This window comes from Natrix helvetica (genome assembly GCF_964273705.1).
Source record: "Natrix helvetica genome assembly, chromosome: 3".
Classification (NCBI taxonomy): Eukaryota; Metazoa; Chordata; class Lepidosauria; order Squamata; family Natricidae; genus Natrix; species Natrix helvetica.
In genome coordinates, this window is record NC_138549.1 from 172,253,713 (window position 1) to 172,374,092 (window position 120,380).

At 45.9% G+C, this 120,380-nt stretch overlaps 2 protein-coding genes across 4 annotated transcripts; both read left to right on the plus strand.

Moving 5' to 3' along the window:
* Positions 1–20,618: 20,618 nt before the first annotated feature.
* LKAAEAR1 (LKAAEAR motif containing 1) lies at positions 20,619–29,430 on the plus strand (the record flags this gene model as incomplete). The annotated part of the gene is made up of 4 exons (XM_081949189.1): positions 20,619–20,912; positions 22,617–22,739; positions 24,097–24,133; positions 28,595–29,430. The coding sequence occupies 4 exons, from the start codon at positions 20,619–20,621 to the stop codon at positions 28,624–28,626; spliced, it is 486 nt and encodes a 161-aa protein (XP_081805315.1). The 3' UTR covers positions 28,627–29,430.
* An 18,949-nt stretch (positions 29,431–48,379) lies between these two features.
* Positions 48,380–117,915, plus strand: RGS19 (regulator of G protein signaling 19). 3 transcript variants are annotated; one of them, XM_081949822.1, is made up of 6 exons: positions 48,380–48,400; positions 102,193–102,341; positions 106,188–106,327; positions 111,213–111,287; positions 115,156–115,390; positions 117,142–117,915. In XM_081949822.1, the coding sequence occupies exons 2-6, from the start codon at positions 102,312–102,314 to the stop codon at positions 117,328–117,330; spliced, it is 669 nt and encodes a 222-aa protein (XP_081805948.1). In that variant the 5' UTR covers positions 48,380–48,400; positions 102,193–102,311; the 3' UTR covers positions 117,331–117,915. The 3 variants fall into 3 exon arrangements, with proteins under 3 accessions (XP_081805948.1, XP_081805947.1, XP_081805946.1); XM_081949821.1 differs by lacking the exon at positions 48,380–48,400 and adding an exon at positions 65,405–65,543; XM_081949820.1 differs by lacking the exon at positions 48,380–48,400 and adding an exon at positions 72,304–72,460.
* The last annotated feature ends 2,465 nt before the right edge of the window (positions 117,916–120,380 follow it).

The following is a 120,380-nucleotide window of genomic DNA, read 5'->3' on the forward strand; positions in this document are numbered from 1 at the left end:
TGCACACCTCCGTGTGACTTAGAAAATGTAGCCAGATAGGACAACACAGAACCAGGGTGGACGTCCCACCCGCAGGTCGCCAGTACCAGTTCGCCCGAACCGGTCGAAACTGGCTGAATACCACCACTGGAGCTGGGTGACTTTGGGCCAATCACCAAGTGATCATGAGTTCTAGTCCTGCCTTAGGTATGAAAGCCAGCTTGGGTGATTTTGAATCAGTCATTCTCTCTCGGTCCAACCCACCTCACAGGGTTGTTGTTGTTGGGGGGGGAACAGGAGGAGGAAGATGTATTAGATATGTTCATCACCGTGACTCACTTCCAAATTAATAGGCCAGATTCTTTTTTAAAAAAAAAAAAAATCTCATTTAAACATTCTATTCAGCTCCTCGATTATTTTTCTTCTTGTAAGGTTTTTACAAACTTCTACTCTTTGAATACCATGGTGCAAAGGGATTCGCGGGCAGAGGAAGATTGAGGCAGTCTTCGATTTATGACCATAATTCAAGATCGTAAAAAAAAAAACAAAGTTAGGACAATGGATACGCTCCCTTGGGGGCACTCTGCATAAGCCCCTAGGCCAGGGGTGTCCAAACTTGGGAACTTTAAGACTTGTGGACTTCAACTCCCAGAATTCCCCAGCCAGCTGGCTGGGGAATTTTGGGAGTTGAAGTCCACAAGTCTTAAAGTTCCCAAGTTTAGACACCCCTGCCCTAGGCCTAGCTGCCAATCAGCCAACAATTCATTATGGTGCCTCTTTAATAATGACAAGCTAATAGCCCGGCGCTGCCCGGATATTTATTTATCCCAACCCTCCTTTCATGAATGTCACCACAATTTCTAATGTTGGATTTCCCCCTCTTACCAGGGGGCGCCCCCTTGTGGAGCACTGTGAAGCTGTTATCATGGCAACTCCAGTGCGCTGTACAGTAGAAGCCATTTTAAGGCAGTACGGTAGAAGACGTTTTAAGGCACAACATGCCACATCTTAACAGAACACACACCCTGAGGGGGTGTCTTACTCCCACAGTATTTTTTTCCAGAGAGTAAAGTCATCTATATTCCACGTTTGGTTGAAATTGTTTGAGACATTCGAGAGCAGCGATGGTGAACCTTTTTTGGCTCGCGTGCCATAAGGGGAGATGCGCAGGGGGAGTCATGCGTGGGTGTGCCGCACCCATAATGCAATGCGTGACACCCCCCAGTGCACATGCATGCATGAGAGGTGCAATCCCCCCCCCATTTTTCCATGATTTTTTCACCCTCCCAAGGCTCCAGAGGCTTTATAGGAGCCTGGGGAGGGCGAAAACAGCCTCCCCCACCCTCCGGACGCCCTCCGGAGGCTTCAGGGACCTTCAGGAGATTTCCCTGAAGCCTCCGGAGAGCAAAAAACGACCCTACAAGCAAACTGGAAGTGACTTACCGTTTGCTCATAGGGTCCTTTTTAGTCCTCCAGAGGCTTCAGGGAAGCCTCCTGAAGGTCCCTGAAGCCTCCAGAGGGCTTAAACCGACCCTACGAATAAACCAGAAGTCACTTCCGGTTTGCTTGTAGGGTCGTTTTTTGCCCTCCGGAGGCTTCAGGGAAGCCTCCTGAAGGTCCCTGAAGCCTCTGGAGGACTAAAAACCACCTTTTTTAGGGCCGCGGGGGGCGGGGATCCTCTTTTCACCCTCCCCAGGTGCGTATAAGGCCTCTGGAGCCTGGGGAGGGCAAAAAATGGCATGTGCGCTGGCCAGCTGACAGCGCAACACCTCGCGTGCCCTGACAAATGGCTCCGCGTGCCACCTGTGGCACGCGTGCAATAGGTTTGCCATCCCGGTTCTAAAGTTATGCTGGAACATACATACAAGCACACTTGTATTTATATATGGAGATGGAAAAGTGGAATTTAAAACTCCAGTTTAATTTGAGAGAGGGGGATGTGAGGAGGTTGTGCTAATGGTCTCATTAAAGCTAACGGTGTGAAACCCGTGACTGCAGAGAGAGCAGCAGAGATGATTCATGCAATGTGAAGCCTTGAGTTTCATGCCTGTCTCATCTGCAAATTCCACCTGCATATTTAGACATTTCTCCAGGAATCGCTAATCAGCCCCATCTCTGTCTTGAATTCTTTCGCTGCTGAAACTGGTAAATTAACCGAGTCCATCATCATCAATATTGGGGATAAATCAGGAGGAGGAGCCAATGCTGCGATGAGACGACGTGCGATCGCAATGCTCTGAGATCACCGTCGATATTTTTGCTGCTGGGTGGTCCAAACGGACCTAAACCGGCCCGCAGAGACGGTGAACAGGAAGAATACATCTTGCTGATCTCAGGGACATCGCAAAGCCCCTGATCGATCCAAGAGAAGTTCTTCAAGCCGGTGATAAAAAATCCAGCCATTAGGCTGATGAAGTCGGGGCGGCTCCAAAACGGAAGGATACGGAAAGAGAAAGTGTTTCCAGCTGATGAGGAATTTTTACCGTTTTAAAAGAGACTGCCTATAAAAAACTTAAAATTAATTTAAATTGGAGAAGAGAAGAAATAAGCGGCGGAATTAAGTTTGGAATAGTTTTGGACCGTGGGTTATCTTACTTTTTAAATGCTATCTTCATGGATGGAATTTATACAAGCCTTTTAAAACGAATTGAATAAGTTTTCGTCTATTTTTTTCTTTTATTATTCTTTGTAACCTATGGACTAAAATTCTCCTCTTTCATTACTGTGGGTGTTTTTCCAACTCATTCAAGAATCGGACTTTTTTTTAACTTGAAATACAAAAAAGATATAAAAAGAAACAAAGAAAATTGCAACAATAACACTGCTACTCAGAGGCTGGAGGTTTGGGTATTGGAAACGAAACACTCTTACTTTTCTCACTGATTATCCTGGCTTGGCACTCCAAGGTCTCACTGCTTGTTTATAGAGAGTGATAAGAAGAAAAGCACACAAATGTCCCTTTGAAGTATATCTTTAACCAGAGAAAAGTGAAAATAAAATGTTATTGTGAATCTATGCTTAATCTTGTTAACCTTCCAAGCTAGAGTAGCAATGTCCGTTAGCTGGAGATAATGGCACAATTTCAACAGCAGAAAGAAACTAAATCTGCAAAAGATATTCTCAGAAATACAGAAATTATCAAACACATATGAGACGATAGAGAAAAAGTTGGAAGACTTAGAGCATCTAACAGTAAAATATGATGAAGAAGTTGGAGATGTTTATCAAGTGGGAAAGGAGGTGGTTAAAATCCTAAAAATCGAAGAGGAAAATGAATATAAAGAAATTAAATTTGCTGATATTTATGGTGATTAGTTTGTCTCTGAAAATGGAAAGAGTGTAATACTGAAAGAGGAATTAAATAAAGGGGAAATCTACCCCAGATGGCAAGATACAGAAGAAGAAAAAACAAAAGAATTTATGGATTTAAAGAGAGAAATTTTATTAGCAATATCATTGATAACACTACCGACAATCAAAGATAAGCTGATTAAGGAAACAGAAGAAGGGCATCGAAATTACATGAGAGATTTTATAAGCAATGAGTTGCTAAGAGGAGTCCATACAAAGTTGATTAAGGAGATGATTAGAGGACTGACAACACAAATGGCAGAAGATATGAGACTGTTTTGCTACTGGAAAGATACAGGTTGATAGATGGAAGAGTATAATTTAAAACTAGTTAAACTTAGTGAAATTTAGTGACAATAGATATAGTTAAATAAATAATTGATAATGATAATAATGTATACAATGTGTAATGTTATGGTAAGTAATAATTGGATATGAATATTGAATGATACCCATGAAAGGAAGATTAGAAATCCTTTTGAATTATATATAAAGGTTAATAAAAAAGAACTGTTAGATACAGTTAAGTCTTGATTATTAGGGGGGGGGGGAAATGTTATGATACAGGATATAGTCAAATAAAGGAGGGATAATGATAACGTATATACAGGTATGGGTACAACATAAGGAAACTGGTTGTAAATTGTAAACAGTGATTTGGAAAGAAGGATTAGAAAATTTTGTTATTAAATATTATGGATGTTTAGCTAGAATAGGACATAAGGACTCAGTGTTATTGGAGGATTTTAGAAATAGTAAATGAAATGCCAGTAGGTGGTTATGTATTAAATCTTGGTATATTTTATGATGAAGGACGTTTAAACAATTATAGTCAAATGAAAATGGAGCTATGATGATGGTAACATGTATAAATATCTGAGTTAAAATATCTGAGTTAATATGAATTATGTTTGTTGACTCTGGAAGAGATGCACGAAAGTCATCAGTTTTGTAACCAACTGATACACTTTCTACAGTGTATCAGTTGGTTACAAAACTGATGGCCGCCGGAGGATATGGGCGGCCTCCAGAAGATCAACAGGTCGAGAAACTGGCCTTGGCACTTTGTTTATCCCCCCCCCCCCCCCCGCTGAGCTGCGATTTCCGTCTATACCCTAAGAACTGCCTCTGGGCTTTGTTTGATTGATTGTGATTTGGATTGTGGATTGTGGTTTGTTGACTGTGGATGTTCGCTTCCTCTCCCCTCTCACTTGCCTTTTAAGTGCTCTGCTTTCCCATCTACACCTTGGACCTGCTACAGATGAAACCCTGCCATAGCCATAGCCATGGCCTGTTACCAACATCTTAATTTACGCAAGGTCTGACCTTTTACGACTGCGAGGGTCCCCTCTCTCGCAGGCATGCCCCCCTGCCCTGGCTAGGGCCCACCTCGATGAAGGGTTTATTAACCCAGAGAGGTGGAGGAAGCGGGGGATTAGGGTTTTTTTAGTAAAATGTTTTTTAAAAATTTTAAGGGGTTCCAGGGTTGGGGGGGGGATGGATCAGGTCAGGAGAGATGGTAGAGCCAGGCGAATAGGTGTGGTCGAGAGAGGAGGGAGCGGAGTGGGGGAGGAGAGGGAAGACAGCATTCCAATACAGGGCTCTTTGATACCAACAGTCGTGGGGAGGGGCAGGTGCGAGGACAGATTAAGAACACATGGTCGGTTGGGAGACCGTGGTTTTTGGTCATACCCGGTCGCTTGTACCAACCCCCGCATACTAGGTGGTCAGGATCTACAGACCCAGGGCCTGAGGCTGTTGTTATGCAATGTGAGGTCCATTGTCAACAAGGCCCCCCTCATCAATGATCTGATTCTGGAGGGGGAGCCGGACCTCGCAGGAATAACTGAGACCTGGTTGGGCCACGAGGGAGGTCTACCCCTCGTGGAAATGTGCCCACCAGGTTATCGCGCATTTCACCAGCCTCGGGCCCAGGGAAGGGGCGGTGGGGTAGCAGTGATTATCCAGGAAGACCTAGAGCCGAGAGAGTTCACTGTGCCGCAGACATCTGGGTGTGAGTCCCTTGTCGTGAGATGGGGCCCTGGGAGGCAGTTGGGCCTGCTGATAGTATACCTGGATCCTCGCTATACATCAGCGGCCCTGCCCGAACTCCTCGAGCTGATCGCATTGGTGGCGGTTGAGACCCCCAAACTTTTAGTGATGGGGGATTTCAACCTGCCGTCGATGGGAGAAGCGTCCGAGGGAGTTCGGGAGTTCATGGCTTCCATGACAGCCATGGACCTGACTCAATTAATTCAGGGCCCTACACACGAAGGAGGCCACACGCTGGACCTTGTTTTTGTCTCTGGCCAGTGGATGAGTGATCTGGGAATAGGGGATTTAACTATCACTCCCCTGTCATGGTCAGATCACTCACTTCTCCGACTTGACTTCCCTGGTGCTACCCCCCGCTGCAGGGAGGCGGAACCGGAAGGCATTAGATGGTTCCGCCCCAAGCGCCTGATGGAACCAGATAAGTTCCAGTCGGAGCTTGGGCCACCTCCTGTAGACCTGACCCGCCCCCGGGTAGAGGACCTGGTAGCCGCATGGTATAGTGCGACTGCCGGGGCCCTAGACCGAGTGGCGCCTTTGCGGCCTCTCCTGCGGCAACGAACCACCCTGGCCCCTTGGTTTACCGAGGAGCTAAGGGTGATGAAATGCCACAAGAGACGCCTAGAGAGTCGTTGGAGATCCTCCCGCTCCGAATTTGACCGAACACAGGTACGAACCTACCTTAGGACGTACCTTGTGGCATTAAGAGCGGCCAAACGTCGACATTGTGCCGCTCTTATTGCGTCCGCAGATAACCGCCCTGCCGCCCTGTTCCGGGTGACCCGCTCCCTTCTGTTTCAGAGGCCGCGGGAAGCCCCCTTACAGGGCAGGGCAGAGGAATTTGGGAAATATCTGCAGGATAAAGTCGCTCAAATCCGGAGGGAATGGGTCCCTTTCAGTGGTCCAGTGGAGACGCCAGAGGCGAGTCTTGAGAGACCATTCTGGGAGGAGTTTGACTCGGTTGCAATCGAGGATTTGGACAGGTTACGTGGACGTCTGCGACCTACCACATGTTTATTGGACCCGTGTCCCTCCTGGCTCGTACTGGCATCCTGGGAGGTTACACGTGACTGGCTCCTGGGCTTAGTGAATGCTTCGTTGGGCGAGGGGTCTCTGCCGGCCACCTTGAAAGAGGCGGTTGTGAGACCCTTACTCAAGAAGCCTTCCCTGGACCCAATGGAGCTAGCTAATTATCGTCCGGTCTCCAACCTTCCCTTCTTAGCGAAGGTTGTAGAGAGTGTGGTGGCCCAACAGTTTCCACGTCACCTGGAGGAGAATGATTATCTAGACCCGCGCCAGTCCGGCTTCCGACCCGGGCACAGCACGGAGACGGCCTTGGTCGCGTTGGTAGATGATCTCTGGAGGGCCAGAGATAGGGGTTGTTCCTCTATCCTGGTCCTATTAGATCTCTCGGTGGCTTTCGATACCATCGACCATGGTATCCTGTTGCACCGGCTGGAGGGGTTGGGAGTTAGGGGCACCGTTTTGCGGTGGTTCGGCTCCTACCTCTCCGGCCGGACGCAACGTGTGTTGGCAGGGGAGCAGAGATCGACCCTGAGCCCCCTCACTTGTGGGGTGCCACAGGGGTCAGTTCTCTCACCACTCCTGTTCAACACATATATGAAACCGCTGGGCGAGATCATCCGTGGCTTTGGGGTGGGATACCATCTGTATGCTGATGACACTCAGCTATACATTTCCACCCCGAACCACCCCAACGAGGCCGTTGAAATGATGTCCCGGTGCTTGGAAGCCGTACGGGTCTGGATGGGTGACAACCGACTCAAACTCAACCCCTCCAAGACGGAGTGGCTGTGGCTTCCGGCTCCCCGGTTCAACCAGTTGCTTCCATCTCTGGCCATCGGGGGCGAGCAACTGGCCCCCATGGAGCGGGCGCGCAATTTGGGCGTCCTCCTGGATGCCCGGCTGTCCATGGATGACCATGTAACAGCCGTGGCAAGGGGGGCATTCCACCAGGTTCGCCTGGTGCGCCAATTGCACCCCTTATTGGACCGGGATGCCTTACGCACAGTCACCCATGCGCTGGTGACGTCTCGCCTGGACTACTGCAATGCTCTCTACATGGGGCTTCCCTTGAGATGCATCGGAGATTGCAGTTGGTCCAGAATGCGGCCGCGCGGGTGATTATGGGGAGGACTAGGTACTCCCATGTAACACCTCTCCTGCGCGAGCTGCACTGGCTTCCTGTGATCTACCGGGTGCGTTTCAAGGTTTTGATTATGATCTTCAAAGCGCTCCATGGCACAAGACCTAGTTACTTGCGGGATCGCATCCTGCCCCATACATCCCTACGACCAATCCGCTCACACAGAGAGGGACTTCTCCGGGTGCCATCCGCTAAACAGTGTCAGGGGGGCGACACCCAGGAGCAGGGCCTTCTCTGTGACGGGCCCAGCCCTGTGGAATGACCTCCCCCTTGACATCAGGATTACTTCCGATCTCCGCTCCTTCCGTGTAAAGCTCAAGACCCACCTTTTTCAATTGTCTGGCCTGGCTCAACCGTAGTTTATCCTTTCCTCCTGACAGTCCTTTTAAATTTGTAACTTTATTTGGGGTATTTTTTAATGGTCAATTTTATTATTATTATTGTGATATATGTAATTGTTACCTCCTCCGTGTATGTATATGTATGTGTACGTGTGTATATGTATGTTTATATGTATTTATGTATGTTTTTATTGTACGCCGCCCCAAGTCTCTTGTGGAGAGGGAGCGGCTAACAAATTAAATTATTATTATTATTATTATTATTATTATTATTATTATTATTATTATTATTATTATTATTATTATTATTATTACAGTATGTAAAGAAGGATGTGTTGTGCTTGTTTTGAAAATAAAAAAAAAATATTAAAAAAAATATTTGGGATAAATCGTCTTGACTTGTTTTGCTGACTTTCACAGTGGCATAACAAAGCCATCTGCAGAAATGATAGCAGTCTTCCAGTATTTGAAGGGTTGCCACAAAGACAAGGGGGTAAACTTATTCTCCAAAGCACCAGAGGGCATGATAAGAAACAATGGATGGAAACTAATCAAGGAGAGAAGCAACCTGGAACTAAGGAGAAACTTCCTAACAGTGAGGACAGTTAACCAGTCATGGCCTTCAGAAGTTATGGGTGCAGGAAGGGAGGGAGGGAGGGGAGGAAAAGGAATGAAAGGAGCAAGGGAGGAAGAGGGGAGAAGGAGTAAGGAAAGAAAGGAAAGAAAGAGAGAGAGAGAAATGAGGGAGGGTGGGAGGAAGGAAGGAGTGGAAAAGGAACGAAAGGAGCAAGTGAGGAAGAGGGGAGAAGGAGTAAGGAAAAAAGAACGAAAGAGAGAGAATTGAGGGAGGGAGGGAGGGGAAGGGAGGGAAGGAAGAAGAGAGGAAAGGAAGGAGGAGAGGAAAAGGTATGAAAGGAGCAAGGGAGGGGGAGGGGAGAAGGAGTAAGGAAAGAAAGAAAGAAAGAAAGAAAGAAAGAAAGAAAGAAAGAAAGAAAGAAAGAAAGAAAGAAAGAAAGGAAAGAAAGAAAGAAAGAGAAATGAGGGAGGGTGGGAGGAAGGAGTGGAAAAGGAACGAAAGGAGCAAGTGAGGAAGAGGGAAGAAGGAGTACGGAAAGAAGGAACAAAAGAGAGGGGGGAGAGAATTGAGGGAGGGAGGGGAAGGGAGGGAAGGGAGGAGGAGAGGAAAATGTATGAAAGGAGCAAGGGAGGGGGAGGGGAGAAGGAGTAAAGAAAGAAAGAAAAGAAAGAAAGAGAAATGAGGGAGGGTGGGAGAAATGAAGGAGTGGAAAAAGAATGAAAGGAGCAAGTGAGGAAGAGGGGAGAAGGAGTAAGGAAAGAAACAATGAGAGAGAGAGAGAGAGAGAGAGAGAGGTAGAGAGAGAATTGAGAAAGGGAGGGGAAGGGAGGGAAGGAAGGAGGGAGGGAAGGAAGGAGGAGAGGAAAAGGTATGAAAGGAGCAAGGGAGGGGGAGGGGAGAAGGAGTAAGGAAAGAAAGAGGGAGAGAGAGATAGGGAGGGAGAGAATTGAGGGAGGGAGGGAGGGAGGGAGGGGGGGAAGGGAGAGAAGGAAGGAAGAAGAGAGGGAGGGAAGGAGGAGTGGAAAAGGTATGAAAGGAGCAAGGGAGGGGGAGGGGAGAAGGAGTAAGGAAAAGAAAGAAAGAGAGAGAGAGAAATGACGGAGGGTGGGAGGGAAGGAAGAGTGGAAAAGGAATGAAAGGAGCGAGAGAGAGAGGAAAGAGGGAGGGAGGGAAGGAGGAATGGAAAACATATGAAAGGAGCAAGGGAGGGAGAGGGGGAAAGGAGTAAGGAAAAGAAAGAAAGAAAGAAAGAAAGAAAGAAAGAAAGAAAGAAAGAAAGAAAGAAAGAAAGAAAGAAAGAAAAAGAGAAGAGGGAGGGTGGGAGGAAGGAAGTAAGTAAGGAAGGAGTGGAAAAGGAATGAAAGGAACAAGAGAGGGAAAAAAGGAAGGAAGGAAGGAAGGAAGGAAGGAAGGAAGGAAGGAAGGAAGGAAGGAAGGAAGGAAGGAGAAATGGACGGAGGGAGGGAGGAAGGAAGGAGTTAGTTTCCAATTTCCCTTGCACCAAATATCACCCCAATTAACGAAATGATCTCCTATGGCAAGTGGCAGAGTTTCTGCAGAGTCCTGGTCCCCTCCTGGGCCTGCCTGCTCTTCCCTCATTACCCACAGCCTGTTTTGCCAACACACCCCCTCTGCCTCGTCCTGGCACTGGGCGCCTTCTGCTTCTCCCTTCCTCCCTTCCCATCAGTGCAGCCTTTCCCCAAATGTTAACGGGGCTGTGTGTGCAAGCAACAGGAGACAATAATGATGCCTAGTACAAAACATTCCCAGGCCCCAGCAGAATCCCATGGAAACGGCGATTGGCACATTTGGGGGGGGGGGAGAAACCCAACCGGGAATGCCAAATTTTGATTCACGGTGGGGTTTTCGTTGCAGGGTTGAGTTTGTTTCAATACAGCCAGTGAAATCCAAATGAATGCCAACCGTTCTGCGGGCATCGTCCCCTTGGAAGGCTGAAGGGCATTCAAGTAACAAAGATGCCTCCGATTGGGGGCTGCTTGCATTGCGGCTTCCCTGAAGGCTGGCAGCTCAGGGGGGTCAGTGGGTGGGCTGGCAGCTGAGGAAAAAGGGGAGGGCTTCACCCCCCCCCCCATTGTCTGGGTTGCTGGGCAACTGCGTTCCCATGGAGATATTTGTACACTCAATACCTGGGGGCCAAAGGGACAAGACAGCTGGCCCTTCGGAAAGGCAGGAAGGGATGCTGGGCTGGAGAAAGGTGAGACCGAGTCTCCCCCCCCCCCCCAGGGATGGGACGGGCGTTGGGAGGCGGGTGGAAAGAAAGTGGGGAGCTGAGACCCTCCCTCCGGCCCAGGTAGGACACCTGGAGCCTTCCAGATGTTGTGGAACTACGGTGCCCAGCAATCCCCAGCCTTTGGGGCTGTCTTTCGTGATCCGAGCTGTCTCGTGCAGCTGTTCCTTTCATCGGGAATCTCTTTTGGACCATCTTTTTTCCCAGATTAAGGGTGTGAAAAGAAATTCCAAATGGCAAAATATCCGATTTGATAAATAAGGGAGGGGCCGTTTGGCTTGGGCTACACAGAGTCTTCTTTCCTTCCTTCCTTCCTTCCTCCTTCCTTCCTTCTTTCTTTCTTTCTCTTCCTTCTTTCCTTCCTTCCTTCTTTCTCTTCTTTATTTCCTTTCTTTTCTTTTTTTCTTTCTTTTCTTTCTTTCCTTTCTTTCCTTTCTTTTCTTTCTTTCCCTCTCCTCCTTCCTTTGCTCCTTTCTCTCACCTTTCCTTCCTTCCCCTCTTCTCCTTTCCTTCCTCCCTCCCTCCCTCCTGTGTTATCCTTTCTTCCTTTTCCCTCCTTTTAACTTCTTTCTTTCTTTTACTTTCTTCTTCCTTCTTCCATTCCTCCCTTTTTATCCTTCCTCCCTTTTTATCCTTCCTTCCTCCTTCCCTTTTTATCCCTTCCTTCTTCCTTTCTTTTTCTTCCTTCCGCAAGAAGCTCAAAACCCACCTGTTTAATCTAGCCGACTCCAGCTCTCCCACCTCAGTCTGTATTTTTTAAATTTTACGTGTTGTTCTTAAAACTAAGTTTTTTAATTTTTATAAATTTGTACAGGGGTTTAAAGTTTAATCCGGTTTTAATTATATTTATTGTTATCTGTATGGTTTTTAATTTGGTACCTGTACACCGCCCCAAGTCCCTTCGGGAAGAGGGGGTGGTCTAGAAATCAAATAAATAAATAAATAAATAAATAAATAAAAAATAAATAAATAAATAAATAAATAAATAAATAAATAAATAAATTCCTTGCTCCTTTCCTCCCTTCCTTTATCCTTCCTTCCTCCCTCCTTTTTTTCTTTCTTTCTTTCTTCTTTTCTTTCTTTCTTCTCCATCTTGATAAAATCGTCACAGACATTGCATTTTATCTGGTTACTGAGTCTGTTTTTTGGGGGGGGGAGTGAAGGACCCATATGTAAATTATAACCTAATCAAAACTTGTGACTCATTCGGCAAGCTAAAGCACCTCCCAAATTATGTCTACCAGCCAAGATTAATATTAACCAAGATTAATGTTTTGCATGAGTATTACATCTTTTACTAACCTGCTTAAGTATGCTGGGAGGACATAGTCATAAACTGAATTACGTTTTGGGGGACTGTAAGTACAGCACAATCCAGAACGGCATAAACTTCTGAAATCTAGTAAAACTTGTTCATTGAGCAATTCCAAAAATGTCAATTGAGTTCAAAACATAAATCCTATGAATCCAGCTATAAAAAGGCATTTTTTTAGTGTTTACTGGAGGAAAACAAGTTTTTTGAAAAATTGTCGAGGGTAAGAAGCATTTTAAAGTGTAAATGCTTGTTAAGACTTTGCTTTCTATTTCTTTCTTAATTCATTCTTCCCAAAGGATTTAAATCTTTAAAATGCAAATTTTGTAGTTGGTTGGTTGTTTGGTTGGCTGGCTGGCTGGCTGGCTGGCTGGCTGGCTGGTCAAGCGATTTTCGGATGGATGGATGGATGGATGGATGGATGGATGGATGGACGGACGGACGGACAGACGGACGGTTGGTTATTTGGGTAGATAAATGGATGGATGGATGGATGGACGGACAGACAGATAGACAAAAAGATGAGAGAGGGAAAGGAGGGATAAATATAGATAGGTAGGTAGGTAGAAAGATATGGTTAGTTATCTAATGGATGGATCGACGGATGGATAGATGGACAAACAGATGAGAGAGGGGGAGGGAAAGAAAGAAAGAAAGAAAGAAAGAAAGAAAGAAAGAAAGAAAGAAAGAAAGAAAGAAAGAAAAGATAGATGATTGGTTATTTGGTTAGATAAATGGAAGATTGGATGAATAGATGATGGATAGATGAATGGGTGGGTGGATGGACGGACGGACGGACAGACAGAGATATGGATAGATACAGATAGATATAGATGGTTGGGTTGGTTGGTTGGCTGGCTGGTCAAGCGGTCATTAGATGGATGGATGGATCGATCAATGGATGGATGGACAGACAGAAAGATGAGAGGGGGAGGGAGGGACAGATATAGATACAATAGATAGATTGAGAGAGAGAGAGAAAGAGAGAGAGAGAGATGGTTGGTTATTTATCTAATGGAGGGATGGATGAATGGACAGAGGGACAGAGAGGAGGGATAGATAGGTAGATAGAAAGAAAGATATGGTTGGTTATTTATCTACTGGGTGTGTGGGTGGACGGACGGACAAACAGATGAGAGAGGAGGGAGGGAGGGATAGATGGATAGATAGACAGACAAACAGGCAGGCAGGCAGGCAGGCAGACAGACAGACATAGATAATAGATAGATGGTTGGTTGGTTATTTGGTTAGATAAATGGAAGAATAGAAAAATACATGATGGATAGATGCTTGGATGGATGGATAGACAGATAGACACAGATAGATATGGATAGATACAGATAGATATAGATGGTTGGGTTGGGTTGGTTGGTTGGTTGGTTGGTTGGTTGGTTGAGTGTTGAGCCACTTGGGCCAGGGCACAAGTGCATAAGCCATGACTACCCTTCCTAACCTGTCAATCCAATCAGAACGCCAACCGAGCAAGTCACAAAAGGATCGGAACCTTCGAATCAGAATGGACAGAATAGAAGGAATGTTTGTTCCACTCAAACCTGGTTTGGCAGCCACAATTCAGCCATGTCCACCAACACAAATATCACTGCCTCCTGGAAAAGAAAAAGACTTCTGCCCTAAAACTGTGAATAATAACAGAGCAGTGTGTTTTGGGCACTGTGCTTTAGGAGTTCAGTGTTGCATATGACACCTTATGCAGTAATGAATGGATTCGGGTTTAAGACGCCACAAAATTCGTGCACTATCTTTGCCTTCTCATATTGATTTACAGCTGGTGCCTTTATGACAACGTGATACTTATGAACTTAACTTTGGTTCGAACAAGCAGCTAAAAGGAGATTGATGCTTTTGTAGCAAGCGGCAAAGAAGTCACTGGACTCCACAAAGGTGGGTATATACGAGCATTTATAATGGCAAAACCTTTAAATATATGTCCATTTGTCCATCCCTGGTTTTCATGGATTCTAGCAAAGGTCATCTAGCTTTGACGGGCAACCTTATATGACTTTTTTTATTTTTTTATTTTTTGCTGAAAGGAAGGGCACCAAATGGACGATTTCAGGACTTTGGAATTTAAAAAGAGATAAAGAAGTGGCGGAAAAGTTTAAGAGGATAATTACCCAATAGAGAAAAGAGCAGGAGGCACAATTGTATGGGTTTTTTTTTCCATTCCTTTCTAGTTTCTCTATCTTAAAACATTGGAAAAATCACACACAAACATGGATATGTAGGAGAGAGAGAGAGAGAAAAGAGAGAAAAGATAGATAGATGAGAGAGAGACAGAGAGACAGAGAGACAGAGAGACAGAGAGAGAGACAGAGAGACATAAATGATAGATAAACGGTAGGTAGGTAGGTAGGTAGGTAGGTAGGTAGGTAGGTAGGTAGGTAGGTAGGTAGGTAGGTAGGTAGGTAGGTAGGTAGGTGATAGATAGAAAGATAGAAAGATAGAAAGATAGAAAGATAGAAAGATAGAAAGATAGAAAGATAGAAAGATAGAAAGATAGAAAGATAGAAAGATAGAAAGATAGAAAGATAGAAAGATAGAAAGATAATGGAATGGAATGGAATGGAATGGAATGGAATGGAATAGAATAGAATAGAATAGAATAGAATAGAATAGAATGAGAAAGAAGGATAAGATAGGCTAGGATGGGACAGGATGGGATGGGACAGGACATAATAGAATAATAGAATAGAATAGAATAGAATAACAGAGTTGGAAGGGACCTTGGAGGCCTTCTAGACCACCCCCTTGCTTAGGCAGCAAACCCTACACCATTTCAGACAAATGGCTATCCAACATCTTCTTAAAAACTTCCAGTATTGGAGCATTCACAACTTCTGGAGGCAGTTTCTGTTCCACTCATTAATTGTTTCCACTGATTTAATTAATATAAAGAGAGAGATGATAGATGAGGGAAGAGAAAGAAAGAAAGAGATGAAAGATGATAGAAAAATGATAAGAGATGGTAGAGATCGAGAGAAATTTTATATTGGTGAAATTGATAGACAATTGATAGCTAGACAGACAGATGAGAGAGGGGGGGGGAGAGAGATACAGGTAATCCTTGACTTACGACCACAATGGAGTCCAAAATTTATGTTGCTATGCAAGACATTTGTCAGGGGAATTTTGTCCCATTTTACAACCTTACGACACTGCAACCGTCATAAATATGAGCCCGTTGCCAGGCAACTGAATTTTGATCATGTGACCAGAGGGTTGGTTTTTTTTTGCTGCCACAGTCGTAAAATCGGTCACACCTCCCTTTTGTTCAGTGCCGTTGTAAATTCAAACGGTCACTAAATGAACTGTTGTAAGTCGAGGACTACCTGTAGGCTGCATTTTCTGATTCCAAGCCATCAAGCATCTCTGGAAGAGATTGGTCTCCCTGGCAGGTTTTGGGACCTGGGAGGGACGCTGGGGCTGCAACTGGGCCTTTGGCCGTGAGCCCCAAAGCTGCCAAGGGGGAGACGTTCCCAGGCCTCCAATCAGAAACTGCCCTAAAGCCCTGAGGCTGCTGGCTTGGCCCAGGAGACCTGGGTTGCCTGTGGGTGACCTTTGGGCTAACAACGGGTACTGCCCACTGAAGCCGTTCCTCTCTCTTGGCTGGCATATGGATGGGGTTTGTTCGGCAAGGAAGAGAACCTTCCCTCTTTCCGTCTTTCCTTCCTTCTTCCCTTCCCTGCCTTTCCTTCCTGTCCTCCCCTCCTTCCTTCCTTCCCTCTTTCCATCCTTCCTACCTTCCTTCTTCCATTCCTTTCCTTCCTTTCCTTCCTTCCCTTCCTTCCCTCTTTCCATCTTTCCTTCTTCCCTTCCCTGCCTTTCATTCTTCTCCTTCCTTCCTTCCCTCATTCCTTCCCTCTTTTCATCCTTCCTTCCTTCCTTCTTCCCTTCCCTTCCTTTCCTTCCTCTCCTTCCTTCCTTTCCATCCCTTCTTTCCCTCTTTCCTTCCTTCTTCCCTTCCCTGCCTTTCATTCCTCTCCTTCCTTCCTTCCTTCCTTCCCTCTTTCCATCCTTTCTACCTTCCTTCTTCCATTCCTTTCCTTCCTCTCCTTCCTTCCCTTCCTTCCCTCTTTCCCTCTTTCCTTCTTCCCTTCCCTGCCTTTCATTCTTCTCCTTCCTTCCTTCCCTCATTCCTTCCCTCTTTTCATCCTTCCTTCCTTCTTCCCTTCCTTTCCCTTCCTTTCCTTCCTCTCCTTCCTTCCTTCCTTTCCATCCCTTCCTTCCCTCTTTCCCTCTTTCCTTCTTTTTCCCTTCCCTGCCTTTCATTCCTCTCCTTCCTTCCCTCCTTCCTTCCTTCCCTCTTTCCATCCATCCAGCCTTCTTCCCTTCCCTTCTCTTACTCTCCTTCCTTCCTTTCCTTCCCTTTCTTCCCTCTTTCCATTCTTCCTACCTTCCTTCTTCCCTTCCCTTCCTTTCTTTCCTCACCTTCCTTCCTTCCCTTTTCTTCCTTCCCTCTTTCCATCCTTCCTAGCTTCTTCTTTTCCTTTCCTTCCTCTCCTTCCTTCCTTTCGTCCTTCCATCCTTCCTAACTTCCTTCTTCTCTTCCCTTTCTTTCCTGTCTGTCCTTCCCTTCCTAGCTTCCTTCCTTCCCTCCTTCCTTCTTTTACTTCCTTCCCTCTTTCCAGCCTTCTTCTGCTTCTTCTCTTCCCTCCTTCCTTATCTTCCTTCCTCCTCCCTCCCTCTTTCCATCTTTATGTTTCTCTTCTTCACTTCCCTCTTTCATCCCTCTGTCCCATTTCTATCTCCTTCCTTCTTTCTCTTTGCCTCCTTCCTTCCTTCCTCCTTCGCTCCTTCCCATTTTTCCTCCATTCTTTTGTTCCTTTCTTTCCTTCTTCCTTCCCCCCTCCCCCTCTCTCTCCATCCTTCTTTATTTTTCTTACTTCCTTCTTCCTCCCTCCCTCCCATCTCTGTCCTTTCTTCCTATCTTTCTAAGCCTCCTTCCTTCCGCCTCCTTCCCTCCCTCCCTTCTCCCAATTTCTCTTTCCTTCCTTTTTTTAACTTCCTCCCTCCCTCCCATCTCTCTTCTTCTCGTTTCTCTCTTTGCCTTCTTCCTTCTTTCCTTCCTCCTTCCCATTTCTCCTTCCTTTGTTTGTTCTTTTCTTTCCCTCTTCCTTCCCTCCCTCCTTCTCTCCATCCTTCCTTACTTTTCTTACTTTCTTCTTCACTTCCCGCCTTCTTCCCCCCTCCCTCCCATCTCTCTCTCCTTACTTCCCATTTTTCTAAGCCTCCTCCCTCCCTCCTTCCCATTTCTCCTTCCTCCTTTTTCACTTCCTCCTCCCTCCCATCTCTCACTTCTTCTTCCCATCTTTCCCTTTGCCTCCTCCTTTTCTACTTCCCTCCCTCCCTTCTTTCCATTCTCCTTCTTTCCTCTTTCCCTCCCTTCCTCTCTCCATCCTGTCTTCCTTCTCTCCTTCCTTCCATTCTTCCCTCACCCCTCCGTCCCTCCCATCTCTCTCTCTCCTTCCTTTAGCTTTGTCTGGCCAGCTGAGAAACAAACAAAAAAAATACTAAAAAGCAATTAAAAGAGAGTATAAAGATGCAATTACAGGGCCATTATGACACTGCCATGAAACCACTTCCAATCTCAGTTATTTCCTGCAGAGCCAAAATAAAACAAAATAAAACCAACAACCAAATGATTTCGCCATAATTAAACAGTTTGCAGAGAGTTGGCTTGGACTAAATGATGGGAGAATTTCAGTCGTTTTAATTTTAGCCCTTGTGAAACTTTAGCAGAAGTCGTGAAAATAGTGCCTGGCTCTTTCCCTTTGGGCATTTGGGTTTACGTGCCCGCTTGAAAATTCCTACGCAAAGGAGCAGGTCGTCGGGGGAAACAATATCTGGGCCGCAAACATGGGGGCTCCCTGCAACGCTTTGACTTTTGCAGTCCAGATTTGGGATCACAACAGTTGAAAACTGTCGCTTTATTGGGTTAGGAATGTTTACTTTTATATATATATATATATAAAAAAAGTTTTATTGGTTTTTTAAAATATTTTGGGAAAAAGGGTACATAAATGTGGAGAAAATTTTTGACAGCTACATCATACGGAAGCTGGTACCTCCCCGGAGTCTTACATCTCTCTCTTATTTTATATATATATATATCAAAATATCATTATCACATACATATTAGCAGATTAACTTCAAATTCTTTGACATCTTCAACCATACTTTATATCACTTCTAACCATTTCATTATATTAACAATTGTGATGTGTTTTTAAATCATTTCTGTGACCTAAGTCTCATTGCTGTCTCTTCTGGAAATGTTTACTTTTTGATGACTTGAATGTTCTTCTGTTGTAAGCCAACCACAGTCGCTTTGAAACAAGATGGGTGGCGAATACATTTAATGAACAGACAGACAGATAGTTTTCACTGGCAGAGGGTTGCGGGAGGCCGTCACAGCCGAAAAACAGAGCTTGGTCCACCAAAGGCACCCCCGACACGGATGACGTTGAGCTGGCCACACACACCCTTGCCACACACTCACCAGGCCCCTCCAGGTTAAACACAACCCTGATGCAGCCCTCAATCAAATCGAGTTTGACCCCTCTGGGTCAATGACTTCTTTTCCCTGAGATCCGGCTTATTGCTTTCCATTGCTCTCCTTTCCTTGTTCTGACCCAGGCTTCCTCAAAGAGCGCGAGGCAGAGTCCTGGTCCTGATAAAACCCCTCTTATTAAACGAATGTGAATCCCTCTCGTTCCCCTTCAGCCAAGGCCTGGCAAACAGTCTTTCAAAGGAATATTTATGACCACAGACCTTATCTAGCTTGGAAAGCTGCCATGTCAATATTTTCCAAATGAGGTGCTGTGCAAGGAAAGATTTGGCACAGAGTCTCTGAGACTCACGGACAGATCTTCACACTCCTGAAATGAATGAATGAACAAACAAACGAACGAACGAACAAATTGTTTCCTGCAAAAGCCCACTCCCCTTTCGCTCCTCTTTTATTTCCTCTGGAAGGGGGCCATTCAGCATCCACCTGTGATTTTACTCCCAAGTCTCCCCTGATTTCTGCATTCTTTTCTTCTGGCAGCTCTGCGCATGCGCACACTGGGAACAGGCTCCAGCTGTTCTTCTGCCGCACTGCTGTCTGACTCCAAAGGCAGCTGATCACTGCCAGACGGCCTCGGCCCCCTCTCCGCCTCCGACACAGAGCCTTCATCCGTGTCAGGGGGAGTTCCACCCTGAACTAATGAGGTGTGGATCGTCGGCTTTCCAAGCAGCATATTTCCGAATAAGCAGCAAATAAAAGCCGAAAACATATTCTAATAAAAAAACGTTTAATATAAAAGAAAATAATAATACAAATCTTGCTATCTAAATCTTACATTTTTGGCAAGAGCTATGTTGCCCACCTTCTTGGCAGGCGAACGGAGATCAGAAGGAAAGAAAGAATGTGTGACGTACTATGAGACATGCGCATTAATCATTGTCAGATAAGAAACAATTCAGTCTACTGTATAACTCAGAATATAAGCACAAGTTGGCAAACCAATTAACGCAGTGACAATCCGAGCCTTCCCCAGACTCCAGGACTGGCCCAGGTTCCTCCCCAACCTCCTGACTATCCCACTCTGCTGCCAGCTCTGCTGGCCGCTGACAGGCCACAATACTCCTCTCCTCTCTACACATATGTGAATTTGGGATGGGCCCCATCTGCCCCACCCCCTCACTCAGTTCAGGCCCCGGAGACAGCTGCCTCTCCACCTGGGGGAGGATACAAGGCCCTCTGCATTTGCCTCTGATCCTGCTTCCTCATCACAGCCTTCCAAAGTCACTGAAGCTGGCCCAGTCTCCCCCTCCTCCTCATCTGACTCTGCTGGCAGCCAATGGGCCAGCACGCTTGTGTTGTGGACTGCCGGTGGCCTGCGGAGCTGGCAGCCGTGTCAGAGAGTGAGGAGCTTGGGGAGAAGCATGGGCTCTGCGTTGGAGGCAGAGAGGGGGCCGAGACCATCTGGTAGTTATTTACTGCCTCCGGAGCCTCTGGAGTCTGACGTCAGTGAGGCAGAAGAATAGTGGGAGCCTGTTCCCAGTGTGCCTATGTGCAGAGCTGCCAGAAGGCAAGAACAATTAAGAAAACCGGTTCGACTCAGGAGTAAGGCTTGGAGCTGATTGGCCCCTCCCATAAGACATAAAAGAGGAGCGAACGGGACGTGAACTTTTGCAGGGAGCAATTAGTTCATCTGGTCGGTTCAAGCTTTGAAAAGTTCTGTTTGACTCTGTGCTAAGTTTGGCCTTGTTCTGCATTTGGCAATTGGGTCTCTGGCAACATTCCCAGGGAGATAAAGGTGGGTGTTTATCAACATTCCCTTGAAAGACTGTGGCAACTCGAGCAGACATCTGTCGGAATCTTCACGGACTGTTTGGGAAGCCTTGCGGGCTGTGAATGACCATAATTCACAGCCGTATATATAAAAGTGGGTTTTGGGGACTCAGATTGTGATTTATGCTTTCTCAGATAGCCAAGGACAATGGGTTCTACTCCATGGCTTAAAACCACCTTGATATTTTTTCCCCCTCAGCAGCTTCCAGCCCCGGCTGAGAAGTGAGCCCTCATGGCCGATGCTAAAACTCTACCGAGGAACAAACCGACGCAACGCTTTCGGAAATCTATGCCTTCCTGCGATGCTAGCAAGATGAGCCCCGAGCAAAAAGCACGCTATTTGGCCTTTGCCGATCCCACCAAGCCGGACGTGAAAACGATGCTGGCCACCACTCTCATGAAAGAGAAGAAGGTCCTGGACAACCGGCAAAGGGAACTGGAAGATAAAAACCTGATTGGGGTCCTCAAGGCTTCCGAAGCACGGAACCGCCTTCGAAACGCAAGGCTCCAGTACCAGAATCTGAGAGTGAGTGAGCTCGGGTTTTCTGCTTAGAATAAGAGAATTGGAAAGGACCTCGGAGGTCTTCTAGTCCAACCCCCTGGGCCGTGAGCTGTTCTGAACAGGGCTGCAGAAGTGGCGGGTGAGCGTTGGTGAGCACATCCACGCTTGCGCGAATGGAGCTTTGTACATGCACACTGTTTCTGGCCACTTGCGTGGAATTATCCCCTCTCCCCACCTCCTCTCTGCCAGTCTGCAAAGCCAGAAAGATTGGGGGACTCTATTCTAGTCCAATCCCTGCCCAATCAAGAGATCCTATACCCTTGATGGCGAACCTATAGCACACGTGCCGGAAGTGGAACGTAGAGCCATCTCTCCAGGCATGCCGGCTGTCGCCCATTGCTCTTCCAGGTTCCAGCACACTGGACTTCTGTCAGAGTTTGTTGCATAAATTCAAATCCAGAAGCACACGCAGTTAACTGATGCAGCAGGATTCATTAACTTCTTTATATACATAAGAATCGATGAATAAATGTACAATACCAACAGGTGGTTCTTCCTAGTAAACACAAGGCAGGAGAGTTACAAGCAAACACAAGCAGTTAGCTTCATTTCATTGGACAAGCCCAGAGAGACTGCTTAAGTTTACTTCTCAGAGCAGCAGACTGCTTAAGTTTCTGTTTCAATTCTCTGCACAGACTCAGATCTGTTTAAGCTCCCATTGGCTGACTTAGTTGCCATGCCTATTCATTGGCTGACCTTGTTCCCGTGTCTCTCTCAGTCATGAATATTTTAACAACTTTGCACACGGGGGGAGTGCTGGAAACTGGAAGAGCAGTTCCCTGGTGCACATGCGTGAGCTGGGAAGCTGAGCTTCCCATTTCTGGCACATGCTAGTCCTTGGAAACTGGAAGACCAGATGACCGGCAAGTTTGCACATGGCAGAAACCAAAGGCTCAGCTTTTCCGGTTTCCTGCACTCCCCCACGCACGTGTGCGCACTCCCCTTTTGGCACCCAGTGCCGAAAAGGTTCGCTAACGCTGTCCTATGCCATCTCGGACAAATAGCTGTCCAATCTCTTGGACTTTGAGAAATGGAAAAAATCTGCAGTTATCAAATGGTAGGAAGAAATAGCAACTATACAAATGAATATACTGCCGAAGCTATTGTTTTTGTTTCTAACGATTCCTATAAAGCTAGGGAAGAAATATTTTGATGAAGTAAAGGCAGTAATTTTGAAATTTATACGGCAAGGAAAAAGAGCAAGAATAAGACTGAAAACGTTGCAGGAATGCAAAAATAATGGGGGGGGAGGGTTGGTCTGCTGGATTGGGAATTCTACTATCAGGCACTCACTTGGGAGACAGAAGGGATGAACCCAGTGGTATGACTTGAATAACATACCAACTATTTCTCTAGCTGGGTAGGCGTGGCTGGTTGGTCATGTGACTGGGTGGGTGACGTCACTCATCACACCCAGCCCCACCTCCCAGCCACTCGCCTCAAAGGCAGAGGGAGGATTCAGCTGGTTGGGGCTAATCCCACCACTGGCTGGCCCCGCCCCTACCCATTTTTCAGCCTGTTTTTTTTTTCCTTTTGGGGGGCATTTTCAGGCCAGTTTTTCAGCTGTTTTCAGGCCATTTTTAGGCCTTTGTCAAGCCATTTTTCGGGCTGTTTTCAGGCTGTTTGAAGTTTCTCACCGAAGTTCATCTTTGTTTCCTTTGGCTCCAGGCGCAAGAGATCAACTTCCTGATCTCCTTCCAGAGGAATGCAAAAGGCGCCGTGAGGTTGGAAGTCTTTCTCCCCCCCAGGAGAAACATTGCAAAATTGTCTGACTGTATGGACACCATTCAGGTAAATAAACGTTAGCGACAGAATCTTCCCATTAAAGCCTTTCCCAATACAGATGGCCATAGCCTGACTCTCTCAGTAAAAGCAATAAAGCTCCCTTAAACAGGAATAGAGCTGGAAGGGACCTTGGAGGTCTTCTAGTCCAACCCCCTGCTCAAGCAAGAGACCAGTGGTGGAATTCAGCCGGCTTGGACTGGTTCGCCCAAACTGGTAGTGAAAATCGCCGGTGGGCCATGCCCACTGGCCCCGGCTCCATGCTGCCCTATTTAGGCATGTTTTCATGCCACACGCATGCATGCATGCCACATGTGCGATCAAAGCACATACACGGAAGGCCGAGCGCATGCGTGGACATAAGCATGCTCACATTTGCGAACCGGTAGGGAAAGTAAGTGAATGCCATCCCTGCAGGACAGAAAGGTCACAAATTTGTACGAAACTCCCTTCATCACTGCCTCACTTAGCAACAGAAATTTTGGACTCAACTGTGGTCGTACGTCGAGGACTACCTGTATATGGAAATGGGCTTAATAATGCTGGATAACTTCGCAAGAGTACTAAAACACTCTTTAAAAAAAAATAGGAAGAAGAAGAAGAAGGTAGATAGATAAGAGAGAGATGATAGATAGATAGATACATAGATAGATAGATGTGAATGTAGATAGATAGATGATAGATAGATAGATAGATAGATAGATAGATAGATAGATAGATGATAGATAGATAGATAGATAGATAGATAGATAGATGTGAATGTAGATAGATAGATGATAGATAGATAGATAGATAGATAGATAGATAGATAGATAGATAGATGTGAATGTAGACAGATAGACAGACAGACAGACAGATAGATGTGAATATAGATAGATAGATAGATGATAGATAGATAGATAGATAGATAGATAGATAGATAGATGATAGATAGAGATAGATAGATAGATAGATAGATAGATAGATAGATAGATAGATAGATAGATGTGAATGTAGATAGATAGATGGATGGATGGATGGATGGATGGATGGATGGATGGATGGATGGATGGATGGATAGATATCACCCATGTGCCTTTTTACTCAGGCCTTCAAGCCATGTGATTCTGTCCACCATTAAAACCATCTTTCCAAGCAGCCTCCATGTTTCCAGTGTCTTTTTCCCCACTTGGAACTGAAACCAGAAGGACATTTCTTCCAACATAACTATGGGAAATTTTGCTGCCTTCTAGCTCAGCGAGGGATATTTTAAGCTCAATTGTAGTCCTAAATCCTATATATTTGGGGCAGCTGCTTTCTTAAATTTTCCTTTCCTTTTCTGAATTTCTCATCTCCCTTCCCCCTCCCCTTTCTCTTTGTTTTTCAGCGTGGCCGGATTGAGGAGATTCTGGAAGACGAGAGCGGTGAGATCTATATCCGGAGGCCTTGAGACCTCCTAGAGAACCAGGAATGATAAGGGAAAGAGGATATGGATTAAACCCAGAAAGGGGGAATTTACTCTCAAGGGTTCCAACATCACAAACCACGGCTCTTTAATAAACTGTGTGGATTATGAGAGGTTCCAATCCCAAATTAGGGAATCTACAGATTAAGTCTATTTTTAGTGCACCTCCTAGCATAATAACAGACTTGGAAGGGGCCTTGGAGGTCTTCTAGTCCAACCCCCTGCTCAGGCAGGAAACCCTTTACAATTTCAGACAAATAGCTGTCCAATCTCCTCTTAAAACCTCCAGTGTTGGGGCACACACAACTTCTGGAGGCAAATCGTTTCCCTGATGGATTCTTCTCACTGTCCGAAAATATCTCCTTAGTTCTGGGTTGCTTCTCTTCTTGATTAGTTTCCATTCATTGTTTCTGTCTGTCCTGACCCAGCCTTAGCAGAACCCAGAAACAGACTCCTTGTTCCGGAAAAAAACAACAACCCCTCTTTATTTAGCTACTGTGAATTCATGGCATTCCCACACAGAAAAGTCCAGGCAATAATCCTTCCAAGGGTTAATTGCAATAACAGACCTTATCAGTTCCTTGGATAATTGCCAGGCTGAGAGCTTCCAGTAGCAAAGCTGTAAATGAATTTCCGGCAAGAAATCTCTGAGGCACGATGAGCCAATCTTCGTAATGAAATCCGAACTGTTGTCTCCTACGACCACCACTTCCCTTTTGCTTCTATTTATTCCCCAGCCAGGGAGGGGCCATTCAGGGTCCATGTGTGCCTTTCTCCCCGAGTCAGCTCCTTGTCCTCAGTTGTTCTCCTCTCCAGATAGCTCTGCGCATACGCACATCTGGAACAGGCCCTAGGTGTTCTCTTTCCCCCACTTATCTCCGATTCCTAAGGCAGCTGCTAACTGGCATACGGCTCTGGCCCTCTTTTAACTTTAACTTTTAACTTTTATTTGATTTCTAGACCGCCCCTCTCCCAGAAGGGACTCGGGGCGGTGTACAGTCATATTAAAAACAGTAAATATACATGATATAAATATAAAATAAATATAGATGTGGCTGGAGGAGGTAGCAATAATTTACTGTACAATAGTTAAAGTTAGATTTAAAATTTAAAAAATTTAAAAATACATTAAAAACACCCCTAAAAACTATCCCAGGGTAAAATATTTGCCAGGAGGTATAAATGGGACTATAAATGGGCCAGGCCAGCTAATTGGAACAGGTGAGTCTTAAGTTTTTGTCGGAAGGAGCGGAGGTCGGTAGTAGTTCTGATATCGGGGGGGGAGGTCATTCCAGAGGGCTGGGCCCATCACAGAGAAGGCCCTACTCCTGGGCGTCGCCCGCTGGCATTGCTTAGTGGACGGCACCCGGAGGAGTCCCTCCCTGTGTGAGCGAATTGGTCGCAGGGATGTATGCGGTAGGATGCGATCCCGCAGGTAACTAGGTCCTGTGCCATGGAGCGCTTTGAAGATGGTAATCAACACCTTGAAACGCACCCGAAAAACCACAGGCAGCCAGTGCAGCTCACGCAGGAGAGGTGTTATGTGGGAGTACCTAGTACTCCCCATGATAGCCCGCGCGGACGCAGAGCCCTCCTCAGAGCCTTCCCCAGACTCCAGGACTGGCCCATCTTCCTCCCCAACCTCCTCACTGTCCGAATCTGCAGATAGCTCTGCTGGTGGCGGGCAGGCCACAAGAGTTTCTTGCCCTTTCTTTTGATTCTTTGGAGAACAGAATAATAGAATTGGAAGGGATCTTGGAGGTCTTCTACTCCAACCCCCTGCTCAAGCAGGAAACTCTATACCAGTGATGGCAAACCTTTTCAGCACTGAGTGCCCAAACCGGAACCTGCCTTTATGTGTGTGCATGGGCTGGAGCTCGCTGCACACTGGAAACCTGGACCAGCTGACCGCTGCTCATATTGCACACCAACAGCTGGTCTTTGCGCCAGAAACCCAAAGCACCAGAAACCCAAAGATCAGCTGGCCGGCACGCATGGCATGCCTGTTTTTTGGCCATTTTCAGGCTGTTTTTCAGCCCCCAAAATGGCTAGAAAACGGCCTGAAAAGAGCCCGAAAAATGGGCCAGAAATGTCCTGGAAAATGACCCCCCAAATGGCCTGATTTTTGGCTTTTTTCCAGTGCGTGCTGGGAACCAGAAGATCAGCTGGCGACATCGTGCATGCCCATAGAGGGCTGTGTGTGCCACTTGTCATCACGGCCCTATACCATTTCAGACATTAAATGGCTGCCCAGTGTTTTATTAAAAACTTCCAGTAATGAAGCACCCACAACTTCTGGAAGCAAGCTCTCCCACTGATTAATGGTTCTGCCAGGAAATTCCTCCTTAATTCTAGGTTGCTTCTCTCCTTGATTCGTTTCCACCTGTTGCTTCTTGTCCTGCCTTCTTCAGGTGCTTTGGAGAATAGCTTGACTCCCTCTTCTTTGGGGCCGCCCCCTCAAGTATTAAGTATGACACACTTAATGAGGCGTTTTGTGTCAGATCTGGGGCAGCGCTGAATTTGGGTTGAATCACAGCCTTTGATGAGATTGGCACTTTTCAATTCTGCACCTTGAGTTCAGACTTGGAAATCTGGTGTTCTGTGAAAGACTTTCAGCCTGTACGGATCTAACCCAATAAGCCTAAAGAAAAAGAATTCTCTAAATTCATCAGGATGTTAAATATGCTCGGGGATATCTTGCCGTTGGGAAATGAGGGGGGGTCTGAAGGATCAAGATGGCGGGTGTAGCAGCGCTATCAAAGCCCCGCCCCTTCTACGCAACACCTGTAAAGGGGTAGGCGGGGCCTTCTGCAGCCACCATCTTGAATTTTTGGACTCACACAAAATTCAGAAGACCCCTGATAGTGATGCAATCCCGTTAATGTTTGAAACCTGTTAAATTAGCAGCCACATAAGCAGTTGCCTCTACTTGTTTGAACCCAAAATCGTGTTTTATGTAATTGGGTTGCATCTCCTGCAACTGTGAAATATGAATATGTATTTATATATATGTATTTGTGTTACAACCCCTGGTATGCCCAAATATGGGAGGGAGCTCACTACTCCCCCTTTCTGTCCTTCGGCTCATTACAGAGGACCATCCAGGCAGAAAACATATTTTTATTTTTAATGTTGCCTTTGTTATATTTGTGTTGTATTTGTGCTGATAAATAAATAAAGGGAGACTAGTATAGATCTATTTCAAGCTATTTAGCTCTCATCAGCTAGCCATACCCTTACTGGGATTTGAACCTGGGCTGTGTTACATATTAGGCAGATTTGTTAGGCTCTCCTTATCAGCTGAGCCAGGGAAATAGGTATGTATTTGTGTTACAACCCCTGGTATGCCCAAATATCGGCATGCGCGAACCTTGTTGTGTTCCAAGGGACCTCTGCATTTCCGCGAGCATGTCACGGGTGACAAAACAGTTGCCGCAAGTCGCAAAACTGGTGTCAACAATGCACCATTTTACCAGAAGGCCAATGCTTGAGGCTGCTTCTCCGATAAACCTCCCTTTCATTCCTTTAAACTTTCTAGAATGCTCTGTAAATGCTCACTTCAAATTGAAGTTGAATAAAACTAGTCCTTGACTTGCAAACGTTCATTTAGTAACCATTGGAAGTTACGACGGCACTGAAAAAAATAACTTATGACCAGTGGTGGGACTCAAATAATTTAATAACTAGTTCTCTGCCCTAATGACTGGCTGGGTGGGCGTGGCCAGGATGGGCGTGGCCAGGGGTGTGTGACAAGAAGCACTCGAACAGCTGCTAACCTGGGAGCCAAAACGGGGTGTGTGGAGACTCCTGGAAGGGAGGAGAGGGGCCAACGAGCAATTTAACAACCAGTTCGCCCGAACCGGCCTGAACCGGCTGTATCCCACCACTGCTTATGACCGTTTTTCACACTTACGACCATTGTGGCATCCCCGTGGTGATCAAAATTCAGACAGCTGGCAACTGACTCATATTTATGACGGTTGCAGTGTCCCAGGGTCATGTGATCTCCTTCGGAGCCCTTGATTTTAAGAAGCCAGATTCACCAAGCGTCTGGATTTTGGTCATGTGACCATCGGGATGCTGCAACAGTCGTTAAGTGCGGGAAATGGTCATAAGCCACGTTTCCCGTCCTTTTGTAACTTTGAGACGTCACTAAATGAAGTCGAGGACTAACTGTACTGTCATAACTTGAGGACTATCTACAATTCACGTGAGTGAGCAAGGAGCCAGATCCATTCACTTTTCTCCCAAACTGTTGACATTTGATTGACTGGAACCCCATCCTTCAATACAATAATACAATAGTAGAGTTGGAAGGGACCTTGGAGGTCTTCTAGTCTAACCCCTTGCCTAGGCAGGAAACTCTATACCGTTTCAGACAATTCATTCAATTCAATCGTTTCTTGTGTTTTTATTCTAGGATTTGGATGTTCAAAGCAAACATTACCCTGAGATTTCAGAATATTATTGCCCTAATGTTGAAAGATTCTCCCCAAATATCTGAGCAACATCTCAATTCTGTGAGATAAATTCCCCAACTTTGATCCCCGATATGACTTCTCCAAAAAGGAAAACTTTGGGCTGTTAGCATTTCTTTTTTCCCCATCGTTGCTAGATTTCGGGAGAAAGTGGAAGAAATAACCAGCAAAAAGAATATATTTGAAGTTCCAAGTAATTTGTTCATGGCGGTTGCATTTTTAATCCAATAACGTGGGAGCAATTATAGGCAAACCCTCTTGTAAATTTATTCTTACACTCACGTAAGAAATGAAAATGTGGAGAAAAGAAACGCGAGGCTCGTGAATTTAATTCAATGTCTATTTTGCTGTAAACATATGTGTACAAATAATTCAATTGACTTCAAGTAAATGAGCTTTCTTGCTAACATCTAGGCTCCCAGTTTTTTTTTAAAAAGGTTGTCAGTGATGCTTGGAGATCTTTGCTAGTCTATACTATTTGGGATTGTGTAAAATTGTAAGAACTGTATATAAAACAACAGGGCAAACCAATTTGTTATGTGTTTGGTTTCCAGTTTTTGCCGAGTTCTGTTTTCATTCAATGTTCCATTGTCAGCTTTTTCATGCAGATATCATAGATCCATATAACTATATAACCCAGATACCAAACAGATTAACAATTGCATTAACAGCCAGATATAAGAATTCTAGATTTTCTTTTGCACTGTATTTAATTTGTTTTACTGCGGCTTGCTTTGAGCATTGTATGTGCTAAGGAAGCATTTAAATAAATTATTTAGCCGTGCCGCTGGATTCTGCTGTCTTTATTTTTTCCTCTTGAACATAAGGATGGTGGCTCAAAACGCTGTGCAATTTGCACATCGGATGCAAACATTTCTTGGTGTGACCCAGAGGTGGTGTTCAGACGGTTCTGACCGGTTCTGGCGAACTGGTAGCGGAAATTTGGAGTACCGTATTTTTCAGAGCATAAGACGCACCTTTCCCCCCCCCCCCAAAAAAGAAAGTGAAAATCTGAGTGCGTCTTATACACTGAATACAGCATTTTTGGCATCCTGAAACCCCGCCCCCTTTGCAAAAATGGCTGTGCATAGCCTTTAGGAGGCTTCCAGAGTGCTCTGTGGACTGGGGAGGGCAAAAATGAGGGAAAAACCGGCCGATTTATGCTCGTTTTTGCCCCCCCCTTAGAAACATTCTATAAGCCTCCTAAAGGCTATGCATGCCCCTTTTTTGACAAAAATGGGGCTGTTTTTTCACTTTTTTTAAAAAAAATGCCTCTTCAAAATCTTGTTGCGGCTTATACTCCGGTGCGTCTTATACTCCGAAAAAATCGGTAGTTCGGAGAACCGGCAAATACCACCTCTGGCTGCCTCCCAAGTCCCAGCTGATCAGCTGGGTCTTCTTTTGTTGCCCTGCACAGGAGAACGGAGCTGGAAAGCAGGTTGGTGGGGTGGGGAGGGAATGGAGATTTTGCAGTATCCTTCCCCCAGGAGTGGAGAGGGAATGGGGCTTTTGCAGTATCCTTCCCCTGGAGTGGGGAGGGAATGGGGATTTTGCAGTATCCTTCCCCTGGAGTGGGGAGGGAATAGAGATTTTGCAGTATCCTTCCCCTGGAGTGGGGAGGGAATGGGGATTTTGCAGTATCCTTCCCCCAGGAGTGGAGAGGGAATGGGGCTTTTGCAGTATCCTTCCCCAGGAGTGGAGAGGGAATGGGGCTTTTGCAGTATCCTTCCCCCAGGAGTGGAGAGGGAATGGGGCTTTTGCAGTATCCTTCCCCTGGAGTGGGGAGGGAATGGGGATTTTGCAGTATCCTTCCCCTGGAGTGGGGAGGGAATAGAGATTTTGCAGTATCCTTCCCCTGGAGTGGGGAGGGAATGGGGATTTTGCAGTATCCTTCCCTTGGAGTGGGGAGGGAATGGGGCTTTTGCAGTATCCTTCCCCCAGGAATGGAGAGGGAATGGGGCTTTTGCAGTATCCTTCCCCTGGAGTGGGGAGGGAATTGGGATTTTGCAGTATCCTTCCCATGGAGTGGGGATGGAATTGGGATTTTGCAGTATCCTTCCCCTGGAATGGGGAGGGAATGGAGATTTTGCAGTATCCTTCCCCTGGAGTGGGGAGGGAATGGAGATTTTGCAGTATCCTTCCCCTGGAGTGGGGAGGGAATGGGGCTTTTGCAGTATCCTTCCCCCAGGAATGGAGAGGGAATGGGGCTTTTGCAGTATCCTTCCCCTGGAGTGGGGAGGGAATTGGGATTTTGCAGTATCCTTCCCATGGAGTGGGGATGGAATTGGGATTTTGCAGTATCCTTCCCCTGGAATGGGGAGGGAATGGAGATTTTGCAGTATCCTTCCCCTGGAGTGGGGAGGGAATGGAGATTTTGCAGTATCCTTCCCCTGGAGTGGGGAGGGAATGGAGATTTTGCAGTATCCTTCCCCTGGAGGGGGGAGGGAATGGAGATTTTGCAGTATCCTTCCCCAGGAGTGGGGAGGGAATGGGGATTTTACAGTATCCTTCCCCTGGAATGGGGAGGGAATGGAGATTTTGCAGTATCCTTCCCCTGGAGTGGGGAGGGAATGGAGATTTTGCAGTATCCTTCCCCTGGAGTGGGGAGGGAATGGAGATTTTGCAGTATCCTTCCCCTGGAGGGGGGAGGGAATGGAGATTTTGCAGTATCCTTCCCCAGGAGTGGGGAGGGAATGGAGATTTTACAGTATCCTTCCCCTGGAATGGGGAGGGAATGGAGATTTTGCAGTATCCTTCCCCTGGAGTGGGGAGGGAATGGAGATTTTGCAGTATCCTTCCCCTGGAGGGGGGAGGGAATGGAGATTTTGCAGTATCCTTCCCCAGGAGTGGGGAGGGAATGGGGATTTTGCAGTATCCTTCCCCCTGGAGTGGGGAGGGAATGGGGATTTTGCAGTATCTTTTCCCTGCCACACCCACCAAGCCATGCCCACCCCAAACGGTAGTAAATATTTTTGAATCCCACCACTGGTTTGACCCAATTCAACTCTTCAAAATTAAACACACACACACACACATTTTGACATAAATTGCCAGCAGATGTCCCTGCTCAAGGTCTGTCGTCAGAGTTACCATATCTCTGAACAAACAGAGGGAGCCTATGACAACTAACTCCCACCACTTTGCCACCTCGCCGCAGGACACCTTGTTCCACACCGTGGGAAGAACTCACGACATGCCTGGGCCTTCTACTCTGGTTTCCAGAGCCAGCCCGGGTCAAGAGAGTTTAATGTTTCCGATAGCCCACATTCAGAATAGAGCTGGAAGGGACCTTGGAGGTCTTCTAGTCCAGCCCCCTGCTCAAGCAGGAGACTCTATACCCACGATGGCGAATCTATGGCAGATGTACCTCTCTGCTGGTATGCGAGCCGTTCCCCCAGCTGAGCCCCACAGTGCATCCGCGCGTGACTCCCGCTGGCCAGCTGATTTTGGAGTCTCTGCAACATGTGTTGTTCAATCAAAATGCACTTAAAACACTATGCGAGCGATTGAGAATATAACTATATACATCCAACAGGAACAGGAAGTGCCTCAAAGGAGCAGATACAGGTAAATTCTATCATGTTTCCCTGAAAATAAGACAGGGTCTTATTTTCTTTTGACCCCTGAAATAAGCGCTTGGCCTCATTTTTGGGGAGGTCTTATTATTTTCGAGGTGCAGGAGGCGGCGAGCGTGGTCACCTCCTGGCTGCTGCTGTGTTGCAATATTTTCAGGGAGGGCTTATTTTCAGGGGAGGGCTTATTTTAGTGCATGCACTCAAAAGCCCCATTGGGCTTATTATCTGGGGAGGTCTTATTTTCGGGGAAACAGGGTAGAGAGGCAGAAAATGCGTGACTGAACAACGGAGATGAATGCTAGAGAGAAATAAAGCTGCATATAAAGCTGGCTGGGGAATTCTGGGAGTTGAAGTCCACAAGTCTTAAAGTTCCCAAGTTTGGACACCCCTGCACTAGACTGTTTCAGGCAAGTGACTGATTGGAAGGGATCTTGGAGGTCTTCTAGTCCAACCCCCTGCTTAGGCAGGAAACCCTACACCCCTTCAGACAAATGGATATCCAACCTCTTCTTAAAGACTTCCAGTGATGGAGCATTCACAACTTCTGGAGGCAAAATGGGAGCAAAAGTCACTTAACAAATGTCTAGCTTAGCAATTTTAGGGCTCCGTTATGGTCGTAGGTCGAGGACTAATGATTGAGCACGTGCTTCCTTTTTTTTAAAAAATATTTTTTTTATTTGCATACATGTAAAATACAGACACACAAAACTTAGACGTACACCACCTTTACACAATACAATACGAACAGGAGCTTCCTGTTTTTTCTAATAGCAATTGCCAATCAATATCTCTCACCTTATATTGTTTCCCCTTCTATTATATTTCATTTGTATTTCACCATTCTTAACCCTCTTATCTTACTCCTCTGTCTGCTATATTGGCTGATTACCTCTAGTAAGTTTAAACCACTTGGCTACATATATATGTGTTAATTCTCCTTAACTACTATTTTTGGGCTTTGTTGTCTTCCTTCATTGATCCTTGTTTCTTTCCTCCATCCATCTCTACCATTTATCCCATATCTGGTGGTATTCTGTTTCTTCTTTTCCCTGGATTTCTTTTGTTAATTTGTCCATTTCAGCACAGTCCATAACCTTTCTTATTATTTCATCTTCGCTTGGAATTAATTTGTTTTTCCATTTCTGGGCAAAGGCAATCCTCGCCACCATAATTATATGTAATATTATTTATTTATTTATTTATTTATTTATTTATTTATTTTATTAAATTTGTTAGCCGCTCCCTCTCCACAAAGGGACTCGGGGCGGCGTACAATAAATAAAACACATATTATAAAAATTACACATTGTACACATTGTACAGAGGAGGTATAAAACACAATACAATATTATAATCACATATAAATATTAAAATAAGTTAAATTAAACCCCAATAGAGATTATAAGTTTAAAAATTGCCAGGGGGAATAAAATGGAGCTATGGTTGAGCCAGGCCTGCTAGTTGAAAAAGGTGGGTCTTGAGTTTTGAACGGAAGGAGCGGAGGTCGGTGGTAATCCTAATATCCGGGGGGAGGTCATTCCAGAGGGCTGGGCCCATCACAGAGAAGGCCCTACTCCTGGGCGCCGCCCTCTGGCACTGCTTAGTGGACGGCACCCGGTGAAGTCCCTCTCTGTGAGAGCGAATTGGTCGTAGGGATGTATGGGACAGGATGCGATCCCGCATGTAGCTAGGTCCTGTGCCATGGAGCGCTTTGAAGATGGTAATCAATACCTTGAAACGCACCCGATAGACCACAGGAAGCCAGTGCAGCTCGCGCAGTAGAGGTGTTATATGGGAGTATCTCGTACTCCCCATAATCACCCGCGGGGCCGCGTTCTGGACCAGCTGCAGTCTTCCAGTGCATCTCAAGGGAAGCCCCATGTAGAGAGCATTACAGTAGTCTAGGCGGGACGTCACCAGCGCGTGAGTGACTGTGCGAAGGGCATCCCAGTCCAATAGGGGGCGCAATTGGCGCACCAGGAGAACCTGGTGGAACGCCCCCCTCGCCACGGCTGCCACATGGTCATCCATGGACAGCCGGGCATCCAGGAGGACGCCCAAATTGCGCGCCCGTTCCATGGGGGCTAGTTGCTCGCCCACAATGGCCAGTGTTGGAATTAGCTGGTTGAACCGGGGGTCCGGAAGCCACAGCCACTCCGTCTTGGAGGGGTTGAGTTTGAGTCGGTTGTCACCCATCCAGACCCGTACGGCTTCAATTAAATTTTTTTATATTAAATACTGAAGTTCTTTTTTTATATTTCGCAGTCATTATTCCTAATAAAAAAACCTCAGGTTTCCATTCTATTTTAACACCTGTTATTACCTCCAGCCACTTTTTGACCCTTTTCCAACATTTTTTAGCCTCCTCACAGGTCCACCATAAGTGGTAGTATGTTCCATGTATTGATTCACATTTCCAGCATTTTGAGGAGGCATTTGTTGAGATTTTAGCTAACCTTGTTGGTGCCAGGTGCCATCTGTAAAACATTTTGTACTGATTTTCCTTGTATGCAACTGATAGTGTCCTTTTTAAGTTTGTTCCCCCAAAATTTTTCCCCATTTATCCAATTCAATATTATAGCCCAAAAAAAATATGATTGAGCACGTGCTTCCTGATACACTGACAAAAAATAATTTCATGTTAGAACATGGAAAATGTTTAGCTCAATGATCTGATCTGACTAAACCAGCATGCTCTAACTGGATCTCACCACAGGTTTTCCTGAAATCACAAGCAGAGTATATAGGTAGTCCTCAAATTACAACCGTCCATTCAGTGACCGAAGGTACAACATCCCTGAAAAATGTGAGTTATGACCGTTTTTACCACTTAGTGGTCCCTGAGGTCTGAAAGGTTGGTGACCCCTGTTCCTGCCCAACCCCCTGCTCAGGCAGGAGACCTTATAACGTTACAGAGATCTCCAATCCCTTCTTAAAATCTTCCAGTGTTGGAGCATTCATAACTTCTGGAGGCAAGTCGTTCCACTGGTTAATTGTTCTCACTGTCCGGAAATCTCTCCTTAGTGCAGGGTTGCTACACTCCTGGATTACTTTCCATCCATTGCTTCTTGTCCTGCCTGTCTAGCTCTTATGGAAGACCGGAAGACCAACATCTGGAAACTTCATTTGCAAATTCACAACCGGCACAAGAAAAAGGAGGCATTTTCAAGAGTTTGCAGCTGCTGTTTTCTAAGGGCCTTTGTTCAGGAAGCCAGCAAAGGGGTGTGCGAGGATGGTTGGGCGAAGTGTGTTTTTCCTTGTGTTGGGCGGCACCTACTGGATCACAGGAGATCACAGCTTCCAAGGACACATTCTGCTTTTTCCTTGGAACTGGAGAAAAAATGTGGGCTGAGCTAGGAAAAGCAGCAAAGCTTCCCGTAGTTAGATAGAAGGAAAATCCCTGCAGGGTTTCATTTTAGTTTTAGTGTTTTACTGTTTTAGTATCAAATCTAGACAGCATACTAAAAAGCAGAGACATCACCCTGCCAACAGAAGTGCATATAAAACTAGCTAAACTTAGTGAAATTTAGTGACAATAGATATAGTTAAATAAATAATGGATAATGATAATAATGTATACAATGTGTAGTGCTATGATAAGTAATAACTGGATATGAATATTGAATGGTACCCATGAAAGGAAGATTAGAAATCCTTTTGGATTATATATAAAGGTTAATTTAAAAAAAATTAAGTCAGATTCAGTTAAGTCTTGATTATTAGGGGGGGAAATGATATGATGCAGGATATAGTCAAATAAAGGAGGGATAATGATAATAACATATATGTGTGTTTGTGTGTGTGTGTGTGTGTGTTGTATTTGTACTGATAAATAAATAAAGGGAGACTAGTATAGATCTATTTCGAGCTAATTATCTCTCATCAGCTAGCCATACCCTTACTGGGATTTGAACCTGGGCTGTATTATATCTTAGGCAGGAGTCTTAGCCACTAAGCCACAGGCTCTCCTCCTTATCAGTTGAGCCAGGGAAATAGGTATGTATTTGTGTTACAACCCCTGGTATGCCTAAATATGGGAGGAAGGTCACTACTCCCTTCCTCCATATATATATATGGATGGATGGATGGATGGATGGATGGATGGATGGATGGATACAACATGAGGAAATGGGATGTAAATTGTAAACAGTGATTTGGAAAGAAGGATTAGAAAACTTTGTTATTAAATATTACGGATGTTTAGCTAGAATAGGATATAAGGATTCAGTGTCATTGGAGGATTTTAGAAATAGTAAATGAAATGCCAGTATGTGGTTATGTATTAAATCTTGGTATATTTTATGATGAAGGACATTTAAACAATTATAGTCAAATGAAAATGGAGGTATGATGATGGTAACATGTATAAATATATCTGAGTTAAAATACTTGAGTTAATATGAATTATGCTTGATGACTATGGAAGAGATGCACGAAAGTCTTTTGTAACCAACTGATACACTTTCTACAGTATGTAAAGAAGGAAGATTTTATGTGTTGTGTTTGTTTTGAAAAAAAAAAAACTTTTATTTTTTAAAAAAGTGTGTATAGTCAAGGCTATGGTTTTCCCACTTGCAATGGATGGCTGTGAAAGTTGGACCATAAAAAAGGCTGAGCATAAGGAATAATGGAGGCCTTTGGACTCTGGTGCTGGAGGAGACTCCTGCGAGTCCCTTGGACTGCAAGGAAATCCAACCGGTCAGTCCTAGAGGAGATCCACCCTGACTGCTCTTTAGAAGGCCAGATCCTGAAGAGGAAACTCAAATCCTTTGGCCACCTAATGAGAAGGAAGAAGGACTCCCTGGAGAAGAGCCTCATGCTGGGAAGTATTGAGAAGAGCTTCATGCTAGGAAAGACTGAGGGCAAAAGAAGAAGAAGGGATGGCAGAGAAGGAGGTGGCTGGATGGAGTCACCGAAGCAGCCGGCGTGAGCTTCAATGGACTCCAGAGAATGGTAGAGGACAGGAAGGCCTGGAGGAACGTTGTCCATGGGGTTGCGATGGGTCGGACACGACTTCGCAACTAACAACAACAACAAAAATTCATCCAGAATTGTAAGCCCATTTCCATAGTCAGGTAGTCCTCAAATTACAACCGTTCATTTAGGTTCAAAGTTAGAGCACCACTGAAAAGAGCGACTTGTGACCGTTTTTCACACTTACGACTGCTGCAGCATCCCCAGGGTCACGTGATTTACTTTCGGAGGCTTGACAACTGACTCACATACATATGTGATCGTTGCAGAGATCACGGGATCTCCTTTTGCGACCATCTGACGAGCGAAGTCAACCGGGGAAGCCAGATTCACTTAGCAGCCATGGTAAGAACTGAAGCCATTCGCTTAACAAATATGGAAAAGTCGTAAAATGGAGCAAACGCTCTTGATTTCTCACTTAGCAACGTAAATTTTGGGCTCGATTGTGGCGGTTGGGCATCTGAATTTTGATCCCGTGAGCATAGGGATGCTGCAAGATAAGGGTGAAAATGATCATACGTCACTTTGTTTCAGTGGTATCATCATTTTTAAGTGCCTAAATGAACGGTTTTACATCAAGGACTACCTGTACCTAGGACTACAATTCCAGTCCACAACGGCCATCTTTGGCTCTATCAGTTTTGTAGACAACAGAATGCATTTCCTACAGGGAAAAAAGAGTTGAATTTTAGATTGAAACTCCTGTTTTTGCAAATCACGGGCAGAGGTTTCGGAAGTGCAACGGAAAAGATGCAGGTCGTCCTTGATTTACAAGCATTCATTTAGTGACTGTTTGACGTTACTGTTAGATATTAACACAGGCTACTGTGGTTTCCACTCCAGTCCTCTGTTTAGGTGGGAACAGAGGTTCAATTCGATTGGTTAAGAGGTCTGACAGCTCCCTATAAAAGGAAAGCTGTCAGACCTAACTGCTGCTGGATTGTACAGACTTGACTGTTGTAATAAAGAGCTGTTGTTGTGTTAAACCTGAGTCTGCCTTCTCGCTGCCCTATCTAACAGTTACAAAGACACCAAAGAGGTGATTTACACACAGGCTTCACACTTACAACCAACGCAGTGCCTCCCTTTGAGCACTGATGATGTTACCTAGTTGGGTAACGAAACGTCTGCAAGACGAAACACAAGCTCAGAAAACACCAAGGACCCCACAGTCCTCCTCCTCTTCCTCCTCCTCCTCTCCATAAACTCCACTCCCTTTGAGCACTGATGATGTTACCTAGTTGGGTAACGAAATGTCTGCAGATTAAGTTCAGAGAACACCAAGATTCCTACAGTTCGACCTGGAGCTGCAAATATTCTACCAACCTTCTCACACGGTTAGGGGGTTTTATCCAACACTTCTCTTTCCTTATAACTTCAACCAAGTATTTTATGGCCTACAATTCTGCAAAAATGTAGACCGGTCCATGACCTGCTTCTCGGCGGCATCCATTCAGGAATTTGAAGGATTTGACCCTCCTTCCAGGTGGCCCTTTTCTCACCATGGCGCATGCATCCTTCTGAAAATGGGATATCCGGACAAGGATCCAAGCCGGGGGGGGGGGGGGGCTTTAGAAGAGGTTGGGGCAACTTATGGCCCCTTTACAACCTGTGGACTTCAACTCCCAGAATTCCAAGTTGGCACAGGAATTCTGGGAACTGAAGTCCACAGGGCAGCAGGAGGCCATACGTTGCCCGTCCCTCTTCTAAAAGGCCCCCTTTTGGGGCAGTGCTTAAATTTTAGATTAGTCCACGTTTTTCTCTATTCCAGTGATGGCTAATCTTTTTGTTATCATGTGCCAAAAGCCTGGCTGGGCGTCTGCCACAGCGTCCGTGCGCCTGCCCCCCATAACGCAACGTGTGCATGACACACACACACACACCGCACCACTGCGCATGACCCCCGCCCACTATGCATACGTGTGCCTCCCAGCCCCCCCCCCACATGCGTACGGAATCCCCCGGACCCCATTTTAGTAGGCCTTCCTACTAGGCTGCAGGGGGGGGCACATTCTCCCCCGCCTCCTGTGCATGCAAACACATTTCCTGCATGTGCCCCACCCCCCACGCATCAGTGGTGGGTTCCAGGCAGTACGGACCAGTATGGGCGTACCGGAAGTAGCCGGGAGCAGCGGCCACCGTACCGATACAGCAACTCATTTGGCCCACCCACCTGCCCACGTTCTATGGCCGCTTATAACGCGACTGGCCAATTGCGCCTGCGCGCCCACCTCCGAGCAGCTGGGCGTCACAGGGCAGTGGCGTAGGCATCCGGGCGCAGCGTATGTGAGTGACCAGAATGCTTGGCCCCGTGTGCAGCATACCGGTTGCGATGGGATCTGGAACCCACCACTGCCACGCATGCAGGGCAGAGACCCCAAAATAAGCTGGCTGGAGGGAGGCGCATGCACATGCGTAATGGAGCTTTACAATACAAATACAATAGCAGAGTTGGAAGGGACTTTGGAGGTCTTCTAGTCCAACCCCCTGCCTAGGCAGGAATACCTATACCGTTTCAGACAAATAGCTCTCCAACATCTTCTTAAAGACTTCCAGTGTTGGGGCATTCACAACTTCTGGAGGCAATTTCTGTTCCACTGATTAATTGTTCGAACTGTCAGGAAGTTTCTCCTCAGTTCTAAGTTGCTTCTCTCCTTGATTAGTTTCCACCCATTGCTTCTTGTTCTACCCTCAGGTGCCTTGGAAAATAGTTTGACTCCCTCTTCTTTGTGGCAACCCCTGAGATATTGGAACAATGCTATCATGTCTCCCCTAGTCCTTCTTTCTCTTAAGCTAAACATACCCAGTTCCTGCAACCGTTCTTCATATGTTTTAGCCTCCAATGCCCTCATCCTCTTTGTTGCTCTTCTCTGCACTCTTTCTAGTCTCCACATCTTTTCTACATCGTGGTGACCAAAACTGGATGCAGTATTCCAAGTGTGGCCTTACCAAGGCCTTATAAAGTGGTATTAACACTTCACGTGATCTTGATTCTATCCCTCTGTTGATGCAGCCTAGGACTGTGTTGGCTTTTTTGGCAGCTGCTGCACACGGCTGGCTGCTATTTAAATGGTTGTCCACTAGGACTCCAAGATCCCTTTCACAGTTACTACTACTGAGCTGAGCCGGGGCGATGGCTTACGTGCCCGCAGGGGGCTCTGCGTGGCACCTGTGGCCCCCATGCCATAGGTTCTCCATCACACCCCTATTCTTTTCTGAGATCCGTATCAAGGAACTCAGGAAGTCCGTAGATCATAATTAAAAAAGAAAGGGAGCAATACATTCCATTTTGGGGGAATGTGATCATGATTTTATAAAACATTCCCTTTCTGTTTGAAAACCAAAACCTTTTGCAAATGATCTTGTTTCTAGTCCTCTGCTCCAGAGGTACTATTCAGCTGGTTCGGACTGGTTCGGGCGAACTGGTAGTGGCAACCTGCCCCACCCGCCTGCCCTGGGTCTATGCCATCCTATTTACCCATGTTTTCGAAGCCACGCACACAGAGGTGGGTTGTTCCTTGTGAGGACCGGTAGTGTTTTGTTTGTTTGTTTATTTGGATTTCTATGCCGCCCTTCTCCAAAAGGACTCAGGGCAGCGTACAACATTAAAAAACATACATCCCAAAAGTTTTTAAAAAATTAAATCCATATCCAAAAAAACAAACCGAATTTAAAAGACAATACATTTAAAATGGGTTAAAATTAACAGGCCAGGCCGGCTTGCTGGAAAAGCCAACTTTTTAGGGTGCGTCGGAAGGACCGGAGGTCAGGGATTATGCGAAGCTCCGGGGGCAGCTCATTCCAGAGGGAAGGCGCTCCCACAGAGAAGGCTCTCCCCCTGGGGGTCACCAGCCGACACTGTCTGGCCGATGGCACCCTGAGGAGGCCAACTCTGTGGGATCGTACTGGACGATGGGAGGCTACTGGTGGCAGTAGGTGGTCTCGCAGGTACCCTGGGCCTAAGCCATGGAGCGCTTTAAAGGTCATAATTAATACCTTGAATCGCACCCGGAAAACAACCGGCAACCAGTGCAGGCCGCCTAAAAGGGGTGTAACATGGGAGCACCTAGGTACTCCCATGACAACCCGCGCGGCCGCATTCTGGACCAGCTGTGTAATTGGGCATGGGTCGCTGAACCGGTAGTGATGGCTGGCTGGCCACCCCCCTGAACCGGATCGCTCCAACGCTCGCCCTTCTCTCATCTTCACCACGTCTATCCACACAACTGCCTCCTACTGCCTACACACAGGTAAGCAGCATGGGCTGCTCAGAGAGCTCCGAGGCTTCGCAACCACCGCCCCCTAAGTGGGATTGAGTCTCTCCGCCGCCTCGATGCACTGTGAGCTCAGAGGGCAGGGGGGTTTCAGCAGCCAAGAAAGCGGCAGATTGCTGACTTGCTCCCTTGGCTGCTGCCTCCCCCCCTCCCCCCCATGGAGCTCACTGGCAGTGAACAAAACAGTGCACTCTTCGGACCCTCCAGCTCTCCTGAGTTCAGCTTGGTGCAACTCGGGTTGCTGCTTTCTTTGGCCTTTTTTTAAGAAAACGTTTTACAGCACATTTTATTCCCCATCTCCAATCTGAAACATAAATTTGCCAAGCCACGACCACAAAATAAGCCACACCCACAGAACTGGTATTAAAAAAATTCTGAAAGCCACCCCTGCAGGCACATGCATGCAAGCTGTGTGTGCAAGCAAAGTGCATGCGTGGAAGGCACGCACGCCCACAAAGCAAGTGTGCGCACACATGGCAAACCAGTGGTAAACTTCTGTGAAACGCATCTCAGCTCTGCTCCACCTTTGAACATGTTTATCCGTCACTGGTTAAAAAATTTTAGGGCTCTGTTATGGTCGTAGGTCGAGGACTAATGATTGAGCACGTGCTTCCTGATACGCTGACGAAAACAATTTCATGTTAGAACTTGGAAAATGTTTAGCTCAATGATCTGACCGCAGGCCTGACTAAACCAGCATGCTCTAACTGGAACTCACCGCAGGTTTTCCTGAAAGTATAGGTAGCCCTCAAATTACAACCGTCCAATTAGGGACCGAAGGTACAACGTCCCTGAAATATGTGAGTTACGACCACTTGCGACCGTTACGACTATCCCTGGGGTCACATGATCAAAACTGGGACGCTTGGCAACTGACTCGTACTTACGACGGTTGCAGCGTCGTCACTTGATCTCCTTTTGCGAACTTCTGACAAGCGAAGTCAACGGGGAAGCCAGATTCACTTAACAACCGTGTTACTAACTTAACAACTTGTGGTGATTTGCTTAACAACTGTGTGGCAAGTACCAGAATCTTCGCACCATAATTTTGAAGAGGTAAATTTTAAAAAAAACGTTTTTGCACTCTGCAGGCCTCCCAAACCCTCTGCACGCCTCGTTTTTTGCAAAAAGCATACAGAGCTTTGGGAGGCTTGTAGAGGGCTCCTGGAGGGGGGGGGCAAAAACGAGGAAATAACGACCTGTTTTTTGCAAAAACAGCCCATTTTTTGCAAAAAAAGGGGCATGCAGAGCTTTGGGAAACTTGTAGAGTGCTCCTGGGCGCTGGGGGGGTGCGAGCAAAAAATGGTCCATTTTTTGCAAAAACAGCCCATTTTTTTGCAAAAACAAAGTGGGGCATGCAGAGCTTCGGGAGACTTGTAGAGTGCTGCTGGGGGTTGGGGGGGGGATGAGCAAAAATGGCCTGTTTTTTGCTCATTTTTTCCCTCCCCAGCCCCTAGGAGCACTTTGCAAGCCTCCCAAAGTCTCTGCATCTCCATTTTTGCAAAGGGGGAGAGTTTTCAGCAAACCAAAAATACTGTATTCAGTGTATAAGACGCACCCAGATTTTCACCCTCTTTTTGGGGGGAAGAAGGTGCATCTTATACTCCGAAAAATACGGTAAGTTCGTAAAATGGGGGCAAAACTCACTTAATGAATGCCTCGCTTAGCAACTGAGATTTTGAGCTCCATTGTGGTCTTAAGTTGTATGATAACAGCTAGGTGCCCTGGTATTTTCTTCCTGCTCCTAAATACAGAAGCTCATTCAAGCGTAAGATCAAATATGAATCACTAAAGGTAGTTCTCAATTTACGACCGTTCGTTTAACGAACGTTCAAAGTTACAACAGCACTGATGTAGTACAGGTAGGCCTCGATTTACGACCACAACGGAGCCCAAAATGTATTTTGTTAAAGTGACGAATTTGTTAAGCGAGTTTTTGCTTGAGTTGCCACGTTTGTTAAGTGAATCCTTGCATTTGCTAAATGAGTGATATGATTGCTAAATGATTCTGGTTTCCCCATTGACTTTGTTCGTCAGAACGTCGCAAAAGGGGATCCCGTGACCCCAGGACACTGCAACCGTCATCAATACGAGTCAGTTGCCAAGCGTCTGAATTTTGACAACGTGACCCCATGATCAAAATACTCATGAGTCTGTAAAATGGTCATAGGTCACTTATTGTAGTGCCATTATAATTGTCAACTCACTAAATGAATCGTTTTAAGTTCAAGGATTACCTGTACATCGGACAACAATTCCAATCTACGACGGCCCGTTGGCTTTATCAGCTTGTAGATGATAGGATTTATTTCCTACAGAAAAACAGTTGAATTTAAGGAATGCAGGGATTACAATACAATACAATACAATAGTAGAGTTGGAAGGGACCTTGGAGGTCTTCTAGTCCAACCCCCTGCCTAGGCGGGAAACCCTATACCGTTTCAGACAAATAGCTATCCAACATCTTCTTAAAGACTTCCAGTGTTGGGGCATTCACAACTTCTGGAGGCAACTTCTGTTCCACTGATTAATTGTTCTCACTGTCAGGAAATTTCTCCTCAGTTCTAAGTTGCTTCTCTCCTTGATTAGTTTCCACCCATTGCTTCTTGTTCTACCCTCAGGTGCCTTGGAGAATAGTTTGACTCCCTCTTCTTTGTGGCAACCCCTGAGATATTGGAACGGTGCTATCATGTCTCCCCTAGTCCTTCTTTTCATTAAACTAGACACACCCAGTTCCTGCAACCGCTCTTCGTATGTTTTAGTCTCAAGTCCCCTAATCCTCTGTTGCTCTTCTCTGCACTCTTTCTAGAGTCTCCACGTCTTTTCTACATCGTGGTGACCAAAACTGAATGCAGTATTCCAAGTGTGGCCTTACCAAGGCCTTATAAAGTGGTATTAACCCTTCACGTGATCTTGATTCTCTCCCTCTGTTTATGCAGCCTAGAACTGTGTTGGCTTTTTTGGCAGCTGCTGCACACGGCTGGCTCCTATTTAAATAGTTGCCCACTAGGACTCTAAGATCCCTTTCACAGTTACTACTACTGAGCACTGTACCACCTATACTGTGCCTGTGCATTCCATTTTTGTTGCCTAAATGTAGAACCTTACTCTTTAAAGTAAGGAAGGATATTGTTGAGGCAGGAATTCCAACCCTGAGCAAAAGTGATCAGAAGTGATCCATTAAAAAAAAAAAACAGAGTCCAACGTTCTCCATTCTCCACCGAAGGCAAAAGATTGTGTTTTGTTCTACCATCATATATTTGTTGGATCGAAAAGCTGTAAGATGGCAGGCCAATTGCAGACAAATTATTAGCCTTCCAAAAAACAGACTGACCCAGAAATCCATTTTGAGCCAATAAATAAACTAGAAGTTTTTGAGATCACAAGCATTTGATTAGCATTCGAGACATAATTACATTTCCCATCTGCTCCGTACCGCCTTTGAAGATGTTGGAGCCATCTAATTGATCTGACAGTGAAAGGCAGACATATATGAATCTGCATAAACCCCATTTCATGCCTTCTAAGCCAGCAGAGGTCAAGACATCAGTGGGGGTGAATTCCACCAGCCAACCATTTTATAAATAAATCTTGTGTCCCAATTTCTGTTACTTGTGAAATATCCTTGATGTGCCAGATGTAATTTTAACTTAATAGGTAAACCAAGATCATTTAATAATGAACTCAACTTTTATGTTTAAAATAGTTATCCTTCTTTCCTTTCCTCCTCCTCAACTTCCGTCATTTCTTCCTTCATCTTTCCTTCCACCCTCCCTCTTCTTCCTTCCAGCCCTTCCTTCCTCTTCCTCTCTCCTTTCTTTCTTCCTTCCATTCTTCTTCGTTTCCATCTTCCATCTATTCTTCTTCCTCCCTCCCTTCTCACTTCCATCCTTTTTTCCTCTTCCTTCCTTCCTCTTCCTTCCATTCTTCTTCCTTCCCATCTTCCATCTATTCTTCTTTCTTCCTCCCTCATCTTCCTTCCATCAATTCTTTTCCCGGCTTCCTTCCTTTCTCCCTCCCTCTTCTTCCTTCCTTCCCATCTTCCATATATTCCTCCTTCCTCTTCCTTCCACCCATTCTTTCCCTTCTCCTTCCTTCCTACTTTCATCTTCCTTCCTTTCTCCCTCTTCTTTCTTCCTTCCATTCTTCTTCCTTCCCATCTTCCATCGATTCTTCTTCCTCCCTCTCCTCCCTCCCTCCTTCCCTTCTCATTTTCCTCCCTCCCTGCCTTCCCACCTGCGTTTCCCAACTATGCAGGTCATAGCTGACTCAAAGATGCTTTTTCCAGAAGGCAACTGGCCTTTCTCTCTCTCTCTCCCCCACCCTCCTGAAAATATTTCACTTTTCATCCAAGAAGCTTTTTCAGTTCAGTTTTATTCAAAGGGAAATCAAACCAAACAAAGTCCAGTTGCCTTTTGGAAAAATCACCTTTGGGTTCCCTCTCCTTTCTTCTCATCTTCTCTCCCCCCTCTCCTCTCTCTTCTCTGCTGCCAGGGAGGGCACAGTATTGATTTATAGTATGTTGCTCTTTGTCAGATGGGCAAGTCCTATGAATCCGATCAATCAATCAATGGCACAAACTCTGTATTTTGTGAACTCCAATGAAAGCGTTGGTTACAAACCAGGGGATTTATTTATTTATCTACGCCACGTCCTTCTTGTTCTTGAGATGTACAAAGCCCTCCCTGCTCCGCTTCTCTTGCATAACAACAGACCTGCGAGGTCGGTTGAGGGGAGGGAGAGAGAGAAAGAGAGAGGCAGAGCAGAGACAGAGAGAGGAAAAGAGAGAAAAATGACAGAGAGAAGAGGAAGAGACAGAGAGAGAGAAAAAAGTGACAGACAAAAAGAGAGAAAAGAGACAGAGAGATAAAAGAGACAGAAGAGACAGAGAGAGAGAAAAGAGATAGAGAGAAGAGAGGAAACAGAGAAGAGTCAGAAGAAAAAGAGACAGAGAGAAAGAGAAAACAGACAGAAAGAGAGAAGAGGCAGAGGAGACAAAGAGAGACAGAGAAGAGACAGAAGAAAGAGACAGAGAGATAAGAGATAAAAGAGACAGAGATAAAAGAGACAGAGAGACAAAGAGAGACAGAAGAGAGACAGAGAGAAAAAAGAGACAAGAGACAGAGAGAAGGGAAAGAGACAGAGAAAGAGAGAGATGCGAGAAGAGAGGAGATAGGGAGACAGAAGAAAAAGAGACAGAGAGAAAAAAGAGAAAACAGACAGAGAGAAAAGAGACAGAGAGGAGAGACAGAGAAGCAAGACATAGAGAAAAGAGAGAGACAGAAAAAAGAGACAAAAGAGACAAAGAAGGGAAAGAGACAAAGAGAGAAAAAGAGAAAAAAGAGAGACAGAGAGACAGAGAAGAGACAGAAGAGAGACATAGAGGAAAAAGAGAGAAAAGAGAGAGACAGAGAAGGGAAAGAGACAGAGAAGAGACAGAGAAAGAGAGAAAGACAGAGAAAGAGAGAGAGAAAAAGAGAGACAGAGAAGAGACAGAAGAGAGACCTAGATAAAAAAGAGAGATAAAAGAGACAGAGAGAAGGGAAAGAGACAGAGAAGAGACAGAGAGAAAAAGGGAGAAAAGAGACAGAGAGAAGAGACAGAAAAAGAGAAGAGAGACAGACAGAGAGAGAAGAGATAGAGACAGAGAAAAAAAGAGACAGAGAAGAGACAAACTCTCATCGGGTAGCCTGTCGCGTCCCCCAGAACCCCACTCTGTGCCAGTGATTTAGTAAAGCATCCCCCCCTCCGACGCAAAGGAAAGGAGGCCACGCAGCACTCCTTTCCTTTACGCTAAAGTTAATAGACAGCGCGATGGGAAAGAGGGGAGTGAGTGAATGGGTGAGTGAGTGAGTGAGTGAAAGTGTGTATGTGTGACCTCACCCCAATTCAACCCTGCTCGGACCTTCGCGGGTGGTCGGTCGGTCGGTCGAGCGAGTGGGGAGCGCACGCACCCCACCCTGCCAAGAAAGACACGTGTCCGCTCCCCCCTCCCCCCACTTCCCCCCCAGCCGCGCGCAAAGCCTTTGATCCGGACCCCAATCTCAGCCAACGGGGATGGGAGGGGGAGACGCCGCGAGCTCCAACTTTCTCCAAGCTGGAAACTGGGGGAAGGGAAGAGGAGAGGGGGGAGGAAAACTGAAAGAAGAGGAAAGGGGAGGCATCTGGTCTGCCCCCCCCCCCGCGCGCCTGTGTGCATGTATGTGCATGTGTGGGGCGCGCGCCCGCTTGGCGTGGGGGGGTTCAAAGCCCATCTCTCCCCCCTTTTTTTGCCGGCGGGGGAGTTTTGCAATGCAGAGGGGGAAGGGGTTGCAAGGCGGAGGGGAAGGGGATTCCTTTGCAACGCCGCCCCCCCCCCTTCCTTCCTCCTTCCAACTCCCACCCTGCAGCTTCTGGTTGGCAGGCGTGCGGGGGAGGAGGAGGAGGAAGAGGAGGGGGGGTGGAGAAGAACTGCGGAGGCAAGCCCCGGTGGGCTCTTCCACCCACTCCTCCCTCCCTCCCTCCGGCTCCCCGATCTTGCAACCCCCCCCCCCCGCCTCCAAAGACGACCGGGCAAAGGGGGTGGCGGTGGCGGCTTCGTTTGACGCGGGGAAGTGGACCGCGGCTTTTAGGAAGTCAATCGCTGGGGCCGGGGGGCGCGTGCGCAGTGGAGACCCTGCCAGCAAGGGATTTTTTTTTTCCTTTAAAAAAAATTTTTTTTTGCCTTTCCTTTCCTCGCCCCCCCCCCCCCCGAGCTTGCTTTCCAACAGACCCCCCCTTCTCTTTGCTCCAAGGGGTGTCGAGATCTGGAGCGTGGGGGGGGTGGAGGTTGGGTGGGGGAGTGGGGAGAGGAGGAAAGGAAAAGAGGGGAGGGGGGAGATCGGGCACGGATGCGCCGGGATTCAGCCGCCGCGGAGGCTCGCGGGGGCCTCGGAGGCAGGGGGAGGTGAGTAGGGGTCCAGCCCTTTTTTTTATTCCCCCAATTAGTAGGACTGTTTTTAAAGGTGTGTGTGGGGGGGGGGGTTGCACAGCCAGCGATCGGTCCGGAGGGAAAGCAAACCACTCGGGGCAGGGAGGGGGTGGTGGAAGAAGGGGTGTTCCCTTGCGGGGAGGGGTAGAGACAGAAGCGACGGGGGGGGAATAGCACCCCTAAAGCCCCCCACCCCAATCCCCCTACCCAGCGCCCTTGGGCTCTGCCTTGTGTCCCTGCTTTGCTTTTGCACCGGTGGGTTCGGTTGGGGTCTTGAATGAGGACACGGACACACACACACCGGGGAGATTGTGTGTTGGGGGGTAAAGCGACCAAGTCCCACGCATGCAAAACACACACTCCCTGGCGAATGCAGCAAGTGTGCCCGTTGCAACGGAGCCCTCTTCTCGTTTGCGAGGGGAGGGGAGGGGTGGGGGAAGGACCAACCGGGCTGGGATGGGGTGGAAGTGGCGTGTGTGTGTGTGTGTGTAGAGAGAGAGAGAGAGATTAGCCCTGCATTGCAAACCCAGCCCGGCTGCCTCCCTGGGAAGCGCGCAAGCCTCCAAAAATGAAAGCCATGTGCGCTGCGTTGCAAGCAATTGCGCGGCGGAGACCGGAAAGCAGGGCGTCCCCGGGCGCCAGGTTGCAAAAGCTGGGGCCCATCCGGCCTTGGGGGAAGTGGGGGTGGGTGGCTCCTGCTCGGGGTTGCCAGCTTTGACCCGTGGCGGGTGACTGTCAGCCTTGCGCGACCACTCCGGGGCGGTGGATGGGTAGGGGACTTCACCTCACCCTCCCCCCGGAAGGAGGTCTCCTGCGTGAGCAGGGGGTTGGACTAGATGACCTCCAAGGTCCCTTCCCGCTCTTGTTACTGATTTATTTATTTATTTATTTCGTCAAGCCTGAATTAATAGCAGGTCTAAGTATAGACGCGAGGATGAATGCATGAAATGGATAGGAATACAAGGGAAACCTGCAGGGCCCTTTAAAAGACCTCTTAAGGTTGAGGTCGACAGGAGAGGGTCTTCATTAAGGGGGAAGTTGGGGAGGGGGCTTGGGGATGAAAACCACAGACTCGGGGAGTGCATTTCCAGGCATTGGCCGCTCGGCTGCAGAAGTCGCCTGTTCTGCAATCGATTTAAAAATTTCAATTAAATTTAAATGATGAAAGATGACTCTCCCCCACCCCCTCCCCACAGCCGAAGGCTTCTACCTTCCCCCCTCCGCTGGGTTGGGCTGCATTCACTTCTGCGCCTCCTCTTTGCAGTGTGGGGGGGGAGCAGGGGGGGATTTCCCTTCCTGGATGCTGCGAGAAAAAAGGGGGTTCCCTTCCTTTGCCAGCCGCCCCACCCTGGATTGCTGGGCATTCTCCGCCAGAGGAGGAGTAGGGAAATCCCTGCCTTTTGCAAGAAGGAGAGCCAGAGAAGCATCGCTCCCCCTTTTTTAAAATTTTTGCAAAGCGGGAAACCTTGCCACGGGATTTCCCACCCCCATATCCCCCTCCTTTTGGTGTCATCCCCATCCTCTTGTGGAATCCCGGCTTAAGTGGCAAAGGTCTCAGTCGTCTTCTGTCTCACGTCCTCGCCTGCCTTGTCCTGTGATGGCTGCTCTTTTTTTCTTTTCTTTTTTTTTGCAGCGACCTGGGGAATCGCTGGGAGGAATCTCACCCTTGGGATCCCCGCGGAAGGGTGTTTTCTCATTATTCTTAATAAAGTTTTTTATGTCTTTATTTTTACGCATCTCATTGCGCGAACGGTTTGATTCCTGGGTGTCGTACAGTTCAGTACCGATAAACATAACAGCGTTATTCCTAGTAATTTCCATTTTTCATTTTTAGTTGGACTCGCCTGTCGTTTCTACTATCCTCTTTCAATTCTAAACCTCCTCATAGTTCTACCATGCCATCTTAACATCCGTTTTTGCTGTTCCCCCCCCTCTAATTTCTACCTCTACGTTAGCCCCCCACCATCCCCCCTTCCCCTATCATTCTAATATCCAAAGACGTGATTCTTCTTTTTTTTTTTCATTATTCAATATTTTAATATTCCCTTCTACCGCGTTTCCCCCAAAATAAGACTGGGTGTTATTTTCTTTTAACCTCCAAAATATGGCCTTGGCCTTATTTGGGGGGGGGGGCTTATTGTTTTGGGGTTGCTCTCTTGCAAGCGGGCTCCCGAAGAGCCTGGCGCAGGGACGGGAAGACGCGGCCACACCTCAGGGGCGAACGGCTCTGTTGCGCTGTCGGTGACGACGCTCACGAGCAGCTGCCTGGCAACCCCGCTCTCCTGGGCAGAGCGCTACTCACTGACCCAGCGGTATCCCGAAGGCGCAAAGCTGCGTGAGCACCTGGCCCTCTCTTCCCTGGCTCCTGCCTTAGGTCGGTGAGTGGCTCTCTACGTGGCCAGAGTGTGGGGGGGATTGTCCAAGGGGCTTGTTTTTAGGGTAGGGCTTATATTTTTGCCCACCCCAAAAATCTGGCGTGGCCTTATTTTCAGGACATGTCATATTTCCGGGGAAACATCGGTAGCATCCATCGTGGTCCTTCAAGCATTTATCAAGCAACTTCACCCTAGCTTTTCACTGTTAAATCACATTTTAAATACATATTTAATAATACCCGTGTACAGATTCTGTTTATCTAATTTGCAAACTTTTTTTTCAGCCTCTAAATTAAATTATACCGGCGGAGGAGGGTTTTTTTTTTTTTTTGCCTTTGCCTTAAAAGGGATCAGTGGTTTGGAAAAGGGGTCGGGGGCTGCATCCAGTCGGTTGCCAAGGCAAGCAATCACCGGTGTTGTTTCGCCCCTTTGCAGTTTGTGTCTGTAAAGGGGGGGCGAATAGCTGAGTCGTGCTTTTTCCAGGGCTGTTGCAGCCTCGGTCATTCTGGCAGGTCATAGATTTGAGGATTGATTTTGTAATGTGGGGCATTGCTCCTGCAGCGTGTTAAATCTGGGTGGATTTGAGGTTGTCTGTCTTTTGGACCTAACAAATGCAGCTGGATTTGTCTCTTTTCATTGTCATGCAATACAATCAGAATAGAGCCGGAAGGGGAAGACCCTGGAGGTCTTCTAGTCCAACCCCCTGCTCCAGCAGGGCCTATACCGTTTCAAACTCTTTGAAGTGGCTGTCCAATGTCTTCTTAAAAACTTCCAGTTGTTGGATCACCCACAACTTCTGGTGGCAAGCTGTCCCACTGGTTAATTGTCCTATTAGGAAATTTCTCCTTCATTCCAGGTTGCTTCTCTCCTTGATTGGTTTCCATCCATTGTTCTTTTTTCTCCTGCCTTTGGAGAATAGGCGGACCCCCTCTTCTGGGGTCTGCACTGACATCGGGGCTGCGTGCAGCATGCCAGAAAACGGCCCGCGCAAAGAACAGAACAGAATAACAGAGTTGGAAGGGACCTTGTAGGTCATCTAGTCCAACCCCCCTGCTCGAGCAGGAGACCCTACACCATTTTTGACAGATGGCAGTCCAGTCTCTTCTTGCAAGCCTCCAGGGATGAAACTCCCACAACTTCTGAAGGCCACTTCTGTTCCATGGGTGGATTGTTCTCACGGTCAAAAAATTCCTTCTTATTTCCAGATGGAATCTCTCCTTGTTCAGTTTCCATCCATTATTCCTTCAGGTGCTTTGGAGAATAGCTTGACCCCCTCCTCCTCCCTGTGGCAGCCCCTCAAATATTGGAAGGCTGTTATCGTGTCCCCCCCTGGTCCGTCTCTTCACTAGACTAGCCATGCCCAGTTCCTGCAACCGTTCTTCGTATGTTTTTGTCTCCAGGCCTTTAACAATCTTAGTTGCTCTTCTTTTTTTTAACCCAAGCTTTCGACATCTCTTTTTCTTTCATATGTCGACCAAAACTGGATGCGCTACTCCAGGTATGGTCTTAGTAATGTGCCATTCGGTGCAACTGGAAAGCATCACATTGTGGAAAAATAGACCCGCACTTCACCTCTTGGCCACATAAGTGTGCAACGTGGCTTGTGTCATCCTGCACTCTCTTTTTTTTTTGGCAACATCTGAGTTCCAGAGGGAATCCAGATTAAGCCAGGAATGGCCAGTGGCAAGACAGGGAGGCATCTAATGGACAGAAGTGCTTTGGTGTGTATGTATTTGTGTGTGTGTGATGACAAGAGTGGTGGCGTAGATGTCCAAAGCATGTGACTGTCATTGAAAAAGCTATCAACAAGCCGCAGGGTTAGAAATGCCCCTATTGACAGTGGTTGGTGTCACTGAATGAATTCCATGTTGACCTCTGGAATTCCGCTGTTTCTCTCTCTCTCTCTCTCTCTTGTAAAGAGTTTTATTATTTTTTTCCATCTTTCCTTCTGCAGGGTGTCGTCTGGGTACAAATATTCCCTGTGCAACATGGTTCCTCTTTTGCCACATCTTTCGGATTCATCTTAACATTATTTCCCTAAGTTTAGTATTATAATATATTGAGCATTGAAACATCATGGAACTCTCCATTTCTCTTCTTGATATCTTCTAGTAATAATACCATATCGACATTAAACATCGTTATTCTCATCATACGCATACGAGCAGTTTTCGTCTTATTTATATCTCTGTGTATTATCTACTTATTTTTTTAGCTTTCTTCATTTCCAAACTCCTCCCCCCCCCCCCCCAATCATTGGTAAAATACTTCCCAAATCATAAAATATTCAGTTTGCTCTTTCTCCTTAATTGGAATCCCACTGTTTCTCAATCTGCATGTATGGATATCAACGCTCAGGGGAATTCTGGGAGTTGAAGTCCACAAGCCTTTTTAAGAGTTGCCAAGGTTGGACATTCCTTATGTCAGTGATGGCTAACCTTTTTGTCGTTGTGTGTTGAAAGAGTGCGCGCCGCCTCCCCTGCACCCAGAATGGGATATGTGTGCAACACACACACACACACGCACACAACCCGTGCCCCATTTTTGACCTGGAAGGCCTCTTGCATCAACCTCGAAGCCAAAATGGGGTGTGGGTGGGTGGGCTGCGTGGAACCCCAAAATGCAATGCGAGTGTCCCCCGCGCATGCACCCTGTCCCGTCCCCCGCATGTGTCTGTGTACCAAGTTTGGTTGAAATTGCTCGAGGCATTCCAGAGTTATGCTGGAACATACATACATACAGCCATTTTATTAGATTTTAAAAAATAATTAAAAAAGATAAATTGATAATATAAATATGACATAATAATATAATATAAATATAAATTATATATATGCTGGTCTTGTTGTATTCAGGTCTTTTCCCATGTAAGATTGAGATTGTCTTGGCAACGTTTCGGCGAGGTCCCACTCGCCATCTTCAGGCTGGTGTTTTCGGCTTAAAGCGTGGTCGGAGCTGTCGTCTTTCTATAAATCTTGGTGGGTGGGTGGGTGTGGAGTGCTGGCTTTGTTGCTGTAAGTGGGTTGATTGGCTGTGTAGTTGCATCCTGATTGGTAGATGGAGTTGATGTTTGTAGATTGGTTGGCTGTTTTGTATCATCCTATGTGGCTGAGGTGCTGGCTGTGTGTCCGTTGTTCTTTTGTGTTGTAACGACCTGGGTGGTGGGTGGGGTTCGTTTGTTGACTAGGGCTGGTTTCCAGATGTCTGGTAGTTCTGTATGGATGTCTATGGAATACAGGTAGTCCTCGACTTACAACAGTTCATTTATTGACTGAAGTTGCAACGCCACTGGAAAAAAAGTGACTGATGACCGTTTTTCACACTTAACAACCATTGCAGAATGCCCGTTGTCATGTGATCAAAATTCAGACGCTTGGCAAGTGACTCATATTTATGACGGTAGCAGTGTCCCGAAGTCGTTTGATCCCCTTTTGCGACCTGACAAGCAAAGTCAATGGGGAATCCAGATTCACTTAACAACCTGCAGTGATTCACTTAACAACTGTGGGAAGAAAGGTTGTAAAATGGGGCAAACCTCACGGAACCTATGTCTTGCTTAGCAATTTGAGGCTTGATTGTGGTCGTAAGTCGAGGACTAGCAGGGTTTCTCAGCCTTGGCTGCTTTAAGATGGGCAGACTTCAACTCCCAGAATTCCCCAGCCAGCTGTCTGGGGAATTCTGGGATTTGAAATCCACTCATCTTAAAACTGCCAAGGTTGAGAAACATTGCTTTAGAACAGTGTTTCTCAACCTTGGCGACTTTTAAGTCCTGTGGACTTCAACTCCCAGAATCCCCCAGCCAGGAATTCTGGGAGTTGAAGTCCACAGGTCTTAAAAGTCACCAAGGTTGAGAAACACTACTTTAGAACAACTCCCTCGGCCCACTCTAGATGTAATTGCACTATACTTCCCATCACCCACCCCCAAACTGCTTGCTAGGACTCCTGGACATTGTAGTTCAGGCAAGAAAAGGGATTTTTACAGCCTGTCAGAAGGCTGTCCTTTGCAAAACACCGTAGCCGCCTGCAAATTGTTTGAAGTGACATTCATCCCGTTCTTGCTTGGGGGGAAAAAAAAATCAAATCTTATTACCCGGGGTGAATATACCATTCCGGCTTTCTTGAATTCCATCGGCCAAATGACATGGCTTTGGCATTTCTTGTCTTGTTGCAAATTTCAGGGATGCAGAGTGTTTATGACAGTTTGCAGAGGAAACAAAAAATGAAAGATGCCTCTTTTTTTAATGCTGTCGAATGCCTTTTAGCCTCTCCGTTTGTGAAGTTGTGTCCAGGTAGATTGGACCGTTTGGACCTTCCCAAAATAGAGATGGATCTGCCTTGAAAGTAGCTCATGTTGATCAATTGAGCAGACTCAAACACTTATTTTCTGTTTTGTCATAAAACGCTTTAGTATAATCCTAGACCTGGGAGGTCAAACTCAAGGCCCGAGGGGCAGGATGAAGCCTGCGGGGTGCTTAGATCTGGCCCGCAGGGCAGCCTGGAACCAGCAAAGGGACCAGCCTACGTACTGGGGGCCCGAGATTCGTTTTCGCTCGCAGAGAGGCTGCAGGACTCCATCGTAGCCCAAAACGGTCTCCGTTTTCGCTGGCAGAGGGCTCTCCAAACAATGTAAAAACCAAAGGAGAAATGTTTCCCCTTTTGCATTTGAGCATGCAAGAAGGGACAGGAAAGAGGAAAGGAGAAAGGGAAAAGAGGAAAGGCAAAGAAAAAGAAGGGAAAATGGGAAGAGAGCAAGTGGGGAAAAAGAAGGAAAGAGGGGAAGGAAGAAGGAAGGAAAATGAAGAGGGAAACAAGAAAAAGGAAGGAAGGAATTTATAATAAGAGTGAGGGAGGGTCTCAGAGAAGTCCTGCCTTAGCACTTGGCCACCAGGAGAGGAGGGGAAGAGCGGGGATAAGAGAGTGAAGTAGAAGTGAGGAAGACTAGGAGAGAGAGAAGGAGTGGAGAGTGGAAGGGGAAGTAGAGAAGAGAAACGGCAAAGGGAAGAAAGGAGGTAGGGAGGAGGAGAGAGGGAAATAGAAGGGAGAGGAGAAGGAGAGAGAAGGAGCGGAAAGAGGAGAGAGAAGAAGGAGAGAGGAAGGGGAAGTAGAGAAGTGGGATGGCAGAGGGAAGAAAGGAGGTAGGGAAGAGGAGAGAGGGAGAGAAGGCAGTGCTGTTGTGGAACAGATATGATGTATGGAAAGCAGAAGAGCAAATGAGAGTTATTGCGGATAGATGGTGAGAAGAATTGATATAATATTGGATAATACCTGACAGTGTTTGTCAAGATGTAATGGTATACTTGTGGATATTTATATGAAAATTAAAAATTTAAAAACGTAGGAAAAAAATGAAATTGAGTTTGACACCCCTGCTCTTGACCATCCATTAAACTCCGTATTAAAAGAAAGATTATTCTTTTTGCTGATGCGCTTCCAGCATTAAATTCTTTTGAAAGACTCAACAAATGGCTTATGATCGTTTTATGTTCTGGAGGTTGGACGCGTTTTGTTCAGTTTACCCAATTTGAAGTTTGCGGTACCTGGGTTCGAAAGATTTTGCCCTGTGATGCCATTTCACCCAGTTAAAGTTTACAGGAATGAGATTTGTAATAATATCTACAATTCACTGTGTCAAACAAAGCTTAAAAAACAAATTTATGATGAAACCCCTCCTCCCCCCCCCCCCAAGAAATCAGGCAGTTTTTACAACAGAGTTTGCACGTAACTAAACCAGCTTTCTACAACCGTTTATGTCCGTGATGGCGAACCTATGGCACGCGGGCCACAGGTGGCATGAAGAGCCCTGCCTAAGGGCATGCCAGCTGTTGCCCCAGCTCAATGCCGTGCATACACACATGTGCCTCCCCTCCAACCAGCTGGTTTTCGGGTCTCTTCTACACATGCACAGGGAGAGGGGCATGTGTATGGGGTGGGGGGTCATGTGCCCATGAGGGGGTCGCGCTCGCATGCACGGGGTCATGTGCCCATGCACGCATGAGCTTTCGGCACTCTTGCCGAAAAGGTTAACCATCACTGGTTTATGTCATTGGCGTAATACTGTCATGGTTTAAACTGGTTTATAGGATGGCATCATTCAGCAAGGGCATCGCTCAGTTTAATTGGCAGATGGGAATAAGGGACACTCGAATGGCATAATCGGCCACTTAAATCAAGATTTCCTTTGTAATTCAGTAATGAGTTAAAGTGCTCCTCGCGTGCACTGCACCAAATTGAGTTCAGGTACCTGCTAATATTGCAGTGGCTTCTGTTAGCGTCTGGCCATTATTAACGGCTTATATTGCTCCTGATTTAGGCTTTCAAAAGAGTTCTTTTTTATATAAAAGTTTTTTTTAATTATTTTTAATTTTCACATCCTTCTTTACATGCTGTAGAAAGTGTATCAGTTGGTTACAAAAAGGACTTTCGTGCATCTCTTCCACAGTCAACAAACATAATTCATATTAACTCAAGTATTTTAACTCAGATATATTTATACACGTTACCATCATCATACCTCCATTTTCATTTGACTATAATTGTTTAAACGTCCTTCATCATAAAATATATCAAGATTTAATACATAACCACATACTGGCATTTCATTTACTATTTCTAAAATCCTCCAATAACACTGAATCCTTATGTCCTATTCTAGTTAAACATCCATAATATTTAATAACAAAGTTTTCTAATCCTTCTTTCCAAATCAGTTTACAATTTACATCCAATTTCCTTATGTTGTACCCATACCTGTATATACGTTATTATCATTATCCCTCCTTTATTTGACTATATCCTGTATCATAACATTTCCCCCCCTAATAATCAAGACTTAGCTGTATCTAACTTAATTCCTTTTTTTTAAATTAACCTTTATATATATAATCCAAAAGGGTTTCTAATCTTCCTTTCATGGGTACCAGTCAATATTCATATCCAATTATTGGCATTCAAAAGACTTCTAATGCTGGAAGCATATCAGCCAAAATAATAATCTTCCTTTTAATACAGAGTCTTAATCTATGCCCTAGGATTATCTTGCGACTGCAGCTGTTGTGTAACCTCTCTGGCCTTTGTTTTAATGAGCAGTTTCGATGATAATGCAATAATTATAGTCGGCAATAATTGTAGAGGCCAAAACAATTTCTCCCTGCTCAGTTATGAACGACGGAATTGGAGAAAGATCAAGTACAGGAAATCCTCGGAGTAGGAGCACAGTGGAGCCCAACATTCCCATCGCTACGCGAGACAGCTATTAAAGGAACTTTGCCCCATTTTATGACAGTCGCTGTATCCCCAGGAACATGGGATCCCCTTTGGTGTCTTGCTGGCAAGGGAAGTCCACAGGGAATCCACGTTTCACTTTAACAACGGTGTTACTAACTGAACAACTGAAGCAATGGTCTACTTGACAAGTGAGGCTGTAAAAATGGCAAAACTCCCTTCACAAATGTTTCACTTAGCAACAGAAATGTAGGGCTCGATTGTGGCCATAAGTCGTGGGCTACCTCTTATGATACCGCAGCTCTGAAACGTTTGTGGACGAGATCGTCTCCTTGGGTGAGAAAATTGGGATTCCAGCCGGCCGTTATTCTTAAACCATTTTTGCTTGCCAGCAAGGTTTTTAAAAAAGGGAGTGGTGGCTTGGAAGCCAGCCCCCACCCCCCCCTCTGATAATAATTGCTTTGCTTTTTGCAGAAGACCAAGGTTGCAGTGTGCCTAGAAAAAGCATGGATGAAGGGGAAGATAATTATGGGAGGATTGAGGTTTAATCCAGGATTGATCGTGGTTTGGAGTAGGACAATCCCATTGTCTGTTTTTTTTTGCTCAAGCTGCAGGGACAACTTAATGGCCCAACCATTAAATTTGAGGGTCTTAGCATTTAAGACCTATAGCAGTGATGGCTAACCTTTTTGGTGCCGTGCCCAAAGTGCGCACTCAAGCATGCACACAACCCCAAAATGCCATGCATGCGTCCTGCAACCCCCACTGGCCATTTTTGGCTTCCAGGTTGGTGCAGGAGGCCACCTAGGCCCAAAACAGGGGCGCAAGGGCGGAACCCCCAAAATGCAATGTGAGCACCCCCCCACACATGCGCCTTCCCCATATGCATGCGCACGTCTCCTGCATGCACCCCCAGACTCCAGGGTGGAGTCTAGGCAACTGAATGGAGCTTAATGTTTTCTGGCCGGATGCCCTTACTGTCACCAATGCGGAACTTTCTTCCGCAGTTATATTCTCATTGTGCCCAGAGAAAGAAATATCTGTTTCTACCTAGGATCGAACTTACAGCCTCCTGATGGTGAGGTGAGAGCTCCCCCTATAGGCTCACGGCACCACTCTGAATTCCCCCACACAACGTGTCCAAAATAAGTGAGACCCAGTGGCATGTCTGGTGTTCAGCGACCCCTTATTTGCTTATTAGTCACCTTTACTGTCCAAGGCACGGTGGTCAAACTCGTTGTGTCACATGACATTTTGTGATTTTCTTTTTTTGCCCCCTTGGGGGAGGTGGGTTGTGCGTGATGCATCCGTCCCGTGGGCCGCCCCAGTCCAAAGGGTGAAATTAGCAGGTTCTGGAGAACCGGTAGCGGAAATTTTGAGTAGTTTGGAGGACCGGGAAATGCCACCTCTGACTGGTCCTAGGAGTGGGGAGGGCATGGGGATTTTGCCGTATCCTTCCCCTGCCATGCCACGCCCACCATGCCACGCCCACAGAAGCAGTAGTAAAAAAAAAAGAATTTCACCACTGGTCCAGTTTCACGATGACAACGATGGAGAAGTAGTAGTTTTAGTCGCCATGATGTAAAAAAGATGTGGAGACTCTAGAAAGTGTGCAGAGAAGAGCAACAAAGAGGATTAGGGGGCTGGAGGCTAAAACATAGGAAGAACGGTTGCAGGAACTGGGTAGGTCTACTTTAATGAAAAGAAGGACTAGGGGAGACATGATAGCAGTCTTCCAATATCTCAGCGGCTGTCCCAAAGAGGGAGTCAAGCTATTCTCCAAAGCACCTGAAGGCAGGACAAGAAGCAATAGGTGGAAACTAATGAAGGAAAGAAGCAACTTAGAACTAAGGAGAAATTTCCTGACAGTGAGAACAATTAATCAGTGGAACAACTTGCCTCCAGAAGTTGTGAATGCTCCAACACTGGAAGTCTTTTAGAAGAGATTGGACAACTACTTGTCTGAAATGGTTTAGGGTTTCCTGCCTAAGCATGGGGTTGGACTAGAAGACCTCCAAGGTCCCTTCCAACTTGGTTATTCTATATTCTAAGTAGAACTGGCTATCCTTGAGGAAGAGGTCATATACATAGAACCAAATACCAAACAACAAGAATCCAGGTGTTGACACCATCCCCCCAAAAAACCCCATGGAATCGGAAGAACAATAATATTGGGGAGTATTTTTTTCCCCCAGAAGGCTAAATGCGGTCTATTATTCTTCTGTTCCTTGATCCTTTGCTTCTGGCTGTAGTGACTTCTCCGGTCTTGGAGATTAAATCAGGTCATAGAGTCCAAGGTTAGACGACATGTGTGGTCTCCACAAGGTCCCAGAACTTGGCCCCAGATCCTCCAAGGAAATCTCAGCAGCTGTCAGCTGTCCCAAGTAAAGCAGACAGGAAGCAGGATGAGATGAGCTAATTCTGCTTTATTCCGAGGCTGCATTGAATGGGATCTTGCGAGTCTGACGGCGCAAATTTCGCAGTGCCCCTTCATTGTTTGATGCATTAAGATGGGTCTTTCCCCATGTTTCTTTTCTCGGGTCTTTTAGCTACCGGGGGCTTCTGCCTCTCTGGTCTGATCGTTTCCTAGGCAGCATCTCTTCTCTCCCTCCCACGAGGTCATTCACATGTTCCATTATGGCCTCTGCTTTCTCTGTCTCCTGCTCTTCCACTTCTTGGCAGAAGATCAAGCTAGGAGGTCCCCAGCTGAGGGGACAAAGGCTTGTGAAAGTCAAGGAGGACTTGAAGGTTGTTGGGGTGGGTAGATGGATGGATGGATGCATGGATGGTTGGATACCGGAGATGATAGATAGATAGATGATTGATAGATAGATAGATAGATAGATAGATAGATAGATGATAGATAGATAGATAGATAGATAGATAGATAGATAGATAGATAGATAATTGGGTGGATGGATGGATGGATGGATGGATAGATGATAGATAGATTAGATAGATAGATAGATAGATAGATAGATAGATAGATAGATAGATAGATAGATAGATAGATAGATAGATAAATAGATGGATATGATGGGTAGGTAGGTAGGTAGGTAGGTAGGTAGGTAGGTAGGTAGGTAACATTAACAGAATAGCAGAGTTGGAAGGGACCTTGTAGGTCTTCTAGTCCAAACCCACCAACCCAAGCAGGAGACCCTACACCATTGTATCATCAGACCCTACACGCTGATGATACTCAGCTGTATATTTCAACCCCAAACCACCCCAACGAGGCTGTTGAAGTGATGTCCCGGTGCTTGGAAGCCGTCGGGGTCTGGATGGGGGACAACAGACTTAAACTCAACCCCTCCAAGACCGAGTGGCTGTGGCTACCGGCACCTCGGTTCAGCCAGCTGATTCCATCGCTGGCCATAGGGGGCGAACAATTGCCCCCTGTGGAACGGACGCGCAATTTGGGCGTCCTCCTTGATGCCCGGCTGTCAATGGATGACCATGTGGCAGCCGTGGCGAGGGGGGCGTTCCACCAGGTTCGCTTGGTGCGCCAATTGCGCCCCCTACTGGACCGGGATGCCCTATGCACGGTCACTCATGCGCTGGTGACGTCCCGCCTGGATTACTGCAACGCTCTCTACATGGGGCTGCCCTTGGGACGCGCCCGGAGACTGCAGTTGGTTCAGAACGCAGCCGCGCAGGCTGTGATGGGGAGTACGAGGTACTCCCACGTAACACCTCTCCTGCGCGAGCTGCACTGGCTACCTGTGGTTTTTCGGGTGCGTTTCAAGGTGCTGATTACCATCTTTAAAGCGCTCCATGGCACGGGACCTAGTTACTTGCGGGATCGCATCCTCCCACATACATCCCTGCGGCCAATTCGCTCACACAGGGAGGGACTTCTCCTGGTGCCGTCCACTAGGCAATGCCAGCGGGCGACACCGAGGAGTAGGGCCTTCTCTGTGTTGGGCCCAACCCTCTGGAATGACCTCCCCCCCGACATTAGAACCACTTCTGACCTCCGCTCCTTCCGGCAAAAATTGAAGACTCACCTGTTCCGATTAGCAGGCCTGGCATAATTACAACTGTCCCTCCTGGCAAATGTATTATTATCTGGTTATTTTAGGGTTTTTTAATCTGTTGTGTCTGTTTTAGGGATTTTAAAAAATTATATTTATTCAGCTTTGTACAGTTCTTTTAATTGCATTTTAACCTCCTCCAAACTGTACATATTTAATTTTTTATTGTATTTTTGTGATATTCTCTATGGACTGTACACCGCCCCGAGTCCCTTCTGGGAGAGGGGGCGGTCTAGAAGCACAAATAAATTGAAATTGAAATTGAAATTTACATCTACATGGATAAATAGAGATAGGTGGATGGATGGATATATGGAGACAGACATGGATGGAGGGATGTGCTCTCACTCCTCTTTATATTTTTTATAAATATGTGTGTGTGTGTGTGTGTTATGTATGTATGAATGTATGTATGTATGTATATTTGTTTTCGTAGATTTTCACGGGTGTAGGTATGCTGGTCTTGTTGTATTCGGGTCTTTTCCCGTGTAAGATTGAGATTGTCTTGGCAATGTTTCGGCGAGGTCTCACTTGCCATCTTCAGGCTGGGTTTTGGGCTTAAAGCGTGGTCGGAGCTGCCGTCTTTCTATAAATCTTGGTGGGGGAGGGTGTGGAGTGCTGGCTTTGTTTCAGTAAGTGGATTGATTGGATGTGTAGCTGCATCATGATTGGTAGATTGGTGCTGATTGGTGCTGGCTGTGTGTCCATTGTTGTTTTGTGTTCTAACAGCCTGGGTGGTGGGTGGGGCTCGTTTGTTGACTAGGGCTGGTTTCCAGATGTCTGGTAGGTGGGAGGTATTGTCACGTTTATTCATGTTGTGGGGGTGTTTCTCTATTTTGATGGCTTCCATAATTATTCTCCTGTTGAAGTGTTCAGTTTTGGAGATTAATCTGGTTCCTTCAAAATTAATTTCATGTCCTGTAGCTTTAAAGTACTGGAAAAGGGAGGAAGTTTTTTCTTTTTTTTTCTTACTGCATTCTTGTGTTCTGTGATGCATGCATTTATTCTCCTGTTCATTTGTCCTATGTATGTTGCCGGGCAGATTTTGCATGGTATTTCGTAGACTCCTTGGTTTTCTAGCTGGATTTTGTCTTTGGGGTTTCTTAAGATGTTGGCTATTTTTTGGTCAGTGCCGAAGGCTGCCTTGATATTGTGCTTGTGGAGAATTTTGCTGATTTTATCTGTGGCGCCTTTGATGTAAGGGAGCTGGGCGATGCCGTTGTCCTGTTCTGTGTCTTGGTTCGTGGGAGGTGTCTCCCTTTGGATTAGGTTGGTAATTGTGTTTTTGGGGAATCCGTTGGAAATTAATAAGTTTGTAATTCAGTTTTCAGGTGGTCTTTGTTGGCTAGGCGTTTGTTCTGGAGATGAGGGTCTTGGCTATAGAGTTGATCTGTGCAGGGTGATGATGGGATTGTGCGTTTAAGTAGCGGTTGTTGTGTGTTTTTTTCCCCAGTAGATGGTATGTCCTAGGGAGCCATTGGGTTTTTTGTAGATTAGGACGTCCAGAAAGGGAAGTTGGTTGTTAGCTTCTATTTCCATAGTAAATTGTATTTTGGGGTGTAGCCTGTTGAGATGTGTGAGGTAGTTGTCCAGTTTTTCTTTCCCATGTGGCCAAATTACAAAAGTGTCATCTACATATCTAAGCCAGAGTTTGTGTTTGTGTTCAGATTTATCTAAGGCGTTGGTTTCAAAGTGTTCCATGTATAGGTTTGTGATGACGGGTGAGAGGGGTGATCCCATGGGTGCTCCTTCTATCTGTTTGTATCTTTGTCCATTACGGATGAAATGTGTTGGTTAGGCAGTGGTTGGTCAGATCTAGGATGTGCTTGGGGGGTTGTATTTACAATACAATACAATACAATAGTAGAGTTGGAAGGGACCTTGGAAGTCTTCTAGTCCAACCCCCTGCCTAGGCAGGAAACCCTATACCGTTCCAGACAAATGGCTATCCAACATCTTCTTAAAGACTTCCAGTGTTGGGGCATTCACAACTTCTGGAGGCAAGCTGTTCCACTGATTAATTGTTCTAACTGTCAGGAAGTTTCTCCTCAGTTCTGAGTTGCTTCTCTCCTTGATTAGTTTCCACCCATTGCTTCTTGTTCTGTCCTCAGGTGCCTTGGAGAATAGTTTGACTCCCTCTTCTTTGTGGCAACCCCTGAGATATTGGAACACTGCTATCATGTCTCCCCTAGTCCTTCTTTCTCTTAAGCTAGACATACCTATTTCCTGCAACCGTTCTTCATATGTTTTAGTCTCCAGTCCCCTAATCATCTCCTAATAATCGTATTTGTTTTGGATAGCTGTCAGGGTTTCTTTAATAGGCACTTGGGTGAAGAGGGATATGACATTGAAGCTCCCGAGTAGGTCACTGGGTTGTAGGTTTTGTTTCTTTATTGTTTCTATGAAGTGGAGTGAGTTTTGTACGTGTGAGGTGATGGATTCTGCGTAGGATTGGAGTTTTTTGGCGAGGAATTTGGCAGGATTCTGTAGAGGTGAGCCTATGGAGCTGACTATGGGTCTGAGTGGTGTTCCTTCTTTGTGTATCTTGGGGAGGCCATAGAGCTTGGGGCATCTGGAAGATTTCTCTCTGGGGATGATTCTTTGCTGGATCTCCTCACTGATGGGAGAGGCTTTTATTTTGGATTTGGTGGTTTTTTCCAGGTAGGTGGTGGGATCTGTGTTTAGAGGTTTGTAAGCAGGGTCTTGGAGTAGGTTGGATAATTTGGCTTGGTAGTCAGAAGTGTTCATCACCACCACTGTGGCGTTATCTTTGCCTGCTTTGAGAATGATTATGTTGTTGTCTTTCCTCAGGTTGGTGAATGCTTTTTCTTCTTCTTGCTGTAAGTTGCTTCTGGGTGGATTACTGGAGCAAAGGACATTGGTGACTGCAAGTCTGATTTTATTGGCTTCATCTGGGTTGATTTTGGTGAGTGTAGCTTCAACTCCGCATATGATGTCTTCCGTGGGGATGCATTTAGGGGCGACTACAAAGTTGAATCCTCTGGAAAGGATTGGTTTCAGCTGTGGTGAGGGTTCTGTCTGATATGTTGTGTACTGTTTGTTTCATGAGTTGCTGTGGAGGTGGGTTGGGCTTCTCTTGTTTTTCTAGTCTGTGGAGTTTGTTGGTGTGTCTGTCTGTCTTGTAGGAGGTTTCTGTTTCGGCTCTCCAGAGGGCTAGTTGTTTGGATTTGTCCCAGAGTGCTGGGTGGATTTTGTTGCTGAGTTTGAGGTGAAGAGTGAGTAGGTCCCGGTTGGTTTGGTCTAGTAGGAATCTTTTCCTGTGGAGTTCATTTCTGATTAGGGCTAATTTAGTTCTTTTCAGGATCCTTTCTAAGGTTTTTGAATGGAATTTTAGTTGGAAGCATGTGGGGATCAGGCTTTTGTCTCGGCAGTTGCTCAGGAACATGAGGTGACATAAGATGGTGATTCTTCGGACTTCGAGTTTTTCGTAGGTCCTGATCTGCAGGAAGGTTTCCTCCCCGTAGAGGTAGGATATTTGTTTTCGTAGATTTTCATGGGTATAGGTATGCAGGTCTTGGCGTATTCGAGTCTTTTCCCATGTAATATCTTGGTGACATTTCGACGAGGTCACACTCGTCATCTTCAGGCTGGTGCCTTTGGCTTCGTGCTTGTGCGAGCAAAGCGTGATCGGAGCTGCCATTTTTCTATAAATATAGGTGTGTGTGTGTGGAATGTTGGCTTTGTTGCTTTAAACGGATTGGTTGGCTGTGTTGTCACATCTTGATTGGTTGATGGAATTGATGTTTGGTGAGGGTGATTGGTGATGATGTCCTGTGTTGTTCTGGGTCCTGTGTCGGTTTTTGTGGCTGGGACTCGTTTATTGACTAAGGCTAGGACACACCATCTACCAGAAAAAAACACACACCAACCGCTACTTAAACACACAATCCCATCACCACCCTGCACAGATCAACTCTGTAGCCAAGACCCTCATCTCCAGAACCAAACGCCTAGCCGACAAAGACCACCTGAAAACTGAGTTACACACTCTCACAAATTAATTTCCAACGGATTCCAAAAAAACACAATCACCAACCTAATCCAAAGGGAGACACCCCCAAAAAACCAAGACACAGAACAGGACAACGGCATCACCCTCCTCCCTTACATCAAAGGCACCACAGATAAAATCAGCAAAATTCTCCACAAGCACAATATCAAGACAGCCTTCAGCATGACCAAAAAATAGTCAACATCTTAAGAAACCCCAAAAACAAGATGCAACTAGAAAACCAAGGAGTCTACGAAATACCATGCAAAATCTGCCCTGCAACATACATAGGACAAACGAACAGGAGAATAAATGCACGCATCACAGAGCCTAAAACGAGGCGCAGGGCCCATTTTGGCCGACAGGGTGTTGCAGGAGGCCCTCCAGGCCTAAAATGAGGCGCAGGGCCTATGGCTTGTGTGCCACAGATGGCACGCGGAGCCCTCTGCTGGCATGCAAGCCAGCTTGGCTCCACCGTGCATGCGCCTCCACTGGCCAACTGATTTTCGGTCTCTGCCACGCATGTGGGAGCTGCGTGTGCATGCGTAGGGGGTGGGGGTGGGGTCACGCACAGAGGGAAGGGGAATGTGCGCATCCGCTGGGGAGCGCCCCTCCCCCGGGCCCAGTTTTTGGTTTCAGGGGGCTTCAGGGAGGCCTGAAAACGGGCTGTGGGGGACACACGTGTATGCACAAAAGGGGAGTGTAGGGGGTTGTGCGTGCATGCGCGGCGGGCGGGGGTGCATGGCATAATGGTTGTGGGCACGTGCCCTTAGCTTAGCCATCACTGCCCTATACCATTTCGGGAGGGGCTGTCAATCTCTTTTTGAAAGCCTCCCGTGAGGGAGCACTCACGATTTCTGGTGGCGGGCTGTTCCACTGGTTAATTGTTAACACTGTTAGGAAGTTTCTCCTTCATTCTAGGTTGCTACTCTCCCGGGTTAGTCTCCCTCCATGGTTTCCTGTCTGCCCTTCAGGTGCTTTGGGAAATAGCTTGAAACCCCCCCCCCCCCTCTTCTTTGTGGCAGCCCCTCAAATATTGGAAGGCTGCTGTCATGTGTCGTCCCCCCCCCCCCCCCGTGGCCTTTCTCTTCACTAGAGCAGGGGCCGGCAACCTTAAACACTCAAAGAGCCATTTGGACCCATTTCCCACAGCGGGAAGCCACAAAACCCTCCCTGTGACTGACTATTTCCTGAGCGGCCACAAAACTAGTACATCTAGTTGAATTAAACATTGTTTTCTTCTGAAACTTTTCTTTTCTTGGATGTTTCATGTTCGGCCTACCGGGGGGGTTGAAAAGCTCAAGAAATCACATTCCAGCGGGTGTCGTACATTGGCAGCTGTGACGCATATTTCGAACGACAGGGAGCCGCAACAGAGGGATAAAAGAGCCACATGCGGCTCCAGATTGCTGATCTCTACACTAGACTAGCCATGCTCAATTCCCATGGGCTTCCTTCATAACGTTTAGCCTCCAGCCCCGTAATCCTCCTTGTCGCTCTTCTCTGCGTTCTTTCCCAGCATATTATAACCCCAGAAAGAATCTTCCGGCTTATTTTAACGGAATGGAGAAAAGGCCTTCCTTTCCTATGGATATAGCTTGACCCTTCCATTCGGCATTTGAGGCTCTCCATTCATCCCTGTTAACAAAAAAACGTTGCCAAGCGAAAATTACTCCCCGCGTTCATTCATAAAAGCTTCTCCAACGGGTCATTCATAAAAAAAAAACCTTTGCCGATGGCGTGGAGAAGAGAGGGGAGGGGGAAATAAAATAAAATGCAGCCCGTTTTCGGTGGCACATGTATGACAAATGCAGATAGTTGGTGAGTTGGCGTATTTTGGTGGGATCATCGTTTTTATGGTCTTTTTATTTGCTTTGGCTAAACAGGAAGAATGAGTCGTAAGGCTCCCAGATGGTCTGCGGGTAAATGCAGAGCAATTAATGCTGGTAGCAAAAACAAGCCAATTTTTGCTTTTTTTAAAATAAAAAAAATAGGATTACAAAAAAATATTTCTTGGCTCTTGGGAATAATAATAGGCACGTCGGTGGAATATCACTTGAATGAGCGGGAATAATAGGCTATATAGGGAGTCCTCTACTTACAACAGTTCACTTAGTGACGATTCGAAGTTATAACGGCACCGAAAAAATGAACTTACCATCATTTTTCACGCTTAACGACCGTTGCAGCATCCATGCCCATGGACACGTGATTGACATTTTGGATGCTTGACAACCGACTCACCTTTATGACGGCTGCAATGATCCCCGGGAGTCACGTGTCCCTCTTTTGCGACCTTCTGACAAGCAAAGTCAAGCAAACCATATTCACTTAACGACCGTGTTACTAATTTAACCACTGCAGCGATTCGCTGAACAAAGGCGGCAAGAAAAGTCGTAAGTGTGAACCAGTTGCCCAGCGTCTGAATTTTGACCGTGTGACCTTGGGGATGCTGCAATGGTCGTTAAGTGTGAAAAGCGGTCATAGGTCACTTTTTCCCAATCCCGTTGTAACTTTGAACCGCCACCAAATGAACTGTTGGGACTCAAGGATGAGCTGCAGTATAACTGAACAACAGAGTTGGAAGGGACCTTAGAGGTCTTCTAGTCCAACCTCCTGCTCAAACCAGAAACCTTTTACCACTTCAGTCGAATGGTTGTCCAATAACTTCTGCTCATTATAGAGAAGCTGACATGTCGGAGGCCAAAATGAAACAGCTGTTTTTACAGCTCGGTTTGGCAGAGTTCTGATTTAATAATTGCATGTTTCGAGAAATAAAATGATATCCTTGGTGTTGGGTTCACCAGCGACGTTTGCCTCTGAATGCTAGAAGGCTTCTAGTGTTGTGTCTCTAGAGCTAAGGAGCTAGTCCTCATGAAACCTTCCTGATCCCCTGAGTTGAAGACCCTTGATCTATCCCAGCCCCCTTCTCTTTCTCAAAGGTTCTCCTGTCCCTGTTGCTCTGGCAAATCTAGACAGCATCCTAAAAAGCAGAGATATCATCACCCTGCCAACCAAAGTGTGTATAGTCAAGGCTATGGTTTTCCCAGTTGCAATGGATGGCTGTGAAGGTTGGACCATAAGGAAGGCTGAGCGCCAAAGAATGGAGGCCTTTGAACTCTGGTGCTGGAGAAGACTCCTGCATTGAGTCCCATGGACTGCAAGGCCATCCAACCGGTCAGTCCTAGAGGAGATCAACCCTGACTGCTCTTTAGAAGGCCAGATCCTGAAGAGGAAACTCAAAGACTTTGGCCACCTAAGGAGAAGGAAGAAGGACTCCCTGGAGAAGAGCCCCGTGCTGGGGATGATGGAAGGCAAGAGAAGAAGGGGACGGCAGAGAAGGAGGTGGCTGGATGGAGTCACCGAAGCAGTAGATGTGAGCTTAAATGGTCTCCAGAGGATGGTAGAGGACAGGAAGGCCTGGAGGAACGTTGTCCATGGGGTCGTGATGGATCGGACACGACTTTGCAACTCACAACAACAATCCCCGTTGCAAAATTTAACCACACTAGCACAGTGTTGCTCAACGGAACTTTTAAGAAGGGCGGACTTCAACCCCCAGAGTTCCTGGGCGGGCTGGGGAACTCTGGGAGTTGAAGTCCACCCTTCTTACAAAGTTCCAACCGTTGAGAAACGGAAGCGGCACTGGCTGATAGGGCGTCAAGGAAGAGGATGTGAGAGGCCTCGTCTTATGCAAAATTGGTTTATTTGCAGGGCACCGTCTCCTTGGCTGCGTCAAATTGATTTCCGAAGAAAGCAAAGAGGAACTTAAAAGGATTGCACACGTCTCCCTCCCCCCCCCTCTCAATCTTAATAAAAAGCTAATATTTGGTTGAATAAATTTTATGGTAATGTCACCCACGGCCCGGAAGCTGGATTTTCTCATGCCTGCTTGCAAAATATACTGTGAAGCGGCCTGGGTGAAGTTTGTGGAGGCAGGTAGTTCCGGATTTCCATCTATTCTTTGAAGGACTATTGGAGTTAGAGTAACGGGTTCCTGCATGAGAAAGGGGTGGACTAGAAGACCTCCAAGTTCCCTTCTGACTCTTGTTCTGAGGCTTCCCAAGAGCCTGAAGCCAACTCCTGGTCCCGACAAAACCTCCTTTTATTAATTGACTATGAATTCTGCTCGTTCACATCCAACGAAGTTTTTCAAGGGAGGATTTACAGTCACAGACCTTCTCTGGCTTGGAGAACTGCCAGGACGATATCTGCAAAACTTGGCAAGGAGCCTCGGGGAATCACGAACCAATGAAGCAAACTCCTGGTCCCGACAAAAACCCGTTTTATTCATTGACTGTGAATTCTGCTCATTCACATCCAGCAAAATCTTTTGAGGGAGGATTTACAGTCACAGACCTTCTCTGGCTTGGAGAGCTGCCAGGCTGATATCTGCAAGGAGTCTCAGAGAGTCACCAACCAATGAAGCGAACTAATGGTCTCCTGCAAACTCCACTCCCCTTTGGCTCCTCCTTTATTTCCTCTGGGACGGGCCATTCACCGTCCACCTGTGGCCTTGCTCCCAAGTCGAATTGGAAGGGACCTTAGAGGTCTTCTAGTCCAGCCCCCTGCTCAAGCAGCAGAATCTATGCCCGTGAATGGCGAACCTATGGCAATCGTGCCCAAAGTGGCCTGCAGAGCCATCTCTCCAGGCATGCAAGCCATTGCCCTGTTATTCACGGTCTTCACGGACACATGCATGCCACAAACTGGAAGACCAGACGCCTGTTGCACATGTGCGCGCCAGGAAGATGATCTTCTGCTCCCCAGTGCATACATGCACACAGGTTTCTGCGCGCACCCACGCCAGAAACTGGAAGACCAGGTGGCCGGTGAGCATGTGTGTGCCGGAAACCAAATGATCATCTTCCCGGCGTGCGCATGTCCACCGGGCGTCTGCTCTTCCAATTTGTAGCCCTCGCAAACACACGCTCCCACTTTGGAACTCATTGCCAAAAAGGTCCAGTCCAGGGGTGTCAAACTGGATTTCTTCCAAGGCCTGGATCAGCATTGTACTTGTCCTCCGTGGGCCGGCCAGGGTGGGGGTGGGGAGGAGACAGGACGGACTCCTCCTGCAGCACAGCTGGCCAAAATGGGGCACGGAGGGTGAGGGCACATGAGCCCCCCTCCGTTTCCCGTTTCGGCTGCCGGAGTGCTGCAGGAAAATGGGCTGTGAGGGGAGTGCATGAGGTCATCGTCCCCCACACCCCATTTTGGCTGCCAGAGGCACCGCAGGCTGGTCCTTTGCCACCGTATTTTTCGGACTATAAGACGCACTGGAGTATAAGACGCACCATGATTTTGTAAGAAGTATTTTTTTTTTAAAAAAAGTTTTTGCACTTTGCAGTCCTCCCAAACTTTTTGCACGCCTTGTTTTTTGGAAAAGAAAATGGGGTGGGGGGACATACAGAGGCTTTGGGAGGCTTGTAGAGTGCTGCTGGGGCAGGGGCAAAAACGAGCAAACATGCCTCAGTTTTTGCTCATTTTTGCCCTCCGCAAGCCTCCCAAATCCTTTGCACACCCATTTTTGCGAAGGGGGGCGTGGTTTCGGGAGGCCAAAAAATGCTGTATTCGGTGTATAAGACACACCCAGATTTTCACCCTCTTTTGGGGGGTAGGAAAGGTGCGTCTTATACTCTGAAAAAATACGGTATTAACCAGGCCGGCACCGCGGGCCAGAATCTGGTCCGCGGACCTTGAGTTTGACACCCTTGGTCTAGTCTCTTCTGCCCTCTGAGTGTCCATAAATCAGGGGTGTCCAAACTTGGGAACTTTAAGACTTGTGGACTTCAACTCCCAGAATTCCCCAGCCAGCTGGCTGGGGAATTCTGGGAGTTGAAGTCCACAAGTCTTAAAGTTCCCAAGTTTGGACACCCCTGCCATAAATGGTCCATCAGCTCTTTCCCCCAAGAGGCAGGAGGCCTCCAAAAAGCTGCTACGTCTTGAGTTTCAACATGTCGGCCCGAAAGTCTTGCAGTCTGTAACAATAGGATGGGAAGACGGGAACTCTCTCGGTCCCCACCCTTCGCTCTACTGCACACTGCCACGCTTCTCAACCCACTTCCTCAGTGTGGGTTGAACTGCCTTCCTTATGTCTAGGAACCCTTCTTGAGAGCTCTCTCTCTCCGCCGGCGGCTGCAGCTTTCCCCAAAAAAGGCCTTGGGTCTTGCATTTGGTTACGCCATTTCCGCCGTCACTCCCTTTCCTGTTAAGTAAGTTCTTGCTTTCTTGCTTCCCTCTCTCTCCCTTCTCTTGTTTTCTACCACATTTGGGCGCCTCTCTTCTTCTTCCTTTTCTTCCAAACGTATTATGACAAGCTCCGGAAGAGAGCAAGAGAGGCCTCGGAGAAGCTTCCAGGATGGCTAGATGGGATGGTCTCGGCCATGGAGCAGGTATGGGTGAGGTCCTCCGACGCATCATTCTTCCCTTTGGTTTTTGAAGGTGCAAGGACTACCTTGGGATTCCGACCAAGATGGTGAGGGGTTGGAAAAGGGGTGGAATGGAAAGTACCCAAGAAAATCAACCTATATCCAGTTGGGATGACATTGCCTTCAGAAGTTGTGGGTACTCCATTTCTGGAGGTTTGCCCAGAATGGTTTTGGCTGAGTCTCCTGCTTGGGCAGGGGGTTGGACTAGAAGACCTCCAAGGTCCCTTCCAACTCTGCTGTTTAGTTATTCTGCTTGGGCAGGGGGTTGGACTAGAAGACCTCCAAGGTCCCTTCCAACTCTGCTGTTTAGTTATTCTGCTTGGGCAGGGGGTTGGACTAGAAGACCTCCAAGGTCCCTTCCAACTCTGCTGTTTAGTTATTCTGCTTGGGCAGGGGGTTGGACTAGAAGACCTCCAAGGTCCCTTCCAACTCTGCTGTTTAGTTATTCTGCTTGGGCAGGGGGTTGGACTAGAAGACCTCCAAGGTCCCTTCCAACTCTGCTGTTTAGTTATTCTGCTTGGGCAGGGGGTTGGACTAGAAGACCTCCAAGGTCCCTTCCAACTCTGCTGTTTAGTTATTCTGCTTGGGCAGGGGGTTGGACTAGAAGACCTCCAAGGTCCCTTCCAGTCCTATGATTGTATGTTCCCATCGGGTGGAAAATCACTTAAAGAGAGATCCAATCTAGAATTAAAGGAGGGATTTTCTGACCGTGGGAACAAACTGTGATGACTTCTCTCCAGAAGTTGTGGGTGATCCATCGTGGGAGTTTTTCAAGAAAAGATTGTCCAGAATGGTAGAGGGTCTCCTGCTTGGGCAAGGGGGTTGGACTAGAAGACCTCCAAGGTCCCTTTCGACTCTCAAATTCTGTATTTCGTATTCTCAACGTAATATCTCTTTCTAATCAATCTTGGGTGAAATCTACTGTAGCTTTGCAGAGTGGGCTGCTTGTTCCTATCCATAGGGGCACTTATTTATATTTATGATTTATGCCGGAGGGCGAGTGAAAATTAACGCAGCTTTGCACATAAACCCAACGTTAACGGTGCTCCAACAGTCTCTTGTTCATATTTCCATGTCTTTCTTGGTGGCCGACCACAAGTTGAAAAAGGAAAACAACGACCGTGTGATAAAGGGAGTTTTCAGTAGGTCACAAACTCTTGTTTTGCTGTCTTGTGAATTCTTGTCTGAAAAGGTTTCCACATCTGCCATCAATGCAGTTAGATTTCATTTTAGTTGTGTGAATTCAGGCAGTTGTCTGTCTGTCTGTCAGGGCTTAGCGATATCAGAGACAATATCTCTGTGTGCATATTGGGTTTTTGTTTTACGTCGGTAGTCCTCGGCTTAACAACGGCTCATTGAGTGACCGTTCAAAGTTACAAGGTGACTTACCACCGTTTTTCACACTTAATGACCGTTGCTGCATTCCCCATGGTCACGTGATCAAAATTCAGGCACTTGGCAACGGATTCGTATTTATGACGGTGGCAATATCCTCGGGGACCAAGTGGTCCAGGGGTGAAATTCATCAGGCTCTGGAGAACCGGTAGCGGAAATTTTGAGTAGTTTGGAGAACCGGCAAATACCACCTCTGGCTGGCCCCAGAGTGGGATGGGAATGGGGATTTTGCAATATCCTTCCCCCGGGAGTGGGGAGGGAATGGGGATTTTGCAGTATCCTTCCCCTGGAGTGGGGAGGGAATGGGGATTTTGCAGCATCCTTCCCCTGGAGTGGGGAGGGAATGGGGATTTTGCAGTATCCTTCTCCTGGAGTGGGGAGGGAATGGGGATTTTGCAGTATCCTTCTCCTGGAGTGGGGAGGGAATGGGGATTTTGCAGCATCCTTCCCCTGGAGTGGGGAGGGAATGGGGATTTTGCAGTATCCTTCCCCTGGAGTGGGGAGGGAATGGGGATTTTGCAGTATCCTTCTCCTGGAGTGGGGAGGGAATGGGGATTTTGCAGTATCCTTCTCCTGGAGTGGGGAGGGAATGGGGATTTTGCAGTATCCTTCTCCTGGAGTGGGGAGGGAATGGGGATTTTGCAGCATCCTTCCCCTGGAGTGGGGAGGGAATGGGGATTTTGCAGTATCCTTCTCCTGGAGTGGGGAGGGAATGGGGATTTTGCAGTATCCTTCTCCTGGAGTGGGGAGGGAATGGGGATTTTGCAGCATCCTTCCCCTGGAGTGGGGAGGGAATGGGGATTTTGCAATATCCTTCCCCTGGAGTGGGGAGGGAATGGGGATTTTGCAGTATCCTTCTCCTGGAGTGGGGAGGGAATGGGGATTTTGCAATATCCTTCCCCTGGAGTGGGGAGGGAATGGGGATTTTGCAGTATCCTTCTCCTGGAGTGGGGAGGGAATGGGGATTTTGCAGTATCCTTCTCCTGGAGTGGGGAGGGAATGGGGATTTTGCAGTATCCTTCTCCTGGAGTGGGGAGGGAATGGGGATTTTGCAGTATCCTTCTCCTGGAGTGGGGAGGGAATGGGGATTTTGCAGCATCCTTCCCCTGGAGTGGGGAGGGAATGGGGATTTTGCAGTATCCTTCCCCTGGAGTGGGGAGGGAATGGGGATTTTGCAGTATCCTTCTCCTGGAGTGGGGAGGGAATGGGGATTTTGCAGTATCCTTCTCCTGGAGTGGGGAGGGAATGGGGATTTTGCAGTATCCTTCTCCTGGAGTGGGGAGGGAATGGGGATTTTGCAGCATCCTTCCCCTGGAGTGGGGAGGGAATGGGGATTTTGCAGTATCCTTCCCCTGGAGTGGGGAGGGAATGGGGATTTTGCAGTATCCTTCCCCTGGAGTGGGGAGGGAATGGGGATTTTGCAGTATCCTTCTCCTGGAGTGGGGAGGGAATGGGGATTTTGCAGTATCCTTCTCCTGGAGTGGGGAGGGAATGGGGATTTTGCAGTATCCTTCTCCTGGAGTGGGGAGGGAATGGGGATTTTGCAGCATCCTTCCCCTGGAGTGGGGAGGGAATGGGGATTTTGCAGTATCCTTCCCCTGGAGTGGGGAGGGAATGGGGATTTTGCAGTATCCTTCTCCTGGAGTGGGGAGGGAATGGGGATTTTGCAGTATCCTTCTCCTGGAGTGGGGAGGGAATGGGGATTTTGCAGCATCCTTCCCCTGGAGTGGGGAGGGAATGGGGATTTTGCAGCATCCTTCCCCTGGAGTGGGGGGGGAATGGGGATTTTGCAGTATCCTTCTCCTGGAGTGGGGAGGGAATGGGGATTTTGCAGTATCCTTCTCCTGGAGTGGGGAGGGAATGGGGATTTTGCAGCATCCTTCCCCTGGAGTGGGGAGGGAATGGGGATTTTGCAATATCCTTCCCCTGGAGTGGGGAGGGAATGGGGATTTTGCAGTATCCTTCTCCTGGAGTGGGGAGGGAATGGGGATTTTGCAATATCCTTCCCCTGGAGTGGGGAGGGAATGGGGATTTTGCAGTATCCTTCTCCTGGAGTGGGGAGGGAATGGGGATTTTGCAGTATCCTTCTCCTGGAGTGGGGAGGGAATGGGGATTTTGCAGTATCCTTCTCCTGGAGTGGGGAGGGAATGGGGATTTTGCAGTATCCTTCTCCTGGAGTGGGGAGGGAATGGGGATTTTGCAGCATCCTTCCCCTGGAGTGGGGAGGGAATGGGGATTTTGCAGTATCCTTCCCCTGGAGTGGGGAGGGAATGGGGATTTTGCAGTATCCTTCTCCTGGAGTGGGGAGGGAATGGGGATTTTGCAGTATCCTTCTCCTGGAGTGGGGAGGGAATGGGGATTTTGCAGTATCCTTCTCCTGGAGTGGGGAGGGAATGGGGATTTTGCAGCATCCTTCCCCTGGAGTGGGGAGGGAATGGGGATTTTGCAGTATCCTTCCCCTGGAGTGGGGAGGGAATGGGGATTTTGCAGTATCCTTCCCCTGGAGTGGGGAGGGAATGGGGATTTTGCAGTATCCTTCTCCTGGAGTGGGGAGGGAATGGGGATTTTGCAGTATCCTTCTCCTGGAGTGGGGAGGGAATGGGGATTTTGCAGTATCCTTCTCCTGGAGTGGGGAGGGAATGGGGATTTTGCAGCATCCTTCCCCTGGAGTGGGGAGGGAATGGGGATTTTGCAGTATCCTTCCCCTGGAGTGGGGAGGGAATGGGGATTTTGCAGTATCCTTCTCCTGGAGTGGGGAGGGAATGGGGATTTTGCAGTATCCTTCTCCTGGAGTGGGGAGGGAATGGGGATTTTGCAGCATCCTTCCCCTGGAGTGGGGAGGGAATGGGGATTTTGCAATATCCTTCCCCTGGAGTGGGGAGGGAATGGGGATTTTGCAGTATCCTTCTCCTGGAGTGGGGAGGGAATGGGGATTTTGCAGTATCCTTCTCCTGGAGTGGGGAGGGAATGGGGATTTTGCAGCATCCTTCCCCTGGAGTGGGGAGGGAATGGGGATTTTGCAATATCCTTCCCCTGGAGTGGGGAGGGAATGGGGATTTTGCAGTATCCTTCTCCTGGAGTGGGGAGGGAATGGGGATTTTGCAGTATCCTTCTCCTGGAGTGGGGAGGGAATGGGGATTTTGCAGTATCCTTCCCCTGGAGTGGGGAGGGAATGGGGATTTTGCAGTATCCTTCTCCTGGAGTGGGGAGGGAATGGGGATTTTGCAGTATCCTTCTCCTGGAGTGGGGAGGGAATGGGGATTTTGCAGCATCCTTCCCCTGGAGTGGGGAGGGAATGGGGATTTTGCAATATCCTTCCCCTGGAGTGGGGAGGGAATGGGGATTTTGCAGTATCCTTCTCCTGGAGTGGGGAGGGAATGGGGATTTTGCAGTATCCTTCTCCTGGAGTGGGGAGGGAATGGGGATTTTGCAGCATCCTTCCCCTGGAGTGGGGAGGGAATGGGGATTTTGCAATATCCTTCCCCTGGAGTGGGGAGGGAATGGGGATTTTGCAGTATCCTTCTCCTGGAGTGGGGAGGGAATGGGGATTTTGCAGTATCCTTCCCCTGCCCGGCCCACCAAGCCATGCCCACAATTTGAATTTCGCCACTAACGTGATCCCCTTTTGCGACCTACTGACAAGCAAAGTCAAGGGGGGAAGCCAGATTCACTTAGCAACCGTGTTGCTAACTTAATTGTATTGATCCACTTAACAACGTGCGGCAAGAAAGGTTGCAATGGGGAGCAAAATTCACCGAACCACCGTCTCGCTTAGAGACAGGGGTTTTGCGCTCCACGGTGGTCGTAAGTCGAGGACTGCCTGTGTTTGGGATTTGGATATTAGCAGGCCTTAAAGGCTGCGGTGAGCTGACGTGTGTCATCGTCTTAATTGAAACGACACCCTGAATTTTGGTTCGTCTCTCCCCCCCACCCTGGGGTCGCCATCATTATTGAAATGGCTTATCTCAGATCTGTCCGGGAGATAAAAACCAGAACTTGAAAGTCTTTGCATGCGTGGTCGGACAGCAGAAGATAGAATTGCGGAAATTGCTTTGATGTGCAATGTACGTCAGCCGTGGAGATATCAGCAAATCTCTTCTTTTTAAAAAAAAAATTCTGGGGAACTTGGTAGGCTGAGGAGTCATCTTAAACTATAATCTCCATATGAGACATCCTGGCTTGCGATGCTTTTGCTAGCTGTCTTTGGAGATTTTAGTCCTTGCACCCCATAGCTAAGCAGCGCCTAAAGGCTTTGAGATTATAAAACAGCCATTTCTTTGACAGTTTTTAATCTTTTGAACCTGGGTTCAATTATTGCTTTTTCAGCAAAGATCGTTTCACTGCCGGAAGCTTTTTGATACGCCAATCAGCTCAGCCCTGTTCTATGCAACCGGGGAGAGTAGAATAAGGCGAGATTTTTTTTTAAAAAGCCATTAAAATTGTCAAAAAGTCATTAAAATCCATTTCTGTATTCCCTCCCAGTAAAAGAAGAATCCGTGTACTTTGATTTAAGACGTTACTTGCCCTTGTCTCTTGCAATGTAGGGCATCTATTTTGATTTCTCTTCTTATTTTGCTTTTAGTAAAATTCTTATTTTGCTTTTAGTAAAATTCCCTGTCCAACTTGGCTTTGGTGAGCTAGGAAACCCAAGTGTTTAGAAGATCTCAAATTGAATAAAGCTATTCATTCAGTAAGAAATGACAGGACTAGTTCAAACCCTGATTCACAAAACCTGCATTGACCTTTTCTTTAAAATAAAAATTTTCCATCTTCCATTAAACAGTGTCGTCCGGGTACAAATATTTTGTGCAATAACAAATTTGTGCAATTAAAATTTACAACCACGTTCATTATTTCGTCTAGTCCTAGCTTAATCACCAATACCTCAAATGTTTAATACTATAACAATTCTCTTCTTGATTTATTTAACTCATTAATTATGTTAACTCTTTTGATACATTTTCTATATTTTACACATCTACTTTTACTTCTAATTCTTATATTCATTCTCTAACCACCGATAAAATAATTCCCATATAGTATAACAATCGGTTTGTTCTTTCTCTTTGATTGCCAGGGTTAATCTATTCATTTCTGCACATTCTTAATATTTTCCTAATCACATTCTCTTCTGTAGGGATCTCTTCACTTTTCCAACGTTGTGCAAATAACAATCTTAGCTGCTGTTATTCCATGGATAATTAAATATATATTTTCTTTACCATAAGTTTCCGGAAAACCTGCATTGACCTTGGTTTGGGGTTTTTGTGCGTGAATGCAGCGCTTCGGGCGCCTTGGCGTGGGAAATCCCGTGCAAAGGCAAGAGAGAGTTTTAATTCTGTTTAGGTTAGCCTGCTGCGTGAATGCAATTCAGGTTAGGAGAACATATTGTGTGAATTCAGTCCTTATGATACGCTAGACAGGAAGATGGATAGCCCTCTTCCTTCTTGGCGATTGTGAGATGGGGGGGTTTGAGGGTTTCCCCTTTTTAGACAGCAGCCTCCTCTCCAAGGTTTGAGGAAGGACCATAGTTACCGTATTTTTCTGTGTATAAGATGCACCAAGATTTTGAAGAGGCAAATTTTTTAAAAAACAGTTTTTGCACTTTTCAGATCTCCCAAAAGCAGCCCATTTTTCATGAAAACGGGCCTGGTTTGTTGGTTTGTTTGTTTTCAAAAAAAGAGGGCATGAATAGCCTTTAGGAGGCTTGTAGAGTGCTCCTGGGGAGCCAAAACTGGCCAGTTTTTCGCTCATTTCTGCCCTCCCCAGCCCTCTGGAAGTCTCCTAAAGGCAATGCACGGCCATTTTGGTGGAGGCCAAAAATGCTGTATTCAGTGTTTAATTTCAACTCAGATTTTGGACTAGAAGACCTCCAAGGTCCCTTCCAACTCTACTATTGTATTGTATTGTATTTCACCCTCTTTTTTGAGGGAAAAAGGTGCGTCTTATACTCCTGCGTCTTATACTCCGAAAAATACGGTATGTTGCTCACCCAGCTTGGAGCCAGCTGAGGCACATTTCCAACCATGGTTGTTTGTACCCTTGCACAACAACTTTGTGGTGTTGCAGACAGGTGCTGCATTCAATTTTCTTGCATTTTCTGAGATCAAACCCAACAAATCATCATCGTCCTTATTTAACGACGCCATAATCCCTTGTGGGGTGGAGTCTTGGCAACTGAATGGAGCTAGCAGAGTGTTTCAATGGCCGGATGCCCTTCCTGTCACCAATGTGGAGTTTTGTTCAGCAGATATATTCTCTCTCAGAGAGAGAGAGAGAAATACCTGCCTCTACCTAGGATCAAACTCATTGCCTCCTGATTGTGTGACAATTGCTCCACCTCTAAGCCACCAAATCACTCTATCAAACCCAACCATTTTGGTGCCCTGCAAATCTCTAGCTTTCAAAGGTGAATCCGTTTTTCCATCAGCTTCCATCAAATTAGAACTTCCCTTCTCCAAGAGGCAAAGTTTAGTCCCAAAGGTGCTTTTTCAAAAGGCAGCTGGACTTTGGTTTTTCTTTTTAATTTTGAAAACAAACACATCCTTCTTTACGTACTGTAGAAAGTGTATCAGTTGGTTACAAAAAGGCTTTCGTCCATCTCCTCCACAGTCAACAAACATAATTCATATTAACTCAAGTATTTTAACTCAGATATATTTATACATGTTACCATCATCATACCTCCATTTTCATTTGACTATAATTGTTTAAATGTCCTTCATCATAAAATATACCAAGATTTAATACATAACCACCTACTGGCATTTCATTTACTATTTCTAAAATCCTCCAATAACACTTGAGTCCTTTTGTCCTATTCTAGCTAAACATCCATAATATTTAATAACAAAGTTTTCTAATCCTTCTTTCCAAATCACTGTTTACAATTTACATCCCATTTCCCCATGTTGTACCCATACATATATATATGTTGTTATCATTATCCCTCCTTTATTTGACTCTATCCTGCAACATATCATTTCCCCCCCTAATAATCAAGACTTAACTGTATCAAACTTAGTTCTTCTTTATTAACCTTTATATATAATCCAAAAGGATTTCTAATCTTCCTTTCATGGGTACCATTCAATATTCATATCCCATTATTACTTACCATAACACTACACATTGTATACATTATTATCATTATCATTATTTATTTATCTATTGTCACTAAATTTCACTAAGTTTAACTAGTTTTAAATTATACTCTTCCATCTATCAACCTGTATCTTTCCAGTAGCAAAACAGTCTCATGTCTTCCGCCATTTGTGGTGTCAGTCCTCTAATCATCTCCTTAATCAACTTTGTATGGACTCCTCTTAGCAACTCGACTTTGGTTATTCTTGAAAACTTTTCCTTGGAAACTGGATTTTTCTTTTAACGAACTGAAGAAGCTTCTTGGATGAGGAGCGAAAGGTCTTCTAAGGAAAAAAACAAAAGTCCAGTTGCCTTTTGAAAAAGCACCTTTGGGGACAACCAGGACCTGGATGACGGAGAATCTCTACAGCAGGGATGGTGAACTTTTGTGTCACCGCTGGCCGAAAAGGTCACGCGGAAATGTCACACAGCCGTGCACGAAGCCATGGCGTGCTCCGGCAAAGTGGAAGTTCCAGGTGCTAGCACGAATTGTGCACATGATGATTAGCTGGCCAGCGCGCATGCCCAGGCCAGTTTTCGGCACTGCCGTGGGTGTGAAGGGATCACGCTCCAGAAAAGCCAAACTTCCAATATCTCAGGGGTTGCCACAAAGAAGAGGCAGTCAAGCTATTCTCCAAAGCACCTGAGGGTAGAACAGGAAGCAATGGGTGGAAACTAATCAAGGAGAGAAGCAACTTAGAACTGAGGAGAAATTTCCTGACAGTGAGAACAATTAATCAGTGGAACAGAAGTTGCCTCCAGAAGTTGTGAATGCCCCAACACTGGAAGTCTTTAAGAAGATGTTGGATAGTCATCTGTCTGAAATGGTATAGGGTTTCCTGCCTGAGCATGGGGTTGGACTAGAAGACCTCCAAGGTCCCTTCCAACTCTGTTATTCTATATTCTATTCTATATATTCTGGGTTCTGGCGTACATGCACACCTAACAATCAGCTGCCCAGCGTCCATGCACGCATTGCTTTTCAGCACTGCCGCATGTGCGAAGGACAGCTGGTCATCGTGTGTGTATGCACGGCAGAAACCTGGAAGACAAACAGGCAAGGCCACGCATGCCGGGCGACATGGATTTGCGTGCCACTTTGGGCATGCGTGTCATAGGTTCACCATTAGGGCTCTATAGACACAAGGAAAATTAGTCTTTATAAAGAGCCTCCAAGATACATTCAGCCAGTGCTCCAGATAAGCGGCACTCTAGCTCTGCTCCTTATCAACCAGCAATGTCTCCATGGCCAAATCCTAAAACATCTGGCCACCAGCTGTGGAAGGCTGGACGAACTGCTTTGCTCACAGGGATGGAGGCCAGAAGCTTGTCGCTCGGTCCCTCAAACCCTTGCATTTTGCGCAGTTCGCACATACAGAAACCCACCTCGCTGTGCGGATTCAAGACTTGCCGAGCATTTATTTAGTCAAATAAATGATCAATCATGACAATACTGTATGCATACTGTATATATTGATCATATGAGATTTTATATAATTTGTAAGGATGCATAAAAGTTTGGCAACCAAAGATAAACAATTTTATAAAGCATGGGACTTACCTTATCAATGGTTAGATAAAGAATTTTATAAAGATGTATTATTATTGGGCGGATTTAGGATGATGTAATGAAGTGTCATAATATCAATTTACCTGAAATGTAGAATATCTTACGTAAAATGAAGTAATGACAATTATAGTCAAATAAATGTATAATAATTTATACCAGATTGATAATACGAGATTCTATATAAAGTGTAAGCGAAGACTATGTTGAGAATGTACAAAAAAGTTTTGTAACCAATCGATCGATGGAAGGTGTTTTATGTTTTATGTTTGTTTGTACTTGTTTGTTTAAAAATAAAAAAAAGTTCTTTTTTTTAAAAAAAAAGGCTTGCCGAGCAGCTGGGGAAATAGCAAGGTAGACCTTCCAGCCGTTAGTTGAGTACAGGCAGTCCTCGACTTGCGACTACAATTGAACCCCCCCAACGTTTCTGTTGTGAGGGGAGACATTGGTCAAGTGGAGTTTTGCCCCATTCGACCACCTTTCTTGCCACAGTCGTTAAGCGAATCGCCAGCGTTGATAAGTGAGTTACACGGTTGTTAAGTGAATCCGGCATCTCCATTGACTTTGCTGATCAGAAGGGTCGCAAAAGGGGATCCTGGGACATTACAATGGTCATAAGTATGAACCAGTTGCCAAGCATCTGAATTTTGATCACATGACCAAGGGGATGCTACAAAGGTGGTTAATGGGGGTAAAATGGTCGTAAGTCACTTTTTTCAGTGCTGTTGTAACTTTGTATAGTCAAGGACTACCGGTATACCTTTTCTCACCAACCAAATTAGACACCCCGTGTGCCTGTTCTTGAGTAATGCTCCTAAGATAGTCCTCGACCTACGACCACTGCAATCTTCAGGCAGTTGCTAAGTGAGTTTCGCCCCATTTTATGGCCTTTTTTGCCACCCTCGTCAAGGAATAACTGCAGTTCTTAAGTGAACCATGCAGTCATTAAACAAATCTGGCTTCCCCCATTGACTTTTGCTTGTCAGAAGCCGGCTGTGAAGGTTTACAGATGGTGGTCACATGACCCCGGGACAATGCAGCTGTCACAAAGACATGCCAGTTGCCAAGCATCTGGATTTTGATCACGTGACCTGCCCCCTCATCATCTTGGTTGCTCTTCTCTTCACTCTTTCTAGAGTGTCAACACCTTTTTATAGCCCCATCCCAGTTTTGAGTTTCAGCCAGTACGCTCCGGTACGGGGAGCAGCAGCCACCGTACCAGAATGGTGCTTTTGGAGGGCCTGCCCGCGCGCCTTCATTCCCTACCCGTATTTAAGCCAACCAGCCCATTTGCGCACTTACGCACAGCGTATGGGCCTGCACTATGTTCCTCTGAGCACTTGGAGCGTCTCAGGGCAGTGGGTGCCCATTTGTGCACAGACCGCGTGCCCGTGGTGGACGCCCGGCCCCGTTGCAGCGTACTGGTTGCGACGGGATCCGGAAACCCACCATTGCCCTATCCGCGGGATGCAAGCAACACTCGAAACTGCAACCCCACCGATCTGCGGAAAAAGCTCTCTCCGCAGAACCGGTCTTGGGGCCCAAAAGATTGGGGGCCACTGATGTTCAAACAATCAAGACGGTGGATAGATTGGTGCACCTAGATCTGAGGTGATATTCTACCAGTTCGCCCGAACCGGTAGGGGAATTCGCTGGTTGGCCCTCCCTGATTCTATTTTGTCCTATTTAGGGACCTTTTTTGAGCCCAGTACATGCGTGGAAGGCCGGGCACATGCATGGACGGGGCGCGGGCGAGTAAAGCGAGCATGTATGCGCACACATACATTTGTGAATCGGAAGGAAAGGGAAGTGAAACCATCCCTGACCTAGATACTTTCTGTTTTAAGTGAAAATGTGATCCCGTGTTGTGGCTGCCATTTTCATATTTTTGGATACCCCTGGGGTTCGGACGCACATTTTCCATGCCGAGAGCCAGAGAGAGATGGCTTTTAAACGCATCTGGCTTGAGGAGCTGGGCTGAAGAAAGCAGATGTGATGGAGGCCTAAAGCTAAATTAATCCTTTCCATGTGCGTCTCATTTCATTCATTTTATATATGGTTGGGGCAATCTCCGCCTCTCTCTGCATTTCATCTTTTCCTCCGTCGTGTTTTCAAGTTAATTCTGGGATTTCTGCAGGGCTCATTCAAAAGATGTTTAGAGGAGGTAGAGTGATTCGCATTGTCCTCTCTTATCTTGAATCCTGTCCTGACCCCCATTAGATTTGTGTGGGAGATGCGTTCAGACAAGATACTGGCCTCAAATCAAGGCTTAGTGCCTGTAGTTGTAAAATGCAGTGGCTGCAAAACTCCCGATAACCAACAGAGGGCAAGAAAGAGAAACAGACTTCTAGCCTGTTGCTGCCCCCTTGTGTTCCTCTGAAAGTTTGCAATTCGGGTCTAAAAAGATAAAGGTTCCACTCGCACATATGTGCTAGTCGTTCTCAACTCTTAAGTGGCGCTGCTCATTTCTGTTTCAAAGCCGAAGAGCCAGCACTGTCCAAAGATATCTCTGTGATCATGCAGCTGGCATGACTAAACGCCAAAGGCGCACGGAACGCTGTTCCCTTCCCACCAAAGGTGGTTCCCATTTTTACATGCTTTTGAACTGCTAAGTTGGCAGAAGCTGGGACAAGTAACAGGAGCTCACTCGATTATGCGGTGCTAGGGATTCGAACCGCCGAACTCCCGACCTTTCTGATCGACAAGCTCAGCGTCTTAGGCAGGGTGCCACCGCGTCCCTATAATTTGGGACTAGGAACTCCGAAATTTGATTCACCTGCATTTTAGTTTTCTGGGGCTGCTGAGCCTGTCACACAAACAGCCGTCTGCTTTGCTTAGCTAAGGGTTCAGGATCGAATGCAAATCCCAGAATGTGGGTTAATTCAGTTTAAGTGCCATCTTGGAATTCGGGAAGGGTTGACTATCTGTGGAGCAGGGGTGAAATGCTACCGGTTCGGGCCAGTTCGCCCGAACCGGTAGTAAAAAATACTACTGGTTCCCAGAACCGGTAGTAAAAAATGCTACTGTTTCCCAGAACCGGTAGTAAAAAATACTAAAAAAAAGTTTTTAAAAAAGGGAGGGAGGGGTGCTGAGAAAGAAAGAAAGAGGAGAGGAAGGAAGGACTACAATCCTGGTACAATCCAGCTTCAGAGGATAATCCAGGGCTGGAATGCACCTGGAGGTCATCTAGTCCAGCCCTGCTCCAGCAGGATATTGTTAAAGTGACTTTCTATGTTTTGATCACCCAGTTACATGACTACATAGCCACACCCACCCAGTCACATGACCCCCCAAGCCACACCCACAGAACCATTAGCAAAAAAAAAAATTAGATTTCACCTCTGCTCTGGGGGATTATTGAAAACTTGTTGGTTTTATTCAAACACTGCCATTAGGAATGTAGGCAGATCTTCAAAATTTAGATTACTTTAGCATATAGTTTGTTGTGTGTTTCTACAGCAAACTGCTTCATTGTTCTTTTGCACAGTATTTCTGGACCTTTGCATCTTTAAGATGGGTGGACGTCAACTCCCAGAATTCCCTAGCTAGATATGCTGGCTGGGGAATTCTGGGAGTTGAAGTCCACCCATCTTAAAGCTTCTAACATTGAGAAACACAATGTGTATTTTAGGGCTATTCTGTCAAATTTAGGTTTTTTCAGACCTTTTAGCTCTACTTTGACTCAGGTTTTTCCTGGGAATTTTTTTTATAGGTACAAAAAATGTATACGGATAGTCCTCAACTTACAACAGTTTGTTTAGGGACTGTTCGAAGTTATAACGGCATTGAAAAAACTTACCACCAGTTTTCACTCTTAACAGCTGTTGGAGCTGTAAGTAGTCACGTAATCAAAATTCAGACGCTTGGCAACTGACTTGTATTTATGACGGTTGCAGTGTCCTGGGGTTATGGAATCCCCTTTTGTGACCTTCTGAAAAAGTCCATGGGGAAGTTAGATTTGCTTAACGACCGTGTTACTAACTGAACACCTGCAGTGATCCATTTAACAATTGTGGCAAAGAAAGGTCATAATGGGCTAAAATTCACTTAACAACTGTCTCGCATAGGAACAGAAATTTTGTGGTCGTAAGTCGAGGACTACCTGTATCGGGGAGGAAAGAATCTTTAAGTGCATTTGGTAATGAAAATTCCCTGCCAAAGTATTCTATGTTGGGAAATGATGGATTTGTGGGTTATATGAATGATGGATTTGTTGAAAAGTTTGAAGGAAAAAAGGAGGAAGGGGGGAGCTACCTAAAAATACCTGCACATCCTTAAAACGCTTTAAATAATTTGCAAAATGGCAAGACAAACATAGAGTTTCCAATGGCAAATAGAAAGAAGATAATTTCTCCACCAGTCAGTGGCCGATGGAGACCCTGTGATGTAGTGGTGAAGGTACAGTATTAGACTAGAAATGTGGAGACTGTGAGTTCTAGTCCCACTTTAGGCATGAAAACCAGCTGGGTGACTTTGGATCAATCAACAGAAGACAGTGAGTTCTAGTTCTACCTTAAGCAGGAATGGCTCTTGGGTGGCTTTGGGTATGTCACCAGGTCACTGTGAGTCCTAGTCCCACATTAGGCCTGAAAGCCAGCTGGGTGATTTTTGAGCCATCACCGGGAGACAGTGAGTTCTAGTCCTGCCTTAAGCAGAAATGCCTCTTAAGTGACTTTGGGTCGATCCCCAGGTGACTGTGAGTTCTAGTCCCACCTTAGGCTGAAAGCGGTGACTTTGGGTCAATCACCAGGAGACCCATCTCTACACCTGCCTTAGGTCTCGAAGCTGTCTGGGTGACATTGGGCCACTCACCCAGAGACTTGAGTTCTAATCCCATTGTGGCCATGAAGCCAGCCACTTTTCTCAGCCCTAGGAAAGAGCTAATGTTTTGGTCAACCAAAATATTTATTTAAAAAAGATGTTGAGACTCTAGTTTAGAAAGAGTGCAGAGAAGGACAACAAAGATGATTAGGGGACTGGAGGCTAAAACATATGAAGAACGGTTGCAGGAACTGGGTATGTTTAGTTTAATGAAAAGAAGGACTAGGGGAGACATGATAGCAGTCTTCCAATATCTCAGGGGTTGCAACAAAGAAGAGGGAGTCAAACTATTCTCCAAGGCACCTGAGGGCAGAACAAGAAGCAATGGGTGGAAACTAATCAAGGAGAGAAGCAACCTAGAACTGAGGAGAAATTTCCTGAGAGGGATAACAGTTAATCAGTGGAACGACTTGCCTCCAGAAATTGTGGGTGAAAAACCCCTCTGAATGGAAGATAAATCTTGAATAACCTAGGTACACTTGAAATACTGCTTTCAGTTTTGGTCGCCACGATGTAGAAAAGATGTGGAGACTCTAGAAAGAGTGCAGAGAAGAGCAACAAAGAGGATTATGGGACTGGAGGCTAAAACATATGAAGAACGGTTGCAGGAACTGGGTAGGTCTAGTTTGATGAAAAGAAGGACTAGGGGAGACATGATAGCAGTCTTCCAATAAGAAGAAGTAATGGGTGGAAACTAATCAAGGAGAGAAGCAACTTAGAACTAAGGAGAAATTTCCTGACAGTTAGAACAATTAATCAATGGAACAGCTTGCCTCCAAAAGTTGTGAATCTCCAACACTGGACATTTTTAAAATGTTGGATATCCATTTGTCTGAAGTGGTGTAGAATTTCCTGCCTAAGCAGCGGGTTGGACTAGAGGACCTTCAAGGCCCCTTCCAACTCTGTTATTCTAATTCTATACTACTGCCAAGAAAGTAGTTGGAGACATTAGAAGGATAAATCAATGGAGACAGCCCAACAGCCTACCTAGCCGTTGCGTTACAGGATGTCCAACAGATGAAGACATGGCCAGATGTGCAATTATTCTCTTTCCAGTGATGTAGAAATCCAGACCTGGTTTGTGATTTTGCAGCTAACAAACGGGCCATCAAAAATGAATCATTGGCAGCTTATTTGAAGTCCTTCTGCATTGGCCATTTGCACCCCCTCTCACATCTGTGATTTTGTTCTGTTGAACAGGCCTACGCAACTTTTGCAATCAGGCCAACAAAACCAGCTAAATGAGGAAGCAGCCATTCGGGTTTGATGGCCTCCCCGGATGCTTTTTCCACACTAAATCCGACAACCCAGGGCCCATCCCAAACAGGAAGTGATTCGAAGGAATGGTGGGGGGTAGCGAGCTCAGGATTATGGGTTCCCGAGATTTTTCAAAGTCCTTTTGGGCCACGGAAAGAATTGCCCCAGCAAAAAAAGGAAAATCCAAACAGAAAAACGGAAGTTCATTTTGGGTAGCGACATGCCATCTGAAACACCCTCTGAAAAGAGGAAGAAGAAAGAATGTGCTAACCCCGAAGAGGAACAAAATGATGAAAAGACGGATATTTCCCAAGAAGAGAAAATAGGATCTTGCTTTTTTTTTAAAAAAACGGGGGGCTTAAAGTGTTTTGTTCTGGGAAGTTAGCAGTTGCATGCAGCAGGAGACTAGTTCTCAGTGGTATTTCCAAATAGATCAGTGTTTCTCAACTTTGGCTGCCTGAAGATGTGTGGACTTCAACTCCCAGAATTCCAGAGCGAGCCATGCTGCCTCTGGAATTACAATACAATACAATACAATAGTAGAGTTGGAAGGGACCTTGGAGGTCTTCTAGTCCAACCCCCTGCCTAGGCAGGAAACCCTATACCGTTCCAGACAAATGGCTATCCAACATCTTCTTAAAGACTTCCAGTGTTGGGGCATTCACAACTTCTGGAGGCAAGTTGTTCCACTGGCTAATTGTTCTAACTGTCAGGAAGTTTCTCCTCAGTTCTAAGTTGCTTCTCTCCTTGATTAGTTTCCACCCATTGCTTCTTGTTCTGCCCTCAGGTGCCTTGGAGAATAGTTTGACTCCCTCTTCTTTGTGGCAACCCCTGAGATATTGGAACACTGCTATCATGTCTCCCCTTGTCCTTCTTTCTATTAAACTAGACCTACCCAGTTCCTGCAACCGTTCTTCATATGTTTTACTCTCCAGTCCCCTAATCCTCTTTGTTGCTCTTCTCTGCACTCTTTCTAGAGTCTCCACATCTTTTCTACATCATGGAGACCAAAACTGCATGCAGTATTCCAAGTGTGTCCTTACCAAGGCATTATAAAGTGGTATTAACACTTCACGTGATCTTGATTCTATCCCTGGGAGTTGAAGTCCACGCGACTTCAAGAAGCCATTCCACAGCTGGCCATGCTTGCTCTGGAATTCTGGGAGTTGAAGTCCATAAATCTTCCAAGTGTCCAAGGGTGAGAAACACAAGATAGAAAGCTGGGGCTTGAACAGTGATAGCTGGTTGTAGATGAGGAAAGAGTAATCAGTAGTTCAGCCTGGATTTTGCTTGCCCCAATGAAAGAACCGGATGAATGCAAAGCAACCTTAGTTTGTCGAAGAAGCTAAGTAGGATTGACCCTAGTTAATCCTTGGATGGATGGGATCTCTTGCTTAAGCAGGGGGTTAGACTAGAAGACCTCCAAGGTCCCTTCCAGCTCTGTTGTTCTGTTATTATTCTGTTAAGTCTTGATATCCCAAGCCTTAGGGGCAAATTGAAAAGTCTAAATCCTGGAAGAATAAGAACCAAACAGCATTAGAGTTGGCCTGACACTAGACTACAGCTAGTCCTCAAAATTTCTGTTGCTAAGCAAGGCAGTTGTTAAGTGAGTTTTGCCTCATTTTATGACCTTTCATGCCACAGTTGTTAAGTGAATCCCTACAGTTGTTAAATTAGTAACATGGGTTAAGTGAATCTGGCTTCCCCATTGACTTTCCTCCTACTCCTCCCCGCAAACCATATTCCCTTCTACCACTGATGACGTTACCTAGTTGGGTAATGAAATGTCTGCAAGAAAACAACTAAGGTCAGTGGGCACCAAGGACCCCCCAGTCCTCCCCACCCTCCACCCTATAAACCCCACTCCCTTTTAGCACTGATTATGTTACCTAGTTGGGTAATAAAATGTCTGAAAGAAAAGAACCAAACTCAGAGTTTCCTGGACGCCACCAAGTATCCCACAGTCTTCCTCCCCATAAACCCCGCTCCCTTCTAGCACTGATGACGTTACCTAGTTGGGTCATGAAACGTCTACAAGAAAACAACCCAGCTCAGAGAGCACCAAGGACCCCCCACAGTTCAACCTTGAGTAGAAATAATTATCTTCTATCAAATCCACATTGTTGTGAAGAAAAGGTGTTGGTAAACACTTTGGGCTGGAAGTAAGAGCCAATTCTGAGCATCTTCTGTATGAAATCTCTCTCTCTCACACACACACACTGATTGCAATGGAGTGATGCATTTAATGGCTAGCTGGGGTTTGCAGAACCCCAGTGGGTGGGTGGGTGGGTGGGTGGGTGGATGGATGGATGGATGGATAGATGCAAATATATAGATAGAGACATGGAGAGAAACAGATTAGGATAGAGATGAGACTGTAGACAGATGATGTAGGTAGACAGACAGCAGTAGCAATATCATTTACACTTATATACCACTTCACAGTGCTTTTACAGCCTTCTAAGCGGTTTACAGTGTCAGCCTATTGGCTCCAAGAATCTGGGCCCTCATTTTACCGACCTTGGAAGGATGGAAGGCCAGGTCAGCCTTGAGCTGGTCAGAATCGAGCTCCTAGCAGTTGGCAGAGTTACCCTGCAATGCTGCATTCTGACCACTATGCCACCATGTGGAATAGGAATAGAATAGAATAGCACTTAGACTTATATACCGCTTCACAGTGCTTTACAAACACTCTCTAAGCAGTTTAAAGAGTCAGCCTTTTGCCCCCAGCCATCTGGGTCCTCATTTTACCCACCTCGGAAGGACGGAAGGCTGAGTCAACCTTGAGCCAGTCAGGATCCAAAGAAGTAAGCATGATCATCTGAACAGACAGAGGACAAAGAGAGTTGACCCAAGCCGTGACATCATTATAGAAAGTACATGTAATTACATACAGGTCATCCTTGACTTAACGACCACAATTGGAGCACAACATTTGTGTTGCCACGTGAGACGGTTGGTTAGGCAAGTTTTGCCCCGTTTTACGGCCTTTCTTGCCACGCTTGTTAAGTGAAATCCATGCAGTTGTTAAGTTGGTAAGACGGTTGCTAAGGCGGCCATCTTTAAAAGTGGACGAGATGTTCACCAGAAGGGCATCTGATGCCGAGCGGAGGGTCGTCTGTTCTGCATTGTCCGGTTGTTTTAGGGATTGTGAGCCGTGGTGGTGCAGTGGTTAAGAGTGTAGTATTGCAGGCTACTTCTGCTGACTGCCATTTGGCAGTTCGAATCTCACCAGGCTCAAGGTTGACTCAGCCTTCCATCCTTCCGAGGTGGGCAAAATGAGGACCCAGATTGTTGGGGGCAAGAGGCTGACTCTGTAAACTGCTTAGCGAAAGCAGTATACAAATCTAAATGCTAGTATTATTGTTATTGCTATTCCATTTTATATTGCAGGCAAACTCTGCCCGCAGTCTGGAGTTCGATCCTGACTGGCTCAAGGTTGACTCAGCCTTCCATCCTTCCGAGGTGGACAAAATGAGGACCCAGATTGTTGGGGGAAAGAGGCTGACTGTAAACTCTTCAGAGAGGGGTGTGAAGTCTTAAGTGCTATTGCTGTTGCTGCTATTATCATTGCAGAATTTTCATCATAGGTGTTGTGGCCCGCCAACAGAGCTGGCGGTAGAGTCGGACAGCGAGGAGGTTGGGGAGGAGCATGGGCCAGTCCTGGAGGCTGGGGCAGGCTCGGACGAGAACTCTGAATCAGAGGCAGAGATGGGGTCGAGGCCGTCTGGCAGTGATCAGTTGCCTTCGGAGCGAGAGAGCAGTGAGGCAGAGGAACAGCTGGAGCCTGTTCCCAGTGTGCACATGCGCAGTGTTGCCAGAAGAAAAGAACAGCTCAGAAATGAGGGTCGACTTGGGAGTAAAGTCACAGGTGGACGGTGATTGGCCCCTCCCATAGGAAATAAAAGAGGAGCGAAAGGGGAGTGGAGTTTGCAGGAAACAATCCGTTCGTTCGGTCGTTAGATTCGTTTCAGGAGTGTGAAGATCTGTCCGTGAATCTCAAAGACTCTGTGCCCAGCCTTTCCTTGCACAGCACCCCGTTTGGAAAATATTGACATGGCAGCTTTCCAAGCTAGATAAGGTCTGTGGTCATAAATCCACCTTTGAAAGACTGTTTGCTGAATGTGAGTGAGAGGAATTCACATTCGTTTAATAAAAGGGGTTTTGTCGGGACGAGGACTCTGCCTCGTGCTTTTCGGGGAAGCCTAGCTCAGAACAACAGGCTGTTCCGTGTTCTTTTCTTCATTGCTGTCATCTCTTTCTTCCTGGGTGGGCTCTGAGACTTTTCCCACTTCTTCCTGTGTCTGTGGAGATTCACTCTGTGCAACCGGCATCTGATCGAAACAAGGATCTGGCTGCAATATTAACACAGTCCCTGGAGGAAATCAGCAGGGCCTTGGCAGCCCCTAGCTGCTTTGGATGAAGGGCTTCCAAGAAAATGTTATTTATTTATTTTTTATTCAAAAGTTAAAATGCAAAAATGTATGCGAAGCTGGAGAAACGGAAGATTTGTTCTCCCTGTTGTGAATTTTTCCATCCCGCCACTTCTCCAAAATGTTGTAGACACCAGCACAAACCCAGGTCCCTTCCAACTCTGCTCTTCTATTCTATTATCATTGCACAATTTTCATCACAGTGCTCTTTTCTTCATTCCCGTCGTCTACAGTTGAGCCCAAAGATTTCTGTTGTTAAGTGAGACCTTTGTTAAGTGAGTTTTGCCCCACTTTAGGACCTTTCTCGCTGTTGTTACGTGGATCCCCGCAGGTGATAAATTAGGAATCTGGTTGTGAAGTGAATCTGATTCCCCCACTGACTTTGCTTGTCCGAGGTCGCCAAAGGGGGTCGGTCACATGACCGCGGGACACAGCAAAGGTCATAAGTATGAGCCAGTTGCCGAGCATCTGAATTTTGATCGCGGGATCATGGGGAGGCTTGCAAAGGTGCTCCTAACTGTGAAACACGGTCATAAGTCACTTGTTTTCCTCCCCAAAAGCGAAGGTGCGTCTTATACTCCAGAGCAGTGGGTCTCAACCTTCCTATGCCGCGACCCTTTAATACAGTTCCTCGTGTTGTGGGTGATCCCCAACCATAAATTTATTTTCGTTGCTACTTCGCAACTGCAATTTTGCTACTATTATGAATCGTAATGTAAATATACAATAATACAATAGTAGAGTTGGAAGGGACCTTGGAGGTCTTCTAGTCCAACCCCCTGCCAAGGCAGGATACCCTATACCGTTTCAGACAGATGGCTATGCAACATCTTCTTAAAGACTTCCAGTGTTGGAGCATTCACAACTTCTGGAGGCAACTTCTGTTCCACTGATTCATTGTTCTGACTGTCAGGAAGTTTCTCCTCAGTTCTAAGTTGCTTCTCTCCTTGATTAGTTTCCACCCATTGCTTCTTGTTCTACCCTCAGGTGCCTTGGAGAATAGCTTGACTCCCTCTTCTTTGTGGCAACTCCTGAGATATTGGAAGACTGCTATCATGTCTCCCCTAGTCCTTCTTTCTATTAAACTAGACATACCCAGTTCCTGCAACCGTTCTTCGTATGTTTTAGTCTCCAGTCCCCTAATCCTCTTTGTTGCTCTTCTCTGCACTCTTTCTAGAGTCTCCACATCTTTTTTACATCGTGGCGACCAGAACTGAATGCAGTATTCCAAGTGTGGCCTTACCAAGGCATTATAAAGTGGTATTAATATCTGATATGCAGGATGCATTTTTATTGTTATAAATTGAACATAATCAAAGCATAGTGATTAACCACAAAAACAATATGTAATTATATATGGTGAAATGTTTATTTCTAGTTACAAATAAATGACGTTTTGTCTTGAAGCATGGTGTAGCACAGGGGTCGGCAACCTTAAACACTCAAAGAGCTGTTTGGATCCGTTTCCCACGGAAAAGAAAATACGGTGTGCCGCAAAACGCGTGTGGGTGTGGCCAACTCAACACCACTCCCATCCAGTCACATGGCATCCCCCCCCCCCCGCGACATGCCTACCCAAGTTTCATGGCTTAGTGTTTTCTGTAGGAATAGGGTCTCTCTCTCTCTTCTCTCCCCCTCCCTCTCATTTCTGTTTCTCTCCATTTTTCCTCTCCCTTTCTCTTCTTCCTTCCTTCCTTTCTTTCCTTCCCTTTCCCTCTTTCTTTTTCTTTCTTTCTCATCGAATACGATAGCAAATCCACAAGGAAGTTATTAATTGTAGGAAATTGCTTCTCTGTAATCTTTTCATAGCGAACTCTTAAGTGGATAGAAGCTGGCAAGATTGTACTAACAACAATAGGATTTTTTTTTTCTTTTGAGTTTGACAGTATAATATGTTATCCAAAATTATAAATAATCTTGTTTTCAGGTGCATTTTCTTTTTGCCATCTCTGTTGTTTTCTTTTTAAAAAATCAGACTTGCTTCCAATTGGTGCCTTCTGCAGTTTTCTTGGCAAGAGATCTAGCTTGCCATTGCTTTCGTCATAGGTCTGAGAAAGTTTCTTTCTTTCTTTCTTTCTTTCTTTCTTTCTTTCTTTCTTTCTTTCTTTCTTTCTTTCTTTCCTCTTCCTTTCTTTCCCCCTGATTTGTTTCCCTCTCTTTTCCCTCTCTCTCATTCTCTCCCTTCAGCTCTCTTTCATTTCTTTCTCCCTCTCCCCCTTCTTCCTCTAATTTGTTTCCCTCTATTTTCCCTCTCTCCCATTCTCTCCTTCCAGCTCTCTTTCATTTCTCTCTCTATCTCTCTCTCTTTCTCCCCTTTTCTCTTTCATCTCTTTCTTGCGTGTGCAAGCAAAATACCCTCCTGGGCCGGGATCACGGCGGCGGGGAAGCAACTCCTTCCACTGCCGCCACTGAGAAGTGAGTAGCTGGCTGCGCTGTGCAGGAGACTCCTCAGCGCCAGCCGCGGTCCCCTTCGTGTTCGTTCAGGAAAGAGCCAGAGCAGCCATCTCTGGATGCAGAGAGGGAAGAGTTCCAGAGCCCTGCGCAAGGAGAGTCCTATGCAGCGCAGGAGAACTGGAGCTCTTCCCTCCCTGCAACCAACCAGCTGCCGCTCCTTCCGTTTGGGCTGGCTTCTCGCCAGCCTCTCCGCGGGAGGCTCCTCGGCGACCCCTGTGAAAAGGTCTTTCGACCCCAGAAGGGGTCGCGACCCACAGGTTGAGAACCGCTGCTCCAGAGCATCTTATACTCCAAAAAATAGAGTATATTCTTTCCTTTAATCAAAACAGTCGGTTTAGCCATTTCTCCATCAGCTTCTGCAGCCATTTGTCCTTGGTGGGAATTGAAACGTCCTGACATTTTTGGGGACCTACAGTAGCCTTGCTTCAGTCCACGTATATAAGATCAAAGTTCCTTTTTTTTTTTTCCTCCCAAGTCTCTCTCCACTAAAACCCAAAAGAAAAGTTTCTGGTTTCATCTTCATTTTCAGAATTTTCTGTATTAAAATACGAACCTTAACTCCAAAATTTCTTGGCTTGAACGTCGTACTTTCAGACTGGCAAGATTTCGTTATGGACCATAAAGTAGAATTCGCTCACCTGGCCCTGTTTCCTGCCTTGAGCACCTGAGTCGACTTGACAGCTGTCGAGATTAAAAGACTCAACAGGAATGGACCCGATTGGATATATTTGCAATGAGAGACTACTAAGGAAACTGCACAGACTTGGAATCTGCTCGGGGATGTTAAAGAAACTTTCTTATTGTTAAAAAAAGTCTGTAGAGATTCTCAGTCATCCAGGTCATGGTTGTCCCAAGGGTGCTTTTTCAGAAGATAACTGGATTTCCTTGTCTTTTTAAAGACATTTCGCTTCTCATCCAAGAAGCTTCTTCAGCTCTGGCTGGATGGTGGGGAAGGGAAGGATTTATACTCCTTGCAGACAGCTGGCCATTTGCATCCTTTTAGAGGGTCGTTGAGGCCACCTGGAGGTTTATCTCTGTCCTCAGGGTCACTTAAGCGATGCTCCTGCTTCCTGTAGTCTGCATTTTTTCCCCTCTGGAAATCCATTCCTACTCTCAACACCGCAGGGACGTGCGGGCAGGGGAGGCAGAGCCTCACCGCTCTCATCATGAAAATAAAAGGAAAGGGAAAAGGGAAAAGGCACTGAGGAGCCTTCTGCACACATGGTCCGGGAATGGGACCACGTGTGCAGGAAGCTCCTCTAGCCTCAGCCTCCCTCCTGCACACGTGGTCCCATTCCCCGCCTTTCTGAGTCAACATGAAGGGGACCGCGGAGCGGGAGCTGTGGTCCCGTGGAGCTCGTATGCATCCATGGTCCCCTTCATGTTAACTCAGGAGTCAGGAAGGAGGGGAATGGGACCACATGTGCAGGAGGCTGAGGCAGCTTCAGCCTCCTGCACACGTGGTCCCATTCCCCGCCTTCCTGAGTCAACATGAAGGGGACTGCGGCTCGCGCTGATGACGTCACCAGCCTCACCAGCCATAAACCTCACCGCACGTCACTGCAACACCGTTCAAAAGGTCTTCATCCCAAATTGTGTAGCTAAAAAGCCTGTAGAGATTCTCAGTCATCCAAGTTGTGGTTGTCCCAGAGGTGCTTTTTTTCAAGAGGCGACTGGACTTCCTTGTTTTTTTCCCCCCCTTGAAGACTTCCTTATCGTTGTTGCCCTCGTATGCATCGTTTTGAAAAGCCAAAAAGATTCCAGGCAACCTGTGTGAGCGAAGACCTCCTCACTTGTCTAGCTGTGCTACCTCGAGATCTGGGAACCGTTCCCGAAACGGCTAAATGGAGGCCGTTGAATAATGTTGAGCAACGGCTGATGCAAAATCCATCTGTTTCTCTTCCTGGCTGCAGTGGAATTATATTTTACTCAATGTCATATTTATTATGCTTTAAGCAGGCAAAAGAAATGCCGCCACCCTTGATTTATGACTGCAACTGAGCCCAATATTTTACTAAATGTGGTCCAGCGAGTTTTACCCAGTTTTACGAACTTTCTGCCACCGTTGCTAAGCGAATCGCTGCAGTTGTTGGGGGAATCAGACGGTCGCTAAGCGAATCTGGCTTCCTCCATTGGCTCTGTTCGTCAGAGGCCAGCTGGGAAGGTCGCAAATGGAGGTCAAGGGACTGCGGGATGCTGCAACCGTGATAAATAACCTGCTTGCCATCTGCCCAATTTTGATTGTGTGACCATGGGGATGCTGCCGTGGTCGTAAATGTGAGGACCGGTTGTAAGAGACTTTTTCAGTGGTGGCGTAACTCGCAACACGTGCTAAACAAATGATTGTAAGTCAAGGAGTACCTACTAAGCTGTCTAAATCAGGGGTGTCAACTCAAGGCCCGCAGACCGTGTGGGGTGCTTAGATCTGAGGGGTGGGGGCGCACACAGGCCCCCTGGGCTCCGTTTTTGCTGGCAGAGGACTGCAGGAGGCCATCCAGGCGGAAAGGGGGCAAACTCCGTTCCTGCTGGCAGAGGGCTCTCCAAACAATGTAAAAACCAAAGGAGAAATGTTTCCCCTTTTGCATTTGAGCATGCAAGAAAGGACAGGAAAGGAGAAAGGGAAAGAAGAAAGACAAAGGAAAAGAAGAGAAGAGGGGAAGAAGGAAAAAGAAAAGGGGAAGGAAGAAGAAACTAGAATGAAGAGGGAAGGAAGGAAGGAAGGAAGGAAGGAAGGAAGGAAGGAAGGAAGAAAAAAGATTATAATGAGAGTGAGGGAGGGTCTCAGGGAAGTCCTGCCTTAGCACATGGCCACCACACGTGCCCCCGACATGAGTCCCATGTCACGCCCACCCTGGCCATGCCGATTCCCTGGCCACGACCCACCCACCCTCCGAGGTCAAACACAATCCTGATGTGGCCCTCAATGAAATCAAGTTTGACATTGGTCTACCTTAATGTTTCTCAACCTTGGCAACTTTAATATGAGTGGACTTCAACTCCCAGAATTCCTCAGCCTGCATGCTTTAAGATGAGTGGACTTCAACTCCCAGAATTCCTCAGCCTACTTTACCAGAGGGAGGATGCTGGGAGTCGAAGTCCCTACATCTTAAAGTTCCCACGGTTGAGAAACACTGATCTGGAGATTTTCTACTCCATAGTCCATTCTCCTTTGCCTAAAGAGGCCGAAGATCTGGCATTCCAGTTTAATCGAATACCAGATTTGGAAGGGACCTTGGAGGTCTTCTAGTCCAACCCCCTTCTCAAGCAGGAGACCATTTTAAATAAATTGTTGCCCAATTTCTTCTTAAAAACGTCCACAACTCCTGGTTGACTGTTCTTATTATCAGTTTCCCCCTAGTTCTAGGTTGTGCATTTAATCCCCTCCCCTGTCCCTGGCTTTTAAGTCTCAATGCTCATAAATAGCAAGGTTTTTTCCGTAGCGCAGGAATGCTAGAATGGAGTCCCCGGCAGCCATAAATGACAGGAGCTTTAAGTGGCCAAAATGGAAGGGGCCAGATGATCTTACTCTGGTGTAAAAGAAAACACGTTGTCCAACCTTGAATAGAATAGAATAGAATAGAATAGAATAGAATAACAGAGTTGGAAGGGACCTTGAAGATCTTCTAGTCCAACCCCCCCTGCCTAGGCAGGAAGCCCAATACCGTTTCAGACAAATGGCTATCCAACATCTTCTTAAAGACTTCCAGTGTTGGGGCATTCACAACTTCTGGAGGCAACTTCTGTTCCACTGATTAATTGTTCTCACTGTCAGGAAATTTCTCCTCAGTTCTAAGTTGCTTCTCTCCTTGATTAGTTTCCACCCATTGCTTCTTGTCCTACCCTCAGGTGCTTTGGAGAATAGGTTGATTCCTTCTTCTTTGTGGCAACTTCTTCAGCATCCGTTTTCTTCTCCATTGTGGTCTTTGCTAAACTATTTTACGTTCAGATTTCTAATCTTTGGGCGAAGCGTTCCTGATCTTGGCCGTCTTAGGAAATGAACAGGATAATCAGGTGTCGTCCTCTTTCCATCACTTCCTCTCACCTTGACTAAGGAGGAAAGGAACAGGAAGGATAACAGCCTGGGATCCTTCAACATCGCCTGTGCAATGTGTCATTTCTTGCCTCTGTGTTTGAATTTTGCAGGAAAGGGGAGGTGCAGAACACAGAGGACCTAGGATCGGTGGTGAAATTCAAAGATTTTCCCTGCAGGTTCTGTGGGTGTGGCTTGGTGGGCGTGGCTTGGTGGGCGTGGCTTGGTGGTCATGTGACCAGGCAGGCAACAAGCAGGAACTTCACAGAGTCACAGAGAGCTCAAACACAAACTATCACACTTTACAGAAAAATAACACAAAAGCTACACAACTGAATCACGCACAATGCAAAAGCAGCTGGACTTCACACATACACACACACACACACACAGAGTTCCAACAATCACGCAGCCCAGCTGATCATGGGAACCTTTTTTTAACTTAGCATTTTTTCACTGCCTAGTAAAAAAATATGATTTAAAAAAGTTTTTAAAAGTTCCGACGATCGTTGGAACTTTTTTTTTTTTACTTTTTAAAGAATTTTTTTTTACTACCGGTTCAGGTAAGCCGGTAGCCTTTTTACTACCGGTTCAGGCGAACTGGCCCAAACCGGTAACATTTCATCCCTGCCTACGATGCAACATAAAAGTATTAGGACTTAAAGTTTGATATTCAAAGCTGCATTTGGCAGTTGAAAATATCTCCTTTAACCAAATTAAGAAGACGTTGGATAGCTAAATGGAATGATTTCCCAATTATGCTTAAATTAGGGCTCCTGGGTGCTCTCTGAGTTGGGTTGCCCTCTTGCAAACGTTTCATTACCCAACTGGGTAACATCATCGGGGGTTAAATTTTTAGGAATACCTTTTTTGATCGGTTTCTGGTGGCCTCGTGGAACTTTTGGGATGTTACAGTACATGAAATCTGGGTCTGGATGCTCAGATCTGAACCTTGTAGCTTTGGTGGTGGAAGAGGAAGGGTCTCCACTTGTCTAAACATTGCTAAGGACCCCAGGAAGTGTTGAGTGAAGCCAGTGGGGTCCTTCGAGCTCTCTGAGCTTGGCTGCTTTCCTTGCAGACATTTCAAGACCCAACTAGGTAACGTTATCAGCCTTTTTTTTTTTAAACACACAATTGTCCGGATCAAGCTTTCTGCATTTTGTCAGTTCTCCTTCAGAATCTCTACACTGCCCTCACGAGGAAAGATGCTTTAAAATAGCAATGGCATTTAGACTTATATACCGTTTTACAGTGCTCTTACAGCCATCTCTAAGCGATTTGCAGAGTCAGCCTCTTGCTCCCAACAATCTGGGTCCTCATTTTATCCACCTCCGAAGGATAGAAGGCTGAGTCTATCAACTTTGAGCCGGTCAGGATCGAACTGCTGGCTGTGGTCAGATTCAGCCTGCAATACTGCATTCTAACCACTGCGCCACCATGGCAATAGAAGAATAGAATAGAATAGAATAGAATAGAATAGAATAGAATGTAGAGTAGAGTAGAGTAGAATGCCAAATAAAATAGAATTGAATGGATTGGGATAGAACAGAACAGAATAGAATAGAATTAGCCGTTAGACTTCCATACTGCTTCCCATTGTTTTACAACTCTCTCTAAGCGGTTGACAGAGTCAGCCATCTTCCCCCCAACAATCTGGTCCTCATTTTACCCACCTCGGAAGGACGGAAGGCTGAGTCAACCTTGAGCCTGGTGAGATTCGAACTGCCAAACTGCGGGCAGCCGGTGATCAGCAGAAGTAGCCTGCAGTACTGCACTCTCACCACTGCATCACCGCAGCGCATAATGGCAACTCCCAGCCTTTTGGGCACCAGGGACCATTCCTGTGGAGAGGGGTTTTTCCGCGAATGGCAGGGAGCGTGGTTTTGCATGCGGCCTGCATCCCACGGACCGGGCTTTGCTTGTTTATGCGGTCTAGGCATGCCGTGGCATGGTGCAAATTCACGGATTGCCAGTTGCAGACCCCTACTTTAAAATACGGTGAATTAATTTTTGGTTGCCACGATGTAGAAAAGATGTGGAGACTCTAGAAAGAGTGCAGAGAAGAGCAACAAAGAGGATTAGGGGACTGGAGACTAAAACATATGAAGAACGGTTGCAGGAATTGAGTATGTCTAGTTTAATGAAAAGAAGGACTAGGGGAGACATGATAGCAGTGTTCCAATATCTCAGGGGTTGCCACAAAGAAGAGGGAGTCAAGCTATTCTCCAAAGCACCTGAGGGCAGGACAAGAAGCAATGGGTGGAAACTAATCAAGGAGAGAAGCAACTTAGAACTGAGGAGAAACTTCCTGACAGTTAGAACAATTAATCAATGGAACAACTTGCCACCAGAAGTTGTGAATGCTTCAACGCTGGAGGTTTTTTAAGAAGACATTGGACAACCATTTGTCTGAATTGGTATAGGCCAGGTTTCTTGGCTCAGCAGGGGGTTGGACTAGAAGACCTCCAAGGTCCCTTCCCACTCTGTTATTCTAATTCTAATTTTCGAATGTGAGGCTTAATTTGGATAGGGAGGCGTGGAAGACCAGCACAGGAAGTTGTCCTTGTAACCACTGCGATGTTTTTGCTTTCTGCAGGGGCTGTTCCCTAAGCTGCAATTCCCCTAGGCTGGGCAGGGGGCACGGAGACATCTGGCTAGCCCTTGGGCTCGGAATAAATACCCAGCGTGGGCCAGAAGGGCTGAAGAGAGCTCCCCATGCCGACCGTTTGCGAAGTGGGGAAGCAGGTAAGCTGCTGATCCTAACTCTGGTCATTTACAAAACCAGGTTAGCATTTCAAACTGCCCCTTGTAAGTCCCCACCGGTGGCGGAGGGGGGGGGGAGGGAGGGGAACAGTTTCACACATGCAACCTAGATCCCGCACATCCTGCAGAGTCTCCTAGTGACTGGTGCAAAGTCACCCAGCCAGCTTTCATGCCTAAGGCAGAACTAGAATTCACAGTCTCCTGGTGATTGGCCCAAAGTCAGCCAATTGACTTCCATGTCTAAGGCGGAACTAGAACTCAAATCTCCTGGTGATTGGCCCAAAGTCACCCAATTGACCTTCATGTCTAAGGCGGAACTAGAACTCAAATCTCCTGGTGATTGGCCCAAAGTCACCCAATTGACTTTCATGTCTAAGGCGGAACTAGAACTCAAATTTCCTGGTGATTGGCCCAAAATCACCCAATTGGCTGTCTTTGCCTAAGGCGGACCTAGAAGTCATAGTCTCCTGGTGATTGACCTAAAGTCACCCAATTGGCTTTCTTGCCTAAGGCGGAACTAGAACTCACAGTCTCCTGGTTTATTTATGTAAATGAAGCTTCACTTGCCTGCTACATGATGCAGTTCCAACAGGCCACGGACTGGTACCGGTTCTTGGACTGTGGGTTGTGGATCCCTGTTGTAGGACATCAACTCCCATTGCCCCAAGAAACATCTAGTTACAGTTAGTCGTTGAGTTAAAAACCACAAATGAGCCCAAAATTTCCGTTGCTAAGCAAGGCAGTTGTTAAGTGACTTTCACCTCGGTTTAAGACAATGTTTGCCATGGTTCTTAAGCGAATCACCGCAGTCGTTAAGGGAATCATGCGGTCGTTCTGTGAATCTGGCTTCTCCTTTTGATTTTGCTTGTGGGAAGCCTGCTGGGAAGGATACCAGTGGTGATCATGTGACCTGGGGACACTGCAACCGTCATAAATACAGGTCAGTTGCCGAGCATCTGAATTTTGATCACATGACCCTGGGGATGTTGCAACGGTCACGTTTTTCAGCGCCGTTGTAACTGGTTGCTAAACGAATGATTGTAAGTTGAGGACTACCAGTACCGGTACTTAGGTGGTTAGTTACTTGATACATGCACAATTATCAAGACAGTTTTTAAAGTATTTTTTTAAGAAAATGAAAAGTACCAATTAAAAATTAAGAAGGAAAAGTGGGGGGGGGGGACAAATCTTATATTATATAACTATTTTATCCTTAACAAGTCACTGGTTTAGCATTGAATTCACTGCTATAATAGGAACAATGCAGGATTATTTACTGGAAGGCTGAGTTCAGCCGGTCAGAATCGAACTCCCGACTGTGGGCAGAGCCAGCCTGCAATACTGCATTCTAACCACTGCGGCTCAACATCTATTGATGGGTTGAATGAATGAATCCATTCATCCATTAATGCGCGAGTGAATGAATCAGTGAGTGAGTACGAATGAATGAAATGATTGACTGAATCAATCAATCAGTCAGTCAATGAGCAAGTTAATGAATCAGTGAGTAAGTGAGTGTGAATAATGAATGAATGAAATGATGGAATCAATCAGTCAGTCAATGAGCGACTGAATGAATCAGTTGGAGTATGAATGAATGAAATGATTGGATCAATCAATCAATGAGCAAGTTAAGGAATCAGTGTGAATAATGAATGAATGAAATGATTGAATCAATCAATCAATGAGCGACTGAATGAATCAGTGAGTGAGTGAATAATGAATGAAGGAAATGATTGAATCAATCAATCAATGAGCGAGTTAAGGAATCAGTGAGTGAGTGTGAATAATGAATGAATGAAATGATGGAATCAATCAGTCAATGAACAAGTGAATGAATCAGTGAGAGTATGAATGAATGAAATGATTGAATCAATCAATCAATGAGCAAGTTAAGGAATCAGTGTGAATAATGAATGAATGAAATGATGGAATCAATCAATCAATCAATGAGCGACTGAATGAATCAGTTGGAGTATGAATGAATGAATGAAATGATTGAATCAATCAATCAATCAATGAGCGACTGAATGAATCAGTGAGTGAGTGAATAATGAATGAAGGAAATGATTGAATCAATCAATCAATGAGCGAGTTAAGGAATCAGTGTGAATAATGAATGAATGAAATGATGGAATCAATCAATCAATCAATGAGCGACTGAATGAATCAGTGAGTGAGTGAATAATGAATGAATGAAATGATTGGATCAATCAATCAATGAGCAAGTTAAGGAATCAGTGTGAATAATGAATGAATGAAATGATGGAATCAATCAATCAATCAATGAGCGACTGAATGAATCAGTTGGAGTATGAATGAATGAATGAAATGATTGAATCAATCAATCAATCAATGAGCGACTGAATGAATCAGTGAGTGAGTGAATAATGAATGAAGGAAATGATTGAATCAATCAATCAATGAGCGAGTTAAGGAATCAGTGTGAATAATGAATGAATGAAATGATGGAATCAATCAATCAATCAATGAGCGACTGAATGAATCAGTTGGAGTATGAATGAATGAATGAAATGATGGAATCAATCAGTCAATGAACAAGTGAATGAATCAGTGAGAGTATGAATGAATGAAATGATTGAATCAATCAATCAATGAGCAAGTTAAGGAATCAGTGTGAATAATGAATGAATGAAATGATTGAATCAATCAATCAATGAGCGACTGAATGAATCAGTGAGTGAGTGAATAATGAATGAAGGAAATGATTGAATCAATCAATCAATCAATGAGCGACTGAATGAATCAGTGAGTGAGTGAATAATGAATGAAATGATTGGATCAATCAATCAATGAGCAAGTTAAGGAATCAGTGTGAATAATGAATGAATGAAATGATGGAATCAATCAATCAATCAATGAGCGACTGAATGAATCAGTTGGAGTATGAATGAATGAATGAAATGATTGAATCAATCAATCAATCAATGAGCGACTGAATGAATCAGTGAGTGAGTGAATAATGAATGAAGGAAATGATTGAATCAATCAATCAATGAGCAAGTTAAGGAATCAGTGTGAATAATGAATGAATGAAATGATGGAATCAATCAGTCAATGAACAAGTGAATGAATCAGTGAGAGTATGAATGAATGAAATGATTGAATCAATCAATCAATGAGCAAGTTAAGGAATCAGTGTGAATAATGAATGAATGAAATGATTGAATCAATCAACCAATCAATGAGCGACTGAATGAATCAGTGAGTGAGTGAATAATGAATGAAGGAAATGATTGAATCAATCAATCAATGAGCGAGTTAAGGAATCAGTGAGTGAGTGTGAATAAATGAATAAATGAAATGATGGAATCAATCAGTCAGTCAATGACCAAGTGAATGAATCAGTTAGAGTATGAATGAATGAAATGATTGAATCAATCAATCAATCAATCAATCAATGAGCAAGTTAAGGAATCAGTGTGAATAATGAATGAATGAAATGATGGAATCAATCAATCAGTCAATGAGCGACTGAATGAATCAGTTGGAGTATGAATGAATGAAATGATTGAATCAATCAATCAATCAATGAGCAAGTTAAGGAATCTGTGAATAATGAATGAAGGAAGTGATTGAATCAATCAGTCAGTCAATGAGCAAGTTAAGGAATCAATGAGTGTGTGAGTGTGAATAATGAATGAAGGAAATGATGGAATCAATCAGTTAACGAACAAGTGAATGAATCAGTGAGTGAGTGTGAATGAAATAATTGATTGAATGTTCTCTGCAAGAATGTTCTCTGCGAGTTTGCTGGCTGAGGCGCCTTGTTCCTCACCCTCTCTGTTTGGCTCCTCCCCTTTGCAGTACCCAGAGCCGCCGTACCCGGACAGACCCCTTCCAATGTCCCAGCATGAGACTTCTCCGGCTGCACTGCGGAGGGCCAGCAACCACCGACGGGGAAACCCTTGCTGCTTGTGCTGGTGCTGCTGTTGCAGCTGCTCCTGGTAGGTGCCTCCCGCAGGGGGCAGTGAGAGGAGGGAGGTTCGGCTGTTTCCTGGCACCTGGCCTGCTCTTCTACACAGGCACAGGTGCACGGCTTTACAACTCCACCGGGGCTCTGTGTGCTTTGCAAGTACTCCTCGACTTACAATGGTCAATTAATGAGCCCTCTGTGGGGATACTTACGATGTGATTCTGATGGCCAGATAGAGATGGATTTCAACTTGGCTATTTTACATGTTAGGCAATTATATTAACCTCTAAGCCACAAGCTCTCCTCACTTACCAGCTGAGCCAGGGGAATGATTAGGTGTTTTGGTTTAGCACCTGGTATGCCCAAATAGGGGAGGGAGCATACTGCTTCCCTTTTGCCTTTCAGCTCCACCCTAGAATGAATACACACACACACACACACACACACACACGTTTTCGTAGATTTTCACAGATGTAGGTATGCTGGTCTTGTTGTATTCGGGTCTTTTCCCATGTAAGATTGAGACTATCTTGGCAACGTTTCGGCGAGGTCTCACTCACCATCTTCAGGCTGGGTTTTAGGTTGCCAAGACAATGTCAATCTTACATGGGAAAAGACCCGAATACAACAAGACCAGCATACACACACACACACACACACACACACACACACACACACTATTGAAAAATGTGAGTTCCAGTTGTAGTTATAAAAGAAACAGACATTGTGATCTCCGGAACTTTAAAATATATTGCTCACTAAGCTTTCGTTAGCCATTGCTAACATTGTCAGAGTGTAAAAGCCATTAAAGAGATACCTGCCTTTATACACTATTAATCAATTTGACCATTTCGCGCGTGATAGACCCATCCACATATATCTATCTATGTATATGTGTGTGTATGTGTGTGTACACACACACACACAGATAGAGAGATAGGTAGATATAGATAGATATGTCCATTTCTATCTTATCTATCCATCTCTAAGTGGAGATGGATAAAGGGACTAGTTTACCAATGGTATTTGCCAGTTCTCCGAACTACACAAAATTTCCATTACTGGTTTGCCTGAACTGGTCCAAACTGGCTGGATACCACCTCTGAACTAGTCCCTTTATCCTCCTTGTGCCACCCACCCTGGGCTTAAGCGGTGTTTATTTGCTTGGCGCATTTAACAAAGTGACTCTTAAACACAGTCGCGAACAGATGGCGTCTCCTATTTGCGCTTTGCAAAACGCGTCCCGTTCTCTGCCTGCTCCTGGGTCTGAGTGTTTTAAATTTAAGAGTTATTCCCTACTGGCTAATTTGTTTGTGGGGTTTTCTAAGAAATGCCCTCATTTCTAGCTCAGTGTGCCTTTAATCCCCTCCCCCGTCCCTGGCTTTTAAGTCTCAATGCTCATAAATAGCAAGAATTTTTCCGTAGCGCAGGAATGCTAGAATGGAGCCCCCGGCAGCCATAAATGACAGGAACTTTAAGTGGCCAAAATGGAAGGGGCCGGAGATGATCTTACTCTGGTGTAAAGGAAAACACGTTGTCCAACCTTAATTAGAATAGAATAGAATAGAATAACAGAGTTGGAAGGGACCTTGAAGATCTTCTAGTCCAACCCCCTGCTTAGGCAGGAAACCCTATACCATTTGCTGGCTGGGGAATTCTGGGAGTTGAAGTCCGGACATCTTCAAGTTGCCAAGGTTGAGAAACACCGCTCTAGACTTTCAACTTCTGCTTCCTGGTTGACTAAACATTGAGGGTACCCTGACATCTACTGGCCAAATCAAACCAGATCAGACTCAAAATTCAGGCAGGAAAAAACAACCCAGGAGCCACATCATCAGCCTGTTAATTCGGATTCCAGTTGCAGAAAATTAATTATTCTCTGGTGCAATTAGCAGATGGGGAATCTGGGAATAACCAAGGCTATGACTGCGTGTTTGATTTCTCTTTGCTTAATTGAGCAACCTCCTTTTGAATTTGATGCTCTCGTTTTCAACTGGTTTTGCAACTTCCTGAGATTGCTTTTTAGAATAGAATAGAATATAGAATAGAATAGAATACGTAGAGAATAGAATAGAAATAGAATAGAATAGAACAAGTAGAGAATAGACTAGAATAGGAATAGAATAGAATAGAATAGAATAGAATAGAAGAAGTAGAGAATAGAATAGAATATGTAGAGAATAGAATAGAATAAAAATAGAATAGAACAGAATAGAACAAGTAGAGAATAGACTAGAATAGGAATAGAATAGGAATAGAATAGAATAGAAGAAGTAGAGAATAGAATAGAATATGTAGAGAATAGAATAGAATAAAAATAGAATAGAACAGAATAGAACAAGTAGAGAATAGACTAGAATAGGACTAGAATAGAATAGAATAAAAATAGAATAGAAGAAGTAGAGAATAGAATAGAATATGTAGAGAATAGAATAGAATAAAAATAGAATAGAAGAAGTAGAGAATAGAATAGGAATAGAATAGAAGAAGTAGAGAATAGAATAGAACAAGTAGAGAATAGAATAGGATACTTTATTGTCACCTTGAATGTACACTAATCGGCATACATTAAAATGAAATTTCATTGCATACAACTCTCAAGGGGTCTCCACCTCTAATGTAAACATAAACATGGCAAGATAAATAAATAAATACAAAAGTATGCATGTTCATATATTATATGAAACAGAGAAATTCAGATGTATACATATCTCGCCCCCCACACACACACCACAGTCTGTTTCTTATATATTATAAGCAGTAACCTGAATGACGGACAGCGTATTTCCTATAACTCCTATAATCTTCTCCACTGTACTTACCACTCTCTGTATGGACTTTCTATCTGTGGTGCTGCTGCCACCAAACCAAACAATAATACAGTTTGTTAAAACGCGCTCAATCGTGCCTGTTTGAAAAATGACCAGGACAGAAGGAGAAAGATGTGCTCTCCTCATCCGATGCAGGAAATGCAGATGTTGGCTTGCATGCTTCACTAAGGATGACGTGTGGAAAGACTCACTTTTGTGGTTGATCTCGCTATTAATCAACCCGAGACAATTGAAGTGCCGATGACAACCTCGTCTTCTCTTTCCTGAGGTCTGCAATTGCTTGAGAAATCCTTCGCTTAGGTCAGTGTTTTTCAAACTTGGCAACTTGGAAGATGTTTCCAGAATTCCCCAGCCTAAACCAGGACTAAAACTCAGTCCCTTGGTTTCCAGCTTGGGGGCCTTAACCACTACACCAAACTGCCTCGCTTGAATGCTTTAAAATATAGCCATTCAGTTAGTCCTCGACGTAACGACCACAATGGAGCCCACAACTTCAGTTGCTAAGCATGACAGTTGTTCAGCGAGTTTCATCCAATTTACAACCTTTCTTGCCACCGTTGATAAGCGAATCGCTACCGTTATAAAGTTAGTAACCTGGTTGTTAAGTGAACCCAATGTCAGAGCAGCCTCCATCAGTAACCAAGAAAGAAACCACTCAACTCCATGTTTCAGAATTAAGAGTACTTTTACCGGTTATGAGTAGATAGCAGCTAAGCAAAGCAAGATCTGAGGCAAAAGCGCGCGTAATCATAGATATCAATATGTGACCCAACTCCCTCCCCCTAGTAACCCCATCCCCCAGTCCAATCTGCACACCCCAAGGTGTCATGTGAGCTGCAGCTTCAAAACCCATCATCAGGTTGGTATGCTGGACGGTTGACCTTGGCGGCAATTCCACTATCTGCAGCATGCGCAGTAGATAGTGAGAAAATCACTCCCTTCTTCATTCACTCCTTTGCTGAAGCTTCCCCTCCCAAATACCATGTAACTCCCCCCCTCCCCGTTTCAATGGCAGCCGAAAGCAAGCAGCAAAGCAGAGGCTGACACCCAGCTTCTCCGTTGGCTTGTCATGAAGATCGTAACCGTCATAACTATGAATCTGTGGCCAGGTGTCTTGAATTTTGATCAGCTGACCCTGGGGATGCTGCAATGGTTTTTAAGTGTGCAAACCAATCCTAAGTCATTAGTTTCAGTGCCATTGAGCGGTCACTACGCAAAAATTAATCAGTGGAACAACTTGCCTCCAGAAGTTGTGAATGCCCCAACACTGGAAGTCTTTAAGAAGATGTTGGAGAGCCATTTGTCTGAAACGGTATAGGGTTTCCTGCCTAGGCAGGGGGTTGGACTAGAAGACCTCCAAGGTCCCTTCCAACTCTACTATTGTATTGTATTGTATTGTATTGTATTGTAAAAGGTGGTAAATCAAGGACTACCTATAATTGAAAAAGCCACATTGTTTGATTCAGATCTTCTTCCAAAATTCTTATTTTCTCTAAAAGGTCTGTAAAGGTCAGTCATCCAGGTCATGCTTGTCCCCAAAATGCTTTTTTTCAGGAGGCAACTGGTGTCGGGGTTCCAAATAGCATCCGAAAGTAAATCAGAGTCGGAGGCAAAAACTTCCTCAAAGTTCCAATTTATTAAAAGAGCCATGTTGGCACAGCTGGGAAAACCCGAATCTGAAAGCTTCCCGTTTTTCTCCACCCAGGTGAAAGTTCAAGATCATGCTCCCACACCCACAAGTCCATCACATGGTCCAATCTTCCACTGCCACGAAGATAGAGTCCACCCATCCAGTTCCAGCCAGGTGCAGAGACAAAGGATGACCTTGGCTTTCTAGAAAAAAACCTTATTATGGCTACCTATCACCCAACTCTGTATAATCCCCCCTCCCATTTTCCCACAATAGAAAGTGAATAGTAGAATGTGCGGCAGGCCTGAAGTCCAAAAAGAAAAAAAGGCTTGCAGGCCTGACAACTGGACTTTCTTGTTTGTTTTTTTTCTTTTGAAGACGTTTCTCTTCTCATCTTATTTTTTCTTTTTTTTTCTCTCTCTCTCTCTCTCTCTTTTTCTTTTTTGCATCGTTAGGAATGAAGACCGGGAAAGGGCTTGGAGAGCATCTCGCGAAACGAAATTGGAGACCATTCCAAACTGTGAATCCTGGTGAGTTTTATTTATTTATTTATTTGCGTGAGACTCTTTTCCTGCTTGGCTGGCGGCATTCGCACAACCTGCTTGAATCAGGCTGCACATCGGGCTGCATTCACACTGCAATCCTAACCAACCAGGCCAGCTGAAGATCTGGCCAGATGGGGTTTGCGCAACATGCTAAGCTTTTACTGGGGTTGGATTTTGTGAGTCGCCAAGAGTTGTTGACAGTGTTTTGGCTGGCCAGCGGAGTTGATGGCAGACTCAGACAGTGAGGAGGTTGGGGAGGAACATGGGCCAGTCCTGGAGTCTGGGCAAGGTTCTGATGAAGGCTCTGTGTCAGAAGCAGAGATGGGGCCAGGGCCATCTGACAGTTATCAGCTGCCTTCAGAGTTGGACATCAGTGGGGCAGAAGAACAGCTGGAGCCTGTTCCCAGTGTGCGCATGCACAGAGCTGCCAGGAGAAGGGAACAGTTAAGGAACAAGGGAGTAAAGGCACAGGTGGATGGTGAATGGCCCCTCCCATAGGGAATAAAGAGGAGCAAAAGGGGAGTGGAGTTTGCAGGAGACAATTAGTTCAATGCATTAGGGTGAAGATCTGTTCCTTACTTCTTGCCAAGGAATTGCTGCTACAGCGTGGAGTTTGGAAGATATCGGCCTGGCAGCTCTCCAAGCCTGATAAAGGTCTGTAGTTGTGAATTCTCTTGAAAGACTGTTGGCCGGGACTTTGCTGGAGAGGAATTCACTTTAAACTAAATAAAAGGGGTTTTATCATGAGAAGGAGTCTGCTTCATGATCTTGGGAAGCCTAGGTCAGAGCAGGCTGTTTGGCAGCATACAAATAAACAAAAAGCTGTTTGTGTTGAATTTATGTTTTACCGACAAAGAAATAAAGGGAGACTAGTATAGATCTATTTCAAGTTATTTAGCTCTCATCAGCTAGCCATACCCTTTCTGGAATTCGAGCCCAGGCTACTTGCGTATTAGGTAGATGTATTAACCTCTAAGCCACGGGCTCTCCTCGCTTTGTCGTCTATACCAGGGGAGAGATTAAGAAAGCGGAAGCAGTATGCTCCGTCCCATAATTGGGTAGCCCAGGTTGCCCTGATAGACCAGCCTCACAGGAAAAAAAACACTTAAAAAGCTTGCTTGGTTTGAATCAGGGTTAGGTTTATGGTGGCCTCTTGTGCTGCGTGAACTCGGCTTGTTTGGTTGGTTGAAATGTGTTCCGACTTAGGCTTCCCCAAAAAGCACGAAGCAGATTCCTGGTCCCGACAAAACCCCTTTTATTAGACGAATGTGAATTCCTCTCATTCACATTCAGCCAAGGCCTGGCAAACAGTCTTTCAAAGGTGAATTTATAACCACAGACCTTATCTAGCTTGGAAAGCTGCCATGAAAATATTTTCCCAAACGCAGTGCTGTGCAAGGAAAGACTTGGCACAGAGTCTCTGAGATTCACGGACAGATCTTCACATTCCTGAAATGAACTAACAAATGAACAAATTGTTTCCTATAAAAGCCCACTCCCCTTTTGCTCCTCTTATTTCCTATGGGAGGGGTCATTCACTGTCCTGTGGCTTAACTCCCAAGTCGACCCTGATTTTTGAGCTGTTCTTTTCTTCTGGCAGCTCTGCGCATGCGCACACTGGGAACAGGCTCCAACTGTTCCTCTGCCTCACTGCTGTCTAGCTCGGAAGGCAGCTGAGAACTGCCAGACGGCCTTGGCCCCCTCTCTGCCTCCGACGCAGAGCCTTCCCCAGTCTCCAGGCCTGGCCCATGCTCCTCCCCAACCTCCTCACTCTCCAACTCTGCTGCCAGCTCTCCTGGCCGCTGGCAGGCCACATTAAAATGTGTTGTACAAATCCAGAGCAGTTATGTTGAACGTAAGGAGTGTGTTTATGGACTCCTTGATGGATTGCCCTTTCATGTTGTTGGCTGCTCAAAGGACTCCTTTGGAGCACTGTAGAAGAGAATTCAGTCTCATTAATAAAGGATATATCATACATTTGAGACCTAAACCAAGAGCTGAGCTTTCAAAACTAACAGGACTCTAAATTTCATCGTTGACATCAACACAACTTCAAAGTGCTTGACGGGTATCTCCGTTCGGGAGGAAATGAAAGGTGGAATAAGAAAGCGATATTTTAATACGTTTTTCACCCTAATTCATGCTCCAAAAAAGGAAGGTGCATTAATTTTTTGGAAGAAATCGCTTAGGGCTGGGAGGACATCACGGACAGAAGCAGGGCGGTGGAGTTTCCACTAGTGACATTCTCTTCCTTGTTTCATTGTATGCTGCGAGTTTGGTATTGCTGAAAGCTTAAGGAGATACAATTTACGGAGCCTTGGTGGTGCAGTGGTTAGAGTGCAGTACTGCAGGCTACTTCTGCTGACTGCCAGCTGACTGCAATTTGGTAGTTCGAATCCCACCAGGCTCAAAATTGATTCAGCCTCCCATCCTTCCGAGGTGGGTAAAATGAGGACTCCAGATTGTTGGGGGCAAAAGGCTGACTCTGTAAACCATTTAGAGAGGGTTGTGAAGTGGTATATAAGTCTAGTGCTATTGCTACCGCCACAATAAGACCCTGTTGCTAACTTGGACATTGGTTAAGAGAGTTTTGCTCCATTCTATGACCTTACGTACCACAGTTGTTAAGCAAATTACTACATTTATTAAGTTAATCTGGATTCCCCATTGACTTTGCTTGTCAGAAACCAGCTGGGAAGATCACATGACCCTAAGATGCTGCAGTCATTATGAATAAATGCATGTTGCTCAGAATTTGGATTTTGATCATATGACTGTGGGGATACTGTGATGATTGTGTGAGGACCAATCTCAAGCTACTTTTTACAGTGCCATTGTAGCTTCGAGTGGTCGCTAAATAAATAGCTGTAAATTGAGGACTACCTGTAGGTTGTTTTTGAAAGCCTCCAGTAAAGGAGCATGAAAGCTCTAGAACACTATTTTGCAACTTCGTAAACTTTTAAGATGTGTGGACTTCAACTATGGAAGTTTACTTCAACTGTTGTGATCAACTGGTTGAGGTGAGGTGAGTTGTGTTGTTGTCATGGTTGTGTTGAATTGAGTTGTGTGGTCTTCAATTGTTGAAGTTGACTTCAACTGTTGAGTTGAACTGGTTGAGTTGTGTTGTTGAATTGAACTGGTTGAGTTGTGTGATCTTCAATGGTTGAAGTTGACTTCAACTGTTGAGTTGAACTGGTTGAGTTGTATTGTTGAATTGAACTGGTTGAGTCGAATTGAGTTGTCTGGTCTTCAGTTGCGGAAGTTGAGACGAATTAGTTGAGGTGTGTTCTGTTGAGTTAAACTGGTTGAGTTGAGTGGTGTTCAATTGTTGAAGTTGACTTTAACTGTTGAGTTGAACTGGCTGAGTTGAGATGGGATGAGATGAGATGCATGGGTTTCCAACTGTTGAAGTTGACTTCAACTGTTGAGTTGAACTGGTTGAGTTGTATTGTTGAATTGAACTGGTTGAGTCGAATTGAGTTGTCTGGTCTTCAGTTGCGGAAGTTGAGACGAATTAGTTGAGGTGTGTTCTGTTGAGTTAAACTGGTTGAGTTGAGTGGTGTTCAATTGTTGAAGTTGACTTTAACTGTTGAGTTGAACTGGCTGAGTTGAGATGGGATGAGATGAGATGCATGGGTTTCCAACTGTTGAAGTTGACTTCAACTGTTTGAGTTGAAGTCCACAGGTCTTAAAAGTTGCCAAGATTGAGAAACACCGCTCTAGAAATGGTGCAAGAATTACTGGGATCTCGCTCCAATAACACATTTCTTTCCTCCTCCTCCTCCTCTTCTTCCCACTGTGACTCACTCTACCTTGCTTTGTTTCTGCTGGATTGCGGTTCCTGTGGCTTCAGCAACAAACCCACCACCGAAGAAGTCAAAGTCTGGTCTCAGTCATTTGACAAGTTGATGAAAACCCCAGCTGGCAGGAACGTGTTTCGGGAATTCTTACGGACTGAATACAGCGAGGAAAATATGCTCTTTTGGTTAGCGTGCGAGGAGCTCAAAAGCAAATGCAACAAGCGTGACATCGACGAGAAAGCACGAGAAATCTATGAAGATTACATCTCCATCCTTTCTCCCAAGGAGGTATTTCCTTTCCTATTTTATCCCAGCACCCGAAAATGTTTCACATATCCGTTTTCACTCAGTTGGTACTTGATAGTCCCCGGGCCCTTCTCCCCTTACCTTTGCACTCCAGAAACTTTTCCAAGGTTTCCTAATCCTAATTTGTTGCTCTTCTCTGCACTCTTTCTAGAGTCTCCACATCTTTTCTACATGGTCACCACGATGTAGAAAAGATGTGGAGACTCTAGAAAGAGTGCAGAGAAGAGCAACAAAGATGATTAGGGGACTGGAGACTAAAACATATGAAGAACGGTTGCAGGAACTGGGTATGTTTAGCTTAAGAGAAAGAAGGACCAGGGGAGACATGATAGCAGTGTTCCAATATCTCAGGGGTTGCCACAAAGAAGAGGGAGTCAAGCTATTCTCCAAGGCACCTGAGGGCAGAACAAGAAGCAATGGGTGGAAACTAATCAAGGAGAGAAGCAACGTAGAACTGAGGAGAAATTTCCTGACAGTTAGAACAATTAATCAGTGGAACAGCTTGCCTCCAGAAGTTGTGAATGCCCCAACACTGGAAGTCTTTAAGAAGATGTTGGATAGCTATTTGTCTGAAACGGTATAGGGTTTCCTGCCTAGGCAGGGGGTTGGACTAGAAGACCTCCAAGGTCCCTTCCAACTCTACTATTGTATTGTATTGTATGACTAAATGCCGAAGGTGTTACCTTCCCACCAAAGGTGGCCCCTATTTTTCTACTTGCATTTTTACATGCTTTCGAACTGCTAGGTTGGCAGAAGCTGAGACAAGTAACGGGAGCTCCCTCCATTACACGGCGCTAGGAATTCGAACCCTCTCTGATCGACAAGCTCAGCGTCTTACCCACCGAGCCATCACTTCCCAATAACGGAGGGATAACACCACCATTATCACGAGAAGTGATAGTACTGCTTTATATTGCAGTGGTGAGGCCACACTTAGAATACTGCCTCCGGTTCTCGTCTCCATAATAGAGAAAAGAGGTTGAGACTCTAGAAAGAGTGCAGAGAAGAGCAGCAAAATGAAAAAGGATCTGGAAACTAAATTGCACGCTGAACAATTGAAGGAATTGGATATGTCTACCCTAATGAAGGGAAGGCTTAGGGATGACATGATACCTGTCATACAATATTTGAGTGGCTTTCACAAAGAAGAGGGGATAGGAGTTAATTCTCTGAAGCCTATGAGGGCAGAACAAGAACTAATAGTTGGACGATCATTAAATAGACAACCAACCCAGAACCAAGGAGAAAATTCTTGACAATTTTCTTCCTCTCATTTGTTTCCACAACTACCCTAGGAATTGTGTTGGGTTGAAAAAGAGGGAATGGCCCAAAGCCACCCAGCCAGATTTCATGCCTAAAATGGGACTGGAACTCCCAGTCTCCTGGTGATGGGTGCAAAATCACCCAGCCAGCTTTCATGTCTAAGGCGGGACTAGAACTCACAGTCTCCTGGTGAGTCGTCCAAAATCACCCAGCCAACTTTCATGTCTAATACAAGACTGGAACTCCCAGTCTCCTGGTGATAGGTGCAAAATCACCCAGCCAGCTTTCATGTCTAAGGCGGGACTAGAACTCACAGTCTCCTGGTGCTTGGTCCAAAATCACCTAGCCAGCTTTCATGTCTAAATCTTAGAACTCCCAGTCTCCTGGTGACCCAACTGACTCTCCCTTGATTGACAGTTCACCAAAATCATCTTTCTTCTTGTGTTTTGCCCGATCTCCTTTTTTCTCAGGTTAGCTTGGACTCCCGTGTCCGTGAAGGCATCAACCGCAAGATGCAGGAGCCCTCCTTGCACACGTTTGACGACGCGCAGCTACAGATTTACACGCTGATGCACAGAGACTCCTACCCCCGTTTTCTGAACTCTGGCATATACAAAGCTCTGCTCCAGAGTGTCTCTCGGTCGTCTTCGGAGTCGTAAGGCCTTCTGTACCATTGATAGAGACGCCAAGTGAAGGATACAACAGGTGTTACTGGTTTTTCCCCTTCCCCACTCTTCTTTTTAAAAAAAATCTCCCAAATGAGCTTACAGAACAAAATAGACTGAAGACATAACCCAGCTGAGTTCTGGCCACAGACAATAGTCCAGTCGTTGGAAAGGTCACTCCACAACTTCCTGCCCGCTTTTCTTCCGCCAGAAAAGGGCCAGTGCCAGCCGCCATCCAGAACTCCAAACTCAAGCTTCTACTTCCATTACAGAATGTGGGCTTAGAGATGGAGAATGCAGAACGGAGCAAGTTACCAGCAATGGACTGGGATCTAGGCCTCTGGGGTGACATAGCAGAAGGAACAGGCCAAAGCCCATATTTTCCTAGATGTTTTGATCTCACTCTTCGATTTGTGTTTTGTTTTTGTTTTTTTAAATTCCTTCCATGTTGATTAAGAATTATTTCCATGCTGTCCTTGTAGATGCAACGATCTCGGGCGTTTGGCGCGGAAATTGCGGTTAGAGCAATGTTCATGGAATTAAGAGGAGTTCAGATGTTATAAAAAGTATGTTCAGGTTTTCCGCATCTCGAATGCTTTCCGTTCACAGTTTATTCTAGGTAGGGTTCCCTCACCTCAGTTTGAGAAGAAGCAGGGACCTCTTCAAGGGAAAGAGAGAAGGTAGCTGGTACTTGGCTCTGATGTGGAAGCTCTGTGAGAAAGACAACTTGAATATTTTTTTTTTTTTTTTTTTGTAATAAAATTTTATTGGTTTTTCAAAATTTATAGGGAAAAGGGTAAATGGACAGGTATACAAATTTTGGCAGTTGCAAAGTGTGTGAGGCCCCCCTCCCTCCATACCCATAGCGTACATTTATATATAATGCATTAGTATATAATTGATTATAATCAGCATATTAGTTCTATTATTAAATTCAATCAAATTAAACATTACAATATAAAATCCAAATATAATTCCATTTTCACTTTCGGTCAATTTATAATAATATGATTTTCATATTTATTTCTGTGATCTGAGTCTTCTTGCTATTGCCCCATCTCCCTCCACTGGCAGAGCTCTGGCCCCTCCCGTGTCCTGCGTGTCCGTTGTAGTGTCTGGTGGTTTCTCTAGGAGTGTTTTATTTTTTTCCATAAAGGCCTGCGCCTCTATGGGTGAATTAATTCTGATTCTTGTCTCCTCCCAGAATATCAGCATACCTTCAGGCATCAACCATCTAAACCACACCCCTTTCTGGTATAATTTATTCGCTAATTGCGAATAATTTTTTCTTTTTTCTCTAATCTTCTTAGGGATCTGCTTCAGAATGGTTATCTCCATATCATGATATGTCAATGCTTGCCCCCTTTGTACACCCAGAATTTCATCTCTTGTGGTTTTTCTAAGGAATTTAATGTGAACCTCCCTGGGTAAATTGTGTGTTCTAGCATAAGCTGAGTTCACTCTATAAACCAGATCTATATCCCACCCCATCTGTTGTTTTTCTTTGTGTGTATAGTCAGCCAGAATGTTTGTCATGATGTCCCTTATATTTTCCCCATCTTCTTCTATAACATTTTGAAATCTAAGATAATAGGACATTCTCTCAAATTCTAATTTCATCTGTTGGATGTCAAGATCTTTGTTCCCTTTCTGCACGGCTTCCACCCCCCCCCTCACCTCCTCCACCCCCCCTTCCACAAGATTCAGTCTTTGTGAGTTCTTATATATTTGGGCTTGATTTTCTTTAATTTCATCTTTCATTTCCCTTAACTGTTTCTTGATTTCCTCCTGGCCCTGTAGAATTTGTTGAAGCATTTGTTGAAAGTCCATCTCTGTAGTCTTATGTTGCATCAGTTCTGTTATCTTTGACTGTGTGGCTGGACTGGATGTTGCGGATGTTGGAGCAGAAGTGGCAAAGCCAGGTTTTCCAGGAGGGGGTCTTTTAGATGCCATCCTTTATAACGTTAAAAGTTCAGTCCAAATATGAAGTAAGCAATTAGAAAAGAAGGGTAGCCAGGTGAATCCGGGAGCAGAATAACCAGGCAGAAGAGAATCTCTCCAATAAGTCTGGCAATAGATAGAAAATTTCCCCTAGAAGGTTAAAAAAATACCAATCCACAAGAGGTTCCTCTGGGAGACACGGAGACAAAGACCGGAAGCCTGAATTTTAAAGGTGGAGTCAGGTTTCAGAGTTCATAAAGACAACGGAAGTGTGCCATCTTGCCCTGCCAGTTTTGGGCACAGAGGCGTAACAAAGTTTTAGAAAGTTCCAAAAGTCCTCAAATCATTGTAATATGTAAAATTAAATTGAAAAGAAAATCATCTCAGCCTAAGTGAGGCTTCATTCGTTGGCTCTCCCCCCTCCTCCTTCCCCGGGGGCTGAGAGCAAAATTGTTTCTTGCCGCTTGTCCAAGGGGGGGGGGGAAACCCCCCTCCCTCCAGCCGCACCTCCAAAATGCTCCGAAAGTTGTTTTAAAGTTTTAAAAGCTGAATCAAATCTTCATGCAAAGTAAGGGATGAAGAGAGAGGCAACCTCACCGCACCGCAGCTGCTTCCTTCAATTGTAGCATTCTCCAGTCGGCTTGTAGCGAGGCGCGAGGCGTGGAAACGCGATGCGCCCTCCGAGCTTGCTCCCCGGTGCCTTGGGCGCGCGAGAGAGCCCCCGCCGGCTGCCGCCGCTGCAGGAGACCTCCGCGATGCCGCCCCTCCGGCAGGACCCCTCTGCGGGGTGTCCTGTGCCCCCCAAGGAGTGGGGAAGCCCACCGGGGAGCCGGAGCGGGCAAAGAGCTGCCCGTCGCCGCCGCCGCCGGAACCGGAACTCAACTTGAATATTAATTAGTCCCAAAATCTCTCCATCATTGTAGTCATATAGTCCACCCATCTCCGATGTACAGTGGTACCTCGGTACTCGTTGGTGAATTCGTTCCGGAAGACGCGAAAACTGACCAGTACTGAGAAAACCACTATTCAGGAAATAGGCACAAGGTAGCCAATGTCAGCAGGTTCTTGCACGTTAGCTACCAGAAGAAAGACGAGTGCCGGGT

What these genes read in the sequence shown, in the direction of transcription:
- RGS19 (XM_081949822.1), top strand. Translation starts at nt 102,312, where the DNA reads ATGCCGACCGTTTGCGAAGTGGGGAAGCAG. An exon ending in ATTCCAAACTGTGAATCCTG is followed by an intron (nt 111,288 to 115,155) that starts GTGAGTTTTATT and finishes CTGTGGCTTCAG; the next exon opens with CAACAAACCCACCACCGAAG. An exon ending in CCATCCTTTCTCCCAAGGAG is followed by an intron (nt 115,391 to 117,141) that starts GTATTTCCTTTC and finishes CTTTTTTCTCAG; the next exon opens with GTTAGCTTGGACTCCCGTGT.